At 45.5% G+C, this 144,179-nt stretch overlaps 1 long non-coding RNA gene across 1 annotated transcript; it reads left to right on the top strand.

Moving 5' to 3' along the window:
- The first annotated feature begins 29,640 nt into the window (after nucleotides 1–29,640).
- Nucleotides 29,641–135,740, top strand: LOC144752024 (uncharacterized). The gene is made up of 3 exons (XR_013594002.1): nucleotides 29,641–29,695; nucleotides 29,843–29,961; nucleotides 135,616–135,740. It is a non-coding gene; the product is annotated as an uncharacterized LOC144752024 (long non-coding RNA).
- Nucleotides 135,741–144,179: the final 8,439 nt, after the last annotated feature.

Genomic DNA, 144,179 nt, shown 5'->3' with positions numbered 1-144,179 from the left:
GATGTTCCTGCCCATGTTATGCCGTGATGCCCTAATGTTTTCTTTCCCTAACAGGGGTTGGGTTGGTGTTAATGTGCATGATGGTTAACTATGCTAATGTAGAACTTTTGCATTTACAGCCTTCCCTGTAGGATGAGAGTCTGAGTTGGCCCCGCCAGATTGGGCTCCAGATCTAATGACATTTTGAATCCATCCTTTTTCCCTTACAGCATGGACTACTTCCTATGTACATAATTTCCCCCCTTTATTTACTTGGCTCTGGCGCCATTGGGCGTCTTGTGTGACACTACTGTTTTGCATTCTTTTGCCTTGCAGATTGGAAACCCTACTAAACGACGTATCTTTTTCCAACTCAAACTGGTGTCCTGCCTCTTTTGTGGTGTGCCTGGTGTGTTGACTGTGGGTATTGCGTGAATGCTTCACATGTCCTCGAAGTTTGGCCTGCCCGCTTGATGCCATGCTACCCCCTTGGAGATTTGGGCAACCCCCATTTCCTACATTGGTGGCAAGCGGTGGGATAGGACTTGTGTTTGCGCAGTACCACAGCGGCCACAGGTTACACCACAAGTAGAGCCTTGTGGTGGGGATTATTGTTTGGAAGATTGTTTGCTAAATTGCTTCCTCCTGAGGAGTGTTCTGAACTGTCCCCTTGTCCCAGTGGGAGGGTGTGTCCCGGGTGTACCTCGCCACGATGGGGTTGATTTACCAGGAAGTGGAACTGATGGAGTACACCGAACAGGAGGTGATAGACTTCCTCCTGGAGAGAGGGATACCCCCAGTAGGGAACATTAGGAGGAATTTGTTTCTCTATGAGGCCCTCAAGAGGGGAGAGCCCTTGGAGATTGGTGGGGACTTATCTGACTACCCTCCCGAGGTTTTGAAGGGTCAGTGGGTTAGAGACCAGAGAGAGGGCTCCCCATCCAGAACCCTGGGAGGTAATTACTCCGATGAGGAGGAGGAAGAATTTGAGAGGGCGGAGATGCCAGGAGCTGATGAGGACACTGTAGATAGGGAGTCCAGCACTGGGTCCAGCCCCGGGGCCACTGCCCAATCCCTTTCCCTGTCCCCAGAAGAGTGGGTAGATAGGAGGGAAGAGAGGGAGTATCAGCTGGCGCTGGCAAAGCTCAGGCATGCCGAGGGCTTAGCGCAGCTGAGGGTAGAAGAGCAGCGACTAGAGACTGAAAACGTCCTAGCCCAGGAGAGGATGGCGGAGGCGGAGAGGGTCTTCACCAGAGAGAGATCAGCTCAGGAGGGTAGGTTGTCCCCTGAGAGTGGTTTCAGGAGTCTGGATTCACCGTGGAGGGTGGGATCCAGTGGTGGCAGCGAGTGTAGGTCCAGTGCAAGGAGTCCCACTCCCGAAGCCCAAGAGACTGTGCCTGATTCCCCGGAAGAGGAGGACGGGTTAGTGTTTAGGGGCAGGGGAAAGCTGTTCCATCAGTCCTGGGGAGAGTTCGAGGAGGAGTGTTGGACTGTACTGGAGGATTGGGTGGAGGAGAGCAGTGGAGGATTGGGAAGGGCTGTGCCATGCCGTTATCCGGGAGCACATGCTGAGGAGTTGTTTCCCAAGACTGCGTCACCATCTGTTGCGGTGCGGGTTCTCAGACCCCAGGGAACTTGCACGGGAGGCAGACCTCTGGGTAAGTGCCAGAGCGTCTGGGAAGGCTGAGGGGAGTGATCCTGAAGGGAGAGAGACGGGGGGGTGTCCCGAGGTGCCCCAGCTGTGGTCACCGGATCTGGAGTGTTCTTTAAGAGAACCCCAGGTTGGGAGACTAGGCTGTCCCGATGTGTCATCCAGAGGAAGGGATCCCCTCATGTCAGGAGGACCCAGAGCATCAATAATCGGAGCTCCAGTGGTTCGGGGGTCTGACCAGTCACAGGGTTTAGATCCTGGACTGGGGTTCCAGGTTAAGGGGTTGCCTGACCTGGAGGGTGGGGTACCTGTAATTCAGGTCCCTACCAATTTGACTCCCAGGGGTACTACTCCCAGTGGGAGGGTGCGGAACTCTGGGAGGGGGTGCAGAGGGAGGAAGGTCTCTTCTCTGTCACCAGCTCAGCCACAGGGCGCAGATCCTGGGTTGGGTGGCCAGGGACAGGGGTTGCCTGCCCTGGTGGGAGGGACCTCTGTAACCAGAGTCCCCCCGGAAGTGACTCCCAGGGGTACTTCTCCGCGTAGGAGGGTGCGGAACTCTGGGAGGGGGTGCAGGGAGAGGGAGGACTCGCCCCTGTCACCAGTTCAGCCTGTGGGTTTCGACTCCAGGTTGGGGAGAGAGTTGTGTGAGGGTGTCCCCAGGCGTAGGAGATGGAGGAACCCTAGGAGGAGAAGTAGGGGGAGGAGAGCCTCACCCCTAAGGGCTGGTCAGTCTGAGGGTGTAGACCCCAGATGGGTGGACCAGTGGCAATTTGGAGAGAAGAGAGTGGTCCAGGAGAATTACAAGCCTGAGGCTAGAGCCTCCCACTCTAGGAAGGAAAAACATCCCACTAGGGAACACCAGTGGGGTGGTTTTGTTGGTGAAGGGAGGGTTGCGAGAGAGAACCATTGGGTTCCAGAGTGGAGGAGAGACTGCAGGTGCTCCTGTAGTTGCAGAGTTGCAGGCCTGCGTCCACCTTTTTCCGCCCCAAGCAGGGAAGCCCATCAAGGCATTGATATGTCTACCCTGGCTTTTGGCTGGGGGGGAGTTGTGTTGGACTTGGCCTTTTCCCCCCAAATTTTTCACTTTTGACCCCCTTATGTAGATTGTCTCCCCCATGGGATTAAACCTGTATAGGCCATGAGTGGTGTGAGATCCCTTGTGAAAAATGTAATTACATGAAATAATGTGAGCACTTGTAAAATCCCCCATTTTAAAACTGCACCTGACTGAAATGTAGTGTTTTTAAAACGGATGCCATGGCCCTGGGTTTTGCCACTGGACTGACATAGGTCAGCGGACTAGATAATATTACCCAGCTACCCCTAGCTTTTGGAGGGACAGCCTGGCACCCAGGGTGCTCTACCCCTCCCCTTGAGCCAGTGTGAACCAGTTATCCCCAACATTCCGGAAGGTGCTGGCTCTGTGAGGGAGGAGGGTATAAATAGGGAGAAGTGTCACCAGAGAGTCAGTCAGCGCTGGGACCAAGAAGGGAGGGGATCTACTGTGAGGTGCTACCGCCACATGGGCCTGTGAGCTGGGCCCTGCATCCTTATAAATCCCCCCCGCTGCTGTCCCCATGGGCCCCTGACAAGGGAGGGCCCCTTCCCCGGTCACTGACGTTGGATGGACCGGGAACCACGCCAGCACTGCGTGAAGAAGTGCCCAGGAGGTGAGGAGTGTACCCCTGAGGAGGACTGTGGGACTGTTCACCCTCCCCCCTGTGAGGTGTGCTGCAGTAGTGCTGTTTTGGGGAGGTTGATGCCCCCAAGGAAGCGGTGGCCCCTCTGGAAGCGCTGGGCTGTGAGATGCCTATGGTGAAAGGCTGTGGACAGCTGACTGGCGTAAACTGCCGTATCGCCCCATAAGCGCTGGATGTCTAAAGGCTGTTGCTGCCTGTGGAGCTGCCTGGGGAGGATGGTGCCCCCAAGGGACTGTGCTCTGTGATTGGTGTGGCCCCCGAAGTGCTGTTGGTTCTGAGGACTGTGTGGGCTGAGGGAGGAGCTGTCCTCTGAGAAAAGCGCCCCGGTCTCTGTGGAGAATAGTGACAGAAAGATAATTAATTAAAAGGGAGCCTACCCCTTATTGACGTCGATTTCACCGCCGCAGCCCGAGGAGTGTTGGCGCTGCCTTGCGCCCGTCGTAAATTGGTGAAAATCACCACCACGGCCCGGCACCGCCTTTCAGGGACCCCCACCGTTGTGAATACCGTTGCGGTGGCCCCCGGTGTGAGGAGAGGGCCGCCGAAGTGAAGAAAGGGCCGCGCTAGGCCCTGAGGCCGGCAGATCCCCTATCACGTGACGGGGGCCCGGCCGCGTCATCGGCCCGCTAGGCCCGCTAGGCCCTGAGGCCGGCAGATCCCCTATCACGTGACGGGGGCCCGGCCGCGTCATCGGCCCGCCCCCGCAGCGCACGGATTGGCCTGCGCGGCCGTGACCTTTTAAGGCCGCGCAGGGATTGGCTGACGGCTGGGAAGGCCAGGAGAAGGGGATTCGAAGCCCCGGGTCCCCGTGAGGTCGGAGGGGGACCCGGGTGAAGTTTGGTTGCAGGGCCCCCGTGCCAACGAGGGAGCCCCGAGTGAAGCGACCGGAGCGGGAGGCCACCCCGCCGGTCTGTGCCCCGAGGGAGAAGGTCCGGTGAGGTAGGCGGGGCCGGGGCACACTGTCGGTGCCAGCCCCACCTCCCGACCTGAAGCGCCCGGAGGAGAGCAGCTGTGAGGCTCCCGTGAGGACCTGAGGAGCCCCGATTGAGCCGCCCAGACCTCCGGTGAGGAGGAGGAGTCGGGTGATTCCCCCAGAGGGGAGAAAAGTTCCCTTTGCGTGTGCCACGTCAGGGGGCCTCGAGGCACATTGTCGGTGCCTGGCCCTTCTGCCTTGCAGCCGGGTCCCCACAAGATCAGAGGGGCCTGGGAGAGACAGAGGTCACGAGAAGGTGCTGCAGGTCCCGCAGGGCTCCCGGTTGGTCAGGGAAGCCCTGCAATTGAAAGCACTGTGCAGCAGGGGCATCGAGGCACATTGCCGGTGCCTGCCCCCACCGCAAAGGAGGTCCTGGACAGCCGGTGAGTGTGGGCAACAATACACAGTGTGGGGGTGGAGAGGGCAACGGGGCACAGGGTCGGTGCTCGCCCCCCCCGGAGACATTGTAATTGAGCTCGTGGGCCCTAATTACGCCAGGGCCCCCGTGAGAAGTACCAGCAGGATTGCTAGGACTCTGAACTGGGCTACGACATTAGTTAATCCCTGCCTGGGGTGTCCAGGTGAATGCCAGTTAGTGTAGGCCCTGGGATTTGTGTTAGTGTGGCAAGGCAGTGCTTCCGCTGAATTCCGCACCCAGTGTGTCAGTGTGTTTATGACCTAAGGGCACACCCCCATATAGGTTGGCTTGAATGAGCCGGAAGGGAACAGATGCCTAGGGGGCCTTCATTAGATGATGCACCAGTGGGGAGGATTAGGCTCATGCGTATGGTTTAATACCTGCCAATGCTCTATAATGTGTATGCCTAATGTTCATGAAGAGAGTTGGCTGTGGTGTACACCCTGATGTCTTATGCTTATAGTGATGCCAACGTTCTGCCCGATGTTGATACCCCAAGGTTGTTGGTAGAGGGAGCCTAGCTAATTCCTTACAGGTGTTCCTGATATATAAGGAGGGCTCCTACCTGATATCTATGCTGGGCGATGTATGTTCCGCCTAGGTTGGTCAATGGGTTGGCCTGATGTTATTCCAGGCCCTTGTTATGTACCAGATTGATGGGCCAGATAGGCTGATTTATTGCAGATGTTCCTGCCCATGTTATGCCGTGATGCCCTAATGTTTTCTTTCCCTAACAGGGGTTGGGTTGGTGTTAATGTGCATGATGGTTAACTATGCTAATGTAGAACTTTTGCATTTACAGCCTTCCCTGTAGGATGAGAGTCTGAGTTGGCCCCGCCAGATTGGGCTCCAGATCTAATGACATTTTGAATCCATCCTTTTTCCCTTACAGCATGGACTACTTCCTATGTACATAATTTCCCCCCTTTATTTACTTGGCTCTGGCGCCATTGGGCGTCTTGTGTGACACTACTGTTTTGCATTCTTTTGCCTTGCAGGTTGGAAACCCTACTAAACGACGTATCTTTTTCCAACTCAAACTGGTGTCCTGCCTCTTTTGTGGTGTGCCTGGTGTGTTGACTGTGGGTATTGCGTGAATGCTTCACATGTCCTCGAAGTTTGGCCTGCCCGCTTGATGCCATGCTACCCCCTTGGAGATTTGGGCAACCCCCATTTCCTACATTGGTGGCAAGCGGTGGGATAGGACTTGTGTTTGCGCAGTACCACAGCGGCCACAGGTTACACCACAAGTAGAGCCTTGTGGTGGGGATTATTGTTTGGAAGATTGTTTGCTAAATTGCTTCCTCCTGAGGAGTGTTCTGAACTGTCCCCTTGTCCCAGTGGGAGGGTGTGTCCCGGGTGTACCTCGCCACGATGGGGTTGATTTACCAGGAAGTGGAACTGATGGAGTACACCGAACAGGAGGTGATAGACTTCCTCCTGGAGAGAGGGATACCCCCAGTAGGGAACATTAGGAGGAATTTGTTTCTCTATGAGGCCCTCAAGAGGGGAGAGCCCTTGGAGATTGGTGGGGACTTATCTGACTACCCTCCCGAGGTTTTGAAGGGTCAGTGGGTTAGAGACCAGAGAGAGGGCTCCCCATCCAGAACCCTGGGAGGTAATTACTCCGATGAGGAGGAGGAAGAATTTGAGAGGGCGGAGATGCCAGGAGCTGATGAGGACACTGTAGATAGGGAGTCCAGCACTAGGCCCAGCCCCGGGGCCACTGCCCAATCCCTTTCCCTGTCCCCAGAAGAGTGGGTAGATAGGAGGGAAGAGAGGGAGTATCAGCTGGCGCTGGCAAAGCTCAGGCATGCCGAGGGCTTAGCGCAGCTGAGGGTAGAAGAGCAACGACTAGAGACTGAAAACGTCCTAGCCCAGGAGAGGATGGCGGAGGCGGAGAGGGCCTTCACCAGAGAGAGATCAGCTCAGGAGGGTAGGTTGTCCCCTGAGAGTGGTTTCAGGAGTCTGGATTCACCGTGGAGGGTGGGATCCAGTGGTGGCAGCGAGTGTAGGTCCAGTGCAAGGAGTCCCACTCCCGAAGCCCAAGAGACTGTGCCTGATTCCCCGGAAGAGGAGGACGGGTTAGTGTTTAGGGGCAGGGGAAAGCTGTTCCATAAGTCCTGGGGAGAGTTCGAGGAGGAGTGTTGGACTGTACTGGAGGATTGGGTGGTGAGGAGAGCAGTGGAGGATTGGGAAGGGCTGTGCCATGCCGTTATCCGGGAGCACATGCTGAGGAGTTGTTTCCCAAGACTGCGTCACCATCTGTTGCGGTGCGGGTTCTCAGACCCCAGGGAACTTGCACGGGAGGCAGACCTCTGGGTAAGTGCCAGAGCGTCTGGGAAGGCTGAGGGGAGTGATCCTGAAGGGAGTGAGACGGGGGGTGTCCCGAGGTGCCCCAGCTGTGGTCACCGGACCTGGAGTGTTCTTTAAGAGAACCCCAGGTTGGGAGACTAGGCTGTCCCGATGTGTCATCCAGAGGAAGGGATCCCCTCATGTCAGGAGGACCCAGAGCATCAATAATCGGAGCTCCAGTGGTTCGGGGGTCTGACCAGTCACAGGGTTTAGATCCTGGACTGGGGTTCCAGGTTAAGGGGTTGCCTGACCTGGAGGGTGGGGTACCTGTAATTCAGGTCCCTACCAATTTGACTCCCAGGGGTACTACTCCCAGTGGGAGGGTGCGGAACTCTGGGAGGGGGTGCAGAGGGAGGAAGGTCTCTTCTCTGTCACCAGCTCAGCCACAGGGCGCAGATCCTGGGTTGGGTGGCCAGGGACAGGGGTTGCCTGCCCTGGTGGGAGGGACCTCTGTAACCAGAGTCCCCCCGGAAGTGACTCCCAGGGGTACTTCTCCGCGTAGGAGGGTGCGGAACTCTGGGAGGGGGTGCAGGGAGAGGGAGGACTCGCCCCTGTCACCAGTTCAGCCTGTGGGTTTCCACTCCAGGTTGGGGAGAGAGTTGTGTGAGGGTGTCCCCAGGCGTAGGAGATGGAGGAACCCTAGGAGGAGAAGTAGGGGGAGGAGAGCCTCACCCCTAAGGGCTGGTCAGTCTGAGGGTGTAGACCCCAGATGGGTGGACCAGTGGCAATTTGGAGAGAAGAGAGTGGTCCAGGAGAATTACAAGCCTGAGGCTAGAGCCTCCCACTCTAGGAAGGAAAAACATCCCACTAGGGAACACCAGTGGGGTGGTTTTGTTGGTGAAGGGAGGGTTGCGAGAGAGAACCATTGGGTTCCAGAGTGGAGGAGAGACTGCAGGTGCTCCTGTAGTTGCAGGCCTGCGTCCACCTTTTTCCGCCCCAAGCAGGGAAGCCCATCAAGGCATTGATATGTCTACCCTGGCTTTTGGCTGGGGGGGAGTTGTGTTGGACTTGGCCTTTTCCCCCCAAATTTTTCACTTTTGACCCCCTTATGTAGATTGTCTCCCCCATGGGATTAAACCTGTATAGGCCATGAGTGGTATGAGATCCCTTGTGAAAAATGTAATTACATGAAATAATGTGAGCACTTGTAAAATCCCCCATTTTAAAACTGCACCTGACTGAAATGTAGTGTTTTTAAAACGGATGCCATGGCCCTGGGTTTTGCCACTGGACTGACATAGGTCAGCGGACTAGATAATATTACCTAGCTACCCCTAGCTTTTGGAGGGAAGCCTGGCACCCAGGGTGCTCAACCCCTCCCCTTGAGCCAGTGTGAACCAGTTATCCCCAACATTCCGGAAGGTGCTGGCTCTGTGAGGGAGGAGGGTATAAATAGGGAGAAGTGTCACCAGAGAGTCAGTCAGCGCTGGGACCAAGAAGGGAGGGGATCTACTGTGAGGTGCTACCGCCACATGGGCCTGTGAGCTGGGCCCTGCACCCTTATAAATCCCCCCCGCTGCTGTCCCCATGGGCCCCTGAAAAGGGAGGGCCCCTTCCCCGGTCACTGACGTTGGATGGACCGGGAACCACGCCAGCACTGCGTGAAGAAGTGCCCAGGAGGTGAGGAGTGTACCCCTGAGGAGGACTGTGGGACTGTTCACCCTCCCCCCTGTGAGGTGTGCTGCAGTAGTGCTGTTTTGGGGAGGTTGATGCCCCCAAGGAAGTGGTGGCCCCTCTGGAAGCGCTGGGCTGTGAGATGCCTATGGTGAAAGGCTGTGGACAGCTGACTGGCGTAAACTGCCGTATCGCCCCATAAGCGCTGGATGTCTAAAGGCTGTTGCTGCCTGTGGAGCTGCCTGGGGAGGATGGTGCCCCCAAGGGACTGTGCCCTGTGATTGGTGTGGCCCCCGAAGTGCTGTTGGTTCTGAGGACTGTGTGGGCTGAGGGAGGAGCTGTCCTCTGAGAAAAGCGCCCCGGTCTCTGTGGAGAATAGTGACAGAAAGATAATTAATTAAAAGGGAGCCTACCCCTTATTGACGTCGATTTCACCGCCGCAGCCCGAGGAGTGTTGGCGCTGCCTTGCGCCCGTCGTAAATTGGTGAAAATCACCACCGCGGCCCGGCACCGCCTTTCAGGGACCCCCACCGTTGTGAATACCGTTGCGGCGGCCCCCGGTGTGAGGAGAGGGCCGCCGAAGTGAAGAAAGGGCGCGCTAGGCCCTGAGGCCGGCAGATCCCCTATCACGTGACGGGGGCCCGGCCGCGTCATCGGCCCGCCCCCGCCGCGCACGGATTGGCCTGCGCGGCCGTGACCTTTTAAGGCCGGGCAGGGATTGGCTGACAGCCGGGAAGGCCAGGAGAAGGGGATTCGAAGCCCCGGGTCCCCGTGAGGTCGGAGGGGGACCCGGGTGAAGTTTGGTTGCAGGGCCCCCGTGCCAACGAGGGAGCCCCGAGTGAAGCGACCGGAGCGGGAGGCCACCCCGCCGGTCTGTGCCCCGAGGGAGAAGGTCCGGTGAGGTAGGCGGGGCCGGGGCACACTGTCGGTGCCAGCCCCACCTCCCGACCTGAAGCGCCCGGAGGAGAGCAGCTGTGAGGCTCCCGTGAGGACCTGAGGAGCCCCGATTGAACCGCCCAGACCTCCGGTGAGGAGGAGGAGTCGGGTGATTCCCCCAGAGGGGAGAAAAGTTCCCTTCGCGTGTGCCACGTCAGGGGGCCTCGAGGCACATTGTCGGTGCCTGGCCCTTCTGCCTTGCAGCCGGGTCCCCACAAGATCAGAGGGGCCTGGGAGAGACAGAGGTCACGAGAAGGTGCTGCAGGTCCCGCAGGGCTCCCGGTTGGTCAGGGAAGCCCTGCAATTGAAAGCACTGTGCAGCAGGGGCATCGAGGCACATTGCCGGTGCCTGCCCCCACCGCAAAGGAGGTCCTGGACAGCCGGTGAGTGTGGGCAACAATACACAGTGTGGGGGTGGAGAGGGCAACGGGGCACAGGGTCGGTGCTCGCCCCCCCCCGGAGACATTGTAATTGAGCTCGTGGGCCCTAATTACGCCAGGGCCCCCGTGAGAAGTACCAGCAGGATTGCCAGGCCTCTGAGCTGGGCTACGACATTAGTTAATCCCTGCCTGGGGTGTCCAGGTGAATGCCAGTTAGTGTAGGCCCTGGGATTTGTGTTAGTGTGGCAAGGCAGTGCTTCCGCTGAATTCCGCACCCAGTGTGTCAGTGTGTTTATGACCTAAGGGCACACCCCCATATAGGTTGGCTTGAATGAGCCGGGAGGGAACAGATGCCTAGGGGGCCTTCATTAGATGATGCACCAGTGGGGAGGATTAGGCTCATGCGTATGGTTTAATACCTGCCAATGCTCTATAATGTGTATGCCTAATGTTCATGAAGAGAGTTGGCTGTGGTGTACACCCTGATGTCTTATGCTTATAGTGATAAAGCAGCCCTGTGGCAGGGGGCTGTCTCGCAACTGCTGGTGCGCTGCCTCTGTTATTTTTGATACCTCCGCTGATTACGAGCAGTATTTTAACATCACTTTGGTCCTGCTGATCGCTAGCAGTGACCTCTACTATTTTTAACCCCCTACCTTTCTCCGCTGAATACAAGCGGGGTTGCTCTTCTCCCGGTGACACCGCCTCCCGCCTGGTGCCTGGCCGCCGGCTGTGGTCGCCCCGCCTAACGGGCTTCCCAGCGGCCGCCATCTTGTAACGGGTTGGCTCGAGCTAGAGCCTCGCCACACCCCCTCGCCATCCTCCTATTTTAGGTCCCCTCCCCTCGCTCCTTGTGATTGCTAAAGCAGCCCTGTGGCAGGGGGCTGTCTCGCAACTGCTGGTGCGCTGCCTCTGTTATTTTTGATACCTCCGCTGATTACAAGCAGTATTTTAACATCACTTTGGTCCTGCTGATCGCTAGCAGTGACCTCTACTATTTTTAACCCCCTACCTTTTTCCGCTGAATACAAGCGGGGTTGCTCTTCTCCCGGTGACACCGCCTCCCGCCTGGTGCCTGGCCGCCGGCTGTGGTCGCCCCGCCTAACGGGCTTCCCAGCGGCTGCCATCTTGTAACGGGTTGGCTCGAGCTAGAGCCTCGCCACACCCCCTCGCCATCCTCCTATTTTAGGTCCCCTCCCCTCGCTCCTTGTGATTGCTAAAGCAGCCCTGTGGCAGGGGGCTGTCTCGCAACTGCTGGTGCGCTGCCTCTGTTATTTTTGATACCTCCGCTGATTACGAGCAGTATTTTAACATCACTTTGGTCCTGCTGATCGCTAGCAGTGACCTCTACTATTTTTAACCCCCTACCTTTCTCCGCTGAATACAAGCGGGGATGCTCTTCTCCCGGTGACACCGCCTCCCGCCTGGTGCCTGGCCGCCGGCTGTGGTCGCCCCGCCTAACGGGCTTCCCAGCGGCCGCCATCTTGTAACGGGTTGGCTCGAGCTTGAGCCTCGCCACACCCCCTCGCCATCCTCCTATTTTAACGGCCCCCATGTGTCAGCGCAGCGGACGAGCGCAGCGGGCGCGTCGTAGGCGCGCCGGAGTTGCGCCTGAGTTAAGCCCGTCTGCGCCCGTCCGCGGCCGACCGGGGCTAGGGGCGCTCCACTCTGTCCCTCTTCTTACGTATACCCGCGCATCACTCGTTGCATGTCACAATCCTGCGCTTCCTCCACCTGGATCTGTTCCTAGGTTGGTCTCTTTAGGCCTGCTTACCACCCGCAGCTCTTTTCCCGAAATAACACGGCCATTGACCATCTCGAGGCCCCTGGTCTCCGACCCCAGACCTGGTCCTCACTTACTGACAAAACCCCCCCATCATTCCCTTTCAGTCTTTTATCTCAATACCCGGTCTCTGGTCAGTCACCAACTCGACATTTTCCATCTTCTGGAGTCAGAACAACCTGACATCCTATTTTTGACCGAAACCTGGTTAACTGACGACTCCGCCCCTGATATTTTGGCTGCCACCCCCCCCGGTTATCATATATTACAAGCTAATCGCGCCTCCGGCAAAGTCGGAGGGGGAGTTGCCGCCCTTTTTAAGCACCCGATTCGCTTCTCCACAGTGCCCACTACCAGCATTCCCTCAGTAGATTGCCTGGTAATCCGGTTGGAACTGCCAGGATCCTCCCTTATATGTGCTCTGACCTACCGTCCTCCCTCATCCATGCCCAACTTTCCTGCTCAGTTTGGGGACCTCATCGCCCAGCTCTCTATTAATAATTCTAACATATTAGTCTTAGGCGATTTTAATTATTGGCCCTCGGACCCCCACGAATCTCCCAGTTCATTAGCCTTTACGGACCTCATGTCAGGTCTGAATTGCATTCAGCATATTTCCTCGCCTACGCACTCAAAAGGGCACATCCTAGACCAGGTGTGGTCATCTGGCTTGGACATTTCAGCTCCCCTTATTCTGCCATGCCTATGGTCAGACCATTCCTTAATTACATTTACGCTAGGGACTCTCTGCCCCACCGTTAAGCCTCAAGAGATGAACTTCCTGGCCCGCAATTGGAATAGGTCTGACTCAAATACTTTTCATTCTATTCTTGGCTCCTCTGCTCCTTTTACTTCTGATCCACCTCTCTCTATTGATACCCAGTCACTAAACCTTAATCGCTGGCTCACCTCCGCCGCTGACGCAGTAGCTCCGCTAAAATTAGTTAGAGCCAGACGCGGCCACGATGCTCAAAGGTGGTTCACCGAGGACCTGAGAGCCCTTAAATTAGGCCTCCGCCAAGCAGAACGACGCTGGCGTCGAGGTTATTCCCCTGAGAATAAGGAGGTATTCTCCTCTTTACTGAAAAAGTACAAAATCGCCATAGCTTTTGCTAAATCCTCCTATTTTTCCACCAAAATTATGGATTCTACAAATAAGTCGAAGGACATATTTGCCATTGTGGAGGAACTATCTAACCCAGCCAGACTTACACCAGGGCCACTTCCCTCCCAAATTCTGTGCGATTCCCTGAATGTTTTTTTATTGAAAAAATAGCTAAAATTAAATCTAGTATTGCTGCCCAAACTTTACCTGCTCATTCCCTAACCCCTGAGCTCTCTAAATACTCCAACTCTCACACTCTTACTGCTATTCCCCCCATCCCAATGACTACTTTTCTTTCGCTTCTGCACAAAATTTCTTCTGGTTCTCCTCGTGATTGCTGCCCCCCTTTGGTCCTTCGAGCAGCTTTCATCTCCTGTCATGAGCCCCCTCTGGCCCTCATTAATAGCTCTTTGGTCACTGGGGCTGTCCCCTGCTCTTTCAAACAAGCTGAGGTGGTTGCCATTTTAAAAAAACCTTCAGCAGACCCCTCCATCCTGAGCAACTACCGCCCTATATCCCTTCTCCCCTTCCTCAGCAAAGTTCTGGAATCACACGTGACTTCCACACTTAGTTCCTTCATCGAGGACTCGTGTGTCCTGGATTCTAAGCAGGCAGGGTTTAGACCTGCGCACTCAACGGAGGCAGTCATTCTCTCCGTGATGGATGAATTGCGCAGAGGGGCTGATGTTAACATCCGACAAGCCCTGGTCCTTCTGGATTTATCGGCCGCCTTCGACACGGTCGACCATGGGATCCTGGTCGATCGTGTCGAGGAGGCCGGCATCCGAGGGACCGCCCTTGACTGGGTTCAGTCCTTTTTGACGGGACGACAACAAGCTGTCAGGCTGTCTCAGTTCTCCGCCACTCAGGTTGAGCTGTCCTGTGGTGTTCCTCAGGGCTCTTCATTATCCCCTCTTCTTTTTAATTTGTATTTGGCCCCGTTACTCCGTGCTCTCCGCGGGTTGAACGTTATTGCGTTCAACTACGCGGATGATATCCAATTGGTTTTTAATATTGACTCTTCTGAGGATTCCATCTCTATTTTTCAAAAGACACTTTGCCTCATCAGTGACTGGATGAGCTCAAATCATCTGAAGCTCAACCCCGACAAGACTGAACTAATTCTTGTCGGGGGAGCCTCCAACCCATGGCAACCGTCCATCTGGCCTGCCAGTCTTGGAAGCCCTCCTTCTCCAGTCCACTCTGCCAAAAGTCTGGGTGTCATTATCAGCAATGATCTTTCAATGACTCCCCAGATCAGCGCAGTGGTGTCCGCCAGCCACTTCCAACTCAGGAAACTCCGGAAAATATCTCGCCTTCTTACCACCGAAGCGCTCACGTTAGCACTCTTGGCGTTAGTGATCAGTCGACTCGACTATGCCAACGTGCTATACGTCGGTATTCCTGAGTACCAACAGAGAAGACTCCAGCTGATACAAAATCAGGCTGCTCGCCTGATTTTTCACCAGCCCAGAGATCAGCACGTTCGCCCACTCTTAAAGAGCCTTCATTGGCTGCCGGTTTCTGCCCGCTGCCAATTCAAGTTAGGCTGCACCATTTATAAGTCTCTCTCTGGTTCAGGTCCTTCTTTTATCTCCTCTCTTCTTCACTCTTATACTCCGTCCCGTACCTTACGCTCATCCCAAATGGCTCTGCTATCCGTCCCTAGGTTCAAGAGGAAAAAACATGGGGGCCTGAGGTTCTCTCTTTTGGCCCCATCCTTCTGGAACTCTCTTCCTCTTTCTCTTAGACTAGCACCCTCATACTCTGGCTTTAGATCTCTTCTTAAAACTTTCCTCTTTACTATCTCGTATCCTTAGATTCTGCTTCCTTTCTATTTATTTTCACCACGCCCCAGCACAGCGCCAAGAAACCTAATGGTGTTAGCCGCGCTTAACAAATTCTTAAGAGAGAGAGAGAGAGAGAGAGAGATGCCAACGTTCTGCCCGATGTTGATACCCCAAGGTTGTTGGTAGAGGGAGCCTAGCTAATTCCTTACAGGTGTTCCTGATATATAAGGAGGGCTCCTACCTGATATCTATGCTGGGCGATGTATGTTCCGCCTAGGTTGGTCAATGGGTTGGCCTGATGTTATTCCAGGCCCCTGTTATGTACCAGATTGATGGGCCAGATAGGCTGATTTATTGCAGATCTTCCTGCCCATGTTATGCCGTGATGCCCTAATGTTTTCTTTCCCTAACAGGGGTTGGGTTGGTGTTAATGTGCATGATGGTTAACTATGCTAATGTAGAACTTTTGCATTTACAGCCTTCCCTGTAGGATGAGAGTCTGAGTTGGCCCCGCCAGATTGGGCTCCAGATCTAATGACATTTTGAATCCATCCTTTTTCCCTTACAGCATGGACTACTTCCTATGTACATAATTTCCCCCCTTTATTTACTTGGCTCTGGCGCCATTGGGCGTCTTGTGTGACACTACTGTTTTGCATTCTTTTGCCTTGCAGGTTGGAAACCCTACTAAACGACGTATCTTTTTCCAACTCAAACTGGTGTCCTGCCTCTTTTGTGGTGTGCCTGGTGTGTTGACTGTGGGTATTGCGTGAATGCTTCACATGTCCTCGAAGTTTGGCCTGCCCGCTTGATGCCATGCTACCCCCTTGGAGATTTGGGCAACCCCCATTTCCTACAGTGGTAAATAACGAATACCTGTGTACATGCACATCTGTGCATGTACACCTCTGCCATGTGGAACACATACATGCCCTAAGCCAAAATTAGGGGTGCAACAGGGTGTCAAAGTGACACCCTGTTCCCCTTGACAAATCAGTATCATTGATTCCTATGGGCCTCAAGGCCCATAGGAATCAATGGCAATTACTGCATCGGTAAATACCGATTCGGTAAAAATACCTCAAGGCCCATAGGAATCAATGGCAATTACCGAATCGGTAAATACCGATTCGGTAATTACCGAATTCTACCGATTCGGTAAAAAATACCGAATTTTTATCTACATCTCATTTACCGAATCTAGAATACCGAATCGGTAAAATTCGGTATTTTAGAGTCGGTAAATGAGGATTACCTACATCGGGCCCTTTGTCTCGTAGTCTGTCCAACCTGTTGGCCATAGCGTCGATTTTCTGATCTATGGCTGTTAGAGATTGCTTAAGCTTGCGGAAAATATCGTGAATGTCTGGTTCTGGCATGCTGTAGCGCTCCCACTGGGTTCCGGCAGTTCTTCCATTGGTGGCCTAGTGTTCTTGGTGGACGGCGTTGGTCAAAGGAAAGTTTGGGTTGGTGGGCGTCTGGTTTCCCCATGTCCCCTAAGTGCCTCTAAGTCTTTTTTAGGTACACTGGCCAGCTTCCACCTGGGTGGACCACTTTTCTGTTCCTTGCACTAAGGCAGCCAGGGGGCCCTTGGCATGCAGACTCCTTGGTCCCACTCAGCCCACCTGAGCCCACGGGTCTCAAGGGGCTCAGTGCGTCTCAACTTTTGTGTTCCAGGTGCCCCAGGAATGGGAGGACTTCTCCCCTCAGGCGCCCCCAGATACGTAGATCTTCATCAAGCCTCTAGCTGTTGGGCCCCACCAGGTTGTGCCCCTGTGTGAGCCTCCCGCTGCTCTAAGCCAGGGACCTCCACCCTTCCACAGGCCCTGGAGTCTGGCCACCACACGGGTGAGCAAATTACCTAAGTTACGTGGCTTTGGGGGACCAACTTATTATACCTGTTCACTCCCTGCACTCCTCTCTTGACATCTGCTGAGCAGAGGGGGGTCCCCACAGCCCCCCTGGCATCCTCGATGCATGGTTCTTTGAGGGGGAGGAGGATGGAACGTGCTTCGGTGCCTCCCCAGGGCCCGGTTTGCTCGGCCCTTCGGACTCAGGGGGATAATGCCAGTAGGCCTGACCATCCGCTGCACTGCTTCGCAGGACTTCAACAAACCTAGGGGACCCTTACATGCATCCTCCATCCAAAAGGTGTCCCCCTTCAGGGCTGCCTTTCAAACGGTTTCACCTCTATCCAGGGGAGGATGTGGAGTTTGTGGGTGCCCAAGCTGTACCGCAGATTTCTGGCTTCTGATGCCGCTGGGCGGAAGGGGGACACGCCACCTCCTATAGCTTCCCTTCCGGGTGTCTCTGCTATGCTCTCTTTGGGGTGGCATGTGGTGCTCTCTGCTTAGTGCCCCCTTTGCTCCTGTCACCTGATGCGCTTGGGGGCTGCGATGCAAGCAGCCCTTGGCGGAATACTTTACCGGCCTGGCCAGGATGCTTACTCCATGTGAGTTGCATCCCAGCCAAGCCCTCTTGCCAGCCAGCCACTCTTTGCCTGCTTCAGTGGCGCCTCCTGCACCCTGCCCGGAGCTGCAGAGCCCGCAGCAAGACTTCTGCAGAACCGTGGGCCATCTGCTCCTCCGCCTCAATGCTTTGGGGTCACAGTGTCCCCTGTACTGCTTCTCTCCACACCCAGCGACACTAACAGCTGGTCCTTCACATCCCAGTCTGTCACCGAGGTACCCCGCGGGGATAGCCGTAGTGGGGATCCGCTGGACCTCACCGGAACCCTCCCAGATATTTCAGGGCTGGTGTTGGCAGGCAGGCCAGGGAAGGAACTGTGCTCTCTGGCTCACATTTCACAGGGCCCCCATATTGTCCGTGGCCCGGTCTCCATATGCCATGCTCAGCCCGAAGCAATTCCTCGCCTCTCAGGCTCATGTGAGTGTGCCTCAGTGGAAGCAAAGCATTTCCCCGTCAGCTGCAGCTGACGATGTCGCTGCAGCTGGCAGATTATGTCTGATTCTCAGACTATCCTGCCGAGCCTCACAGGGTAGTGGCCTCCTTGGGGCTGGGCTCTTAAGCGCCCCCCATGGAGGCCATGCTTGTCTTCAACCTCTGCAAATGAGAAAGTGAAAAGGCCCAGGAAGCCCTCAAAAAAGAGAATCTACTGAAATAATTTCCAGATCATCCTAAATTCAACTTGCCTTACTTGGAGTTATTCATTTTCCTTCATCGGCCTAGATTGGATTAGTGCATGTACCACCTGAATATGAAGATGGGAATCCAGGAAAGGAAATATTCTTTTCAGATCCAAGAGCTGAGCCAAGCAGCTTCTGGCTACCATGGAGCCAGTAAAATGGAGAAATCTAGATACATTCCCAGATTCCTCACAGCAATGCAGGATTGGGGCATGGACCCATGACAACTGGCCATGAAATGCTATTTCATTGGTCCATTCCTGAGGGTGTAGGCAGAACCATTCACATAGAATCCAAAGGTTATGGGAGATACCCTTTTTAGGGAAAAGGGAGTGGGTTTGCTGCAACAAAAACAAGAATCCCCTTTTCCTTATTTAATAAGGCAAATTTTAGGACAGCTGTTTGCTTTAAGCCTAATATACTACCTAACGGTAGAGTAAATATGGGATAGAGTCAAGACAAATTAACAAATTTACACAAAGAGTTTATACCACTTTCACATCTAGTTATATACCTTCCTATAAGGACAAGATTAGCAAATACAATAAGGGCAAAAACTGCAAAGGAATGAAATATATATCTGTTTTATTTATCAAACGATTGTCATTATTCTCAGTAGTAAAAAAACATCATATTTATTAAAAAAACAATACAATACATAATAAGACAATTTATATGATAAGAAAAAGACGCGGCGTTTCGGTGTAAAAGATCGTCACCTTCTTCAGGACAACAATGTCATGTTAAAAATAATCGAAATAAAGAATATAAAACATCCATGATTAAAAGAGCTCGACTCTAGTTCAAACATGCCTTTGCTTATACTTTACTAAAACAATATGCCCATCTACAAATGTCTATTCCATCTTATATACTGAATTGGTTCCCTATTACACATTCTATTTTGATCCTGATCTGATTCTTCAATATATCCATATTCATTGTGAACATGTTTCTGTTTTGTATTGACAACATTTCTAAAATAAACATTTCATCTACAATGGACCTCCTGTCGTTTTTGATACACTTTTTTACACTTGATCATTCTAGTATTAGTTAATCTGTGGACTCACCCATTTATCATTTACTGATTAATAACTAAGCTCTTAATTTGCCTGTCTTCCCTAAACGAAAGAAGATGATAACGTACCTAAAGTAATATTATAAATTTGCAGCCTTGGTCAATCGGCTTTGGATGATATTGCTGTGATTTCGTGTGGCTCACAAAGGGTACTGTAAATGCAAAAGGGCTGATTAGATTGCTATTTGTAATAAATCATGAATGATGTTTTTAACTTCAACGATACTTCATGTGTAATTATTATCACCTTAACATATGGTCTTGGGTTTATTCATAATTTCAATTCAGTCCCTTAAGTTTTCCTTCTGAATCGGTTCATTTTAGTTACCACCAACTGTCAAAGTAAGATTTGTTGTTTTCTATTAACAAATCCCTGCTTTAACCTCACATTTATCATGTTAATGGGACATTTCATGATTAAAGAGTGAAACGGTTTGTACCTTTTTTGGGACCTCGACTCTCCTCAGTTGTTAGTTTTGGACCCAATTAGAATATTCATATCGAAAGTTCCTTCCTATAGGCATAATGCAATTGTAATTATCGGGGTAAGTCTAGATTTTACCCGATATTGTCCGATGCAGTGATCCCCTACCCTGGAGCTCCGGCAAGAGAGCTTCTATGCGGCGGCCATCTTCTAGTTTACTAATAATTTGTACGCTTCCTCTGACCCGGGAACATTACTGTGGTGGTAAACAATGTTTGTGGCTCAGTTTTACTGAAGTAGTGAGGTTACTTTAAGTAATTACTGCTGCAGGAATCGGGTATGCGGTACACCAGAGCAGAGATCTTATGCAACTGGGCAGCACATTCCACAAAGTTTCTAAATAGGGTTTATGTTTATATTTTTACACTATAAAATAGCACAGCTAACCTCTCATATCTGGGAAAACAAGTATTGGGAAAGCCATTAGGTCTGGTTTGCATTTTGAATGCCGTCTAAAATATATATTTTTAAATCCTGCCTGATTCTGCGGAAACAAATTTATGAGGTAACATATTGTTATACCTTGATTCCTACAAGTTCATCTTCTTCTTAGTTGCTCAGCCAGAAAGAATCTGATGTCTGCGTGGAATGTTGGAATGCTTGATGACAGAGAGAGTGGAATGTGAGTGTGCTGGTCATCACTGGAATTTACCTTACAACACATATGTCAGGTTTCATTGTACTTTTGTGATCAAAAAGTGTCTCTAATGTCACTTGCTCCAGAGGGTGCACAATGATGCACCACACAGCCAATAGAATGAGGTGAGAGGGAGAAAATCTCCTCTGGGCGGAGCCAGAGTGCACTCTGTACATTGTACAGAATTAGTGACAGTGTGTCTTGCAGACAGCTGCACCGTCGTGCTTAGACCTAAAAGAAGATTTCTGTGACTGTGCGTCTAACGCTGCTTAGTAACAGTACTCCACCCCCAAGTGCTCCCACAGATGCTGCTCCGCGCAGCAAAAGGGCAGTTGGCATCTGGAGCTTGGTGGAATAAGTTTGTTGTGCGAGTAGGGGCATTCAACGGGGGTGCAGGGCAGCCACAGGCTGGAGTGGTAAAAAATGAGGTGTCTTCGCCCTCCAAACACGACAAAAGAGGAGGCACCCTAAGTGTGGCGTTGTCTCTGGGCCCCATGCCACAGGGCAGAAGGGGGAGAGCTTAATAAAACCGCTGATGAGCGAGAGAGAGGAAAGTGTTTTTAGAAAACACTCCTCTTGTATGGAGGCATTTTATGCTTCATCAGTAAGTAAATACAAGCGGAGGGAGGGATTTGTTCCTAACACGCTTATAAAATACTAGCAGCCCGTCCCGACGTTGTCCGGGTATGAATTGCTGCCGGCCAGTAGTATATTGTTTGGAGGATTTCGTTTTGATAGCATTTCTTATCTGTGACAGGCCTGTGAAACGCTCCGATTCACAGTGCACTGCTGATGCACTTAGGAGTGCGCGTTCAGTAGTGTGTGAACTCGAGTTTCCCTACATTATTTTTACTTGCAATATTATATAGCGCGAACTCGACAACATGGCATGAGCACAATTTACATTACAGAAGAACACATTCATTTGTGGTAGACACAAGGAGACAAAGCGATTTACCTGGAATCACAGAATGTTGAGCTGATGCTGAGATTTGAACGTAGCTCCCCCGCTCTAAAGTTCGCAATTCTAGAACTTGTGGCAGAAGGAGTGTCTAAAAGTGTATGTCGGTGCTGGCCATCAATGAGAGAGACCTGTGCATTTTTCAAATCGGTGGTGAAAAAATATGAGAATGTTGCTGGAGATCTGGGCCGCCGTGCCACCAATGTACTTACCGGGGGAGGGTAAACGCCCATTATTCCGCAACTTTCGTTCCGCATACCATCACTCCTCCTACTTTCATTACGAAAGTACCATGACTCCGCAATGCCATTATAAAGCATGGCATTACATTTTATATGCTTTTACCACGCATACATTTACAACGAAATTCAAAAAAGAATTAGTTTTTTAATTTTTTGGATAAGGTAAGTATGGGTATAGGGGTATATGTTTTGGGGTACTGAGGTATATGTTTTGGGGTACTGAGGTATATGTTTTGGGGTGTTTGGGTATTTTAAGGGTTCAGATATAGTTTTGGGTTATGGGGTACAGGGGTAGTTTTAGGGTATAGGGATAGGTATGGGTTTTGGGGGACAGGGGTATTTTTAGGGTCAAGGCTAGGTTTGGGTTTTGGGGTACAGGGGTATTTTAGGGTCCAGGGGTAAGTTTGGGTTTTGGGGTACAGGGTTATTTTTATGGTTCAGGGCTAGGTTTGGGTTTTGGGGTACAGGGGTATTTTTAGGGTAATGGGGTAGGTTTGGGTTTTGGGGTACAGGGGTATTTTAAGGGTTCAGGGCTAGGTTTGGGTTTTGGGGTACAGGGGTATTTTAGGGTTCAGGGGTAGGTTTGGGTTTTGGGGTACAGGGGTATTTTTAGGGTTCAGAGCTAGGTTTGGGTTTTTGGGTACAGGGGTATTTTTAGGGTTCAGGGCTAGGTTTGGGTTTTGAGGTACAGGGGTATTTATAGGGTTCAGGGCTAGGTTTGGGTTTTGGGGTAGAGCGGTATTTTTAGGGTTTAGGGATAGGTTTGGGTTTTGGGGTACAGGGTATATTTATAGGGTTAAGATGGGTTAGTGTTAAAGGGTGCTGGGGTATTTTAAGGAGTAAGGGTGGGTTATGATTATGGGGTGCAGGGGTATTTAAAGGGAGCAGGGTGGAAACCCTGAGCTGGAATGTACAGAACCGGGGAAGAAAAAACAATGAAATATTGGGCACAACGCTCGCTTCTTTTTCCGTAATCCTGCGCCCGCACACGCCCTCGCCCCCAGCACACGCCCACAGCACAACGCAGACACGCCCACAAGGGACTACTTTGCTGGCACGGTTCTTTTACCTTTTAAATGTATATGGTGGGCGTCTGCATAGCCTATGTCCTTCTGCTGCAACTGCCCTTTCCAATGCTGTATTGGGTGTTGTGATTGGTGCTGTGGTTCCTGAGAATACCCGCCTCAAAGGTTTGGGCTCTCTCTTTATTATATTAGTATAGACTAGTCATTTGTGAGTTTATTGGAGTGCTGATTATAAAGATCCCCCATGCACACTACTGTATGTTAAATTAACATTCAAGATACATATGCCTTTCACCATTTTCATATTGTTTTTGAAGGGTTTAAAGTCCGGCGCATTATAATGTTGTTTTCTGTGTTTGTGCCATCCCAGTTGTCGCAGAGGGGAGATGAATCTAAGTTGTCCCTGCTCATTTTACAGTGTTGCTCATCTGAACCATCTCTGCGCATGGTAATTGGTAAGCCATGTTAATCAGGCATGTGGTGAGTGCGGCGCCTACAGATACCGACCGCCAGGTATGTACCTGATTTATTAGACACTATGTCACAAGATCAAGGTGGCAGGCTCCCCTGGTGTTTGACTTGGCTTGTGTCACCCACGGGAGTCGTATGAAAATGTTGTGTTCTGAAATCCTATTTATATAGTTTTCTATTTCTTTCTTTGGAAGTAGAAATGCAGTATCCTGGTCCTTCATACAGCTGATAATATTAACACCTGAGAAGTGGTTGTGTTAAGACAGTACTATGAGTTCATTAGAGGCACCAGAAATATATCTAAAAAATATATATATTTTGTCATACTTTTGAGTTATGCTGGATGCAAGCCTGCCATTTATACCATGGGTGAACAACATCACCAAAATGTTTCTACCAAATCTGTGCCCTCCTCAGACCTCCCCTCTAATGCTCCTTAAATTATCACACTTGTTCAAGCAGTAGTCCTCACCAGAATCAATTGGTGAAACCCAATTAATTGGAAAAGATGATATCCAAGTGTAACGATCCTGCAGCTTGCCTCACCTTGGCCTAATGTACACCTAACTATTGACAATTGTCGCCTACTTATTCATTATTTATTTGAAGGTTTTATATAGCGCTAGCTCCACCGGAGGTCATCAGAGCGCTTTACATCAGCAGTGGAAATAAACAAGAAAGCAATCATAGCAATGAACAAAACAGATTATACAGGTGGTCAGACAAAAATAAAGGAACAATTTAGGGAACGTAGTGAGCAAAATACATATAGGATAAAAAGAAAACCAATTTAAAGAGCCTGAATGTTGTAATAAATAGCACTTTTACAGTATGTCAAGGGGGACTCTTTGGAAATAGTAGGGTGTAGGGAGGTATAATGAGGGGGAGGGAGGAGAGGGGGGTGTCAGTAAGGGGTGAATGAGTGAGGGGGAAGGCGGAGTAGCTTCAGGAAGGAGGAGGGAAAGTAGTCAGGGAGGAGATCAGAGATTTATTTCCCCCAAAATTTAGTGAGTAAGTGAATTTTAAAGTTTCTTTTGAAGATGGAGTAGGAAGGGTTGCATCGAAGGTCTTTAGGGAGGGCGTTCCATATAGTTGGGGCCTTGCCAGAGAAGGAGCGGGATTTTGACGTGTTTTATTTTAGTAGGGGGGTATGAGAAGAAGAGTGTTGGTGCTTCTCAGCGTTTGGGCACAGCAGAGTCTTCTGATAGAGGGCTTTGTGTGTAATATAGGCAATTTTTTAAGAGGAACTGCCTTCAATGGGGAGCCATTAAAGAGTCTTGAGGGCAGGGGAGATGCGGTCAAAACATTTACAGTTTGTTGTTAGTCTGGCGGCGAGGTTGAGGACGGATTTGATGGGGGCAAGGTGGATTTTGGGAGTATCAGAGAGAAGGGGATTTCCGTAGTCGATTTTGGATAGGACAAGAGATTGAATATTTAATTTGAAGACTTCAGCTGGAATAAAAGGTTTGATTTTTTTGAGATGCCGGAGTGTGAAGAGTGCACTTTTAGCTGAGTTCTTTACATGGGAATTTAGTGTCAGTTTATTTGTGACGGTGATGCCGAGTGATTTGACAGATTCAGCAAGGGAGAGAGAGCAATTTAGGGCATTAAGGGCAGAGATCCATGTTTGAATGGGGAGAGGGTTGTTTTTGGGAGAGAAGAAGATGATCTCAGCTTTCTTAGGGTTGAGTTTAAGATGGTTATTGTGGAACCAGGTTTGGATCTTGGTAAGTGCAGTGTTAAGGTACAGGATATCGGCATGGGATATTATTTTATAGTACAGTTGGGTGTCGTCTGCGTACAAATGATAGTTTATTTTTGCTTGTTTAAGTATAAGGGTAAGGGGCTCCATAAAGAGGTTGAAAAGGGCAGGAGAGAGGATGGATCCTTGAGGGATACCTAGGGAGACAGAGGTTGGGCTAGAGAGGCAGTTTTGAATTTTAATTTGTTGGGTTCTATGTTGGAAGTAGGAGGTGAATCAGTTAAGGACAATGCCATTGAGGCCGAAGCGATTTTTGAGTGTATTGAGTAAGGTTGGGTAGTAAACTGTGTCAAATGCAGCGTTGAGATCAAGAAGGATGAGTAGGTAGGTCTCGCCCTTGTCCAGGGCGAAGTGAATATCATCCACTATGTTCAGCAGTGCAGTTTCAGTGCTGCAACCTTTACAGATTGAATGGGGTCTAGAAGGTTGAACGTGTCAATGTGTTTGTCCAGTTGGAGTAGGGCACATTTTTCCAGGGCTTTGGAGAGGATGGGGAGGTTGGAGATAGGACGGAGATTGTTAGGGTCGTTGGGGTCAGCCTTGGGATTTTTGGGGATGGGAGTGATTTGTCCGAGTTGAAGGGAGATGGGAACATTTCCTGTTGAGAGTGAGGCGTTGATGATATTGGTCCAATAGGGGACAATGACGTGTTTGAAATCTTGGACGAGTGCGGAAGGGCGAGGATCTTTAGTGTGGGAGGAAGGTTTGAGTTTGGCTAGGATGTTGAAGACTTCCCGTTCAGAGACGGGGTGGAAATTATGCCATGAGGCGTTATTTTTAAGCGGTAGGATATCGGGGAGGGGTTCAGGAGGGGTATGCGATGGGAGGAGTAGTGAGGGAGTCAAGGTCGTTATAAAGGGAAGGGGTGGAAGAGGTGTAGTATCCAGGGTAAGTTGAGGAGTGAGCGAGGGTTGAGTACTGAGGAAAGCACGGTAAATGGTTGCGATTTTTTCACTGAAAAAGTTGCCAATTTCTTCACATTTGTTCACATTTGCCTACTCTGTCTCTCCAGTGCCTCTCTACAAAACCACTGGTCAAGCTCACGACCTCTCATTGTGAGCTCCAGCTCACATCTCCAAAAAGATGCCATATTGGCTAACCACTATAAAAAGTTTTCCTATCCACCTGGAACTCGCAACTACTCCCCTCTTCAATTTCAGACACATTAAATATAACTTAGGAGATAGTTTAAAATGCACCGTTCTAAGAAGCCTTTTGAGTTTTTTGAGTACTCCAGGTTGTGCGGTCCTGGGAGGCTCTACCAAATCCCTTGCGAATGGGCAACAAACTCGTGACCAGGGCTCCTGTGCTCCTCTGTCAGTGCCCCTTTATGCATTCCTTCAAGAAAGGTATCAGAGCAGTGTTAACTGGGCATAAAACAAACACAGGCAAATAAAATACTCTGTACATTTATCAAGGCATTGGTGTAAGATATGTAAAGCTTCAAAGCACAGTAGACACCAAAGGGGAAGGTTTCAAGCAAATCAGTGATCAAAACACAAGCCATTTTTAGGTCTCGCCTGAGCCAGCGTGCATGCATTGCGAGGTTTCTAGTAAGGACTTTCAACTCAGACCACACGCTCGTGCATGTTCTTTTTTTATCATCAGATGCTATTGGCCTTTGCGTGCATCTTTCTAAGAAAGACAGCATGCAATTGGCCAAAGGTGGGTGCCTGTCTCGCCTTCTTTCTACCCTGACCTAGGGAGCTCAGGAGCAAGCAGCAGAGCGGCCGGGTGGCATCTGTTTTTAAATAGCAGCGGCATGCAGGGGCCATCTATTATCAATTTTGCGGCCACGCTTCTTTAGACTGGTTCCACTCTCGGATTGAAGGGAAAGGTGGTGCGAGCTCATACTGTTCTGACTTTCCCAATAATCCGCGTGCTCATTCGGTGCACTTGTTGGCCACCCCCCTCTCCTCAATGGTTTGCTTCACCTCCGCAACAGCATTATAGTATTTAGTTTTGGAGATGGAACACTTATATGCCTGCAAGGAAAAGTAAAACACGTTGTAGGAGAAATGTACGTATGCGCTGGCCAAAGTTCAAGAAAGTAAAAACCCAACTGTTATTTGGTTAGTAAAACATAGCAATAATTAGAGTTCAATTGGGCCAACGGGTCTCTGGGCCATGGTGCCACTCACCCTGTTAGATCATTGATAGATGACCAGGGCTTTCAGTGGGCCGGGTATTGTAGGTGCTCAGCACCTGCAGTTATAATAAGCAAGTGCCGAGACAGAACCCTCTCGGGCTCTCCAGTTGTGCCCTCACCCTCAGGAATAAAAATAAATAAATCTTAACCCTATAGCAGTGCCATCCTTCACTGCCTTTGATGTAACTTAAAATAGACTCATTATAGCACTTTAACGCTCTCACCATTTCAGAACTGAAGCATTTTCAATATTAAATACAATAAAACCATAGTTGTTGCTTATTTATCTTATGCAACTAACAAGCATTGACAAAGCCAATAGTACTGGCTCGCTGTAGGTGAAATGTTGCTTTTAGTATTATATATATCTGGATGCAATTATAGAAGTAGCAAAATACCAGTCGGGCGGCACACTAAGCTAAGCACAGATGTTCAGTGTATGTGTTTTAAGCCACAGCCTTAGTTACATCGGCTACGCCCCTTTGAGAGCCCCCCCATTTTTTTTATTCGACTTAAAGCCCTGTAGATAACTATGCACCCGTTGACACCACTCCCAATAACTTCATGTTCAGATGGTAACAGAAAGCAAACATTGCCAAGCTTGTGATGGGAAAGAAGGCATAGATTTTCTTCAGACGCACTGTTTGCTCACTCTCAGAATGAATACTTGTACATATTTTGGGGGGAGTCCTGTTTTCGTGGGACACGCCAACAGTGTATGAACTCAGCTGAAACTTAGCAACACATTCGACAAGTGTTGTCATTCTCAGCGCTGGTGAGAGGTGCCTGCCCTCTGCTTCCCTCACTGCCTGTGAGCATCTCCTGGCAACAGACACAACGCTTGCTGTGTCCCGCCCGCGCACCACCCCTCCAGCCCATTCACTTTGGCATTCCAAACATGCAACTGTAGGTGGACGCAAGACTGGTTTGCCTTCTTCTCTTTAAGAATATTCTAGAACATTTTGAAGATCTTTAAAAAATATTAAATATGTTTTTTCAATAAACTATCAGTTTAAGACAATGGCTTTTTAACCCTGTTTTGATATTATTTCCACTCTTCTGTTTTACCTCAGTTCCTTATTGCGTGGAAATAGAAAAATGTATTCTAGGAATCAACAAAGTGGGGAAGGGGTGAGCTTAGGGGAAAAGCCATGCAGGGCAGAATTATTATGAGCGGAGTCAACGTCAACAGTTTACTGCCTGCTAATGCATATGCATTGTCTTTTACCAACTCTGCCCCAAAGAAATTGGGCGACATGGAATAATGTGTTTAGCAGTTTCTTATAACAATGATTACTACCTGATGGCCTTTTAAGATATCAAACACACAAAAGGTGATGGGTGAAACCGGTCCTGGGCTGTTTGCATTCTGGTTCAGAGAGGACCTGGCCTGACAGCTCAGGCTGGACTGTTCCCATTGGAGCAGGATCAATAGGTCTCGCCTTTGGAACCTTATTTTGATTCATGCATGTGGCCCTTAGCTCTTTTACAGGAGAGGAATGTGTCTAAGGAACTTGTTGAGCCCTACTTATCCCACACCCAAAAGTAACACGAACTGGTTAACAACACGTACAGTGGAATTTTATGGGTGTGGACGTTGCTCAGCATGTAGATTTCACAGGCCCTGACAACAAACGCTACAAGATCACCACAAACATAAACTGCAGTACTAATTTTGTAGTATACATAATTGAATGCAGATGCAACAAGAAATATGTGGGGAGCACCATGAGACCATTACGTGAGAGGATTGGGGACCGCATGAGGGCGGTTAAACAGGATCACCTCAGATACCCTATTGTGACACACATTACAGAACGCCATGCACAAGGACAATCATAAGGATTTCTCTTTTTATGGGACAGAACAGACCTTGAGAAACCCAAGGGGAGGTAATAGAGAATTGATGTTACGCAGGAATGAGGCATCCTGGATTCTAAATTTACGAAGGACAGACATTGGGATGAATGTTGATAATGAAATGCACTATTTTCTAGGAAAATAAGAACTACAGATAGAGTGCACCTTTACGGAAACAAACTGAACAACCTATGAAATTATGATATGATCTGATGCATAAAATTTTAAATGGTGTATAAAACGGTATAAGAAAAGAATATATTTCTTAAATGTATGATATCATCATTCACAAACAGTAAATGTCACTTATACACAATAGCCACTGATGACAACCTTTGAAAGATATAGTAGGAGCATACATGTTGTAGGGACTCATGGAGAGGATTTGACCCATTCGTAATGACATTAGGTCCTTTGGGCAGTGGAAACCAAGGTGCATGATTAATTCTAAGCAAATATAACGCTTGGACTCCGTGGGTATGTGTGGAATAGGAATGGATTCACAGAATGGATTCAACGGATGTGAGGAGCACAGACTAGATAACTTTCACTCACTGATCACAGGAAATAAGACCAATTTACGTCATGTAACAATTTGCAGTTGGGAATATGGATAGATCTATGGATTATGGAGAGCGCATTTCGGATATGTAGCGCTCACTCAGAACAGCCTTCAAGCTAGGAATGATTCACTTACAAGACAAGGTACTAACCCGATCCAAGATGGCCGCTATTTTAACACGAGCAAAATATATAGGTTTTTCTCTCCCGCTTACATACAGAAGGTTGGCTTCATTAGTGAAACATGATGCTGCATATAAAACCTTTTCTGTGACTTATAGGGGCATTTATTATATTCTTGCGTGGTGAAATTAGACTTGCGCATTACAAATTTTGCGCTTTGTCGATTGAAGATTTCTCAATTTTACTGTAGATAATTCTTATGAACTTCACCGGTGTCCACACCAGGAGAGGGGTAGGCGCATGAAAAAACACGATACTTATAAACAACTTGCAAACTCTAAGATGGGGATTGTTTTTGACCACCCACGTGATCACGCGCTGGGGACGTGATCACGTGGTTCTTGAGGGAGACATAGCGGGATGTTTGGAGCAACGCCGGTACTCTCATTTTGGAGTCCGGCGTGAGGAGATGAGTTTGCGTATCGGCGGCTCACAGTTCCACTTTTCAGGTAATGACGACGAAGATAATCTCTGGAAGTGCCGCGGTAGAGCGCGGAGATGTGGGTTTTCAGTATTAAAAAATGGGGAGAGTCTTGACCTACAAACCCCGCTTTTTATTGAAGCCAGGCCGTTTTTGTGTGTTTTTTTCTTAATAGAATCGGAAACTTAGATGATAGAGGAACGAAGAATTTCTGGAACTTGTCTAGCAGTCCTTATTGGGATTTCACCTCACGCCACAGGATCAGTGTGGCTTGAAATTATCGCCACACTACAAGTATGTATAACTTAGGAGTTTTTGAAGGCTGATGACTAATGCTTAGCATCTAGCTTTTATTGTTGGACTGTGCAGAGATTAGTCCAGAGAGTAACATACACGTTTGTGTTCTTTTTGTGTTCCCTTCACAGACCATAATACAGTGAATCTGTTCAGGTTGGTTATCTCACATTTGGCATATTAGTTTAACTGAGATTACAGTTGAGGTCTCAGTTTGTAGATTAAGGTGGTGTTTAAGGTTCTGTCACTGGGTGACGCAATTAGACTTTGCTCAGAATGACTGGATATGTCCGCGACCGGCCGGGACCTGGTGTCGCTCAAAACCTGCCCGCACATGTACGTTATTCCCGTAGCGAGCTGATATCCTTTGCGGATAAAGGGAATAAAGGGGTCTACAATGAGGGGTCCTGCATTCAGATTGGCCCTGGCATGACTCATGGACCAATCTCATGTCGCTCTTGCAGATGGTCCAGTATGGGGCAACCACAACGTGGCCATCAGTCCAAGTACAACGGCATTAATCTTCTTTGCCTATACCTCAACACAAGATCCTTACCTAGACACTCTTTGGATATGTGGGACCTACTTAATTAAAAAAATCCTGATCTGGTCTTCATTACTGAGACTTGGTTATCTGACAGTAATGCTCCAGATTTAGCTAATGCGATCCCTATGAACTACAAAATCATTAGGCAGGACAGATCTGGAAGTCGGGGAGGGGGGGTCGCTGTCATTTTCAGAGATCACCTGACCTGCCTTTCAGAGCCGGTAACAGTATATGACGAACATCAAGCCTTATCCTTTCAAATATTTCTTGAAGCCCATACCATGCTAGCTGGAGCGGTAATTTATAACCCTCCAGGACAACAAGCCAATATTGGTGCTAAATTGCTTACCCAACTTTTACCTCTCTGCTTAAAACATAGAAATTATGTAATAATCGGGGATTTTAATATTCATTATGAGAAAAAGGAGACCTCAGCGGTGACCCAACTGGAATACGACATGGAGATTCTTAATCTTAAACAAAAGGTAACGGGCCCTACTCACATAGCGGGCCATACACTAGTCCTGTTGTTCACCAACATTGATACCATTACTGTTGTGGAGGTCCTGCCACTACTTTGGTCTGACCACTTTCTTATAACTTTTATGTTAAACTTACCAATCAAATCACTTAAACCCAGGATAGATCACTTGATCTCAAAACGAGTTTGGAGATTGATTAATGAGGCTAGTTTTGAAACGCATTTCCAAGAGGCTAACATCAAGTTCAGTGATGACTCATCAGTATGCTTGGATGCAGTATCGCTAGACTCTGGAATACTTCAAGTGCTATACAAGTTGGCCCCTATTAGGAAATCCAGGTCACGAACACATACGGAAAAATTGTACACCCCCCAATTAAAAAATCTTAAAAAAGAATGCCAAAAACTTGAGCATTCATGGAGACAGTCCAAAGATAGCGCAGCTAAGCTAAGTTACGTGATCAAGCGGAAACTTTACAACCTTACTTTAAAAAATACGAAAAGGAATCACTTCTCACAACGCATTTATGAGAATTGCAACTCAGCTAAGGAGTTTTTTAAAATAGTGAAGGAACTTAGTAAACCCGCTAGCACCTCGCAAACACTTGTCCCTTCAGTAGAGGCGTGTGAACGAATAAAAACCTTTTTCACTGAAAAAATAGGGAAGATTTATTCGACTTTTAACCCCCAATATCTCCTATCTAACACTGATAAGCCTCCTGACTCAGAGATTACATCTAAAATTGCACTTGATTCCCCAGACTCACAACCTTTACCAACCCTAAATAGTTTTGAGTCATTTACAACGGACGAGGTCCTAAAAGCTATGGGCACAGTTAAATCTGGCTCTCCACTGGATCCATGTCCTCACTTTGTGTTTTCAGAAATTGCCCCTACACTTTGTCCCTTGGTCACACAACTTTTTAATAATTCCTTTAAAACTGTAACTTTCCCGGACACTTGGAAACACGCGTCAGTGGTACCCCTCCTTAAGAAGGCTGGATCAGACATCTCAAATCCTGAAAACTACCGGCCCATCTCCCAGCTCCCCTATTTTTCCAAAGTTCTAGAGACGCTGGTCAATGGACAACTGACCAGATACCTAGAGACAAACCTTCTCCTACACCCTTCACAGACAGGCTTTAGTGCTAATAATAGCACGGAGGCAACGCTGCTGGCAGTGTCGGACAGTATCAGGTCTGCCACCGACCAAGGTGGGGCGGTGGCGCTGATACTGCTTGACCTGTCAGCGGCGTTTGACACGGTCTCCCACAACTGCCTGTTGAACATTCTCCGCAGTAAGGGAGTTAAATCCATCGCACTAAATTGGCTACACTCCTTTCTGAGCACTCGTACCCAGGCAATATATATGGGACAATTTCACTCCAAATCGAGCCCCATCGGTTGCGGAGTCCCCCAAGGTGCCTCATTAAGCCCCACTCTCTTCAATGTTTATATGTCATCTCTAGCCGATATTGGAAGAAAGTGGGGCATTGGCATCTGCTCTTACGCAGACGACACGCAACTGATGGTGGCTCTGGATGAAAAACCGGAGACGACTAAATCTAAATTGCACAACTGTCTCTCAGAAATGGCACAGTGGATGCATTCACATTGTCTAAAGTTGAATGCCGGGAAATCCGAGATCCTATCTTATCTTTATCTTATCTTATCTTAGGGGGAATTTGTATAGCGCACTGACACCGAGAGGTTTCCTGGTGCTGGCTGAGTGCAGGTGAGATGGAGAGACGAGGGTCTAGCCAGTCTGTGTGAAGAGGTGGGTTTTCAAAAGTTTTCTAAAAGCCAAAAGGGAATTGGCAGATTTAAGAGAGAGAGGTAACTGGTTCCAGAGGGCGGGGGCTAGGGAGGCAAATCTCCGACCGCCGTTTTTTTTTTATTTGGTATCAGGGACAGCTAGCAAGAGGCGATGGGAGGAACGAAGATTACGTGCTGGACAGTAGGGGATGACCAATGATTTGAGAAAGGCAGGGGAGGTCCCGAACACAGCTTTGAAGGTCAGGCAGCCGATCTTAAATGCGGTCCTCTGCTCTACCGGTAACCAGTGGAGTCTTTGAAGCAGAGGTCTCGCAGATTGCCACTTCGGGGTTTTATAGGCCAGCCTTGCCGCTTGGTTCAGTACAATCTGGAGCCTACTAAGGAGGAATTTAGGTAGGCCGTAGTACAGGGAGTTTGAGAAATCCAAGCGGGAGAGCACCAGGGCAATCAGGACTTGTATCAGGGCCTCTGGTGTCAGGAGATGGGAAACTTTCCTGATCTTTCTGAGCTGGAACATACATGAGGACACAACCGCACCGATCTGGGGCTTAAGAGAAAGGTCCGAGTCAATTATGACCCCGAGGCTCTTTGCTGACTTAGCCGGGGCGGGCGGGGAACCAAGCTCAGTTGGCCAGAACTGTGGGCCCCAGTGAGTAAGACTGTTTCCTGGGAGGATTAACTCAGTCTTCCCCGGGTTCAATTTGAGCTGATGGGAGTTCATCCAATGTTGGATGTGTAGCATCACTGCTTGACAGTCAAGGGCTGCATTGGGGGTGTTAAGCGGAAAAATGATTTGCAGATCGTCTGCATAGTTGAATACGGTGATATTCCACCTCTTCAAGGAAAAGATAAGCGGCTGAAGATAGAGATTAAAAAGCAGAGGGGACAGGGAAGATCCCTGAGGCACTCCGCAGATAGATGTGACCTGTGCGGCTGTGAAGGGACCGAGCCGGACTGCCTGCATTCTACCCGACAAGAAGGATTTGAGCCAGGCAGAGGCCAGGCCTCGGATGCCGGCTTGCTCGGCACGGTGGATAAGGATGTTGTGGTCCACCGTGTCCTACTATTTGGTGGCGCTAAACGTCTATGGGACATCACGTGGTGGCCACCCTCACTAAGATCAGCCCCCACCCCGAAACAACATACTAGGAATTTAGGTGTTATTATGGATGATGCCCTTTCTATGAAAGAGCATGTGCGAGTTCTCTGTGGGAAATGTTTCGCAATCCTGAAGCTACTGGCTAGACTGTTTCCCTGGATCCCCCTGGACTGCAGACATGCTGTCACACAGGCTTTGCTGGTTAGTCGTCTAGACTATGGTAACGCGCTCTTCGTTGGTATGAATGAGCACCAGTTTACACGTCTACAAGTTCTACAAAACTTTGCAGCCAAACTCATATGTAATAAAGGCAAGTTCGATTCTGCCTCGGACTGCCTAAGAAAACTTCATTGGCTGCCTATGCACCAAAGGTCTGTTTTTAAGCTGCTCTGCCATGCCCACAGGGCCCTCTATAAAACTGGCCCCATCATCCTCCAGGAAAAGATTGAACTCTATGTCCCTACCAGGAACCTACGTTCCCTGCAGTCCGCCCTAGCAAGAACTAAGCGCATATATAAAGCTAGGACTGGTGGACGCTCTTTTTCCTATCTGGCTGCAAAGAAATGGAACGAGCTCCCCCTTGACTTGAGGCTCACCACCAATTACCTCCTGTTCCGAAAGAATTTAAAAACCCACCTATTTCCCAAATGTTAATGTTCATTTCAGTACAGCTCGCAGTAGTCTCAGTACTGGTATAAGCGCCTTGATATCCTTCGGGATGAGTGTTGCGCTCTACAAATACCATTAATAAATGAATAAATAAATAAATAAAGAAATATGTGATGAGAAATATTTCTATGTGAATCATTGCACCAATCATTGTCACATGCACTTTTCACTCATAAAGCTCAACAAATGTATGTGTAGAATTGCTTTCATAACGTGTGATGTTTCGCATTTTAAAACGACCTTGTTTCTTATGAATATTTGTTTCTTAATCATTTGTATTGTTTTTAACTCAGCCCTCTTACCTGCAGCCTAATTGTCAACCACCGCTATTAGAGCGGGTCTGGTTCCCGGGGTGGGCTCAAATCGCGGCAGACATCTTGGAGTGGGGTAGTTGGTGTTGTTGCTGTTTGCTGGGCGCCATCTTTTAGGAAGCGCTTTAGGGCGCTTTAGTGCGCAGAAGCATACGGGGGACGCCTATTTAAGGCGAGCTGCCCCAGGGTCAGTCCTACTGACATCTATACTGCTGCTCAGCGCTTCGCGCGCACGCTGCTAATTTGCTATTTTAAAACGACCTTGTTTCTTATGAATATTTGTTTCTTAGTCATTTGTATTGTTTTTAACTCAGCCCTCTTACCTGCAGCCTAATTGTCAACCACCGCTATTAGAGCGGGTCTGGTTCCCGGGGTGGGCTCAAATCGCGGCAGACATCTTGGAGTGGGGTAGTTGGTGTTGTTGCTGTTTGCTGGGCGCCATCTTTTAGGAAGCGCTTTAGGGCGCTTTAGTGCGCAGAAGCATACGGGGGACGCCTATTTAAGGCGAGCTGCCCCAGGGTCAGTCCTACTGACATCTATACTGCTGCTCAGCGCTTCGCGCGCACGCTGCTAATTTGCTATTTTAAAACGACCTTGTTTCTTATGAATATTTGTATCTTAGTCATTTGTATTGTTTTTAACTCAGCCCTCTTACCTGCAGCCTAATTGTCAACCACCGCTATTAGAGCGGGTCTGGTTCCCGGGGTGGGCTCAAATCGCGGCAGACATCTTGGAGTGGGGTAGTTGGTGTTGTTGCTGTTTGCTGGGCGCCATCTTTTAGGAAGCGCTTTAGGGCGCTTTAGTGCGCAGAAGCATACGGGGGACGCCTATTTAAGGCGAGCTGCCCCAGGGTCAGTCCTACTGACATCTATACTGCTGCTCAGCGCTTCGCGCGCACGCTGCTAATTTGCTATTTTAAAACGACCTTGTTTCTTATGAATATTTGTTTCTTAGTCATTTGTATTGTTTTTAACTCAGCCCTCTTACCTGCAGCCTAATTGTCAACCACCGCTATTAGAGCGGGTCTGGTTCCCGGGGTGGGCTCAAATCGCGGCAGACATCTTGGAGTGGGGTAGTTGGTGTTGTTGCTGTTTGCTGGGCGCCATCTTTTAGGAAGCGCTTTAGGGCGCTTTAGTGCGCAGAAGCATACGGGGGACGCCTATTTAAGGCGAGCTGCCCCAGGGTCAGTCCTACTGACATCTATACTGCTGCTCAGCGCTTCGCGCGCACGCTGCTAATTTGCTATTTTAAAACGACCTTGTTTCTTATGAATATTTGTTTCTTAGTCATTTGTATTGTTTTTAACTCAGCCCTCTTACCTGCAGCCTAATTGTCAACCACCGCTATTAGAGCGGGTCTGGTTCCCGGGGTGGGCTCAAATCGCGGCAGACATCTTGGAGTGGGGTAGTTGGTGTTGTTGCTGTTTGCTGGGCGCCATCTTTTAGGAAGCGCTTTAGGGCGCTTTAGTGCGCAGAAGCATATGGGGGACGCCTATTTAAGGCGAGCTGCCCCAGGGTCAGTCCTACTGACATCTATACTGCTGCTCAGCGCTTCGCGCGCACGCTGCTAATTTGCTATTTTAAAACGACCTTGTTTCTTATGAATATTTGTTTCTTAGTCATTTGTATTGTTTTTAACTCAGCCCTCTTACCTGCAGCCTAATTGTCAACCACCGCTATTAGAGCGGGTCTGGTTCCCGGGGTGGGCTCAAATCGCGGCAGACATCTTGGAGTGGGGTAGTTGGTGTTGTTGCTGTTTGCTGGGCGCCATCTTTTAGGAAGCGCTTTAGGGCGCTTTAGTGCGCAGAAGCATACGGGGGATGCCTATTTAAAGCTGCCTGCCTAGCGCAGCGGGATCGCGCAGCGGGTACGCCTCTCGCTTAGCCTGAGTCGTGCCAGAGTCCTGCCCGTCTGCGCCCGTCCGCGCCAGACCGGGCCTGACTGGGCATAAGGACTCGGTTTTACAGTTATGTCTACTTTTGCACTCCAGGCTGCACCTACAAGATCTTATACGGGTGAGTTTTTGCGATCTCTACGCCCTCCCTCCTATGATTCATGCTCATGTTGCATCTTACCGATCCACAATTTCATCTGTGGAGGCTGTAAATTCCGTACTGGTAAAATGTCCACTTGCAGGGCCATGAAACCGGTCCATTCGCGCGGTCGAAGAAGGACTAAGTTATCTCCTGTTAAACACTCTGTTCTCCAGTTCTGGAATATTAATTGCCGGTCCCTACCCAAACATAAATCAAACATTTTTGATTTTTTAGTCACTGAGCAACCCGACGCCTTGTTCCTAACGGAAACTTGGCTACATGGCAGCTCTGGACCGGATATTGCGTGTGCTGTCCCCAATAATTATGTCATCCTGAGACAGGATCGAGATTCTGGTAAAGGAGGGGGTATTGCAATAATTTTCAAGTCTTGCTACGTCTGCAAACTCGAAACCTTTCCTCTTCCTGGATGTGAAGCGGAGCTTTTTAAACTTGCTATTAACCCTCAATTTACTCTATCTGGCCTTTTAATATACCGCCCTCCCGGGAATGCTCAAACTTGGATATCTGCGCTCACCAACTCTATAGCCCCTCTACTTCTCAAAGCTGCAAACTTTACCATTCTTGGCGATTCAAACTTACATCTCGATGATACTTCTTGCGCCATTAGTAAGAGTTTCTTAAACGATCTTGAGGTGTTGAGTCTGATGTTGCGCAACTCGGGTCCTACTCACTCTGCGCGGCATCAATTGGATCCAATCCTTTCCAACCTTTCCTTTGACTGCTCACAGAGTGCTCGTCCTTTGGACTGGACTGATCATTTTGCAGTCCACTTCGCCCTATCTGACATCAAATTGCCTATCTTGAATAGACAGGGTAAGGGCGAACTAGTCCATAGATGGGGTAAACTAGATATTTCAAAGTTCAATCAGTATCTTCGTGATACTCGTCCCCTGAACGACGAAGCCCCTCTTAAAGATCTGAACTCGGCAGTTGCTGTAAATATCGTGCTTCCCCCTACTCCGAGACTATCCAAACTCCATCGCTGTCCGGCCCCATGGTTCTCGCCCGATTTAAAGGTTCTGAGGACTCACTGCAAGGTCTTGGAAAGGAAATGGAGGCGCATCTATTCTGCTTCACGGAAGACCGTTTACAAAGAAGCATTGAAGGGATACCACTCTAAGTGCAAAGAGGCAAGAGGTACTTGCACGACAAACATAGTGTCGCAAGCTCAGAATTGCCCTCGCACTCTTTTTGCAGTGGTCAAAAAACTGACAGGTGCTGACACCTTACCGACCCCCCCAGTCTTGGAAGAAGCCCAATGTAATTCCATTGCGGAATTTTTTATAGCTAAAGTTGAGCGCATTAACAACTCCATGAGTGCCTCCAACACAGCAACTCAGTCTCAACTGGGGTGTGTGACTACGACCGCCCCTCTGTCCCCGATGACATTGATAACTAACTGGCTCCTGTTTGACGATGACTCGTTTTTCGCCTGCTTGAACAGTGTGAGATCTGGTTCACCGCGCGATCCGGTGCCTGCAAAAATTTTAAAGTTGCTTGATCTTGAGTGCTGGCGCCCTCTCATGAGACTCCTAAATACTTCCCTAAGTGAGTCTCGTATGCCACAAGACTGGAAGCATGCGATGGTGATCCCACTCCTGAAGAAGGCTGGTGCGGATACTTCTAACCTCTCCAATTTTAGACCCATTTCTCTATTGCCTATCTTCTCAAAGATACTGGAGAGGCATGTCAACACGCAGCTTACTCTGTTTATTGAAAATCAGGGCTTTTTACATCCATCTCAGTCCGGTTTTCGGGCCCACTATTCAACTGAGACCGCATTACTAGGGGTGACGGAGAGACTTCGGCACGGTATCGATCGCGGTGAAACTTCTGCTCTCATCCTTTTGGATCTGAGCGCAGCGTTCGATACCGTGTCCCACTCCATCTTACTAAACTCTCTCCGCTCCCTTGGAATAGCTGGCCCCGCACTTGCTTGGTTTGCCTCCTTTTTAAGTGAGCGCACATTCCAAGTTTTCTCTCAGAAAGCTGCATCTACGATTTGCTCTTCGGCGTATGGTGTCCCTCAGGGGTCCATTCTCAGCCCGTTGCTTTTCAATATTTACATCAAACCTCTTGCTACCATCGCAGAGGAAGCCGGGCTGAGTATTTTTTCGTACGCCGATGACACGCAAATCATTTTTTCCCTCTCCAGTGCTGAAGATGGCAACGTGTCTGGTCTAAAAATTGGTTTGTCACTTGTGGCTGAGTGGATGCAGAGGCATCTCCTCAAGCTTAACGGTGACAAAACCGAGATCATCATCTTGGGGAAGCAGAAGGATCTTTGGGGCCCTCAACACTGGCCCAGCACCATGGGTCCTACTCCTCTTCCAGTCCAGGTGGTACGTAACCTGGGTTTCCTTATTGATGACAGACTGTCCATGAGGCAACTAGCCACCAAGGTGGCGGCCATCTGTTTTGCCACCTTAAGATGGCTCCAAAAAATTCTCTGGATGTTGCCCCTTGCCACGAGAAGAACAGTAGTCCAGGCTTTAGTAACATCTCGCCTGGACTACGGAAATGTTCTCTATCTTGGTGCAGATGCTGCGACTGTAAGGAAACTACAGGTCATACAAAATTCATCAGCCCGTCTCCTCTGTAATATCCCGAGGAGGTCCTCGGCTGCGCAGGCTCTTCGAGATCTCCACTGGCTCAAGATTTCGAGTCGAATTAAATTTAAAACCTTATGCTATATTTTCAAAATCAAACAGGGTTCTGCCCCATTATATCTTCAAAGCTTGGTCCAACCCTACAGGCCCTGTCGTACTTTGAGATCATCGGCCAACTGTGATTATGTCATCCCCAGATTTAAGCTAGTGAAGATGGGTGGAAGATCTTTCTCCCATCTTGGCCCCAAACTCTGGAATGCCCTGCCCATTGCCATGAAGACTGAGACTAACATGCTCAGTTTTCGGAAAAAACTGAAAACCCTACTCTTTTAAAATTATTTCTTATAGCCGTGATTGATGTCAGTTTTTCTTCTTCAGTCTATCCCTTGCGCCGGGAAACCCACTGCGGGTAGCTGTTGCGCACTATAAATTTTAAATAAATAAATAAAATAAAAATTGGAATATCACTATTAGCACTATATGCATGAACTAGCACTAGACTTTGAGGTGCAAATATATGATTGGCACCGTGTCACTTTGAATTCTCCTGGGAGCACAGTTGTTTGGAATTAACAAACGGATGCGAATTATGAGTAATGTAAAACATCGTATTATTTTCTACCTAGCCGTGAACAAGTCGCATGTACAACTTTAGTGAGGCGACAAAACATGTGTTGGCTTGGGAACTGTTCACTTACTGGAAGCTTGAAGACCAATTAAAAAAAAGGAATGACAAAGAAAAAACAGATTGATTTATTGTGTTTTATGTGTGGTTTACATCAGAAACTATTCGTTGGATTTTACGTGTGCTGGGGTATACATTTTACTTAGCTCTTTTACACTCTATTACTTATTTCCGTGTTGATCTTTACAATCCATACTACCCGCTTAAAATAAGCCTGGAGTTTGACCCACTCTCCAAGAGTGACACAGTTTTGCTATTAGGGTGTGTTTTGTTTGCCTCTAAAATAGTTATCCGACTGGGGGCGGTGGAAGGGTATTTTTTCTTTTTTTTTTTAAGTTTGAGATTATTAAAGATTAAAGAGGCAAGACAGAAAGTGAAAGAACAATCAAAGATTACAATCAATTGATGGTCAACTCACGTAATAAGATTTAAAATAAACATAAAGAAGCAATAGGAATAATTGAAGATAAAAAGTATACAATAGAGAGAGAGGCAATGGAAAAACATAATAATTGAAGGCAAGTAAAAATATACAGTCATGAACAATATTAAATAGTAATAGTAATGGCAAAATCATTGGAAGAAAATCATGGTGGTTTACGAACTTCAACAGACTCAGAATGGGAAGATTGAGGGGAGGACGCAACTGAGGACAGATAATTGGTCAGTGGGAGCCACAGAAGATCTCGTTTGACTGCAAGGGTAATGGGAGTAACAAAATTGGTGTCTAACCTGTGATTGAAACAAACCGCATTCCACCAAGCTCGAAAAGTGACATCAGCAGCTTGCTTCCAGTTAGAGGTGATGAGGAGAAAAGCAATAGCTATCAGGAGATCCACTAGGGCGTAATGTTGTGAGGGTTGGGGATAAATAGGGGATAGGGAACCTAGAAAAATGTTAACAATGGAGAAAGGGAAGTGAAAGGCAAAAATCTTCTGAAGTTGAGTCCATACCAGATTCCAAAAGCGGGAAATGGATGGGCTACCAAATAGCATATGTTTCAAATCTGCAGACGGGTAGGAACAAGATCAACAAGTGGCAGGAGTATCAGGAGAAAAAGTCGATAAAGTTAATGGTGTAAATAAAGTGCGGTTATAAATAAAATACAGAGTTTGGGTAGTGTTAGCAGCTCAAGAGTATCTTCAACCAGATTTTATCCCTTAAAGGACCGGGCCAATCAAGCAAAAGATCTCTTTCCCAAGCCAATTCAACCTTGGATTTTGCTCTATCTGAAACACATTGAAAGGAGTTATACAAAAAGGAGACCGAAGGCGCGCCGTCCAATGCAGAAGAAATGGGACGGAAAGAAGTAGGAAAATCATTGGAGGGGGATAGTGAACGAAGATATTGAGTGAGAACGGGACAAAGCGAGAGATATTGCGAGCAAGAGGAAGAGGGAAGAGAAAACCGCGATTGTTGTTCAGGAAAAGAGAGGGGAAGATTAGAAGAGGTGAGTTGGGAAATCCATTTGAGACCGCGAGAATGCCAAGAGTTCCAGAAAATGGAACGGTTCCGAATCTTAAGAAGTTTATTATGCCAAATAGGCTGTAAATGAATAGAAGCAGCAGACGGATAAGAGGAGGACAAATAAGGAGTGAGAAGTTTACGAGAGTGAGAAATGATAGGATTACGTAAAGAGGCTATAGAAGAGGTAAAAGCTAAGATTTCATGAAAATCAAAAGGATGAAGAAAGGAGGATTCTATTTGAAGCCAGAGAGGAGGATAAAAGGGAAGATCAGAAGAAAGCCACCTAGTTGCCTGTTTCAAAGAGAAGGCTCTGTGATAAGATTTAAAGTCAGGAAACTTAAGACCACCAACAGATTTCTCTTTCTTCAAGGAAGCAACAGCAATGCGTGAGCATTTACTTTTCCACAGAAATTTAAGAAGAATGGAGTTAATCGTTTTAAAATAGTGAGCAGGAATATGAATGGGGATCATAGAAATAGTATACAGTATAATTGGCGCTAGCATCATTTTAATAGAATCAAGACGACCCCACCAGGAAAGAAAAAGAGGATTCCAACGTGTGATAGCAGTGGTCAATTTTTGGGAAATACAATCGAAATTAATTTTAAGAGTGTCAAAGGCGAGGAGCAAACCAAACCCCCAAGTATTTAATTTTCAGTGGCTGCCAAGAAAAACCAGAGTGTTCAAACAGATGTTTTTGACAGAGAGGGTTTAAGGGCAAAATTTCACATTTATCGACATTTAAGGGTGGTGGAAGTTTTGCCATAACTCTTGCACGGGTCTTTGGTCACTCTCCCCCCTCAACCTGAGACGTCCATTTCTTACTATTGCCACATCTACTCTACACCAAATTCAAATTATATTTATAAAAGAGGTCCTGGAAGTGCTGAATACTCAATTGGCACGACACTCAGATCTGAGGCACAATTACAACACTTCAAAAGTAACATAGGGCTGGAGTTAGTTTATTTTTGGTATTCTGAAGGTCTTCAGAGGCACCGGAGATACTTCTGCCATATTGGCAATTACCAATTTGATTTGGACAGTATGGGTACTTTCACTCCATTGCTACAGATTTGTGTGTTGACTCCCAGGGTATAACGTGGTCCAGCAGCCTAGGCTTTCTCTTAGAAATAGGTGATGGAGGACAGGGTGGCAGAATCACCACCCCCCACCCTTCTCATAAATATGAACAAGGCACTGAGTAGTGCAAAAAGTTCATATTTTCAGTCCACAATCAACTCACTCTGGCTTCATCCATAATGCATAATGTCTAGCACACACCATCAAGACCTTCCTTTCTCCCTTAGCTAACATTGTCCCATCATCAGACACCAACTTCATTTTATTGACTACCTCAGGGACACCTCAACAATACTACTCATGGGTCCCCCAACACCATCCTACATTTACAATACAACCATTTCACACTAACCTGAATCTTCACGTTTAGAAAAAAGATCCTCAACTAAGCAAATTTCAATAACAAAAGGTCTACCTACCAGGGGATCATCTGACCTTTTCAAAACCTCAGTCCATCAAGCTTTTAGCCTCACAACCAATGACCTACTCTTTTCAACCTCTCAGTATACCCACAGTTGCTAACACCTACCCTACGTGTGTTAAATCTGCATTTGCTCTAAATCTTCCCTCCTTCCCTAAGATACTTGAACAATTTGTTTTCAATAACCTCACACACTACTCCTCAAACAACCTACTCAGCCCCATCCATTCTGGCCTGCATTCACCCTACTCCATGGACACTGCACTGCCACATGTATCAAAATTCATCACTGCTCATCATTTTACACACAACGTATCACTGGACTATTAGGAGACAAGTTCTCTTCTTACCTCTCTGGATGCTCTTACACAGTTGCATGAGACTCAAGACCTTCACAACTCACCCCTCCCAGTGAGCATCCACCATCTTTATTTCCCACTGTGTGTCGCCTCCCTATGCTGTATTCTCTGGCTGTTTGGCTTCTCATATCGTCACATCATTTTAACTGTACCCAGGCAATATCCTGATGATACACTGATAAAACCTCTTTTCCAACATTTACAGCTAATCTCCAGTCCCATATTTCAAACTGCCTCTCCGTCATCGAACACTACAGTACACAACAGTAAATCATGCATAACTCCCTTAAAACAAAGGCCTTTTACATTCCCTCCATTAATGAACCTATTGCTTTTATAGACTCCATCCATTTTCCCCTGGACACTCCACAGACTCACTCCATTGGCTAGAAACCTTTCGGTGCTCTTTAGCCCACCCATGAAGATGCAAATCTTCATCAAAACACTACCACATTAGCACGTTTTATCCACTGACCACAAGGTACACTCACTCATACCATTCAGTACTGTCAAAACACTCAAACACTCTCCAGTATTCAGTAGACTTCGTATGCTGATAGGCATCTCTAATTACTCAAATCCACCACTAGAGCAGGCTTTAAACTTTACTATCGAAACTCTGCAAAATTCACCTAGGCACATCGAAACCTCATCATAATGCACCAAGACAGCTGCCTGTCCACCAAGCATAGGTGCCTTTAGAAATGATTGAGTCCAGTGTCTAAATCAGTAAATTAACTGGCCTCTAATTACCTCTCTTAGAATTAGAACCTATGGTCTCCAAATCATATTTTTCTAACAACAATAAATCCATACTGTGCTGTTGCCACGTTTAGTCCCTTTTTAGATTCTACTACCCCTACCACCCAACATTCAGGCCATTCACTCTCTCCAAGTGTTTAAAATGGCACTGTGAAGTCATCTGTTGCAACTGGAAAAAACATGAATAGTACAGACACACTGTTATGTTATGTAATGCAGAGTTGTAGGGCCCACCATCACTCATGAGGGTTTCCTGGCGCTGGGCAGGTGTGAATCTAGCCAAACTTAAAGCCTAGTGGGACTACACGAAAAGGTTTTCAGCTTCTTGCTGAAGTCAAGAAGTGGGATGGAAGTTCCTATTAGTAGCGGCAGCTCATTCCATGCTTGAGCAGCGGTGTAAGAGAAAGCTCCACCACCGGATCTGGTTTTCCGTATACATGGGATGTGTGTAAACAAGAGTCTAGATGATGGGAGGTGTCAGGAAGGTCTGTGAAAGCAGATGTGATTGTTGAGGTACGCTGGTAGTGCCTTAAAGTGTTGGTGAGGAGTTTGAATTGTGCTTATTTGTGAATGGTGAGGCAGTGGAGCTCCTTCAGGTGTGGTGTGTGATGAGAGTATGGCATGGGAGGTTGAGAGAGATTCTGCACACTGAGCTCTGAATAGTCTGCAGTCTTCTGCAGTTTTTTGTTGATTGTGGCACATAGGGTGTTCCAATAGTTTAGCTTGTGATAAAGGTGTGTTTCACTTTTCTCCAGGTATATTTAGGAGCAATTTGAAAATCTTCCCCAGCATCTTCAGGATATGGAAGTATGTGGAGGGGTGGTGTTTAGCTTCAGACAGTTGGTCTACATCCAGTGGCATTGAATTTGATTTGGCTACTGGAAGTCTAGTTCATAAGGGAGAGAATGAGTTGTGTGTCATCAATATAGAAGAAGGTTTTGATGATATGAGAGAAAATGATGCTGGCTAGAGGGATCATATATTGGCTTATGGGCTCTGCGAGGACCCTTGTGGAACTCTGGAGACAAGGATGCCGGCATCCAAGGTGTACAGTGCCATCCTGACTGACTGTGTCCTTCTAGTCGGGAAGGAGAAGATCCATCACGGTGCATGTCCTTGAATTCTCATGTGGTGTAGGCATTGGATGAGAATGGGATAGTAGACTGAGTCAATTGCTGTGGATAGGTCCAGTTGGATGAAGGCCGCCATGTCTTCTCCATCCAGAGCCAAGCAGATGTCTTACGTGGTGACAATGAGAGCAGTTCCGCATTGTAGTAGGGTCTGAAACTCGTCTGAGTGGTGTTGAGGAATTGGTGATCGTTGATGTATTCAGTAAGTTGTTCGTTGTTGGTTTTCTCTGAGACCTAGGCTGGGAAGGGTAGCAGGGACAGTAGTCTTTTGAAGGGTCCACTGAGGATCACTTCAGCAATGGCAGAACAGTTGCATCAGTCAGTCAAATACACTTTATTCGATTTATAAAAATTATAAAAGGCATAAAAACATTTGTGTACACGTATAAAATAATTTGATAAATTTTCATTTTCAGCATGTGCAATACAATAGGTCAAAAGGGATAAAAACACATAGGTAACATGATTAAAAATTCATTATGTCACAGACATGTGACATAATGATCCTGGATGCCGCCACTAAGAAATTAGCCACACAAAATGTGATGCGGACGCTGCTCAAAGACTAGAGGAAAACTAACGCCGGCCTCACTTGCGTAAAGCCAGCCTCCTTCAAGATAGGCCGCAGGTATTTTTTTCTGATGTCCGAGAAGAGCCCGCAAAACATTACAAAATGCATTGTGTCTTGATTTGAAAATTGGTCACAAATGCAAGGGGTGGCTAAATCTGGTTTGACCCAAGTTGGATAATTGCCCAAATAAAAGTGAATCAAATTAAATCTAAACTTTACCAATAAAAAACTATGAAATGGCTTTGTGACAGTCATAAGGTATTGCTGGAGTGAGGTAGAACCTAATAGCATATAATGGGATCGCACAGTGGGTTTCAACATTTGCCTTTCCTCCCTGGCTCGTCTGGCCCTTTCCATAAAATGTTTCTTGACCAGATTCACATCCACCTTCCTAATGCCGGATGGTGAGAGGAAGAGGTCCGGGCGTCCCAGATGTTCAAAGGACTTTCTCAAATACTCCAACCAAGGCACTTTGTGGGAATGGTCTAGGTACATTACATCCGCTAGAATCGCGTGATTAAGGGTTAGTTCCTTGTTAAGCCAGATCTTAAGCCAGAATGTTAACGGCGCCAGGTTAAGCCTGTCAGTGACATAGTCCAAGCCCATCTCCGCATGAGTCGAAAAGGTCGGAGTCGACTGGGGCACAGACAGCAAGGAACGCAAGAACCTGTTTTCAACCCTCTGGATTGTCTCTAAATGTACATATCCCCATAGGGCTGACCGATACATCGCGATTGAGATGCATTTAGCATTATAGACCTTGAGCAGGACCTCCATTGGCCTGGCACCCAAACTTTTTGGGAACCCCATGAGTGCCGTGGTTGATCTAGCCACGATAGGCTCTTTGCCCTTACCTGAGGGCCCCAAGAGCCCTTCTCATCAAAGAGCACCCCTAGGTATGGGAACACAGCTACCCTGGTCACCACCTCGCCCTTGCATTTAAAAAACTTTGGTTTACCCCTGTTCCTATGGAAACCGACCACCATGGTGTGAGATTTATTAGCATTCACCTTTAGGTCCAGCCTGTCCATAAATGCCCCGAAGGCATCAAGTAAAAGCTGCAGACCATTGCCAGTGCGGGCTATGAGGACGGCGTCATCCGCGTATAGGAGGGCAGGAATCTTTGCATCTCCTATACGCGGGACGTCCCCATCCACCTCCTCCAGATGTTGACCCAGGCCATTGATGTAGATGGTAAAAAAGAGGGGGGCCAAAATACAGCCCTGGCGCACTCCACGCATAGATTTAAAGCGGGTAGTGCACCTTCCCTCATTAGTGACCCTGATTTGGGACAGTTGCATCTTTCAAAGCATCTGGGAATGTCATGTAAAAGATAGTGGTATTCAAAATGGGTTTGAGCATTGTGCTGATAGGTTTCGGTTCTCTGGAGTAGGCGGGAGGTGGGCAGGGGTCGGATAGGGCCCTGAGTGGATAGACTTCATGAAGGTGACGGTTTCTTCTGGTGTGATAACGGGTCATGTGGTTAGCATTGGTTCTCTGGATAAGATTGGTAGGCATTTGGTGAGGTCTTTAGGGCTTAGTTGTGGTTGAAGCTGGGGTAAATAGCGGTGATTTTGCTGCTGAAGAATTGAGAAAGATTTTTGCAGAGGTCCTGCGAGGTAGTGAACAAGTTGAAGGTGGCCGCTAGGTTGGTGAAATCCTTCACAACTGTGAGGATTTCTTTGATCCTGCTGCTGATGATATCAATGTGGTTCACCAGACCAATACGTTTGGCGGTCCAGATCATTTGATGGTAGGGTCTCAGGGTGGATTTGTACAGGCTCCTATCTACATTGTCCTGCTTCGTTCTTCATTTGGGCTCCAGTTGTTTGCAGTGAAGTGTCAGTCAGAGTTCCTCCATGTATCAACTGGCCTGGGGTCTAAATCTTGTTATGTTGCTGTTTTAGAGGGGGGTGGGGCAGGGAGTCAGCACCGGTGGTGACTCGATTGTTGATACAATCTAAGTATGTAAAGTGTAATGCCTTAATGTTCAGTTAAGTTATAGATATGTGTTTTTTACTTGACAATCATAATCATACACAGGCATAATTCATCCACTTACCTGTGTTAAACACCCAACTCTTGTGCCCCAGGTACCTTTAATGTTGTTTGGTACAACATTTCTGATTGACATGTTATTTTTGCCAAAATAAATAAACACATAAATAAAATAAGGTAACAATAGCATATAAATTATGTTAAAGATGAATTTCCTGCCATGTCTAATCTTTTACTAAAAATCAGGACTTTTCATTAGATGGAATTAATAAGGTGAACATGTGGTGAGCCTGTCTCCAGGACTACACGCAATGTGGGTCTGTCGTGGGCCCTATGAGCTTGCGCGAGAAAAGGGACATTTTTCTCAGTAGCCGCTGTGATGCCCTTCAAAGAATAGTATCCCTTAGAAGAGACATTTGTCTCCTTTAAAGGGGCCCACCTAGGTGGAAATCTTGATTCAAGAGGTAGGCTTCATTGATGAACTCAGCAATGCACCCAAATCTCATTGACTTCAAGAAGGAGAAAATAACTGAGCAAGATACATGTCCAGAGTCAGAATATTATCAAGGAAGTTGATCCAAACTGCTAGATGAAAAATGCCAATAGCCAAGATGCCAAGAAAGACAACAGATGAAATAGGATAACTCCAGAGGAAGAATCTAATCTGCAGAGAAAATTAGAGATAAAAAACAGAAATGTATAACGAGTCAAAAAGTGCGACAGGAAATCAGAGAACTAATGTGTTTCAGTGCTTCGTGCCTTTCAAACGCTGACTTTTACAAGCCTTAACAGGAATTGACCTCATGCTAAATCATGGATCTGAACGTTCCGATAGCTCCAAAAAGATCTACCACCATCATCAGGCACTTTATGTGGTTAAACAAACTCCTCCCATGACTGAAGCATCTTTCATGCCACAAGGAAGCCTATGCTTGACATCCTGTGAGCTATATGGTTTTCTGCAGCCTTGCCGCCTTTACTCTGCGCCATCCACTACCCAACTGAGACTTCTCCATGTCCTTACAGTTGCATAGTTGTCGGAGGGACTCTGATGATCAGAAGTCGCTGCTTTCAGAACTGTAGGACATGCAGCTTAGAGAGTGAAAAGTAGTGCATAGGAGGCAGAATTGCATGGGGCTAGTTACACTCGGATCCTTTGTTTATTTCTCGGCAGAAACATGGCAACCATGGAATGCCTAGAGCAGTCACGATAATATAATTGTAACAATTCCCTTCTTTGGGGTCTCCCTGGATAGTTCCCCTCTTATAGACCTATTTTTAATATATTAAGACTGTGCTCTCCAACACTGCCATTCATTGCCACGGTGCCACAAGGCACAGAAGTTAAATGTCATCCATGGGCTGCACATTCACTGAAATGTATTGATCCATTCAACACGATTGTGGTTTGGCTGGCTGCAATTCAATACCTCTGCAGTGAAACATCACATGAAAAGTCAAGGTAGAGAACCTACTTTCATGCATAAAACAAGTACAGCCTGCCGACCTTCTATGCTCACAAGGCTATGTGTGTAATGTATAAAAGTGGAACATACTAAATGTTAAGCAAAAGTGGATAACAACAGTGAGTGTGAACTGTTGCCAAAGGCTGTGTGTCACTGTGTACGCCAAACTACATTTTCCTTGAACAGACTCGATTGTGAATAAAGATCAATTTTCACAACTGGCCTTGGGAAAACGCCATAAAGGTCATTTAAATTATTTTTCACATGTTAACAAAAATGTAGTTCACAGGTGAAAGCAATGGAAAAGTGACTTTAAAAAAGTTTACTTTGTGCCAAACTCCAGCAACTGGAATGCACATCCCAGAACCATTGTGAATGACTGCCCTTCTAGAGGGCAACAGGCCTACCTTTGGAAGCAGGAAGGCTGACTTGGTGCCAGGAGAGACCACTTAAGAACAGAGGGGACTCAAACAAATGGCTGCAGGAGGGAACCCATGTTCCAGCAGAGGGGGTGGGGAGGTCCTCTTCCCTCAATACGGATGTGTTCAGAATGGAACACCAGGCTCCTACAGGAGGAAAAAACTAGGACAATCTTAATCATAAATGAGGGACTAGGGGATGAATTTCAGTAAATTGAGAAACAAACTGCTACAAAAGAAAATTGAGTTTTAGCTGGAAAATTGCAAGGACTCTCTCTCCCTCAGTCCTTGGTTAGTTCACAGGATAAGAGTGGCACCTCACTGCACCTTCCTCAGAATGTTCCTGCAGCTAGAAAACACCTGAAAGAAGAACATCCTGAATGACTGTTGAGGAAAGAAGACTGAAGGACTCCTGCTGGCACCCAGGGACTGGACCTACTCTCCAAGTGTCATCTAGCTGGCCTCTTGTTGCTCCTACAGAGACCCAAAAGTTAGATGGGCTCTGTGATACCAGTAAGATTCAGGGGACAGCATCTTGAGAAAACCCTTGCTGGAGAGACCTGGTACCTAGAAGCACTGACTGTAGTGGAAGGGAGGTTTGGCTCCCAACATCAAAAAGTTATTGGAGCTTAGGCATTTTCTTGACTTGCAGTGGATGGGAATAAGGTCTTGAGATTACCCGGAAGCGGGTACACACTAGGCAGTCCAGGCCAACAGATTTGTCCCGCTTTGAGCTTTTAGCTGCTTAGAAAAATGCTTTAGCATTACCTTGTGGTGAAGGTATATGGCCTCAAGTGTTTCAGCCCTAGCATACCACCAGCTTTAATCCTCTAGGGGACTCTGTGAACCAAAAAAGTGAGTGATCAAAAAGTAAAACTTGGGACTAGGATACAGCTGCTGAGTTTCAGCAGATGCAAAGTAATCTTGCCAGGTAGGAAATTTGGCTTACCCTATTCAGAGATCTGCAGCCACAATTTGTCTTTGAAGGACCCTCAAAGGCTTTGACATTGTCGAAAATCCTCAAGGGGTCAAGGCACAATCAGAAAAGTAGGAAAGTCCCAGAGGTAAAAAAAGCTTTGACCAGTGCTTCTAGCGAGGCTTCCATGACCATTACTGCATCACAGTCGAAAAATACTCCTCACTGCCAACCTACTGCCAACATTCACATTCAATGGTGCTTTGTGTTTCTTGCTTCTTTTGGTTTAAAATTTTAAGAATCCATATCTCTAGTTCTCCTTAAAGATTTTCACTTTTTTTTAGGAAGCAGGACTGCAGTCGCTTACCGTTAAGTATGTTGAGAGTGTGAGGCTTTAGTACCTTGAAGCCATCCACTCTTAGTACCTTTCACTGAAGGAAAAACTTGTAGTCAACACAGACTGGATTCAGGCTGCACATGCACAGAATGTGCCAGGTAGTAGTGCACCCTCAGTAAACAATGTTTCACAAAAGGCAATTAAATTTTGTGTATTTAGACAGACAGCAGCCATCTTAAGACCTTTTGGTATAACTTTTCTTGTAGTGCACAGAATCCTTGCTAGACAATCATGCTACAATGTTGTTGCAGCCAGGATCTCACTGTATGTATGTAAGATTTCAAGTGAGAAGGCCTCCTGCTTATTATAGGATTCTACTATAGACATTTTAGATTACAGAGAAGTATCCTGAAGGTATGTGTTTCATTAAAAACACTCTTTGAACTAATCCCTGTTCATTTGCTTTGAACTCTGGTTAATAATTATCTGCAGTCTTCAGCCTGGGATCGTATTTTCCGCCACAAGTTCGTGTAAAGGAACATGATGGATTCTTAAGAGGACATTTACATTGGACATGTATGTATATTAATAACTTTGGTGTAGGAGGTATTAGATTTTCAGTTTCTGTATATATTTCTAAGAGTATGGATTGATATGATGTTAATGGTGTTCCTTATTTTGCAGTCTTACAAAAGTCACGTGTAAACTATACTCATCTTCCACAAAAGCTTGCATAGTGACAGAGCTGAATGTAGTTAATCTAAACACAGGGAGAGGTGTGAGTGCTATGTTGCAACATTTTAAAGTTTCCTTGTGTTCAGTGTACAGTGTACAGGAACTTCCAGTTACTTGTAGGAGCAAAGACAGTTGGCTATACAGAGATATTGCTAAAATTGATATTGATATTGATATTGATAAAATATAATCTATTCACAATTACTGGTATGCTTAGCATTCCCACAACAAGTTACTTAAGCCATCTCTTTATCTTGTAGAGCTCCTGAAGACCTCCTTTATCCCAGAAGTGAAGAGAAGAGGCACATTATGGAGTCCTATGTCTCTCTTTTCTCTCTTATTCCACCACTGTTCCTCATTCTAAGCATACGTTGAGATTGGGGGGTGTTAGAAATGGGGGTCTCTAGTTGGCAGGGGTAGGTACCACTGTCCAAATAGGGACCCTTGCTTCTAGTCAGGGTAAGGAGGAAACCCTCTGAGATAACCCCTGCTCACCCTCTAGGTAGCTTGGCACGAGCAGTCTAGGCTAACCAGAGGCAATGTGTAAAGTATTTGTACCAACACTCACAGTAACACAGTGAAAACACCACAAACTGACTTCACAACAGTTTAGAAAAATAAAGGTATTTAATCTAAATTACACAAAACCAAAACGACAAAAATCCAACATACACAGTTCAAGAATAAGGTTTCAAAAGAGTTCTTAAGGTTGCAATAAAAATTCTTCAGGTTGCGATAAAATTCTTTAGGTTGCGATAAAATAATCCACAGTTACGTGAAAAGTTCACATTTGCGTCACGTTTAGCTCACAGTACCTTTAGTTGCGACAAAGTTCCAAAAGCAGAGGCTGGTGCGGTGGAAAACAAGCGATGCATTGCTCCTGAGACCCTGGGGAGGCGTTTGCGACAGCCCCACTGCAGCAGCGGGTGTGTTGCGACGAATCCGGTCTGTATGGAGAGGAAGGCCACTTGTATGGATTCCGGTGCGTAGTTCCGTAGGAAGTTTGTTCTCACAAAGGCACGATGCGACAATCTTTGGAGGTGCGACGATCTCCGGGGCGACGATGCACGGACCAGCGGTGATCTTCTCTCTTGCAGCTCCTCGATGCGTTGGCTTCGGCGATGACTCTTGCAGCGACGTGATGCGGTCCGCAAGCAGGCGGTGCGGCGATCTCAACCAGCGACGACAGGCTCTGCGACGACACTCGCAGCGATGTTAGACTTTTCCGCACCGATCGGGTGCGTCCCGCAAACGAAGAACGCGACGGCTCTGACAGCGGCAAAAGGCGCTGCGACGATCTCGACCTTCGTAGCGGCGGGAATCTTCTCGCACTGTAGAGGATGCGCTCCACAGCGAGCGATGCGATAACTTTTCTTTAGCAAAGTCTCTCAAGCTTAGTTTCCAGCTTCCCAGCACAGGTACAACTTCCAGAGGCACCACACATGGGCCAAGCACTCCAGGAAGGACAGAACTCTCTCAGTAGAGCTCAGGGGAAGCTGGGGGTGAAGTCCTTTTGTTCCTGGGACTTCAGAACAGGGAGCCAGCTCTTCTCAGGCTCTTGGAGATTCCTTCAAGCAAGGGGACACAGCACAAAGCAAAGTCCTTCCCCTCTCCTTGGCAGCAAAGCAACAGCAGGGCAATCCAGCAGAGCAACAGCTGGACAATCTTCCTTCTTCAGTTTCAGCTTTCTCCTTGGCAGAGGCTCCTTCTTGATTCCAGCATGATCTAATTTTCTGTTGTCAGGGGTCCTGTACTTATACCCCCAAAGGTCTTTGTTCTCTTTGTGCAAGTGGGCCCTGAGCCAGGTCTGAATCAGTTCTGGGTGTTTCTTGAGCACTTTGTTTTCCTGGCTTCTCCTTTCCTTTCAGAGTGAGGGGCAGGGTCGTCAGCCGCCCAGCAGGAGGTGGAGCCAGCATTGTGGAAGGCAGGCACAGCCCTGTTCAGGCCCAGGTGCTAACTCCTCCCACCACTCAAGTTGCAATTGCAGTCATTCAGCTTAGGGCTGACTCAGCCAGCCTCGTGGGGAATTCACAGCCCCTGTCACTCTCAAACCAGACAGTCAATATACAAACAGGCCAAGGCACACAGGAAGGTCAGACAAGAGAACAGCAATTTTCTAAAAGTGCTGTTCTCAAACACAGGATTCAAAAACAACCTTTCCTAAAAGATGTGTTATTAACTTCTGAGTTCAGGGATACTAGACTCTTATGTCCTATCTTGTTCCTATGGAAAGAAATGCTGGTAGCCACAGGAGCCAGCATCCCCCATGTTAATCTATGGAGCAAGATAGCCTTACAATAGGGAAAACGAAAATGGCTGTGATTCACTACCAGAGCATGTCACCTGCACCAGTACATCCTCTACCTTTCACATAAACTGCACCCTGCCCAGGGGGGGGTACCTTGTGCCCTTCCATAGGGGTGACCAATGTGCACAAAAAGGGAAGAGTTAGGCCCGGTCAGTGGGTTCACAGACTGCATGCAGGCACTGCGGTGGCAGGCCTGAGACTCCATTTTAGGGCTACTCATGTGGGTGGCACAATCAGTGCTGCAGGCCCACTAGTAGGATTTGTCATCACCTGCCCTGACGCACCCAGTGCACTTTACTAGGGACTTTATGGTGATACAAATATGCCAATCATGTATATCCAATCATAATACCAATTTACATAGGGAGCACTTACACCCTGGCACTGATCAGCAGTGGCAGAGTGTCCAAAGCATCTAAACCAGCAAAAACGAAATCCATCACAGCATCAAAAATACAGGAGGTAGAGGCAAAAAGATAGGGGAAAACCACGCCAAAGATGCCAGGTCTAACAGTGGATGTTAGACCTGCCATCTTTTGCATGATTTCCCGTCTTTTTATTTCAGATCTCCTGTTTTACTGTGTGTTGCATTTCGCTTTTTTGCTGGTTATAGGACTCTGGGCAATTTACCACTGCTGACCAGTGCTAAAGTACAAGTGCTCCCTGTGTAATTAGTTATGTAATTGGGTTATCCATCATTGGCATATTTGATTTACTAGTAAGACCCTAGTAAAGTACACTGTTGGCTCCCAGGGCCAGCAATCAAATGCTACTAGTGGGCCTTCAGGACTGACTGGGCTACCCACATGAGTAGCCCTACAAACCTGTCTCAGACCTGCCACTGCAGTGTCTGTGTGTGCAGTTTTAAACTGCCATGTGACCTTGATTTGCTCCTCATTCCTTCCATCATCTGTTTGTCTTTTAATTTTCAAAAGTGGGCATTTTCTTTCATTACCATTCTGTGCCTCTGCCTGTCTGTCGAATCCAGGTCTGGGTTAGGATGACAGTTGGGCTGTTTGTGCATTCTCTTAGGACAGTCACAGGGAGCTGGGGCGTGTCTTGCATATCCTGATGGCCCATCAACACGCTGATGGGTCTTCCTGAGCTTGAGTGGTGGGAGGAGTTGTCACTGACACTGGCTGTGCCTGTCCTCACACAAAGCTGTCTCCACCCCCCTGAAGTGTGTCTGTAGCTAGGTCAGGGAAAGGCAGGGTCTAGGGCACTACAAAGATTTTCATTTGAATTTTGCATACTTCAAAGGCAGAAAGGGGTATAAGTATAGGACCACTGACACCACAAAATCAGGACACTTCTGGACAGAGGAAATATTGCTGGGATGAAGAGCTGGATGCTGTAGGAGGGATTGCCTGTTGCTTTGTTGGGCTGGCCTGCTGCTTCTTTCCTGAGAGAGAAAGGACTGGACTTTGCTTTCTGAATCCTGCTTTCGAGGTTCTCCAAGGGCATGTGCATGCTTGCCTTTGGTTAAAAAGTCTCAGGGCCTCATCAAAGACTTCACCTGCATCTTGTTAACAGCACCTGGACTTCTCTGCTTGGAGTCCTGATTGCCAAGTGGTGCCAACTCCAGTTCTTGGGCCCTTGGAATTGTGTGGCTGGTGCTGCAAGACCAGGAAAGCAACATCAACGCCATCATGAGTGAGGATTTATTTTGTGGGCATTGTGGCTTTTCCTCGAATGTTCTTGTTGAATCTAGTAAAAGCGTCTTTTAGCTGCCTGCACGGGGCCCTAAAATGACCATACCCATTAAGATTGCACTGATAAATTGCCGGTCTTTGGTCAAGCACTCTTTTGACATCCAGCAATCCCTCTCTAACAACGATTGGGATTTTTTGTTTCTGAGCGAGACCTGGCTTAATGAGGAAACCAACCCCGCCATTGCTCTGGCCATTCCTGAGGGTTTTAGTATTATTTGCGCCAACCGACAGGGCGGTAAGAAGGGGGTGGAGTGGCTATTGTTTACAAAAATAAATGGTCAATTGCCTCCCCACAATTTGACCCCATTGACAATATCGAGGGGTTACCTTTCTGCATAAAACTCTCAGCATCTGTTTCTTTTACTGGTCTTTTAGTATATAGGCCCTCCAATTCCAGCCCCTCTCACCTCCCGACATTACTGGATTACATCACCCAATCATGTACCCGTTATGCCAATTTTATGGTCCTTTGGGACTGTAACTTGCATGTTGATGACCTCTCCTGCCCAATAAGCACAAACTTTCTATCTTCCTTGGCAGCTTGTGGACTGTTTCAGTTAGTTGTCCATCCTACCCACAAAGCTGGGCATATACTTGATTTAATCTGCTCCAACCTTCCGGAGATCTTCATTGAGGACCCTATTCCAGTAATGTGGTCAGATCACTTTATTATCCCGTTTTCTGTTCTTCTGACCCGCGCAGACAGACCTACGTCTACTCCGCGGTTGATGGGAAGAAATTGGAGTCGGATCTCGCACAGCTCTCTCGGGGAGTATCTTAAAGATAGTCGTCCTTCCCCGGCGGAGAACTTGGATTCCCGCATCTCCAATCTCAATGAGTGGATCTGTGAGGCAATCGACTCTCTGGCTCCCCTCAGGCTGATAAAAACTTTCAGGGCTTCACCAGCTGCCCCCTGGTATTCGGACGAACTACGTCTACAGAAATCAGCCTGTAAAGCATTGGAAAGGCGCTGGAGATCAGGGTACTCAACAGAGAGTAAACAAGAGTACCGCAGAGCCCTCAAAGAGTATCGGAAGCTGATTGTCAAACACAAAATAGATTTCCTAGCCGAGAAGATTGATAAAGCTAGTAATGCCCGGCGAGAAATTTTCTCTATTGTTAGATCATTCACTGATCCACAGACGCTGACTCGACAACAGCCTGTTTCTCAAGAACTCTGTTCCCAGCTCTCTGAATTTTTTGTGGACAAAATAGCTCAGATCTATGCCTCATTTCCCATTGGAGACAGCATGGGATCCCCTGTGGTACAGATTGACATGCATAACCAAGGTCCTGTCCTCTCCGAAATATCTGAGGAGTCTTCTCTAAGGGAACTACTCAGATGTAGGTCAGGCGCCCCGGGGGACCCTTGGCCGGTAAATCAATACAAAGCATTAGCTTCCTTCCTTAACCCTTTTATAACCCTATATGGAACTCTTCTTTGAGCTCAGGCATTTACCCGGAAGCCTGGAAGCATGCTTCTCTAGTTCCGATCCTAAAAAAGGCCAACGCAGATCCAGAAAATCCGGCTAATTATAGGCCGATATTGCTTCTCCCCGCTCCAGCTAAGATTCTGGAGCGACTAGCCCACAAACAAATCGCTGGCTTCATCGAGAGTCATTGTCTTTTCCATGATTCCCAGCATGGCTTTCGCAAGGGCTATAGCACGGAGTCGGCCCTTATTGAGATGGCGGACTCCGTCCGATGGACATTGGATCGGGGCTCGAGGGCGGTGTTGGTTCAACACCGTCTCTCACCCCATACTACTGGACAGAATGAGGACTATAGGAATGCAGGGCAAGGTCCTCAAGTGGATAGGTTCCGTCCTGTCAAAACGAACGCAACACATTCACCCCCCCCTTCACCACAACACCTAGGCCGCTGAAATGGGGCGTCCCCCAGGGCTCTTCATTAAGTCCTCTCCTTTTTAATGTCTATTTCTCCCCACTAGCTGACATGATCTCCAAGTCTGGCATCAAAACAACGTCGTATGCCGACGACATCCAGTTACTTTTTACTTTGGAGAAGCCATCTCCTTCCATTTTTGACCCCCTTAAATCTTGCATCAGAGACATCGCTAAATGGATGGATCTTAACTTTTTGAGACTGAACGCAGCAAAAACTGAAGTGCTCTTCTTCAATCAGCCATCCCCACTAGACTCTAATATCTGGTGGCCGGAAGACCTCAGCCAAGCCCCGATCCCGAAGGACTCGGTTAGGAATCTGGGAGTCCGTTGGGATAAACAGTTGTCACTAGGGTGTCAGGTCCAATCAGTCTCAGTGGCATGTTTTGCTAAGATAAAAACGCTAAAAAACTCATAAATTACTTGCCTAGCGCTAACAGAAAGACGATTGTTCATGCACTAATTATCTCGCATCTGGATTATGCGAATGGACTCTATTGGGGTCTATCCTCCGGGGGAAACATCACTTACAACGAAACTTTTACAACGCACTACCATTACAACGCGGTCATTACATCGCAAACCATTACAACGCATTGCGCTGAGGGGCGCTCTAGGATAGGGAATAGGTTAATTTACTATCCAATAACCTTCCCTAGTGTCCAATGGGACTGGAGTTGGAATAGTAAATTAAACTATTCACTATCCAGCACTCAAAAGCGCTATGCGCTGTAATGGTATGCGATGTAAAAACCGCGTTGTAAATGCATGCGTGGTAAAAGCATGCGTTGTAACGTCATACATCCATCCTCCGGCCTCTGCCATAAACTTCAAACGGTCCAAAATGCAGCGGCTCGCCTGATTGGAGGTCTATCGCGTAGGCAGCACATTTCTCCTTACCTCCGCGAATTGCATTGGCTGCCCTTGAGTAAACAAAATGAGTTTAAAGCCATGACACTAGCCTATCGCTCCACTCAGGGCAATGGGTCTGCCCATCTTAGAACCATCCTTCGCCCTTACTGCAACCCAAGAGCTCTTCGCTCTATCTCTAAACTTTTATTGGCCGCCCAACGATGGAATAAGCTGCCTCTGGGTTTGCGCTCGATCAAATCTGAACCTGAATTCCGTCGGGCTTTGAAAACGTACCTCTTTTGCCTATAACTCTCTGCCCGAAGGGACTAGCTGTTTATCAATCAGCGCCGGGACACCCCGTTGGGGTAGCTGCACGCTTTACAAAAGACACAATAATAATAATAATAATAATAATAATCAGCGATGCAATTGCATGCGCCGGAGACGATGGTACCGCTCGTGAAGAGTACGACACACCGCCCAACTCACACCGCAGCCCTGGTGAAGCTGATGACGACAACTTTTCAATGCTGACTTTCTCATCGAGGTCGCTGCCTGCACTGGAGCCAAGGGCACCATTTGTGAAGTGAACAATGCACCGCCTCGACTTCCACCGCAGCCCCGACGCCTCTCGACGCCAGTGTCTCAACTGCATCATTGCGTAGTTGATAACCAACATGGGTGACTGCCTGAACCGTGACACCACACAGTTGTAAGGAACTGCAGACAATGACTCATTTCTAACATTGATGGTCAGCGGTGAGGATAGGACTTGTGATTTTACTTTGCATACAGTGATTGGTGTACACTACTTCCATATTACAGACCATTACACAATCACATACAGTTTTTGATGTTTTGTCTCTTCTTTGCAAATCCTGAGATTTTGATTAATAATCATGTCTCAGTCTGGGGATTCATCAGTTTAACCTGCAGATTTTGTGTTTGGGGATAAGAGCTGGAAACCTCTAAGGTGCTTCAACTTAAAAATACCTGCAGGATTTGAAGTGTTCTTTTAAAAGTCTCACTTGAAAGGAGGAGCTGCAAAAGGCACAGAAGGCCTGGCTGGCAGCAAGAAAGGTTGGTGGGCCTATAGGGGATGAGAATGATAATGTCGAGGTCGAGGGCAGAGCCTGCATGAGGATTTTTTAATCAGGATCCACCTGGCAGGAATGCACCTTTAAGGGCAGGTAGCAGTGTTTCTTCCTGGTCTTTGCCCCCAGAGGAGCTGGAGGACAGGTGGAAGGCTAGGAGACACCAGTTGGAGCGAAAGAGGCTCAAGATGGAACATGAGAGGGAGCTCCAAAATTGGCAGTAGAGGACAGCAAAATATTGCTAGTTCAGGAGCTGAACTTATAGGAGTTGGCCAAGCCCAGCACAGATAGTGGCAGCACTGCATCAGTAAAGTCTGAGACAAAGGTGCACATGCATAAAAAGGGAAAGAGTGTACCAAGACAGAAGATATCCACAAATGGCTTCAGGGATTTAAGGCAGCGCTTCACATGAATGGGGTCGCTGAGAAACATTGGGGGGCAAAATTGTGGAATCACTTCACATTGGAGGGGAGGGAGACATTGCTGGCCTTAGGGAATGCACATGACCTCTCTTACACTGCAATGAAGGACGCCCTCCTCACCTTGTGTGGTTTTACCCCAGATAAGTAGAGGGTTCAGTTTAGGTTCCTTTTGCAGAGCACTGGGTGGTTGGGTGAAGGGCAGTGAAGCCACATATTGCCTGGGTCTATACAATTTGATTGTGTGGGAGCACATGTCTAGTCTGCGCTTTCCAGAGCTGAGCCAGCACTTTATGGACAGCAAGCTTACTGAGCCCAGAAAGCTTGCTCAGGAGGCAGACCGCCTGGTGAGTACCAGGGTCCAGAAGAGGTTGTATGGGGGAGAATCCATCAAACATGGACAGGATCCCCAGTAGCAGAAGCTGGGGAGGTTGAAATGGGTAACAAACATGAGTTCTCTAAAGGACATCAGAATAATTCACTATGAATGGCAAACATTTTCTGGAATAATTCTGTTGAAGTCGCAATTTTCTACACTCTTATAGTACTCATACTCATTAAGATTAAATGTGTAGAAGTCAAAGAATTCATGCTGCAATGCCTTCCTTATTCCTTGTAAACAGTCCAGTATAGTCAGGTAATACGTGCAATTTCTGAATGAGGCGTATCTGAAAGGCAGATACGGATGATTAGGATTCCCAGCCATCCATTGAGAAGAAAAAGAGTTATTTCCTGCCAAGTAGTCCTAGAGGGAAGGGCCCCATTAAGTGCTTTAACTGTGGCCAGGAAGGGCACTTTAGGGGGAGTCCCTAGTGTCCCAAGCGAGCACGGGCCCCCACCAGTGGGCAGACACCAGAACAGCAAGTGTAGTGCTTGGGGACGGGTTCTCCCTGGTGAGAGGAACAAGCTGAGATGATCCTTATCTCACTAGAGGACAGTGAGATGGTCTAGAAAAGCATAATTCCTGCTGACACTAAGAAATACAGGCAGTGGATGACCATTAATAGCCCGAGAGCAGAAGCTCTGAGAGACACAGGAGGGAGCCAGTGTGCCTACCATCATGTGTCACCTGGTGTCTGAAGAGCAAGTTGCCCCCTGAGTGCTTAACCAAGTAGTTTCAGTAGGTAACAGCGAGCACTTTTGTTAAGTGGGTCAAGTTCCCTTTGAGTGTGTGTGGGCGGTTCTCAGGTCCTTTAAGATTAGCTGTGAGCCCATCCATGTTTGTGGATTGTCTGCTGGGTAACAACCTGGAGGGAGGTGGAATACAGATCCCACTTGCAGATGTTGGGATTACCTGAGTGAGCGGGCATGACCACAGGTCCATGGCAGCCCAGTGTAATCAGAAGTACCTGGAGCCTGTAACAGTGGCCCAGGTGTCTGCCAAGAAGAGGAGAGGCAAGGGGCATGGAAAAACTCACTTCAGAGATTCCCACGGTCCGGGAGGACGCTGAACCTGAGGGGCATGCCCAGGAACCCACAGGGAGCACATGGCCAAACTGGATAGCCTGCCTGAGCTGACCCATTGGCAGTAGGTCAGGGGTCTGGTTAGGGAGGAATTCTGCACTTTGAAGAACGAGTATCCTACTCTTGTGGGTCTGCAGCAGGAGGCCCAGGACCAGGCAGCTAGCAAAGAGCCTGGATCACACCTGATCTATTGGGAGAATGGTCTCCTATATTGTGAGCCTAAGGTTGCTGATCCTGGGGTAGCCAGTGTTCTGGTGGTACCCTAGAGCTTGAGAGCCCTCGGTTTGGCTCATGATGTGTGTGAGAAGTTGGCCTGGCATATGCTGTCCACTACTTATGCCCATTGGTGGGTTAACGGAGGGAGAATGCCTGAAGGTGTTCAGGGTACCAGACGGTGATATGCTGTATAAGTTAGCCAGCGGTGTGAAATCTGGCTCACCTAAAGACCCCGCTCCAGCTAAAATCTTGAGAAGAAATAGTGAGATCTTAGAGCCTTATATTAGATATTTGTTAGAGCTGTCGCTTGGCTTGGGCACTGTGCCAAAAATCTGGAAGGAAGCGGTGGCTCTTCTGCTGAAAAAAAAGCCGCAAATTAGTATAGATCAGCTGAATAATCTGCGTCCCATATCACTCCTCCCATATTTTGCCAAAATAGCTGAAAAGCTGGTCAATCAACAACTGACAGCCCACATTGAAACCCATAAGCTCCTTCACCCGTCGCAGTCTGGCTTCCGTGCTCTCCACTCTACGGAGTCAGCCTTGCTCTTCTTCACAGAGGCTCTTCGGAGGCATGTGGATGAGGGTCATACCGCGGCACTGATTCTTCTTGATCTCAGTGCCGCGTTTGACACTGTGGCGCATCACACCTTGCTGCAGTGTCTAAAGAAGGGTGGAGTGGTAGGGAAGGCATGGGACTGGCTGGAATCATTTCTCCACGAGCGTAGTTTTCGAGTTGAACAAGGGCCCTATAGGTCTAAGGCTTTTAACTTGGATCAAGGGGTTCCGCAAGGCTCCAGCCTGAGCCCTACCCTTTTAATCTTTATGTGGCACCTCTGGCTATAATAACTGATCAATATGGGGTGGAAGTGGTGACATATGCAGATGACACTCAGCTGGTTGTGGCCTTGGCACATCCAGCTGAGAACGCAGCCAGCAATTTTGCATCCTGTCTCCAAGACCTTGCTGCTTGGATGGCCGATAACTGTCTCAGATTGAACGGCGACAATACTGAGGTGCTGATTGTGGGTAAAACACCGTCAGTCTGGACCACGGGTAGTGGCCCCAGACGCTTGGGCCACTACCCGTGCCTAAGGATCAAGTTAAGAATCTTGGAATCTGGATCGATTCCAAAATATCCTATGACTATCACACCAGACGTGTGGCTGGTATTTGTTTTGGTATTCTGCGTAGTCTCAGAAAGACGCTGGATCTGCTCCCTGTTACAGCTAGGAAAGCCCTGGTCCATGCTTTGGTCACTTCTACGCTGGACTATGGGAACGTCCTCTATCTGGGAGCTAATGTGAAATGTCTCCAGAGACTACAACACATCCAGAATGCTGCCGCCCGCCTGGTGCTGATGCTGCCTGAAAGAGCCGCCTCAAAAAAAGCCCTGGAATCGCTGCACTGGCTGCCTATTAGGGAGTGCGTCCAGTTTAAAGTCCTCTGTGTTAGCCATAGGATTGCGCTGGGGAAAGGTCCTCGCTTCCTTCGCAATCTTTTAACACCATATTTCCCGACACGACTTTTGAGATCTCAGGGAGCTGGCTTGATGCAGGTTCATAAATCAGAAGAGCTAGAAAGGGAGGTAGATCCGTCCGATTTCTGGCTGCGGTCGGTGGAATACTCTTGCCGACAGGCTTCGTATGGAAGTCTCAGAGGTGGTTTTTTGTAAAGAACTAAAAACATATTTATTCCCTAGGGGATAGGATAATCTGGAGCGGGTTGGGGAGGCTGTAAGAGTTGGGTAGGCTTAGGGCTGATGGCTAGCGCGGGGACACACTGGCTAGTGTAACCAGGCACTATATAAGCTCAGATTATTATTATTATTTTTATTATTATTATTATTATTATAGTGGGCACCTTGCACCAGTCCAAACAACCCCTTAGAGGTGATGGGTTAAAGATAACCTTATTTGAAAGCTATCCTAGTGGTAGCTATGGAGAGCAGCCTTCAGGCTAAGTCTTGAAGGAATGTAAAGCAGTTTGTTTTACCAGTCTATAATCTCTTGAATGACCAAATGGAAGGAGAACCACACCAGGTATATATATAAAATAGATGTATTTATTCTAAACACACTCTACTAGTCTCTTTATGAAGCTAGAGGTAAAAGCACATACATTACACTTAATATAGCACAGTAAATTAGCACAATATACGTTGAGCCCTAGGGGCGTACCAAACCATATATTAAGAAAGTGGTATAAGAACTACGACTTGACTAGACACAAGGCCTAGAGCCTGTAGAATTGCTGGGCCCACAAGGCACCACCCAAGGTAGTGACACAGGGGACCAACGGGGGATACATGCAGTGTGAGAACACACCCGCGAATCACCGATAGCTACTATGGGGAAAGTCGCGGATGGAAATTGAAAGATTAACGACAATCAGGTGAGTACTTTGACAGTAGCCTGGCTGTCCTCATTTCTATCTGACAGGTCGCAACAGGTCTGGATGCCACCCCACGCCTCGGAACCTAAACCACTTCTCACTGGGGTCCCACAAGGTTCTACCCTTAGTCCCCTACTGTTCAACATTTACATCACCCCTCTGGTTTATCTAGCAGAGCAGTACGGGGGTAAGGTCATAGGGTATGCCGAAGATACACAGCTGCTGTTCAGGTGGCCAGATGATCATCTGGATACTACAACAGTTCAGCTGTGTTTGTCCTCAGTTTTTCGCTGGCTAACGTTGGCCCAGCTGAAATGTAATGAGGACAAATCCGAGGTGCTCTTTTTTGGCTCCTTCCCCTCTAATTTTAGGAATTTGCTGTGGCCCCCGAACATTCCTTGCCGCAAGGTGATGGGTGGTCCTGCGAAAAATCTCGGCATTTGGTTTGGAGAGGACCTACGATTTGAGGACCATATAAAGAAGCTATCTGGGTCTTGCTTTGCCACGCTGAGAATGTTACGCAGATTCTTCCCACTGCTTCCTAGAGATGCCAAAGAGATGGTCGCTCGCGCACTCATCCTAGCAAGGCTGGATTACGAGAACGCTCTGTTTAGCGGTATTCCAGCCTACCTGGTTAAACGCCTGCAGGTCATTCAGAATGCTGCGGTCCGTCTCATATTTAATGTTCCGAGATGGAAGAGTGTCCGTTCCCATCTGTGCAATCTCCACTGGCTGCCAGTATCTCATCGCATCCTGTTTAAATCCTTAGTGCTCTCCTTTAGAGCAACCCACAAGCAAGGACCTGCTTACATGAAGAAGAGATTCACCTTTTATGCCCCCTTGCGAGCTCTTAGATCATCCACCTTGTTCAAAATGGCTCTTCCTCGCTTTAAGAGAACCAGACTTGGGGGCCAGTCTATAGCGGTAGTTGCTGCCCGTGCCTGGAATGCTCTTCCTCTTTCCTTGCGTTCCATGCAAGGTGTGGCCCAGTTTAAGAAAAATTTGAAAACCCACCTGTTCAGGAGTGTGACATAAGCTGACTTTTTTTTCGTCTGTCTTCCTCTGCCTCTTCCCTTCCGCGCCAGGAAACTCCCAAGTAACAGAGCGCGTTACAAAACAGTTTATACATATACATACATACATACTTTGAGCAAACCCCTTTAGGCTTAAGTGGTTCTAGGGCCAAAAGCCATGGGAGCACCGGATTACTCGAGTTACCTCAGGGTGCATAGGTGTCTTTTGGTGTCTGGAATCGTCGTTGATTTCAATGGCGATCTGCTGCAAAGTGCTGCTGCCATCGAAGTGGAAAGTGTCCGGGGTGATCCAAGCCTGGATCGAAGTGAGAAGAACCTGAAAGCAGAGGGTACAGAGTCTGGGTCACTTTCCAGTGACCAGGGGCATGATCGACGAATGCCCACCAATGTGGGGTGATTTCAGGTTGAAGAGGTGAAGCTTGACTCTACAGCCACGAGGACCAGGAGGTGTCGATGACAACCAGGAGCTGGATTAGAGCTGTCCCACAAAGGTTGTCGAGTGCTGCGGCGTTGGTGACCGGATTGGACCCAACAAGCCTTTGCAACAGCAACCCACGCAGAAAGTGAAGAAATGCTTGGTCTGAGGGACTCACCAAGTGGTGGAGAGTCAGGGCATGTCTGGAGCAACCAGGGAAACTCAATTAAAGTCAAAGTTGCCTTCTCAGGGACCCACCAGTCAACCGACCAAGGATCACGAAGGTACATCGAGCAAAAACACAAAGGGCCGGCTCACGGAACACTTGTGAAGTGTAGGCCAGCAATCTTCAGTGGAAAAGGTGCTCGGGGTCTGGGCTACAAGTAACCCAATGCACAACTTCAAGGAACGTTGAGAATCAAATACACTTGCAAATGTGCACGGTGTCCATGAGTTCCGGTACCACGGTACTCACGAGGGCTGGGGGTCTCAGCTTTGCTGGGGACTCAAGTCGGCCATGGAGAAGTCTGGAAATCTACCTCATAGGCTGCAATTACTTCAGCATCCATCTGGAGCTTGAGAGATGCAGATGGGTCAGATGCGTCTTTGGTGCCTGTCAAGCAGGGGAGTGACTCCTTTACTCCAAGGGAAATTCTTCAGTCATCTAGTCGTGTTGATCGTCGAAGTTCCAGGATATCTGTAGCAGAGTTTCGTCCAGGTGTAATCTAAAGTCCTGTAGTAAGTGGTTCATTTCTTATACCCAAGGAAGGCGTTGGACTTACTCTGGTGACCCACCTATGGGAGGGTTTGGAAAGAGGGGTGGCTACACCCATTTCCTTTGTCCAGTTTCGTGCAACTGGTTTGAACTGCCCTATGCACAAGGACACCAAATGTGCCTCTGGCAGGACATTTTAAGTAGGGCATGAAAAAAAATCAGATGTCGTCTACAGGTCCTGACAGACTTGCCAAGTGAGTGGTAAGAGGGGGATGGGGGTTTATTAATCTCCCCTGCAACCATTCCCTGTCATGAGCACCCCTTTCGAGCTGGTGAGTATTTACATTGTGGGGCCTCTGAATTCCAAGATAGCCATGGTCAACAGGTTCACAGTGGTCTTGGAGGACCATGCCACCCAGTACCCAGATGCTATCCCTCAGAGGACAGTAATAGCACCTGTCGTGGCCTGTGCACTGATGAGGATCTTTATGCACATGGGTTTCCCTAAGGAGGAGTTATCTCACTGAGATACCAACTTCACATCTCTGTACATGAAGGCCATGTGGAAGGAGTGTGGAGTGAACTACAAATTCACTTTCCCTAGAGTAATGGGCTGGTTGAAAGGGTCAACCGAACCCTGAAGGGTATGATTGTGGGCCTGTCGGAACCCATGAGGCATAAGTGGGACGTCCTCTTTCCATCCCTTCTTTTTACCACCAGGGTGCTACCACAGAAGGGGGTTGTCTTCAGCCCTTTTCAACTTCTGTATGGGCACGCTGTTAAGTGAACTCTCACCTTGGTGAAGAAGGACTGGGAGCAAGCTCCTAGGAAGCCACCCCAGTATATATTCAGCTACATGCTGGCCTTCCACAACCAGAAGCATGCTTCAAGAAACTCACTCAGGAGAACCTAGAAGCTAGCTAGAAGGGCGTGAGAGGTTGGTACAGACAGAATACCAGTCTGGTTGAGTTTCAGCCTGGTCAAAAAGTATGGGGGATGGAGCCAGTCGACTCTTGTGCTCTAGTCTGGCCCATTTGAGGTGAAGTAGCACAAGAGTGATGTCACCTACTTAGCGGACTTGAAGGATCATAGGAACCCCTGGAAGGTTCCTGCACGTGAACTGCCTCAAGCCCCACTTTGAAAGGTTTGAGTTGTCCATGCTCTTGACTTGTGATGATGGGGTGGAAAAGGGGATAGTGAAGCTCTGCCCGACCTCCTGTTTGTCCTGGAGCAGGATGGGTCAGTGGAAGGTGTAATCCTCTCTCCTACACTGACTTTAGAGCACCAGAGTGACTGTCGCCAGTTGCTGGGACAGTTTGCAACTCTGTTTTCACTCAACCCAGGCGTCATCCATTGGTTCACTCATTACATTGATACTGGGGATAGACCTCCTGTTAAACACAAGATATACAGGCTGATTGATAGAGTGAAGGCTTGAGCTAAGGAAGAGGTTTACAAGATGCTGACCCAGAGGGTGGTTGAACCCTCAAGCAGTCATTGGTCCAGCCCAGTGGTCTTGGTTCCAAAGACTGCCCCGCCTGGTGTCACTCCTGAACTTCGGATCTGGCTGGACTACTATGGGCTAAATCCCGTCACCAAGACTGAAGCGCACTTCATGATACACGAGCTGATGAGCTCATTGATCGGTTTGCAGCTGCCAAGTTCCTCTGTAAGTTTGATTTGACGTCTGGGAACTGGCAGGTTGCCTTAACCAAGGGGGCCAAGGAGAGGTCTGCATTCTCAATGCCAAACGGACATTTTCAGTTCCTTGTTATGCCCTTTGGGTTGAAGAATGCCCCTGCCACACTGTCCAGAGGCTGGTCAACCAGGTCCTAACTAGACTGGAGAAATTCAGTGCCAGCTGCCTAGATTACATTATGGTCTTCAGTTTTAGCTGAGAAAACCACTACTACCACCTCCAGGGTGTTTTGAGGGCCCTGCAGAGTGCATGCCTCACTATCAAGACCAGTAAGTACCGTATTCCCACGGAGGGGGATATGTGGATTAAGGGAAAGAAGGCGTCATTTGCAGATCTCCAACTCAAATATCAGCTAGCACAGTCAGAGGACATCCGGTATCTGCAGATCAGTCATGTCATAGATTGTGCCCTTCCTACAGACACCCCCCTCCCAGAATCCTCTCCTTTGGAAGACAGGTTATTACTAGACCCAATGGACCGCAAGGCCGTCTCCCTAACGTACAAGAAACTGATCAATAACTGGGCCGATCCGATGCAGAAACTGCAAGCTAGTTGGGAGGTGGACCTGGGAACAATGACTGATGATGACTGGATTGAAGCGCTGGCTTCCCCCCGAGAGGTAGCGATCCCGAGGCGACTCCGGCTTGTCCAGCTTAAGATTTTCCATCGTGTGTACTTTGACGCTAAACTGTTATTTAAATTAGGAAGGAGACCAGATACACTTTGTCTTCGATACTGCAATCAATTAGGTATATTCCTACACATCGTATGGGAATGCCCCCACATACAACGATACTGGATAGCCGTCACCCGCCAAATGGCAAGGTTTTGTGATAAACCCATACATCCATCTCCCCACCTATGCCTCCTCAGTATCTAGGAGGCAACAGACCTCACTCAAACTGAACAATTGTGGGCCACCATGGAGTAGAGCATAGAAAAAGAAATATTGCCCAGAAGTGGGGGTTGGACAATTTACCACATTTGCGGGATTGGGCTAAGGACATGGACCACGCTAGGGTAGCAGAGAAAACTGTATATAAAGGTAGAGGCTGCCCACGAAAATGGGATATAAAGTGGGGGCACTGGAATAAATACAGGGGGACATCTGTTTTTCTCCCACGGTGGAACTTAGATGGGAGAGACATACACTATTGGAGGTGGCAGGACCAGATATGATGACATAACCCTCCAGGCCAACAGGAATAGTGAGTATGAGTGGTGTTCCCAGACCCGAAGATGCAATTGTAACCCTTTTTATTGACCAGCCTTTCGCTCTGTGTAATCGTTGGTGCTCCCGATGGATAATATGCTTTTTTTAATACTAGAATGCATGTATCTACAGCTGAACTGTCTATGTACTGCCATTACCGCTGCTGTTTTGTTTCTAATAAAAATTGTTATAAAAAAAAAGACCAGTAGGTACCAGATAGGGCAGGGGTCTGTGGTGTACTTGGGACATTAGGCAGGAAGCGGCCAGGTGGCATCTCTACCACCCAAGATTGACACCATTCTAGCTTGCTCTAAGACCCAAGGTGTCTTGGGCCTCACCGGATACTACCACAGATATGTCAGGGGTCATGGCATCATTGTTGTCCCCTTGACAGAGCAGCCGTCAAGGGAGCAGCCATATCAGGTGATCTGGACTGAGGCATGCAAGACTGCTTTTGATGCCCTGAAGGAATCCATGTGCATGGAGCCGGTGCTCAACGCTCCTGACTTCTCCAACGAGTTTGTGGTGCAGACTGATGCCTCGGAGCATGATGTGGGAGCCGTGCTTTCGCAGCTGAACAAAGAGGGCATAGATCAACCACGTAGCTTTCATTAGTAGGAGGTCACTTTCCCAGTAACAGAGGTGGAGCGCAATTCAAATGGAAGCTTTTGCTGTGGGCAGAGCGTTGAAGAATCTAAGACCCTTCTTGTTTGAGACTCACTTCTGGGTTCAGACAGACCACAGGCCCCTTAGAAGGTTAATGCAAATGAGGAGTTGGTACCCAAAACTGTTTAGGTGCTTCAGCTCCCTACAGGGAATGGACTTTACTGTAGAGCACCGCACTGGAACAGAACACACCATTGCTGATGATCTGTCCAAGTTCTTCCGTCTAAGTGAAGGGAACTCCCATGAGGTTGGGTAGTTCTCCCCACTTTTTGCTGCTGGGGCATGTGTTAGACCTGGCATCTTTGGCAAGATTTCCCCTGTTTTTTTGCTTATGACCTCCAGTTTTTTGACCGTGTGCTGCATTTAATTTTTGCTGGTTTTAGGGCTGTGGACACATCCATGTGAGTGAGCAGGGGTTATCTTAGCTGTGTAATCCCCTTACCCTGACCAGAGTGAGGGTCCCTACTTGGACAGGGTGCAAACCACTGCCAATTAGACACCCCGTTTCTAACAGGTGGGATTGGGAGAGACTTCAAAGAACATTGCATGAGTTGTGCTGTGCACTAGATTAGTGCAACCTGATACTGTTATGTGTCCAAAGTTTAAGATTTTTTTTCAGAAATTGGTTTAAGAATGTTATTGGGCTATGTTCAATTTAGTGCTATTTAGCGCTGCTTGAACTTATTACTTATTTATTTCGGAAACTACCTGCCGCGTGTACTATTGCTAGCTGGCTGTAAGCAAAAATTCTCTCAGAACTGTGTTGTGATCTGAGCAAAGTATGTATAGTAGGTTGGTGAAGGTGTTCCTTTTCAAATGAATAATCCTCTTCGACTGTCACACAGGTCTGTGCAGATCCCAGCGAGCGAAGGCTTACCATACAATCCCTCTGCCAACACAACATTGTGTGCCTCACACAAAAAGTGCTTATGGTCAGTGTGGCTTTTCCAGTTTGTGTTCCAGTTGCATTCAAAGTCTTGCCACATAATCCAGTGCCCTCACGGAATACGTATTTTCCCATCAAAGCTCAGAATAAACACTCTCTCAAGGAACCACAGGGATTGCAAAGTAATCTGGCTTTCCAGTCACGCCAAAGTGGGCCTCCCTTTGATTGTGTAATCTCTGGGACACAACCACAGCTAGTGCAGGAATCCCATCCTCTGGAAAACCCACCACCAAAGAAGCTAGAAGACCCAGATCAGGAGCAAATAATAGCAAATGAGCCTTAGATTGGTTCATTTTTTTGACAGCAGTGTTGCATTGGTGGAGTAGGGGGTGATACTTCTTGCATGAACACCACATCTTACACAGTTCATAATCATGATTTTCTAGGTTAGCTCATTACCTAGAGTTGGAGATGAACTATCATGACTTGTAGATGCTGGTGCCGGGACATGAGAGTGCAGGACCCATTACCTGTATTGTTTATCACTAGCAAGATGGAGCAACTGGTGAGGAGACCTGGTGATTTACCCTTGCATGAGAAGTGAAGGTGGGCGTAGTTGGTGGAGTACCACTACATAGAATTCAGAAGATTTGATCAAAAACTCTTTGAATTTCGCTCCGCAACCCCATTCTGTCTCCCCACAATTAATAAAACAGAAACAGAAGCATCACATACCCTTTGTAAAATGACAAATAACTCTATAACCTGCTAAAATGCATATAATGATCTCACAAACGTGAAACTGAAAATACAGCAAGCAGAGAGAGAGGTGATGATTTTTATGTCCTCACTAACCTAGGGAGAGAACCAAGCAAATGCCTTGAACACAAAGAGCACATCATGCTGAACGTTTGGTGGTGGTCCCATCCTCCTAGGACCATCCCAAGCACTGGTATTTGCAAAAAAATACAATCCCAACCAAATGCCCTGCAAAGCATTATGGGACCATATTCTAGGGTGCAGTGAATATTATAGTATCCAATATCAAAACATTCCTCAAGGGGCAGGCTCTCTGGTTCAGCTGAGAGCAAATACTATAATATTAACTAAACTCTAGAATCTCGCCCAATAATGCTTTGCTTGGCCTTTGGTTGGCATTGTATATTTGCCCACAACTTTGCTTGGGGTAGTCCTAAGAGGATGGGATCACCACAATCATTGAGCATGATATGCTCTTTGTGTTCAAAGCACCTGCTTGGTCCTCCCCCTAAATAAGGGGGGGGGCACAATCAACACCTCTCTCATTGACTGATATTTTTCAATGCTCACTTTTGTGAATTGGTTACATGCTTTGTATCATGTAAAGGTAACATTGTTTTATCAGTGGAATGTGGGTGCAGTAGCCTATTCCAGAGTTTTCATGTTTAAGAAAAGTTTTAAACCGAAATCTCACATACCTTTGGTAAAAAATAAATATATATATTTTTGCATGCTAAAATACATATAGCCATCTCACAAAAATGAAAATATAGTAAGCAGTGCCTTTAGTTAAACAATAAATAATTCTATCTTTACATGCTAAAATGCATATAGTCATCTCACGAAAATGAAAAATAGCAAGCAGTGAGAGACTTGATGATTTTGGGGTCCTTCCTAACCTAGGGAGAGGGCCATGTAGACGCCTTGAACAGAAAGAGCACATCATGCTGAAATGATTTGGTGGTGATCCCATCTTCCTAGGACCACCCTAAGCACAGGTATGGGCAAAAATACAATCCCAACCAAAGGCCCTGAAAAGCATTATGGGACGATATTCTAGAGTGCAGTGAATATTATAGTATCTAATATCAAAAACACTCCGGCTCAGCTGAGAGCTAATACTATAATATTCACTAAACCCTAGAATCTCGCCCCATAATGCTTTGCTGGGCATTTGGTTGCCCTTATATTTTTGCCCATAACTTTGCTTGGGGTGGTCCTAGGAGGATGGGACCACCACTGAATCGTTCAGCATGATATGCTCTTTGTGTTCAATGCATCTGCTTGCCCTACCCCTAGGTAAAGAGTGACCCCAAAATCATCACCTCTCTCATTGCCTGATCTTTTTCAAAGTTCACTTTTGTGAATTAGTTGAATGCTTTTTAGCATGTAAAGGGAAAGTTGATTTACCAAAGGGTTGTGGGTACAGTAGGTAACTCCATTGCGTAGCTGAGTGTGAATTTGTTCATGAGTTCAGTAAAATGCTTTATTGCCCAAGGTTAATGAGATGGCACTTCAGTAAACCCTAAAAACAGGTCACTCATACAGACGTACAGCCATGGGTATACAAAAATGTACACAGAGTATCTTACTAAGGGAAACGGTGGAGCACGTTGGCGGCGAGTCAGTTGCTTCATGATCTATCAGACATGGGCCCAGAGAAGTAGAACAAACAGACTCTCTGGATTCATTAAACTGGGAGGGCTGAGCAGCTCACAGGTCAACTCTGCTTTTGGGCGCTGGTCCATGGTTTAGGGCAGCAGGCCAACGCAGCATCAGATCTTTGTTTCTTGGTCGCATGTCTGTCAGAGATTCAGCCATGTTCTTTGTGCAGTGAAGATCTTTTCCACAGCCACAATCTGTACGGATTCCCATAATCATAAGGCCGGATTTTGACCTTTGACAACAATGAATCTAGGGGTCCTGTTCTGGCACATTCAGCCAGGCTCAGAGTTTCCTTTGAAGTAAATGATATGATTACCCTTAACCTTCTCACCCAACTGGCATGCCAGACAAGCTGGAGGATCTCCACACAGCCCAATTGGATGTAGCTAGATTCATTGCAGGGCTTCCTGTTTTCTGTAGACTTTTCTTTGGTCCTGCCCATATCTGGATGCCCTGCATGTTGCGGGGCTTCTGACAAGCTTCTCCTCACTCCAACATCTGGTTACCAACCTACCTATCTCTTCAACATTATACTGTTGTTGTCAACTCTGTACAACCTTTTTTCAGCGTATCTGTCAGTGCAGGGGTGTCAGGACTTATAACCCTGCTTAGGCCATCAGAAGACCACCTCCTTCCGCAGCACTCTAACTGTGCTCAGCTAACCCTAGATGAATGGCTTGGTGTGCACTCCTGTGCGGATTTATGCCAAGTGTCTGCATCTCAGTGACGTGTATCGACCTGTGTCATAACACTAACCACTTCTTCCCTGGTGGTGTTGCTTGTTTCCATGCAGCGACCTTGGATTTCCTCCGAAGGTTGGTGAATAAAGAAGCAGATGGTTATATTACCCGTGTATTGGTGTTTGTGTTGTAGACTTTTACCATATATGGCATTGTCGAGTATTGGCAGGAGTGCACCCGCCCTGATGTATAAGGTGTCCTGATAGATTTCTAGCCCATCCTTCTATCTCATAAGTAGTGAGGCATACAACCATCACCAAGTTGAGGTACCTGGAACAAACTCCAGCGCAGGCACTCATACACACCGCTCACTCCTACCCCTCGATGAGGCAGCCCATCTCCTCCTGGGCCAGTCAACCTCAGTAAACAAACCGATCTGAGCCCTTTGTGACTCACTGTTTCCCAACAAAGCACTAAAACCGAAATACAGCCTTCTCTCCACAACTACACTCCAGTCCTCCTACAGACTGTGAAGTGGTGTGGTGCTCCCACTTATAATGCTCTCACTCTGCTGGCCTTTAACTTGTCCAGTGGGTATGACGTTTTCTGCTTAAAACAGGGACAAAACATGTGCTACAACATGAGAGATAAGGCTGTAAAGGGGACGTCTGCACTCCTGGTAGATGACTCACTTATTTAATTCGTGCTACTGACATCAGCTGGGCTCTGCAGATCATGGGTTCAAATCCACATAAACCTAAGCCAGGCTACCATCCTTCCGAGGCCGGTAAACACAGTGGGGCATATTATCAATTATAATTATCGCTGGCCGTGCTTAGCGCTAATTTTCTTATCGCCGCCTATCACTGGAATTTATCGTCATGCTAGCGCTGTATTAACAACGCATAGTGCAATGGCGATAAATATTCCAGCGATAGAGGGGGAAATGGCCCAACATCGCTGAAAAAACAGCGATGTTGCATATAAAACGGAAATAAGCTTCCTGATACACCCCTGTGGTTGTATCACCATAATCCACCCCCCATGTAATACATAAGTCATGATTTTTGCAGACGTTAGAAAGCAGCGTTAATGCAGAGTTAGCGCGAATATGATTATCGCTTCACCAGACAGGGCCTCGTTGTAAATATCACAATGCCCCATTAGCGATATTATTCCATGATGTTTTGTGAGGCACGCCTCCCTTGCATCTCATTAATGATGCGACGCGAGGCATGCCGTAAAGGGGCGCTAACTCATTGAAACACACGCTAGCGTGTCCTTGTCAATAATGCAATAAAATTATCGCCGAAAACGGAAGCTAAAGCGACTAAAATTGTATCGCCAGACATTGATTATATGCCCCCCAATTTTTAAATTGTCTGTTAGTAAGTCCTGCTAGAAAATGGAGTGTGGAATGAAGGGATATATGACAAATGTATATTAAAAACAGTCCGAGGGTGACGTATCAGTCTTAATGGTCTTCTGTCTTTAATACTAACAATGAGGGATCCACTCCATCAGATGACTATCACATATACATTTGACAGTTTTTTATAAAGCCTAACACTGCATCCTTTTGCACAGTCTCTGTTCCTCTGCTAGAGGCAGGGCCATGGTAGATGTTTTCCTCCATGTACTTCTTTTGCAACTGTGAATGCATGAGCACAAGATCATAAGGGTGCAAAATGGAGCAATATCCTGTATCTGTAAATAGATTCGTAAAGTATTCATTTTTCTGTAAACATCATGCACTCACAAAATAAATGGAAACGGGATACGATGATATGTTACCGCTACTACCTTAATCATAGGACCACTGCCTTATCCCCATTAGGTCTTCCAAAATGAGAAACATTTTTTTTTAAACAAAAGCAGCATCACTCTTTTTAAGGGACATGGGTCGCTTTAAAAATTAAAAAAGGGAGTTGGGGGTTAACATTTGGGAATGCAAATGCAGGGTGTGGTCTGCTGCCCGTTGCAGGCCTCCTTTCCTGCATTTGTAACAAATCACACGGAGTCATAAACTACAACCTTCCCTATTAATATCCATTGGGTAGCTTGTTTTGTGAAATCCTGTAAACGTAAAATTTGTGATTTGAACTATTACTACAAATATTGCATCACAATTTGCATTCCCATTTGCAAACAATTTGGTGTGCAAATTGCACATCCCAGGTTTGCTAATGGGACTAATACATTAGCCCACATAGTATTTTGTATTACAGTAATTGCAACACATCTAGTTGCACATCACAGGCTGCACCAAGGGTGACAATTTAAAGACTATCAGTGAATTAAGTGCTACTATGTACTACATTTACCATGATACATTGGGGGAAATGGAGTGCTGGAATGTGAGGCATGTGCCCTCACCCTCCTTCTGTTTGCCCACCACTGTGGCTCTTAAAATGTCATATAGGCAGGGCTTTAAGTGGGTTGAAAAAACTGGGGGTCTCCCATGGGGGCATGGCCACTGTAATTAAGGGAGTGGATTAAAACACTTAAGCTAAACATCTGTGCTTAGCATAGTGTGCTGCCCTACTGGCAGTGCTTTAAGTGGGGTGAAAAAACAGGGGGTCTCCCATAAGGGAGTGGCCGATGTAATTAAGAGTGTGGCTTTAAAACACAAGCTAAAAATCTGTAGTTAGCTTAGTGTGCTGCCCCACTTGTATTTTGCTGCTTATGTCCATTCATCCAGATGTATAACACAAGTAACAATACACCTACAACAAGCCAGGACTATTGGCTCTGTCAATGGTTGTAAATTGCATAAGATTATTAAGCAATAACTATGACTTTGGTATATATAATATTGAAAATGCTTCAGTTCTTGTGGGCGAAGTTGTGGCTAAGGCTGGAGCTGCCGAATTCGAGCTCAGAAAACAGGTTCGAACCAGACGTCCTGTGGTCGAAAAACTGAATATCTCCTTGTGTAATGTAACGTTTGCTCCAAGTTTGCGCTATATAAAACTAAAAATGAGTCTTTTTGAAGTCAGCGGTTGTACTATTGCAAAGTTATGAGGTTTTTTTCACCTTGGGGGTAACGATAGGGAGCCCTATAGGGACCTGCCTCTGCACTTGCCTTTAAAAACTGCTGGTGGAGACCACCAGCAATTCCCGACCCACTTAAAGCCCTGCCTATAGGTACACTCAACGGCTGTAATCCGGCACTTAGGGGACGGGATGGGTGCTATGCTACCAGCAGGAAGCAACAACCCATTCCCCTCCACTGAATCCATTCCAGTCCAGCCCTGCCAAGTACCATGATTAATGCGTTATACTAAGGCATTTCAGTGTGGTGGTCGCAAGACCGCACTGAAATGCAAAGTCATGCATAAGGCATAGCATAGCGCCTGCCTCAGCTTTCAAGCCATAGTGCTGCTAAGCTGTACCTAGCTGGAGTGGCTCCATGCTCTTGCGAGAGGGCTGCTCCCGGTAGGCTTTGGGCGCTGCTGGCTGTCGTGCTGTTGGTCAGGGGCCACGGCCTACCAAATTCTAAGGCGCAAATGATGGGAAACCACACACATGAGTTACTGGTCCGGAGATCACCCCTGTGTGGTTCACTCCCATTTATTAACTCCCTGCGGGCCACTCCTGGCCCAAGGATTATGTGCAGGGTACATTAGTTTCCTGCACAGACTAACGGGAACGCTGACCTGTTGCATCCCTCCCCAACTTTGGTCTTAAAACGTGTCCTTGATATTCAACATGTCAAGTTCTGCAGCCGTCAGCTTGGCTGTGGATTCGGCCTCAGACTGTAGTAATGGGGTTGACTTCGGACGGGTGGTTCACTGTGTGGGGGTGTGCTTGGTGAAAGGTCTTGCGAGGTACCAGATGTGCCTTCCTGGTCTAGGCTTCTAACGCCGCTGCGGGCTGAGCTTTAGCCTCTCTGGTCTGGCTTGCAGTGCGATGGTGGAACTTCTTTGAACCACAAGACATTGCGTGAGACCTCTTCTGGACCCTTTCGGGCCGTCACAATTGTGCCAGTGGCGGAAGTAACCATCCAGGTGCATGGCTCGTGGGTAGTTTTACACTTACCGCCTTGGTGGCGGTCTTTCAGAATTACTGTGGCTCCAGGTGTTATTGAACTCAGGGCAGTGTTGCGCTGCCTGCTGGCTTGTTTGTTCCACCGTTCATGGCGCGCCTGCGCACCTTGGAGGTCATGAGGCATCCAAGGGCAGTAGACCACCTCCATGTGGTAGTGCTGCAACTGTATGGCCAACATTTCGATTCGTGGTGGTGGGTGAGGGTCTGACCCCTTGAAGAGCGGGACTAGTGGCTGATGGTCAGTCACGACCGTGAAGGGTTGGCCGCTCAGATACAGATGGAAGTGGTTGCAGGCCCACTTGATGGCCAGGGCCTCTCGTTCAATTTGGGCGTATCTTGCTTCGGTCGGTGTTAGGGATTTGCTTGCTAATGCTGGGGCAGTCCATTGTTCGCGCTTTTGTTCTTGCATCAGTACCGCTCCCAGCCCCACAGGGCTGGAATCTACTAGCAGCTCAGTGCGTCTGTCAGGCTTGAAGTATGCCAGTGTGGCATCACTGAAGAGGGCGTTCTTGATTTTCTAGAATGCTTCTACCTCGTGGTGGCCCCAGGTTCATTTGGCCTCTGTTTTTGGTGAGGGCCCGGAGTGATTCGGCCAGGGTTGCGAGGTCTGGCATGAAACTCCCATAGTAGGTGGCCATGCCAAGGAAGCTTCTCACTTCTGAGGGTGTGCTGGGGGCAGGTGAGCATCGTATTGCCTGTGACTTGCGGGGGTTGACTTGGATGCCTTTGTGGTTGAACATGTACCCAAAGAACTCCAGCGACAGTTGGAAGAACAAGCAGTTGTCACGGTGTAATGTCACTCATGTTCACTGAGGTGCTGTAGTGTGTCTTTCGGGTGAGCGCCATTATTACTTTAAGGAAAGGCTGAAAAAGCTCAGAATGCAAAAACACAAACCTCTCTGAGAAAAACTTTTTTTATAATAAAAACAGGGAACACAAAACACGGCAATTACTTCATTCCGTTTTCGGTTCAGTATGTAAAACATGTGGATGGTGACTGTTGTGAACATAGTGACTAGTGCAAAGCATATAGTGACACTTATATACAAATATATCCAGTGGGGGGACGGGGAAATGGAAATTGTCTTTTGTTCAAGGGCCAGTATTGTAAACTTTGAGATTCCAAGGAAACAGATGGTTAGTGTCCAAGTTCCTGGTGGTATCTTGGCCAAGATACCACCAGGAACTTGGACACTAACCATCTGTTTCCTTGGAATCTCAAAGTTCCTGGTGGTATCTTGGCCAAGATACCACCAGGAACTTGGACACTAACTATCTGTTTCCTTGGAATCTCAAAGTTTACAATACTGGCCCTTGAACAAAAGACAATTTCCATTTCCCCGTCCCCCCACTGGATATATTTGTATATAAGTGTCACTATATGCTTTGCACTAGTCACTATGTTCACAACAGTCACCATCCACATGTTTTAAATACTGAACCGAAAACGGAATAAAGTAATTGCCGTGTTTTGTGTTCCCTGTTTTTATTATAAAAAATGTTTTTCTCAGAGAGGTTTGTGTTTTTGCATTCTGAGCTTTTTCAGCCTTTCCTTAAAGTAATAATGGCGCTCACCCGACAGAACCAATTTTGTTGTTAATCAGGCATGCCCAGGTTCTGAGGGACACAGGGTTACCCCTTTTTCTATAAAAGTAGTGTGTCTTTCAGCTGCTTGTGGTGTTCCGCTGTGGTGGCAGAGTGGATGAGTATGTCAATTGCTGTCCTTTGGGACACTGGGTAGGCCAGAAAGCATCTCACGTATGGTATTCTGAAAGACTTCTTCAGCTGAGGCAATCCCGAAGTTCAGGCGTTTATACCGGCGCAGCCCCAGGTGGGTGCTAAAAGTCATGATGTATCTACTCTCCTCCGCCAGGGGCAGCTGGTGGTACCCGGTGTTGAGGTCCAATTTGGAGAACCACCTGGAGCCGTTGACATCCGCAATTATATTATCAATGGTCGGTGTGATTTGTCGTTCTTGCTTAATGGCGCTTTTGGGTAATCTCATATGAATGCACAGCCTTATCTTCCCTGGTTGTTTGGCCTTCTCGCTGATCCCCACAGTGGACACACATGTTATGTTATGTTATGTTATGTTATGTTATGTTATGTTTTTTTTGTATAGCGCGCGGCGACTCAAAAAGAGTATCCCGGCGCTTTCACAGCGAGACCTACTGGAGAGTAACACAACACAACGATAAAAACAGAGAGGAGATAAAATAAAAGGAGAAAAGAAAGGCCTATAAAGTAAACAACCAGGTCTTAAGACCTTTTCTAAAAGCCAACAGGCTCGAAGCGCCCCGAAGTGTCAGCGGCAAGGCATTCCACAGCTGGGGGGCACGCAACCCAAAGGAGCGACCCCCGATGCGGGCTCTTTGGACGAGCGGCATTACAGCCAAAAACTGTGATTCCGATCTGAGCGACCGGGCCGGATGGTAAAAGGACAGTCTCCTTTGGAGGTACTTTGCGCCTCCAGAGTGCAGGGCCTTATAGGCCAAAGTCAAGGTCTTAAAAATGATACGCTTGCGGATAGGCAGCCAGTGTAGGGCCTTCAAGAGGCCCGCCACCCTTGCTCGCCTATTTAAGCCATAAATGGCTCTTGCCGCAGCGTTCTGTGTCACCTGGAGACGCTGTAGCAGATACTCCGGCAGGCCCAGGTAGAGGACGTTGGCGTAGTCCAACCTGGACCCGATCAGAGCCTGCACAGTCAGTTTCCGGTGTTCTTCCGACAACAGGGGTAGGAACTTTCTTAGTACCTTCAGGAGACCGAAACAGGTGCCCGTCACTCCCAGAATCTGGGCTCTCATCGACAAGCCCTTGTCCATCTTCACCCCCAGATTCTTAGCAACTAGGGATGAGGAGGAAGGTGGAAACATGTCGGTCGGCCACCAGTCGTGCCAGTCAGGATCCGACGCACACCCAAAGAAGAGCACCTCGGACTTCTCGGGATTGCACTTGAGGCCACTCAAATGAAACCATCTGAAGACAGCCCCAAGGCAATCCCGGATGCTCTCCCCATTAAAATCTCCTCCCCTCTCACAGGAGAAGAGGAGCTGAGTGTCGTCTGCATAGGACACGATCCGGGCTCCGAAAGACTCTGCCAGTGCCGCCAAAGGGGTCATGAAGATGTTAAAGAGGGTCGGGCTCAAAATAGAGCCCTGAGGGACCCCAACACCCAGTGGCGGCATCACAGCAGAGTCCGGCGAGGTCCAGACCGTTTGTCGGCGGTCGGCTAGAAATGATGAGAACCAGCTGAGCACCGTCCCCCTGAGACCTATCTCGGAGAGTCTCGAGAGAAGGCCATTATGGGGGACGGTGTCAAACGCCGCCGACAGGTCCAACATGACCAGCATGGCCCTGCCTCCGGAGTCCAGAACTCCTTTGATGTCTTCCGACACTTCCAGGAGTGCTGTCTCAGTACTGAGATTGGGGCGAAAGCCTGATTGGGAGGCATGCAAAAGCTCATGCACTTCCAAAAAATTGGAGAGCACCATTTGGATGTGCTTCTCCAAAATTTTCATCAGGGCAGGCAGAAGAGAGATTGGTCTATAGTTGGCCAATGCCTCCGAATCGAGACCGGGCTTTTTCAACAGGGGGATCACCATAGCCTGTTTCCAGGCTAATGGGACCAAGCCCTGACTCAGTGATAAATTAAGAAGGGGATTGACCAGGGGATTTAAAACTTCCGCCATCTTAGACAGAAACTTTGCCGGACAGGGGTCCATAGGTGAACCGGACTTGAGCGCGCCCATAAGTCCTAACGACTCAGCGGATGAAAGAGGAGGGAAGACTGCCAATGACGGGCCAGATGTAGCAGCCAGGTGGAGGTCCTCCCTTATACAAGTTACACCCGCAGGCACCACCAAATGGAAAGAATCCTGGATGAGCTTTATCTTGTCAGTAAAAAACTTGGCAAGGTCCGCGGCCCAGGATTTTAAAGGCATATCGTGAGCGACATTCGAGCGGGGAGCTGTAAATTCCTTCACAATGGAAAAGATTTCCTTGCAGGAGTTAGAGGCAGCCTCTATTCTCCCAGCAAGGTAAACCCTTTTCCCAAGACGAATGTCCCGTTGATAAGCCTTAACCGCAGACTTATAAAGCAGTTTTGCCTCAGGATCATATTGGGCACGCCAAGCTCTTTCCGCCGCCCTGCAAGACTGCCGGGCAGTCGCCAGTGACGCCGTGAACCACGGAGCCGACATCCGTTTCAAAGTAGAACGGGGGGCCATCACTGGGGCAAGATCATTAAGTCTGTCCAATAACCAGCCCTGCAGCGCTTCCAAGTCCTTCTCGAGATCCCCCGTAAGGGGCACGGGTGATCAAGGGCTGCCTGCGCGAGCATTGCTGGGGTCACAGAATGATAAGCCCGGTGGGCGCGTCGCTGTTGCAGAGACCCCGTGTTAACAGGCCTCATGGAACCTCTGACCAAAAATTTGGCCAGCCGATGATCAGACCACAGCACCGGGATTATCTCCCTAACCTCAAGGGGAGTGGTAGAAAAAACCTGATCCAGGGTATGCCCCTTCACATGGGTGGGTCCCAAGAGAAACGGAGTTAGGCCCAAGGGGGCAGTAGCCTCCAGGAGTTTGATGGTATCCGAGTCTGATGGGTCGTCCATGTGGAGGTTAAAGTCTCCAGCGACAATGCACTGAACTGCTTGGTGTTGGGCCTGAGACCTCCCCTAATACCCTTTGTTGCTTCAGATTTTTTAGCTCCTTTTCCACCCGGGGCCGGTGGTGGAATGGTGTACATGGGGATGTCATTAGTGTAGTTATTATCCTGTAGAATTAGGCAACTCTGTCCTCTCCCTCCAAGCGGATCCTCTGGAGAGGAACAAGAAAGCAACTTATTGCCTCTTTCATTGTCGCGCCAAGGTGCAACATCACCTAGATGTCTTTTTTCAATGGACCATAAGCCTGACATAGTTTGCCTCATGGTAAATTTGCTGCATGAACTTTCCATGCCAATATTGCATTAGCCCTACCCACGGACTATTGGATAACCAGGCAGGATTGAATCAGGAAAAGGGGTGGTGGGTTAGCCATAATTGTCATGTCTGCTTTCTCCTCCAGAATTACTAGCCTTCTATATTATATTGTGACCGTGCTTTCTTCTTCCTAGGCATGACTAAAAATATAACCTTTGTGTACTCTGATTTACAGCCCGTGGCCCTGTGGGTAGTTAGAACTCCAGGCTTGGCCAAGACACTCCCTTCTTACATTCTTAAATGTGCCAATTCTACTATCCGAGGTGATTTCAATATTCACTTTGACAACACAAAGTGTAATAAAGCCTCCTCCATAATGGGTAGATTTAAAATTTCTGTGGCTACAACTTTTAATTAACGGACCTACCCTAAAAGTAGGACACCTTCTACACTGGGTATTTACTAATATATCCAATGTTCTTATAGAGCCCCTGTTGCTCTTAGCTGTTCTGATCATTTTATAATTCCAGATTTAATCAAGGGACACATAGTGGAATAAAGGCGACAGGCTCCTGTAACCCTTTCTAGATGATGTGCTAAGTTCAATCCCACAGGCTTTTGCATTCGCTTTCAGAATACAAAGCACAACCTAGAGGAATCTATATGTAAATGTAGGTGTACTTATATAGACTCTTGTAGAAGCACGGTGGATCATCGGATTCAATCCAACTTGGATTTAGTACTTCCTGTACAACCCAGCAGTAAAGTTAATTTCAAGCCCCCCTCCCCCCCAATGCCTGGTTTATTTATGTGGTCTTAGCCCTAAAAGAAGACTGCGAGTGATTGGAGCACCTGTGGTACAAGCACTATTTAGTAGAAGATTAAGTAAGGCTGAAGAAGGTCACCAGAATCTACCATAGGGCCTGTAGATCCTCAGGAGCCACTTATTACTCGATAAAGAAATTCTTCAACTAGCAACTCCCCCAAAGAACTTTTTCAGATTATAAAATCTTTATTCGATCCTTCCAATGTGTTGCATTGTCTCTCTCCCTCTCTCTCTCTCTCTCTCTCTCTCTCTCTCTCTCTCACTCTCTCTCTCTCTCTCTCTCTCTCTCTCTCTCTCTCTCTCTCTCTCTCTCTCTCTCTCTCTCTCTCTCTCTCTCTCTCTCTCTCTCTCTCTCTCTCTCTCTCTCTCTCTCTCTCTCTCTCTCTCTCTCTCTCTCTCTCTCTCTCTCTCTCTCTATGATTGCAATACATTGACTGAACTTTTCTGTAAGAAGGTAACGGCTATCTATTCCACTTTTGAAAGTTCTGCTATTCCAGCTCATGTAACTACTGCAACTAGTGTCCCTAAAGAGAGATTGCATTTTTTCTCAGCCTTTAGAGACCATACATTTTCTGACTTTATGAAAGGCTATTAAATCAGGTTCTCCTTCAGACCTTCTACCTCCGGATAAGCTAAGCACAATGAATGCTACTCTCTTCCAGATCTTAATTGAGTTGCTGAACACTTCGCTACCTTGCAGCAAGGTCCCTGGGGCATTGAACAAGCAATGGTACTACCACTATTAAACAATTTGGAGGTTTCTGATTGGGCCAAATATCACCCTATTTCTCAACTTTCTCTCATACTAAGATTCTTGAGAAGCATTTTAATGCTTTCCACCTTTCTGGAAGCCCATAATGTACTGCATCCTTCCCAGTCTGGATGTCGACCGGAGCACAGCACTGAAACAGTGCTGCTAGGAGTCACTGACTATCTTAGGCAGGAGTTGGACAGAGGAGGAACTGCAGCTCTAATTCGCCTGGATTTAAGTACCATGTTCAACACTGTTTCATTTCTTGTGCTCCTCAAGAGATTAACAGAAGTAGGAGGTCCCAGGGCTTGCTTTATCCAAGTTCCAGTAATTTCTGGAAGATTATTTGTTTCAAGTCCTTGCAAGACCTTACACATCTTCAATGTATAGACTACTTCATGGAGTTCCTCAAGGGTCCTCCTTGAGCCCAACTCTATTTAACAAATCTGTTTGCTCATTGGCATATATAGTGGAAAATCATTTCCTCTCTGTCTCTGCTCCTGTGCAGATGATAAGCAAATTGTGATATGGCTTTGCATAGCACCACACCTAATATGGTTCACTTTCTTAAGGAAGTGAAAAACTGGATGTGGCTCAATTGCCTCAAATTAAATGGAAGCCAGACTGAAGGGCTAATCAGTGGCAGCTGGTAGGGGACAGTGGTGGCGGGGAGAAGGGGAGGTTGTGGCCAGTCACCAGCTGCCACCTCTCATCTGTCCTCACTTTTCTCCAGGCTCCCGACAGCACCCAGGCTCCCAGACTCCCCTAGCTGATCACAACGCTGCTGTCACCAGCATGACAGCAGCATTGTGATTGGTCTGAGCACCGTGGTTCAGCTCTCAGACAGGGAGTGGAAACCTGTGCAGGTTCTCCACCCAGGCTGTCCAATACAGCCAGGTGGAGAACTTGTTAAGTGCGCATGATGGTTTGGCCGTCCCAAGACGGCCGGACAAACCACCATGCTCACTTAAGGTGCACAGTATATGGGGTTTGGTCTTGCCGTGCTGCAAGATGGCCGCACAGTAATCGAGTTCTGCAGGCCGAGTTACTGATCCGTCTGTGAATTCGGAGCTCCCTGACTGTCGTGGCGCGCTGGCTCTGGTGTGGCCGGCCCATGCCACCATACACCGTGTTACAGGGAGCAGTAACCAGGACACACCATTGGCTGGCAAGAGTGGGTGGACAGGCCCGGCTGCTTGGTCCAAGTTACTTAGGAGGCAGGCTGTGCGGGCCCCGCTGACCTGGGCAGCACTTCTATGCCCAACGACAAGACCCATACATCATTTGCACAGCACCAGTTGGCCCTGGCAAGGGAGTACTTACACGAGCACTAGAGGCAGCAGTACAATAGTAGCTGAGGTACAGATGCTTTTGACTCTGCAACGGGGGACCCTGTGAGGCACCACCACACCAGCTGAGGCCGCTGGAACGTTTACAGACATACGCTGTGGCGAAGTGGGAGCGGGGAGTGAGGCACCGGGGCTGGCAAAGCTGAATCTTCAGTCATCCCTGTGCATATCGCCTTCATCATTAGGGCACCAGATTTTAGCCCTCCGCCATTTTTTACATGGGCAAGCATGAAGGGCGTCCAACTAAACTTTCATTTGAGCGAAAAAGTAGTGCCAGGCAGGCAGACCACATGGAGGGCAGTCGAATGGTACCTGACCAAGATGAGGACTCTGATGAGCATGATCTGGGCTTGTCAAAACAAGCCTAAAAAACAAAGATTCTAAGCTAGACCTACTCACATCGTGCCTAAACAAGGTCAAAGGGACAGTGGATGAGCATGACGGATGTATGACGTTACAACGCAGGCTATTACAACGCCTGCCTTTACAACGCGGTTTTTACATCGCAAACCTTTACAACGCATAGCGCTTAGAGGTGCTGGATAGTGGTAAGTATATTTTTCTATTCCAACTCCAGTCCCCGTGGACACTAGGGAAGGTGTTGGATAGAAAATTAAACTTATTCCCTATCCTAGAGCGCCCCCCAGCGCAATGCGTTGTAAAGGTTTGCATTGTAATGACCGCGTTGTAATGGTAGTGCGTTGTAATAGTTTTGTTGTAAAGGTTGTTCACCGAGCATGACACCCGGATCGACCAGCTAGAGATCCGTGTCAGTCAGTCAGTCAGGCAGTTGCGAAAGAACAACTTCTGCACATGGATAAGGACCTGGAGCTTATTAAGCTCAAGAATGAAGAACTCAAAGCCCGTTCGAGGCGAAATAACGTTCGCATCGTGGGGGTGCCAGAGAGCATGGTGATCGCCAAAATGTAGGATTTCATGGACAACCTGCTCATAGATCTCTTTGGAACTGACCTATCATCGGTCTTCATCGTCGAAAGTGCCCACAGATCCCTCGGCCTCAAGCCCCCTCCAGGTGCGCCCTCCCCGGCCTATTGTGGTGCATCTGCTGAATTATAAGGACCAGGACACAATGCATAAGCAGCTCGGGAAAAGGGAGAGATCCACTACAAAGGTGATAAACTCTCCTTTTAACCCGACATTACAGTAGCAGTGCAGACTGCCCAAAGAGACTTCATGCCAGCCAAGCATCTGTTACAGCAGGCGGGAGTACAATATGCCCTCCTTTACCCAGCCAAACTCAAGATCATGCAAGAGGGCAAGACACATTAATTCACAGACACAAAATAAGCCCTCAAATTCGTCAAACAGAAAATAAAACCAGCAGGATCCCAGGTGGGCTTGCCGCACTCCTCTGCGGAGACACGTTTGATTGACAATGACCAGCAAAAATGCATTGTATCTGTTCAAGCACAATATACAGCAGCTTGCATACTGTTTTAGTGCAGGTACTCCAATAACTGTTTTGTTCGATGTAGAATGGTGTCTAAAGCTCTAGTTGTATTGGTCCGGGCAGGTGTGTCCCGCCCGGGATTTAACTTTTTTCTATAACATAGTCCACCTCTCATTTTCATTGTTCTAATTTGGTTGCCCTAATATAAACATGCTCGGCCCCCAGCCTCTAAGGTGGGTAGTTAGTTCAGTGGTACAATGGCCCCAAGGGATTATTCTCTGATAGAACTGCTGTTGTGTTGGGTGTCACAATCTGATTGGGGGTTGGTGTGTGTGGTTGAGGGGGGTAGTTTCCTCATTATTGCTAGGAAGTTGGGGGTAGATAGGTTTGTTTTTGTTGTTGGCCTACATCTGCAAATAGATGCCTTTGAATCAGTTACCATTATGGATCGGTCATGCATACAACCATACAACATATACACATATTAAGTTGCGGCCTCAGTGGTGTAGAACCTTGTTTTCTTCTCCCCAATGATGAAGTAAATGGCCACAGTAATTTCCTTATGTGGAATATATGTGGGCTAAATGACAGCAGGAAAGTTTGGCTCGTACACGCCTACTGGGTCTGGCATCAAATTGACATTTGCCTACTCCAAGAAACACATCTATCTAGGGCAGGCTTCCCTAAATTGTTAACATGGGGGATGTCGTAGACCTCTACCTATTCTAACTACGCACGAGGGATCAGTATTCTCATATGTAAGGGCCTTGCTTGGAAAAACATCCCAATGTATTAGGGACACAGACAGTAGATATGTCATATTAGTAGGTGCACTGTACAACCAACCTATAGTGCTGGCTGCTGTTTATGGACCAAATGTGGATGATCCAGAGTTCTTAATCAAGGTATGGCACTTGATCACTGACACAGGCTCTCGGACACTGATCTGGGGTAGGACTTTAATGTTCCCCTAGATGATATGTTAGATAGACAGGGTTGCACCAGGCGCCCACACCCTACAGCAGCTGTTACCTCACATGCAACCACCACTAACAATCACCTAGTCGACATCTGGCAGTAAACACATTGTGAAAACCGGGAGGATACTAGTTTAACTCTACAACCTAAAGCCTGGTCCCGGATTGATTACTGGTTAACTAGCAAAGACATATAACAATGGATGCGGGTGGTTACTCACCTATCACATACACTCTCAGACCATGTCTCGGTTCTTCTAACCATCCTGCCTCCACATGCTCTTCCGTGCGCCTTTGCATGGCGCCTACCTCAGGGTGCCCTCCGGGACTCCGCCTCTCGAGCAGAGATCCATGCAGCTATATTCTAATATTTTGAGTTGAACACAGGGTTAGTAGGCTTCCCCTCTGTACTATGGGACACATTTAAATCCTTCATATGCAGGGTCTGCATAGCTAAACAGCATAGTATATTGAAATCTATTCATGGAACTGTCGAAGCTAGAAAATGACATTAGAGCCCTGAAATCCGACTTCTTCCACACTTAGCCAGTATCTGTGCAAAAATGTGTGCATATCAGGAAGAAGCTCTTCGGGAAACACACTTTCTAGACAGAGAAACATTGCTCGTCTCCTTCAGAAGCCCCATGCCTTCACTTAGTTCTCTGTTCCTTTAGATTTGGAGGGCCGGAGTCACTCCTCCCGTGTCGAAATTCTGCAAACCATTGCTGTCTTTTTTGAGCAGCTGTACTCTACCACTCCTGTGGCTTGCACTGCCTACCTTCAGGCGTACTTAGAGTCCCTACAACTTGTCTGGCTATCTGACGTGCACATGGAATCCCTAAACTGCCTGATCATGGTGGATAAAATACAACAAGCAATCGCAGGGGTAGTCCCTGATAAGGACCCTGGCTTTGATTGCCTGCCCATTGGTTTTTACAAAGAATTCTCCCAGCTTCTTGCGCCCAAGCTTCTGGACATGCACCAAGACTCCATAGAAACGGGTGTCCTGCCACCCTCCCTGAGAGAAGCAGTAATAATTACGCTACTTAAGCCAGATATATTGGCTGATCAATGTGTAATGTAAACTTTATTGTGCAGTTAATTAAAACCATTACAAACAATTTCCATTTTTACGCAGTTTCAAGCTAAAAAAAGAGAGGACAACAAATTACAGTAATAGTTCAACGCTAAAAGGCTATTAGTTCAAAATAAAAGATAAAAACTATAAAACATGCGGTTAATAATTTATGAGCCTCAAATAAACATAAAGGCTAGCCCAGAAATTCCCCTGTCAGAACCCTTTCTGCTACAGGTGATGTTGGGAAGGGAATAGAGTACCATTCGTACAGATTATTAAAAGCCTTAATAAGGTGACCAAGGGGCCGTTGGAACGATTTCATTGCTCAGTGCTCATATGAGGCTGTTTTGGTCTTCAGAGCAATTAGCCAGATCTATATATGCGAGGTTGCCTTGAAGATATATCAAAAGAAAGAAAAAAAAACCTTGATTTAAGTTTGTGCTTAGATGCTTGCTTAACATATATTTCTGAGGTTAGTCCTCTTGTCAATCTCAGCCCTGCATGGGCTAAGAGGTAGAGGGTACTTAATTCCCAAGTTATCATTAAAAGAGGATGCAGTGCCTCAAAAATTGGCATAATGGGCTTTGCTCGGAATCGAAGAATACTTGAGTTGCGGATATTTATAGAAACAGAGCTCCTTGCCGGAATAGGCCTGGCAGAGGACTAAAAAATGAAGGGGACTGATCAATGCAACTCATACCGGAAATTGCTCTTCGAAAAAAACATTTAAGATATGTTTTATTTCTATTTTTTAAATAGTTATTGAGAATGTTGAATGTTTTTTTTAAGATAATCTTATTGGTTGTCTTTTTTTCCCGCTATTATGTGATGAATACTATTGAACTCACTGTTTCTAGTGAAATTCAATATATTCTGAGAACAGCAAAAAAGGCAAATGAAATGCTTTAAAAATTATTTTGGGTTGTAAAATATATATTGTAACTGTATTTTTTCTTGTCTTCCACAGATGCTGTATTATTTTTAAGGTAAGTATAAGTAAGTATAATAAATGGTCAATTGGATGTGCTTCTACAGAGCTGAAGGAACAAGAGATGGACGGAGTACATATCTGGGCAAAGATGGTTTGTATCTTTTAAAAACATTTTAGAAAGTTAACATATATACTGAGTGTACCCGAGGACCTACTATCTCTGAACATATATTTAAAAAATGCCAGAGACTTTTATTATAGAGATGTATAAAATGGAACATGGCTTAAGAACAGCTTTCTGCAACGTACCAGTATGGTATTGAATAGAAAGACATGCTTGGCTAGTAGAGGCCAGAGTGTTTCAGGATTAAAAGAGACCAAATTGTTCTACATAAAATATGTCACAAAGAGTGTTTTCAAATACTCTTTTATGTTTAGAAGGACAGGATAAGTTATTGTGTGTAGTTTTTATTCTCTATGATAATATATGTCTTCATCATAAACAATACTTTGTGTTGAAGTGGCGTTCTATACCTGTTGCTGTGAGTATTTTCGACTTATATAAGGAATCACTACTTTCTAATTATGTTAAAAGGTGAGTACTGGATAGGTCTTTAAGAATTGATGTGTGAGAAAACACATGAAGTATTCAAAAACTAGTGTGATAATGGTATCTAAATACACACAGATACGCAGTGTTATTCTGGACAACCAACAGTATCTCTTGCATTTTACTAAAACACATTTACTAGGATGGAACGGGTAAGGTGAATAGACATTTTTTAGTACTGCATTTTACTATAACAGCCTGAGTCTTTTCCTATAGTCATAAGGATTGACTGGTTTCAAAATTTAAGAAAACTGAAGAACAGGATATCCTTATAAGTAAATATATTTATAGAACTTTATAAAGTACTAAAACTCTACTGTTGGAATGTTATTAGACAATGGTATTTATATAATAAGTTTTTGAGGCCAAAATAGTTGATAAATCTAGTTTTGTATTATGTATTAAGAAAACTGATAAAATAAAGTGTTTATGTTTTTTTACAAGGACCTACAACATAAGAGATTAACCACTTGGGAGCTAGTAAACAAACCTCCCCAGTGCTGCGCTGTCCATTATCCAGTGCTGAACTGGACGTCCAGCGGTCGCACGCAGCACTGGGGAGGTAGTGCCCGTGACGACCGTTGGCCGACGGCAGCACTTAAGGGGTTAATATGGAAAGAGAACAGCACAATACCGAGGACACTTTCAAAATTACCAACAGTGTCATTGAAGAACTAAGCGTATCTCTCACAGGCAGTGAGAGTGAAGAACAAGAAATGAATGCTGCAGATATGAGCTGTGATTTCAATAATTAAAGCTTTGATGCTGATTTTGCGGAAGCATTTAGATTATATTGAAATTTTCGAACATATAAATTCCGAAATTGCTAACCAGGAAATTGATGTAAATGAAATACCTGATGAACTTCTTTTAGAAGCTCTGTTAAATTAAGAGATGTTAGAAGAATACATTTATTGTTTAATAATAATAAAGGTTTGAGCACTATCTACTAATGTATTCACTGTACTAAAAGTAAAGCACTTATAGATTCACTTAAAAATTCTTTAAATTATTATATTGATTCAAAATATGCAAAGTGGGTCTGAGGACATGGATTGCTTGAAATCCCAATGGACTATATATGAAGTCTGGTATCTACCTGCATACTTATCTTTTATACCTTCAAGTCTGTAGTGTATATCCTTACACTTTCACTAAACACTCTGTCACTGCTGTTTCAGTATTGTAGTGAGGCATTCAGCAGTATGTGCTTATCTGTGCATTGTGTTAAAACTGAAGCTGTTATAAATGCAGTTAGGCACTCTCCTTGCAGAACTGTAATCATCCAGTCAGTACCTAAGTACTGGTGCAGCAAAGTAGGCCTTAGGGCATGGACTGCTTCAGACCCCTATAGACTATGCATGCAGTATTCTATGCACCTGCAAACTTGTCTTTTATACCTTCAATTGCCCATCTGTATCCTTACACTTCCAGCAAACACTCTGTCACTGCTGATTCAGTATTGTACTGAGCCATTCAGCAGTATGTCCTTATCTATGAACTGTTCTAAACCTGAAGCTGTTATGAATTCAGTTAGGCACTCTCCTTGAAGAACTGTAATCATCCAGTCAGTACCTAAGTACTCATGCAGCAAAATAGGCCTTAGGGCATGGACTGCTTCAAACCCCTATAGACTATGCATGCAGTCTTCCATGCACCTGCAAACTTGTATTTTATACCTTCAATTCCCCAGGCTGTATCCTTACACTTCCAGCAAACACTCTGTCACTGCTATTTCAGTATTGTAGTAAGCCATTCAGCAGTATATGCTTATCTATGCACTGTGCTAAAACTGAAGCTGTTATAAATTCAGTCAGGCACTCTCCTTGCAGAATAGTAATCATCCAGTCAGTACCCAAGTATTCATGGAGCAAAGTAAGCCTTAGGCCATGGACTACTTTAAACCCCTATAGACAATGCTTGCAGTCTTCTATGCACCTGCAAACTTGTGTTTTATACCTTCAATTCCCCAGTCTGTATTCCTACACTTTCACCAAACACTCTGACACTGCTGTTTCAGTATTGTAGTGAGCCATTCAGCAGTATGTGCTTATGTATGTACTGTGGTAAAACTGAAGCTGTTATAAATTCAGTCAGGCACTTTCCTTGCAGAACTGTAATCATCCACTCAGAACCTAAGTACTCATGCACTAAAATAGGCCTTAGGCCATAGACTGCTTCAAACCCCTATAGACTATGCTAGCAGTCTTCTATGCACCTGCAAATTTGTGTTTTATACCTTCAATTCCCCAGTCTATATCCTTACACTTCCCTCAAACACTCTGTCACTGCTGTTTCAGTATTGTAGTGAGCCATTCAGCAGAATGTGCTTATCTATGCACTATGCTAAAACTGAAGCTGTTATAAATTCAGGCAGGCACTCTCCTTGCAGAACTGTAATCATCCAGTCAGTACCCAAGTACTCGTGGAGCAAAGTAGGCCTTAGGTCATGGACTGCTTCAAACCCCTATAGACTATGCATGCAGTCTTTTATGCACCTGCAAACTTGTCTTTTACACCTTCAATTGCCCAATCTGTATCCTTACTATTCCAGCAAACACTCTGTCACTGCTGATTCAGTATTGTACTGAGCCATTCAGCAGTATGTCCTTATCTATGCACTGTGGTAAAACTGAAGCTGTTATAAATTCAGTCAGGCACTTTCCTTGCAGAACTGTAATCATTCTGTCAGTACAAAACTACTCATTCAGCAAAGTAGGTCTTAGGGTATGGACTGCTTGAAACCCCTATAGACTATGCATGCAGTCACAAGGGGGTTGTAAATCTGCCCCTAACACTTACAAATTCACCCAGGCAGTTTCACCAGCAGTGCAAAGGGATGCATAGACTTGTAACATTTATACACTTATGTTACATTCAAGTGCTTCGGAAGTACTACAGTATACTATAAGTAAACACCTTATAGATTTATGCTGTAGCACTTCCTCATAGTTCTGCACTTTCACCATACACTACTAATGTATTAATTCATTCATTTATGCACTACACATTCATTCAAAGAAAGTTTTATACACTATCATAGAAATATAGTTCTTTTTTTGACCAGTGAAGGTAGTTCTGAAAAGAACAGTTTTTTTGTCTTTTTGGTTTTGTATTTTTTTTAAATTTTTAACTGTTTTTTTTTAACGAAAAAAAGACACTGCAACCAAAAAAGTGTCCAACAGGAACAAATCAAGAAAATAAAATATACGACGTGAGCAACGGAACTCCCGTTTTCCCTGGATAATCAAGTCAATTGACTGTTCCCCATAACAGAGAGCCTCATTGCAAAATTTGCAATGTATGATAAGATCCACAAAATCTGGTCTGATATCCGGGTGTGGAATGATTGCTTGTGGTGGTGGTGGTGCAGTAGAAGTGCTGGGAGTAGCAGGTGTAGGGTTGTCCCGCAGCCTTTGAGAGCAAGCTCTCGCGTAATTACGAGGGTTGAGATTTTTAACATGGCGCACCATACTTGATATTCCAAATGAATACTTTTTGCTGGGGTCACCTCTGGAAAGTGTAGTTTCACAGATTTACATGTGTCTTTTTGGGCATTCACCTTTTTTTGTTCTTCAGGAAAGGTGAAGAATTTCCAAATTACAGTCTCTTTCCTTTTTTCCTGAGGCTGCTCTGCAACCAATTCCTCCTCTGATGAGTGCTCTGAAGAGGAATCCACATGTTGAGACATATTGAAGTTGGTTTCTAAAATGACTAGACCTCCACAGAAGAGATGCTTCTCCTGAGAAAGTGAAAGAAGAATGATTAAAATAGGTGGGGTCTTCAACAGTTGGAATAGGAAGTGTTATGAACCAATCAAATCTGTTCTTTTAAAGTCACATGGCTTTGCGTACGCGTAGGGTGCGCTTACGGTGCGCGTACGGACGACGTACCGCCGCGATTTGTGCAATTGCTTTTAAAAGTAATATACGCTTATTAAAAGTAAAAAAAAACTATTTTCATGATTATCCCAGATAATGTTTACCCTTAATATTTACATTAAATACATAAATATATCTTTTTAAACAAATAGAAACTTTCGCACAGTACGCATACGGGGCGCCGTACAAACGTACATGACATCATGCGGAAGCGCCGATGCGACGCATAATGTCAAAACGTATTCGTAACGTATGCGCGGGTACGCGCAGAGTACGATTACCCGTACAAAGCATGGTGCAATCACCGACGCGTACCGTACGATTACCAAAAAAAAAGAAATTTGGAAAAAGTAAATATATAGAATTTAATTTTAGTATATTGAAAAAAAAGTAATAAAAAAAAATTGGGAATTTTGTTTTTTTATTATTTTACACTAAAAATATATAATGTAACTTAAAAAATAAAATAAATAAAAATAATTATTATAAAAATGTAGGAAATTAGTATAAAAAGAAATATAATAATTAATACATTTAAAAATTATCGTTTACAAAACCTTTGAAATTCACAGAAAAAACCATAGGTTTCAGCCACGTTATAGTTAGGAATTAGCATTTAAAAACCTTAGAACTTCACTGAAAAAACATAGGTTTCACACGTTATAGTTAGCTGGACATTTCACTCATACAAAACCATTGAAATTCCCCCTTTATAGTTAGTTCAGCTAACTATAACTCGCGCGCCCGCAATGCACTACTGAGGACGTCACATATTACATCACTCATGACATGGTCAGTGACATGACTCGTGACATCACTGATGACATCTCAAATGACATCACTGATGACATCACTGATGACATCATCCTTGTGGTAGACCTCCTCTCACCGTAATATAACCTTTGATACACACATTCAAAAATAGAAACTAAAATTTTCAAAAAAAAGGAGATACCAACACCAGTTACAACAACCTATTCAGTAATTCCAACATCTACATACACATGTACTCACTCATCATATGTACTCCAACACCTATAGATACTGTTACACACCTACACTCATACATAGTTACCCACACACATACTCACAAATGCAAATAAACTATGAAACATTCATTTACTTGCATACACAGCTATACACACACCACTACACTTACTTTTACAGAAACACACACATACTTACTCTCTTAAACAATCACTTATAGAAACACATAATTATTTCTACAGGAACTCTTCCAATCTCTCACTCTCACATATACTCACTTATATACATCAAGACTCATATATACTAGTTTAAAAAATATGTAGTTACTCATAAAGATACTATTGAGACAGTCATTCACTCACTAACACACCCATACACACACTCATCCACCCATACAGTCTTGCGCACATTCATGCATTTATGCGCTAAGTAATACCTCCACCAAACCATACAGACACTCATTCTGATACTCAAAAAACCAACTAATAACCCATATAGACACTCATGTAGCTACTCACCAACCCATGCAGCCACTTATACACAAACTGAGAAACTGATACAGATATTTACAAATTTAAACATTACTCGCTAATACATGTATGCACTAAGATACACTTAAGTCAGTTATACAATCAATTTTACAAAAAAACATACATTTAGACACTTATTTACCCATTTATTCTTTACTAGACCTTTAGATATACATATATAAAAATATTTATTTTTCAGAAAGACACACATTCACTGGATAATGTCACCAGTGATGTCATCAGTGATGTCATGAGTGATGTCACTGACCATGTCATGACGACGTCACTCATGTGGCGTCGTCAGCAGTACATTGCGGGGGCGTGAGTTATATTTAGCTGAACTAACTATAACGGCCACATTTCTATGGTTTTGTAGGAGTGAAATGTCCAACTAACTTTAAGGTCCCTCGAACCTATGGTTTTCTTCAGTGAATTTCTTAGGTTTCTTAAATTCTAATTTCTAACTATAACAGGCCTGAAACCTATATTTTTTTTCAGTGAATTTCTAAGGTTTTTTAAATGCTAATTTCCAAAATACTGGAGTCACGTACCCATCATGTACCTATCACGGTGGGTGTGCGAATTCAAGCCGCCATATTGGAAAAGTCAGGAAGGAGCCGTGTTTGGTTTGCAACAGGTGTGTGGCCCCATGTAACGCCATATAAGTATGGGATCGCGTCATGTGCGCGATTGGTATGCAACAGGTGCGCAGTGCATTGCCCCACAGAACGTCATGGACTTATGGGTTCGTGTCATGTGCTCGTTTCGTATGCGACGTGTGCGTGGTGCCGGGACCCGCGTGACGTCATATACGTGCTGGGTCGAGCCAGGTGCGCGACTCCCTTAAAAAAAAATTATATTTTAAAACTATATATATATAACTTTAATGTACATATCAGAACAAGAGATTATCCAAACGATTTATACAAATAATATATTTAGGCTATCTGGTTTTAGGTTTAAACCTATAATAACTGATAAAACCCCACCGAAAGGAAACTAGCCATCACCGGTGTAAACATATAAACACTGAAAAAACACCTTTGCAACAACAAACTAAGTGCCATTCATAGAAAGGAAAAGATGAGTGAAAGAGTCATTTTTATTTCTTCCTGAAGGGGCCAATACAATGCAACTTTGTTATACAAGGTAGCATCAAGAAAGACAGGGGTAATATTATTCTGCTTGAGTTTCATTGTTCAGGGATGTCACTAAAACATTCTTTTCTTCCTCCTGCTTTTTCAGTTTTGTGGTCTTTGGTCTAAAGTTACAGGGGCAGAGTTATGTTAACTGGCGCATCCCCAGGGATGCGCCAGTTAATGTGCGCCACAGTGCGCCACAGCTCCGCCACCCATGGCGCACCGCATTTACAATGCGGCACACCATGTGGCAAAAACGGCACAGATGCGTGACGCATCTGTGCCGTAAAGGTGGCGCATTGCTGGAGTTGCGTCGCAAGCGCGACGCAGCTCCAGCAAGGCTCGGGGGTGCCCCATCTTCACAATGCTGCGTCAATACCTACGCCTGCTTCAAGCAGGCGCAGGGTTTTGACGCAGCATTGGCCTGAAAGTGACTGAGTGAAATCTAATAGATTTCACTCAGCCACTTTCAGGAGGCGTTCCTGCGCAGGAACGCCCCCCCCCTGCGCAGGAACGCCTCCTTATCAGGAACGCCTCCCCATCTGGTCTCAAGGTTCTCCCTCCCCCTACCTTGGTCCGACCATTTCTTGGTCTCATTTGAGTGGCAAATAAATTTGGACCTTCCACAGTCACAGGCGCTACGCACCTTAGAGAGAGTCTGGTCTAAACTTCCTTTAGAAAGCTGGATTAACAGACTGGAGCGGACGATTCCCCTATCTGACCCTGATCCCTTGGAGGCGGATCTAAACCTCTCAAACTGGCTCAACGAGTCCCTCGATTTCGTTCTGCCCAAAAAAATAGTGGAAAAAAAGAGCAGGACCTTCAAAACCCCTTGGTACACCCCTCAAATTCGAAACCTAAGAAAGATCTGTAAAAAAGCCGAGCGCGCGTGGAGGAAAAATTGGACTTCCCAGAATAAATCAGAGTGTAGAGAAGCTATGAGGACTTATAAATCAGCTCGGAAACTGGTGCAAGCCACTTACTATGAGGAGAAAATCAGAACTTCCTCTAACTCATCTAGAGAGACATTTAAAATCTTCAAAGACCTCCTCAAAACACCAACTCCTTCAACGGTACAAGTGGCATCTGAAGCTAGGTGCAACCAATTGGCCGCTTTCTTTGAAAATAAAATTCAAACTATACTTAAAACTCTACCACAGAGCGGTCAAGCCTCCGACTGGGCTTACCCTGTGCCCCCCAACACAGGCCCCCGCCTCGACTCGTTTGTCCCGATCCTAAGTGAAGAACTCCTAAAAATTTCACACACCATAAAGAGTGGCCCTCCCAATGACCCTGCCCCCATGCATGTTCTGAATCAGGTAGCTGCCATCACTGCCCCAATAATTACAGACCTTATCAATGCCTCCTTTACCCAGGGAATCGTTACGCCCAGCTGGAAGCGCGCCACGGTCAAAGCACTCCTGACGAAACCTGAGCTGGACCCCGCAGAACTGGGTAATTTCCAACCAATTTCGCTGCTGCCGTGTGTCAGCAAAATAGCGGAAATAATAGCCAACCAGCAGCTTTTTTCTTTCTTAGAAATGAATAAACTGCTCCGTAATTCCCAGACAGGCTTTCGCCCAGGGCAGGGCACAGAGTCCGCCCTATTGGCAGTCGTAAGGGAGGAGACAAGGTGCATTCTGGATTCAGGGGGATCAACGTTGGTGATCCTCCTGGATCTGAGCGCTGCGTTCGACATGGTGGACCATACGATCTTAATCCATCGTTTGAGCAATCTGGGAGTGTCAGGTATAGCGCGGCAGTGGCTCACATCTTTCTCGGAGAATCGGACATTCCAGGTGTGGGAGGGATCAGCACGGTCCAAGACAACCCCTCTCAAGTGTGGGGTCCCACAGGGCTCATCACTGAGCCCTACCCTATTTAACGTTTATATGGCCCCCCTCGAAGATGTGGTGAGTCCATTTGGGATTAAAATAGTCACATATGCCGACGACACCCAATTGGTCGTCGCACTCTCCCAAGAAAAACACTGCGCAAAAAACCTTCATACCTGCCTCTCAGAAATCCACTCCTGGATGAATGTCTCACGTCTCAAATTGAATGGGACTAAAACAGAGCTCATGTTGTTAGGCCACCATATAACATCTCTACCAAAGTCCATCTGGCCTGCCTGTCTGGGACCTGCACCGACCCCAAAGAATGAACTAAAAAGTCTGGGAGTATGGCTGGAGCAGGACTTAACATTTAAGACCCAGGCAAAAAAAGACAGCTGGCATTTGCATAGGGCTACTCCGTTCTGCCCAAAAAATACTCCCCCTACTGCCAGTAATCTCTAGGAGGCTATTGATCCAGGGTCTAAATTTATCTAGACTCGATTATAGCAACGCTCTCCTCCTTGCAGCCCCTGAATCCACAATTAACATTCTTCAACGAGTCCAGAAGTCGGCAGCGAGACTACTGACTGGCACCTGACGCAGATCGTCAGCTAAACCATCACTCAAAGCCCTTCACTGGCTACCAATTCGTGAAAGGGTCAAATTTAAAGCCCTATGCATTGCTCATAAGTCCCTTCAGGGGAAGGGCCCCCCTATTTTAGAGCATTTTGTTCGCCCATACAAGGCCACCAGATCGCTCCGCTCCAACCATGCCAATCTGGCAATTGTTCAGAGAGTTAGGCGGATGCGGACCGGGGGTTGCCGCATCTCAGTGAACTCAGCGTCCTTGTGGAATGCTCTCCCACTCAGAATTCGGATGGAGCGATGCCACCCGAAGTTCTGAAAGCTCCTCAAAACCTTCCTGTTTCCCTTAGACCCCTAGCCGCTGGCACTGTCTTTGGTATTTTTTGTTCTATAGTGCTGGGACGCTTGGGGGCAGCCGTGCGCTTTACAAATCTAATTTAATTTCATTCATTTAATTTCATTTCTAATGGCGCAGGGCTTTACCACGTGACGCATCTCCTAGATGCGTCATGTTGTAAATAGGGCGCATTGTTTGCGCCGCCGTTGCGTCAAATAAAGTGACGCAATTGCGGCGCAAAGTGGCGCAAGGGCCTCATAAATCTGCCCCACAGTGTTTAGAAGCATGATTTGTGTCTTATTTAGTTATTTTTTAAACTGTAGAGAATCGGGAAATATCAAAATCCGATTTGAAATATTGGTTACATTTAATTTCACTAATAGGTACAATGGCTCGTTTTATAAGAATCTTTCCTAATATTTACCATCACATTTACCCACAGAGAATGGGTGAAATCCTTTGATGCATCAGCCCCCTTTTCTAGTGAGTCAGTATTGATTGTAAGTGAATTGCCAAACACCCCAGTCTTTAAACATTCAATGCAAGATGGAGTCACAGGTATATGTGAAAAGAATTTTGTCACCAAGCATCTGAGATAGTGGTGAAAACATCACACCAGGTGTTTGGTAAACATGGAACGCAGTACCACTTGGAATGCTGCTGAAAAAAAATCCTTCCAAGTTCAATAAAGATTGGAGTGATATTGTATTTGCAATAATTCAGCTACGTATATGAAAACGTTGTATGATGGTCTGTTAAAATCGATACCTGAGCTGAAGTGCTTCCCTTTAAAAGATCCTTGTCACTTGTTAGATGGTATGCTGAAAGCATCTTTAAAATCTTAATGAAGAATGCTATTAACTTTGTAGTCCATTCTGGAGCAGTTAAAATGTGTTTGGAACTCATATACCCTGTGCATACGCTACCTATACACATGCACTAGCAGTGCAGAAAGCAACCAATAATTAAAATCCCATAAACACTGGAAAAACACTGTTTCTGTTATTTTTAAGGGCAAGAAAATGTGTAGCCACTGACAACCACTGTTTTTTAAGGTATTGAAAAAACTGAAAAAACCCCACCAGAATTTACCAAACATAGAAACTGAAAACAGGAAAGCCTAAATATATTTGTACTCGTAATAAACTTACATTATTGTTAAATATATTTTTGCGATGTCGCATTGGGTATGCGCTGGTTGCGGGACACCCATGTGTATTTGAAAGAAACTAATTCATTGGTTAACAAAGTTTTCCATTCTAGAAATTGGAGAACCCCACCCTCTCTTTCAGCTGCTTCAGAGGAGAGACACCTGCTGTGTTTTAGGAGCAATACTGAGAGGTTTTTTGGTGTTTACTTGAAAAACTTCTGCTATGGCTTCTTCTACTCCACCAATAGGCCTTCCATCTGATGATGAAGAGTTGGGACCATCTCCAAAAAAAAAGATTAGAGTCTATTGTTTGGAAGAAGTACTCATGTGGGACTTCCAGTATGTATAAGCATCTGCAGACTATACATCTGAGACAACTTGCACAAGAACAACTGAGATGAGCTAAAGAGGCCACACAAACTTAACAGGGAGCTAGTCACATCACTTCTGGAGGCTCAACTTCTTCATCTCGTGGTCCAGATATTCGGACAGAGTTTGCGACGCTCAAACACTATTGTATAAACTCCATTGCCGTTTTATGCTGTGGTGAGCAATCAGTTGACGCTGTATATTCAGCAGCAAGAAATCATCGCTGCTAAAAAAAAAAATTCCGTTGGATTGATATTTTTACACTGTACAAAAAAGAAGAAAAAAAGCCCAGTTCTCTTCAAAACTACCTTATTTGGTTAAAAAAGAGAAATAGCTGCAAGCTAAGAGCACATGTGTAGAGCATGATTGATTCTAAGAGTGCATGGGTAGTGACAGGGAGATGGTTGGACTGCATGAGTAATGCACAGGTAATTGTAGGTCTACATGTGTTATTGTAGGAGTACATGGGTACTGAGTGGATGATTACACTACTGCAAGGAGAGTGCATGGTGATTTTATAAGTGGTTGAGTTTTGGCAGAGTGATTGGATTAGGAAATGGGACTGGCTGGGTAATTGAACGAGTACATAGGTAGTAACATGGAGATCACAAAACTGTATAGGTAGCACTCAAAGGATTGTAAAAGTGCAATAGTTAGTTCCTGGGTAATTGCATGAGTACAATAATACTGACTAGATGATTGGAGTACTACAATGTGAGTGCATGGTGAATTTATAAGTGCTTGGGTTTTGGCAGAGTGATTAGATAAGTACATGACACTGGCTGAGTAACTGAAGGAGTGCATTGGTAGTAACAGGGATATTAGTCAACTGTATATGTAGCACTCAAAGGAATGTAGAAGTGCAGGAATAAGTGCCTTGGTAATTGCATGAGTACATGAGAACTGACTGGATGATTAGAGTACTGCAATGTGAGTGCATGGTGAATTTATAAGTGCTTGGGTTTTGGTGCAGTGATTAGATAAGGACATGGGACTGGCTGGATGGTTAGAGGAGTGCTCAGAGAGTGACAGTGTGATTGCTGTAATGCATGGGTACTACCTGGGTAATTGGAGGAGTGAATCCGTACTGTGTAGGTGGTTAGGGGACTGCATGGATAGTGCACATTTGATTGTAGCACTGCATGTGTTAAAACCAGAGTCATTGTACAAGTACATGGATAGTGACTGGATACTTATAGAGCTGGAAGTTGACAGCAAGGAGAGCGCCTGAGTGAATTTATAAGTGCTTGGGTATCGGCAGAGGGATTGGATTAGTACATGGTATTGGCTGGATTACTCAAGGAGTGCATTGGGAGTGACAGGGTGATTGCTGGACAGCATGGATAGTACCTGGGGAATTTAAGATGTTAATGAGCAAAGTCTAGGTGGTAAGAAGACTGTATGGATAGTGCAGAGGTGAATGTAGTAGTGCATGGATAGTGTTTGGGTAACTTAATCTTACCTTTACAATAGTAGACATCAAAGTATTTAAAATAATTTTTGAAGTTGTTTTTTATAATTTACATTTTAAAAACTTTCACACTTTAGAATTAGGGGCTGTAAAAGAGAAGAAAAAGTACAGTTATAACTTATAATATTATAATTTTAAGAAGACAACATCATTTTAGCATTATATAACATGTTCAGTTTGCCTTTTTTGCTGTTCTCAGAATGTACAGAATTTAATCCTAGGCAGTGATTTAAATGTTACTCATATAACAGCGGTCAAAAGATACAATCAATCAGATTGTTTAAAAAAAATAATCTGTGTCCAAAATATTTACAACAAGTCGACTATCGCTTCACATTTCCTAAAATAAACATCCTCAATAACATTGCATATAATACAAATATCAAATATATAAAATGCTTCTTTCTATGAGAATTTTCCTAATACAATATCAAAGAACAGAAATGATAATTAAATCAGCAATTCTTCATAACTACCCTATAGTCTAAATGAAGTTCTTTAAAACATTTGCAGTGAGAATATCCAAAAAAAACTTTTTAATTCATATCAATATCTTCCCACTAGGCCAAACGATATTTCTGAAATCCTTTATATTGAAATTATCCAAAATAATCTCATTAATTCATATTGACATATTAGCAATAGGCTGAATTATGTTCTCAGAACTTTGGCATTAAGAGTATTAGGTATGAATTTGGTAATTCGTTAGGCAAACAATATTTGAAAACCAAATGGGCATAATTACAATATGTCCATCCTTTATTGCACTTTAAATAGACAATGTAGTGTCCAGATGGCGTAGAAGACCCATCGTGGAAAATAATTGTTACTGCTATGAACGTTCTTCCTGATATTGATAGTTGACTTGCTACAACATTTTTTATTAAAGTTTCCAGTTTTCTTCCATCTGCTCTACAACGTTGTATCATTAACATTATATATTGTCCAAATATTTGTATAAATAATGTTGATAACATTTCTGATTTGCATTGGCTACACTCCATATTTTGATTAGATGATTTAACTAATTTATTAAAAGACACTGTTTTACAATCTGGTATTGTCAAATATATGAATAATTCAGTGTCTATCTTAGTGGTAGAAGTAAATGTACAATTTTCACATTAATGTTTCCTTGTCTAACAAAGTCCAAACATTTTCAATCTGTATTCCTTCATCTTCCAATACTGCAATCATATACATAAGAAATTCCTGAGCATCTTGATGCACATTCTGTGAAAATTGTGAAGAAACAGAACACATATCCAGAAGATTTCGAATAGCAGAAACACTTTGGATTTTACTTTTATCAGTTCTCAATTTTTCAAAAATAGAATGCAACAAGGAACAAAACCTTTTTCTCGATTCTTCATAATTTGCTGTTGGAGATATTCTAGAATAAATACGGCGTTCACCACTACATTAGCATAGTAGTTGATACCTAAACTATTTTCTGATATCCAACAATGTCTTCAACAATGTCCCTTTTCTTTTTGTTTGGAATCTCAAAACTGTCTTGAATTTTTTTCTTTTTTCCAACTTCACTACAGACATTCTCATATCTTCGTTTTTGACCTACTACACGCTTTTCATATATAGGATATTCACCTACATTGGGAGCATACAGCCTTCTTAACCGATTATACTCTCTTACACAATTTGCATCTGCAATAATCTTTCTCTCATCAAAATCAATCAAATACAATCCAGATAAAATTCTGACTCGGGACAAAGCAACATACGCCAGTCCCTCTTTAAACACGGTATTTCCAATTTTTACCAAAGAGCTGTCTACACTTAAACCTTGATATTTATGAATGGTCACCGCATAAGCTAAAGAAAGAGGAAACTGTTTTCTACGAACATACAAATCTTTAACAAGCAAAAAACAAACTGAACAACGTCCAGTCTGTTTTACTTCTTCAATCTGAGCAAATTTAATCTTTAAAAATTAGATTCCATCTCTATTTTGATAATGAACAAAATCAACAACTTTTCCCATTGCTCCATTTTCTAAACCTGTTTCTACATCCAAATTGCGCCATAAAATTACCCGACAGTTTTCACAAACATATACATTATTTTCTAAACCAGCAGTTATAGATATAGATTTTTCCAATGAATCCAATTTTATTTTTTATTTTTCTGTCAAAATAATAGTAATACCTTTGTGCTCTATTGTATCAATGGCTTCCATTTTTATTATTTGTTGTTTTTCTAGCTTTAAAAGTTCTTCATTGAATTTAGAACACTCTCGCAGTGTTGGCATTAGGCAGATTATAGATTTATTTTCTCTGATTTTTTGTATATTATTTCCGGAGCAACATCTTCATTTGGAAACAAGTTTGCAAGTAGTCGACTTTGCAAAGCTTCTTTACCATGCTCTGTCAATACACCAATTCTTATATCTTTAAGAATACTTCCATAGCCTTCCTCACTTGCCTGTCGCATATTTTTAATAAGTTCTTTGTATTCAAAATATGACCAAATGTTGACATTTCCAATACTTCCCAAAGTCTTTCTGGTGTCTTCAGGCACAAGTGTTTTAAATAATGGCTGCCCTTTTACAGGAGTAAGTTGCAGTAGATTGTCAAAAACTATCACATGTTTTCCTCCAAATAAGACTTTGGATTCTGTTATTAAAATGTGCTGCATTCTTAAATGCACAAAGGCGTGCATTAAGTTTGGGACTAAGCTCACCTCATCAATAATCAGAAGTTTCATTTTCTTTAGCACTCTTGAAAATTCATAACAAGCTTCTCCAGATAGCTTGTGATATTCTAATTTGTTTTCATGCTCTGAAGGTAGCATTAGTTAGTGATGTAGTGTAATTCCTTTAATGTTGTGTGGTGTCAGCCCAGTTGGAGCAGTTACAACACAAGGTAAATGTGATTCAATGGTTTTCTGTAGATAACTGGTCAAAACTTTATTTAAAAAAGTTTTTCCTGTACCAGCTTGAACACTGACATACATTCGGATAGGTTCAAATGATGTGCATGAGCATTCTTTCTTTTCATTAAGAAAACCATGGTCGATCTGTTCTCTCACTTGCTGATATATTTCTTTCTGTTCAATATTTAGTTGTTCTTCCAAATTTCCTAAGTCTATAATATCTTCTTGAGCTTGATGCATTGCTGTTTCTACTTCACTGATGGCAATTGCTGCTTCATTTTCAAGAATTGGTTATCCTAGTGGATCTTGACTCAGTTGAGCAGAATATTGACTGTCTTGAGAACTGTCTCTAGCAACCTCAGCTGCAATAGTAGCTTCTTGATAAATTTATTCATTCAACATTTTGAGATAATTTGCAAAAACTGTGCATTCAATGCTATCTTTACATGAATTAAAAGAATCTTCATAGCACTAAAAATCTCCAAGTAGCTCCAGTTCCGGACGCCCTGTGTTGAAGAGTTGCAGAAGTGCTAAATAGTAAAATTCTCTTTTATCAGGAGTATCACAACTCAGTTTCCTATGATTAATCAGATTTCCTTTACTATGTTTCACCAAACATCCTTCTGAACCAATCACTACATATTTTTCTTCATTTATGTTCTCTGTAATATCTCTCTTAAAACTGTAATATTGCAGCACTTCATACAGACATATGTTTCCAAGATGAGGACTTCTATTTGGATAGTAGGTATCCAACATGTTTATTTTAATAATATCTGTGTTTTCCAGTTTATTTATTGCTAAATATTCGATTTCTTGTATAGATTTAAGTACTCGATTTCGTGTTGCAGCAAGACCTAGACTAACCCAAATTATTCCTCCTGACTTTGAATATAAACTTGCAGAGGACAACCGATCCAAGCATTCGTAGGATCCAATCTCTCGATGGGACAGCATCTTCAAACTGAAGCTGTACAATTTCTTACTAAGACTCTTCTTGTGGGAAATTTCTTCCCACATTTCTTTCCTCTCCATCTTTTCTTATTTTGCTATGTATGACGTTACATACCGAGCAACAGCAATGGAATTATCCTCAACATACTGGATATCCATATTAGCATTCCACATCGACAAAATAACTGGATTATAATCAATAATATACTTCGATTGTTCACATATTTTAAAATTGTAAGTATTTTTGGGAGATTTTCTAGTGATGGTATGTCTCACTGCTGACATTAAACTGTTTACTCTTTCTTTGGATATTACTGGACATGGAAAACCAAAACGACCTTTGGTATAAAACTTTTCCTTCGACTAGTATTTGCATCAACAGTATTTGTCACAGCGATGTGTTTGAAACCGTAACACTAGTTGCCTTAAGGTGTTTTCTTCTCTTGTTTTTGGTATAGCATATGTAACATAGTCTTCAATAAAAGATAACAAATTCTCATCCGAACCAGTTCCAAATTTGGGTGCATCCTTGATCCATAAAAGCATATGTATATGAGGAGCACCTCTAGCTTGATTAGCCTTTCTCGAATAGAAATCAATACCTTCTCCAAGAGGAGGATTGTTTTTATTGCAGATAAAAGACATCATAGCTTGAAACCTATCATTAAAATATCTGCATACATTTACAGGATCCAAGGAACACAGTTCTCCAGGTGTCTTGAATTCAATGTTTTTAATATTTGAATTTGCTTCTCGAAGAAATTCAAGTAAATCGCCCCATGCGTATTCAGCACAGCCTAGTGTAACAAACCATGTAGGAGTTCTGAAGTTCTTTAACATGCATTTAAGTTCTCCATCACGACGATACCAATACTCATTAGTACCATGCTGACACGCCATCAAAGTAATCAGTTGAGATTCTAAATGATTATCTCTCTCATGTACTTTGTCCATGAGTTCCTTTGCAGAAATATTTTAAAGATGAACTCCTGTTTTTAATATGTGGTTGACTGCATATGAAAGTCCAGACAAGTCACTTTCAAACTAAAGATTGAATATATATGGGATACATTGCGGAAATCTTGGATCTTCTGAGTACAATCTGGTTGTCCGATATTCTAATGCGGGAATCTGTACTGGCTGTTCATCATATCATCCACCTTTTCCAGTGGGGAAAAGCTGTGGAAAACAACAAGCTTCCAAACTTTTTTCCACAAACACTTGTGGGATTCCCCTTTGCTTCCTTCATTTGGAATAATTCAATAGTATTTCCTATGAATTATTTGGAATGGAAAGGATGTACACTATAATGTTAATACATTTCTTCACTTTTGGACATGTCCACTTTTTCAATTTGGCCTCTTGACATTTCGTTAGCATCTCCTAAAACTATTTCTTCTTCTTCCACATACACATTTTTTTGTAGTAACCATTGTTTTTTATGAGATATAATGTTGCCTTTTGCACTTTGCTACTAATTCTTGCCATATTTTCCGACTCTTCGTAGGAACACCATTAATAAGAATAACTACCGGTGCAGTTTCGTCTTTCTCTACACCAATAGTTTTAATATTTTTCTTGAAATCTAAAGGTAAATATACAACTCTTTCTTTTAATCCTCTCTGTAAATCTGTGGGAGGCCACTTAACTGTTTTAGGCTCAATACGAACAATAGCATGAAACGGGTTCACAGATTGAATCAGAAAAGACTCATACATGTTTAAATCTACCAGTTCTGGTGAATAGCTACCAACTCTAGGTTATTATGTACAGCTCTAGCTGGCATTTTGTTGTCCTCTAATTTGTAATAACAATATTTACAAATATGTTGATCACTATCCAAATCAAAGCAATATTCAACCATCAAATAAGGTGCAAATTCTTTTCACTTATCACTGTTTTCTTTTTCACTTTTTAAATACGGATCAACATTCCTAGTCTGATTTTTATAGTGAGTTTGTCGACAACAAATACAAACATTATTTGGTCTTCACAACAAATGACTTTAAAATTCGTAATTTCTTCTTCAAACTTCTCAGTACTACTATGTTCCACGACTTCTTCAACACCTACTTCTATCAATGTCTCACTTTGACTACACTCTTGTTCAGGACCAAAGTAACGAAACGCTATTACATCACAAACTTTTTTAACATCTGATACTGACCCAGGCAAAAGAGCACTGTTTAAGTCACTTAAAATTATTGCTGGACTTTTTGCGTAATATATCTTCTGACTAACATCCTCATTTGAGAATGATGTACTGCTAACATTCTGAAATGATGAAAAACACTTTGACACACTTTTCTAGAAAGACAAGCCAAAGAATGACCTTGCAAACCAGTATTTTTTCTTACTTTGCAAGGATCTAGTCCTTGCAGCATCTTAATCTTTTGTTTAATACTTTGTTTACTATACGCTCATAAGACATTCCGTAAAATATCAAAAGACTCCTGTTGTATACTGCAAATACTACTACAATCCCAAGTATACACTGGGGCTTTAGTAGGTCTCTCTAGAACATCATCAACTATCACTTTTTCTACATTTCTACGAACCATCTTTTTTTTCCAATTGGACAACCATTTTTTACTTCAAAAGCACAACCACTGGTATCAACTGAATGCAATAATGTATTGGTTTGAAAATAACTCTCTTCATTAAAAAAAAGGCTCTGAATTTGAACTATGCTTCCATTCACCCCAAAAAATCACAAAAGTTAGTTATGTTAATTAGTCTCTTCTTTTTACTTTTGCCCTTCATAAAATGTATTGGCTAATCTAATGATCGAATCATGTTTAAAACTAAAATGAATAATTTCCTTTTTAATATAAAAGTCTTCTCAACAATAGTTTCAATCTGTTTCTTCTTTTTATAAAATGCAGATTTTAAAAATATTTCTTCACATTTTTCAACAAATTAAAGACAACTCTATTGTAAAACATTATTTTCCTTATTTCTTCATATTGATTCTTTCTCCTTTAACCATATATTGTTTTTTGAAAATTTCATTTACCATTAATTTCTCCTTTTTTCTTTTCATTCTTCTTTGTTGTTGAGATATTCTTTCTACTTTCTGCATTGTGCAAATTGTTTCTAGTCTTTCAAAGTATTTTCGTAAATTCTTTTGTTCGCTTACCACAAGACTTTTTCTTTTTTCCCACATTTTGTAGTTCATCTAATTCTTGATGTTGTGTTTTCTTCAAATAATAGTCCTCCTTTTGTTGTTTGCTCTTTTGTGTTTTTTTAGTCATGGTAAGTTTTATTTCATGATGAAGAATATCTGTAAAAAAATATTAAAATAAATCTATAAAATATACTATTCTATTACTAAACAAACATGTTCTACATAAAAACCATTTAAACACTTTGTTTTGAAATCACAATACATTTACTGCAGTACACAGTTACTAACTGGATAATTGTATGAGTGAATAAGTAGTGTTTATGTGTTTAGAGGACTGCATCAACAGTGGATCGAGGATTGTAATAGTGCATGTATTAGTACCTGGGTCATTGCATGGGTAGTGACTGGATGATTAGAGTACTGCAATGAAAGAGGATGGTGAGTTTATAAGTGCTTGGGTTTTGGCGCAGGCATTAGATATGGACATAGTACTGGCTGGATGATTAGAGGAGTGCACAGAGATTGACTGTGTGATTGCTGGACTGCATGGGTACTACCTGGGTAATTGGAGGAGTAAATCAGTGGAGGTGGTTAGGGGACTGCATGGACAGTGCATTAGTAATTGCATGAATGCATAGATAGTGCCTGGATACTAACTGGGTGATTGCACATTATAGAATCGGTAAATAATTTCTCATGCACTTATAAAATCACATATTCACTACCTTTGCACCTCTCAATAATTCATTAAATATACATGCAACTATATAAATACCATCTGAACACATAAATGAGTCATTATATACTATCTAATTAAGTAGATAACTACAACATAGCAGAAAGAGTAAAATGTGGTGATTTACTTTTGAGCTACATCTTGACCATTAAATCTAGAAATATGCGACATCATCAACTATACCTCTCAATAGACTTTTATGAGCATTTCTAAAACCACACTTCTATTACACATCTTCAGCATTATAGCTAAAATTATGTGGCATCATTCAACTATACCTTAGCTCAAACGACAAAAAGAAGCATAATTAACAACACCTTATTTCACCATTTTATCTTTAAACATATGGCATAATTGAAATGTACCTTCTGTACAAACTAATAACAAACTTCATTATTAACACCTTATATGATCATCTTTCAAACAGCACAGTTGTGCTACAATTTACCAAACTATCTATAATTATGCAGTATCATTAAACTATACCTTTGTAGAAAGAAGAAAAAAATTATGCCTAATACACTACACCTTATATGCACATCTTTGAAAATACACACTTGTAGTGCATGTTCAACCAACTATCTAAAAATAAGAAGCATCATTCAGCTATACCTTTGTACAGTAATATATATATTTTTAAGTCTGTTCAAACTGTTTTTTAAACAAACTTCAAGTACAATAAAAATAATCCTAATATACATCTCTACATTTAATAATATATTTCAAACACAGTTTTAAAATAATGTCAAATCTATTTTAAATAAACCTCAAAAATATATAGCTCACCTTTTAAATAAATCTGTTGAATGAAAAATCTCACTCAGTCAAACAGGATTTTCTTTTGCACACAGTCAATATAGATCACCAGACTCTCAAAGATAAAACCAGTAATGGCAAGAGTTCCCTCTATTTTGCCATACAAATACACATAAGCAACAAATCACATTGCTTTCCAGAGATTTTCTAATTGAAAAATACATTTCCATTGGTCATAGATGATAACACTTTTCAATTGACTTCTTCTTAATGCCAGTTTCCATAGCAACAGCTCATGCAACATTCACCTTAAATGTCAGGTCACTAGTTCACCACAGAATGTTGCAAATAAGAACAACAAGTGTGGTTGCTTCTGCAAAACATGCCCTTATCCTTTCTGCTCTACCTTTCAAACATTTTGTTACTAGCCAATAAGAAACATGCTTTTTAAACAAAGTAAAATGCACCCTATTTTTGACTGTATAGTCTTCTTAAACAGCCAATCAAATCTCCACTTTCTTAAAAGCAGCAACTTCTCCACCATTTTAGATACCTCTCATTCTGCCAACTGACTACCTCAGCTACAGACATCTTTTCATTACCTACAGAGATCCCTTCAAGATGCTTTCAGTGTGGATTGTTGGGCACCGCTATGTATTCTGGTGCAAAAGGTATGCTGAAAGCAGAGGTATTGACAAAGACCTAGCTTTGCAAAATGTAGACATTAAATGGATTGGACAGAGAGGATTAAAGTGGAACCAATTGATGCCTTTTGTTAAAACCTTTTTGCATCTCCAATCACCTGACCTCATGATTGTGCACTGTGGTGGCAATGACCTAGGCAAGTTGACTGGGGTAGGTCTGGAAATGCTAATGATGGACACCTTTGAAGAAATTATGTTGCTTTTCCCCCAAACCGCCTTGTTATACTCTAACATATGCCAAAAACAGAAATGGAAGTTGTCCAATTAATTTTGTCCACAGATTAAGAAAGCTAGAAAAAATGTCAATAAAGTTGTTTCTGCTTACCTCAGAGGCCATAGAATGGGCTCCTTATAGAACAACAATCTATGTTTCCATATGGAGGGCATCTACAGGAGTGAAGGCGTACACTTCACTGATGAACGGAACAGAGTGTTTCTCAACAACCTAAAGCTATGCATCCACACTTACATGTAGCTGCAAGAAACTCATAATAAACACAAGGGCTATTTTTAGAGCCACCCTGTCCACGTGGGGATGTGGCGGACCGGAATGTCAAGCGCGGAGGCCGTATATAGTGGGCAATGGTATTTTATTGAATACACAGCCGGGCACAAATAGGGTTCTGATTTGTTATAAATGTTCCACAAAAACAAAGTCCAGCTCCTCGGGTGGACGAAGGGTCGGGGTTCGGTATCCAGCGGCTCTCCTGGGTTCCGGTCTCGGGGATGTCCTCGGAGGTACCGGGAGGGAAAAGAAACAAAGAAAGGAGCCGTTAGTCCTGCCGGACTTTCTCGATTTAACCCTGTTACCAACACCAGGGATTGTGAGGGGTATGAAGGCGAAAGTGAGGAGGGGACGGTAGGGTCGGGGTTGGAAGCAAAGGCAAGCAGGGTAACGAGAAACGGTAAAGGAGTAGTGCGGTAGGGCGTGCAGGGTCGGGGTATAATTACAGAGTGGATGAGTGCTTCACAATATATACACAGTGCTACGGGTGGTGTAGTGGGCCTAAAAGGAGGGAAGAATAACTATACAAGGGCGATATGTACACTGCACCTAACGTGCCACAAGGGGTTTCCGAGTCACTCACCCGGCCCGCCGCAACTCTCCGTGTTGAGTTGCGGCCGCTCCCCAGCAACCTCCGTTGGACTCCACCAATCCTCGGACCAGTCTTCTTCGTCTTCGGTCGCCTTCTCCTTCGCCTCTCCGGTCGGGGTCTCCTGCCACAAGCTTGTTCCGACGCTGGACTGCTTCCCGGTTCCGGCTTTTCCAGTGTCCGGATGTCGTGAGGGGGAGGTCCTTCCGGGGTCGGGAGGTAGCGCTTCCGGGTGTCCGTCGTTCCGGATTGGGTCCTGGAACAGAGGACAGAGGGTTGGACGTTTGGTGGGGCGTGTCGTTACTATGGACGCTCGGGTCGGGACCTCTGTTGTACGCGATGGACCGTACTGACGTGGACCATGGCGGGTAGGAGCGGGTGCCGCATCACACACCCAATTACCCAACTTATAACCTAGATTGATATAAAAAAATGTTAATTTTTGCTAGGAGTCACGCACCCATTGCCTTCACACTAGGAGGCCGCGCTGAGCGCTGCGCATCCAACGCGTTCACACCAGACGCTGTGCTGGGAGCTGCGCACCCCTCGCATTCACACTAGGGGGCTGCGCTGAGCAAAGCGCACCCCTCGCATTCACACCAGTGGGCCCCACTGGGAGCCGCGCACCCCCGCGCTCACACCAGGTGGCTGCACTAAGCACCACGCTAGGATCGCAACTCCACATAAAAAAAAGTCCACTTTCATTAATTTACATTCACTCTGGGGACCCCATCCCCCAGGGCCTTACCTCATGGTAGGGGACCATGGGGGGAGCCCCAATGCCCCCACGGTCCCTGCCAGCTCCCCACCTCCTGCAGGAGCCAGCATTGCTTTTCAACACAGGGAGCTGTTAACATGCAGCTCCCCGTGTGGAAAAGCAATCGGCTTTGGATTTTGGAAGAGAGAACAGGTTTCCCTGCTCTCACTTCCAAAATCCAATGCAAGTTTGCTATGACAGGGCGGGAGCCGCACGGCTTCCACCCTGCCATAGCAAACAACAGTGTCCCGGAGGTGGGCACCCCGGGACACTGCAGAAGCTGGCCCTGGGGGGGTGGTCCCCAGGGCCATCAAGGGCTCCTGGTGGGGGCCGCGTGGCCCCCCTCCCAAGTAGTGTACAGTCCCAGGGAGGTGGTGGTCCTGGGGCTCCGTAACAGACCACTGATGTAACATGAACATGGCGGTCCCGGGGCATGTGGGGGGCTCAAACCCCCCACACTGGTTTAATATTAAATTTAAAAAAAGGGAGCCCCTGGGGTTGGCGGTCCCCGGGGCTGCGGGAGGGCCGTGTGCCCTCCTGCAAATTATAAACATAGTCCCGGGGAGGTGGCGGTACCGGGTGCTGTGGGGGCCCTGCAGCCCCCGCTAATATTTTTGGGAAATGCCCCCAGGATCTGGCCCACCCGGGGGCCTCAATGAAATGAAGCGTGGGAGTACACGCTTCATTTTTTTTCCTAATGTGGTGGTATTCACAACTGCAGGGCACATTACGACGACATTTTTACAAAAAATCCTTTTTTTGGACCTGGGGGTCCTTGTGGGACCCCCTGGACAGGCCTAGGGAGTCGGGTTGTTTCTACCCTGCCCCCTTTTCTTGTTTTCCAACTTTGTTTTACTGTTTCCTAGTGACTCGGTTCTACCGAGTCACAACATGGCTGCCAACACTTCCTGTTTTGGAGTGTTGCAGCCAATCACAGTGAAGCTCGGGAGGGGTTGTAACACCACCGCATCCCTAGATATCGAAACTTTTATTTTTTTAATTTCTCAGGAACTACTGAACAGATTTACACAATTTAATTAAAAGTTTGCTGTCTAAACCAAATTTGGTGTAATTCTGTTCAGCAATTCAGGCTGTAGCTGTGTCTGAAGTTTCCTATCAATCAATCAATCAGTGACACTTATAAAGCGCGCTACATACCCGTAGGGTCTCAAGGCGCTGGGGGGGGGGGGGGGGGGGGGGGGGGGGCCGCTACTGCTCGAACAGCCAGGTCTTCAGCTTCTTCCTGAAGGAGAGGTGGTCTTGGGTCAGGCGCAGGTCGGTCGGGAGGGAGTTCCAGGTCTTGGCGGCCAGGTAGGAGAAGGACCTTCCTCCCGTAGTCGCTCTTCGGATGCGGGGGACGGCGGCGAGGGCGTGGTTGGCTGATCGGAGGTGGCGTTTGGGAGCGTAGAAGTTGACTCGGCTGTTGAGGTAGCTCGGGCCTTGGTCGTGTAGGGCTTTGTGTGCGTGGGTGAGGAGGCGGAAGGTGATTCTTTTGTTGACGGGGAGCCAGTGAAGGTCTCTCAGATGTCCGGAGATGTGGCTGGTTCGTGGGATGTCGAGGATGAGTCTGGCTGAGGCGTTCTGGATCCGCTGGAGTCTCTTCTGGAGCTTGGCGGTGGTACCGGCGTAGAGTGCATTGCCGTAGTCCAGTCGGCTGGTGACGAGGGGCTGGGTGACGGTCTTCCTGGTCTCGGTGGGGATCCACCAGAAGATCTTCCGTAGCATGCGTAGGATGTTGAAGCACGCCGAGGAGACGTTGTTGACTTGCCTGGTCATGGAGAGGGAGGAGTCCAGGATGAAGCCCAGGTTGCGTGCATGGTCTGTCGGTTTGGGTGCGGTGCCCAGGGCGGGAGGCCACCAGGAGTCGTCCCAGGCGAAGGGTGAGGAGCCCAGGATGAGGACCTCCGTCTTGTCCGAGTTCAGTTTCAGGTGGCTGGTCGTCATCCACTCGGCTACCTCTTTCATCCCTTCGTGCAGGTTGGCTCTGGCGGCGGCGGGGTCGTTGGTCAGGGAGAGGATCAGCTGGGTGTCGTCGGCGTAGGAGATTATGCTGAGGTTGTGTTTGCGTACGAGGGGGCTCATGTAGACGTTGAAGAGGGTGGGGCTCAGAGATGATCCTTGGGGGACGCCGCAGATGACTTCGGAGGCCTCTGACTTGTACGGTGGTAGGCGGACTCTCTGCGTTCTTCCGTCGAGGAAGGAGATGATCCACTCCAGCGCCTTGTCCTGGATTCCGATGTTGCTGAGGCGCCGTACTAGGGTGCGGTGGCAGACCGTGTCGAATGCCGCGGAGAGGTCAAGGAGGATGAGGGCCGCTGTTTCTCCATTGTCCATCAGGGCTCGGATGTCATCGGTGGCGGCGATGAGGGCGGTCTCGGTGCTGTGATTGGCTCGGAAGCCGGACTGTGATGGGTCGAGGGATCCGTTCGTCTCGAGGAAGGCGGCCATCTGCTTGTTGACGGTCTTCTCGATGACTTTGGCTGGAAACGGGAGGAGCGAGATGGGGCGGTAATTCTTGAGGTCGGTGGGGTCCGCTGTTGGTTTCTTGAGTAGAGCGCTGAGTTCGGCGTGTTTCCAGCTCTCAGGGAAGATGGTGGTGTCGAAGGATGTGTTGATGATGTCCCGCAGGTGGGGTGCGATGACAGCGTCGGCTTTGTTGAAGACGTGGTGAGGGCAGGGGTCGGTCGGTGATCCGGAGTGGATGGAGTTCATCGTGCGGATGGTGTCTTCGGTGCTGATCGGGGTCCAGGCGTGGAGGGTGGTGGTGGGGGGTGGTTGCTCGGTCATGGTGTGCGTTGGTTGGTTGTTGAAGCTGTTGTGTATGTCCGCGATCTTGTTGTGGAAGTATGAAGCGAGGGAGTTGCAGAGGTCTTGCGATGGGGTGATGTCGTTGTTTCCTGCGCTGGGGTTGGAAAGCTCTTTCACGATGTTGAAGAGTTCCTTGCAGTTGTGTGCGTTGTTGTCCAACCGGTCCTTGAATGCTGTTTTCTTGGCGGCGCGGATCAGCTGGTGGTGTTTCCGGGTGGCAAGTTTGAAGGAGGTCCTGTTGTCCGGTGTTGGTTCCCTTCTCCAGACTTTCTCGAGGGCTCGGCAGTTCTTCTTGGAGCTCTTGAGTTCGTCGGTGAACCATGGGGCCTTCTTGCTGCCGGGTCTGCTAGGCGGGGTCCTCAGTGGGGCGAGTTCATCCGCGCAGTTGCTGATCCACTTCGTGAGGTTGTCGGCGGCCTGGCTGGGGTTCGCAGAGCTGGCAGGAGGGTGCTGGCTCAGGGCGGTGGCGAGCTGGTCTGCTGTGATCTTGTTCCAGCTTCTGCGGGCGGCCTGTTGCTGGTGTTGGTGGGTCGTCGTTCTCTTGAAGGTGAAGTGGACGCAGCTGTGGTCCGTCCATTGAAGCTCTGTGGCGTGGCTGAAGTCGATGTCTGTGCTGGAGGAGAAGACTGCGTCGAGTGTGTGTCCTATGGAAAATTACATGTGGAAAACAACTTTTGGGACCCCTCCTTTTTCTCAGCCCCTGCCTATTGCGTTACTGACACCCGTTATGCCGACTTATTTCTAATGCATTGCTATGAAGGCTTTGTAGATCTAGGCCTCTGTGCTTACCGTTGTATAAACCTTGCGGCTAAACATTTCAGGAAGTTGGTGTCACACCTTGTTTTCAACAATTCTTATACATGTCCAAGCAGACAGCAGTGTCTAAGTTTAAGAGAGAAAGAGAAATAATGTCACAGAGAGTGAGAGAGAGAGAGAGAAAACAACATTAAAACTGTGTCGCAGAGTCTGTTGTTGAGATTTTTTCATGAAAAGTCAGACATAGATTTACTAGCTCCTTGCATAACTTTACTCAAGTTAAAAGTGACTCAAAAGTGGCGTAATAAGGTTGTGAATCTGTTTGTCAGACTGTTGTAACCTATCTGTTGTCACTGCTCGGAGGTAATTATAGATTTTACAGAGAAGCTGCTGTACACTACGCACTCTGGGCCATAATATCAAGCCTGGTCGACAAAATTATCACCACTTTATCGGAAGGAAAGTGTCGCTAAAGTGGCGATAATGGGCTTGATATTATGCTCTATGGAATTCCAATCGAAGCTCATGTTAGATGTCCTTCACATCTAACATGAGCTTCGATTGGAATTCCATAGAGCATATTATCAAACCCATTATCGCCACTTTAGCGGCACTTTGCTGCCGATAAAGTGGCGATAATTTTGTTGCCAAGGCTTGATAATTTGGCTCTCTCTCCTTTCACAAATAAAGGTTACACTACAGTTTTACGTGTGCAGTGTACCTGGTACATTTCAGTTGTTATAGTGCCGCGTTCAAGTGGTGTCTATATGGAAGTGCCTACTGCGTTACTGACGCCCGTTATGCCGACTTATTTCTAATGCATTGCCATGAAGGCTTTGTAGATCTAGGCTGCTGTGCTTACCTTGTATAAACAGTGCGGCCACCGGAGTTCACCACCCGACTTGAACTCTGCTTCTATACGTCAAAGTATATTCAATACGCTGCAGTCAATTCCATTGCTGTTGCTCAATAGGCCGTGGTTGCTTCTGAACGATGTTTGGTGAAGGAAACAAAAGGATATTTTGATTAGTCATCGTAAACTGAGTTGCGTAACTACTATCAAAAGTGAATTTTAATGTGGGTTCTTAATATTCTGTAGTTTAACTGCTGCAGCTTCAGCAAACAAAGGAAGATCAATAACTTAATACAGGCCTGGGACGGCCTCGTGAAGCAGAAAAAAAATACTATCATGGACGCACAATTAATAATAATAATGGCCTAAACACGTGGCGTAGTACAGAAATATGACAAATACATTGATGCACGCGCAATTTTTTAAATTAGAGGTGTATAGGACCTTGTGACTTATAAAGAAATATTTCAATTATGTAAGCACAATTTAAAACTATTCAGGGGTAGGAAAGCCATATGAAGGAGAATAAAATAGCATTATGCATATGCAATTTACAGTGGAGGCTGATGTTGTGACGTCTTCTCTTACCTTTGCTTCTGTCGTCTTTTGTCGTGTCTTCAAAGGCTGCGGTTTCGCTGAGTCTGGGATATTTTCGACAGTCTGTCTGTCACCGCAGCACAGTCAGGCAAAAGAGAGCGTGCTCACGTCAGTGCCCGCATTATATGGGAACCGCGGGGGCTGACCAAACCAAGCCCAGGGCCGTCATTGATAGCGTTTTCGCGGTCTGCAAGAATGACGGCCCTGGGGGACAACCCATTGGGTAATGTATTGGTTTCCAGGCTTAGTGATAGCAAGCATGCTAGGTGGTGGCATGTGGGTAGTGTGGGCGGGCGTGCACCGCGCATGTGCAAGTATGAGTGTGTGCACTTCAATTAACAACAGAGAGAGATGGGGGTGGTGTTATAATGTACGCAGAGGCAGTTCCAGAATCGGATCTGGAATGAGTGAACACTTATAATCATTCTCATTAGCGTGCCCTGAGCTCTGATTTGTCACTGAGAGGGTGATCGCACCATAGTTTGTACTGCATACTCAGTGTGTACCCGCGTATATGGTAGGAATATGCTTTGACGTTGCGCGTTTCATTAAAGCTTCCGTGTGACGTCATGTACAGCGTTCTGTATGCGAAAGGGGGCAATGTTTCTACTTGGTTTAAAACATTTATTCATGTATTTAATGTACATACTAAGGGCAGACATTTGGGATAACTATGAATTTTTTTTATTACTTGTAATAATCATATATTACTTTTAAAACAATTACTCAAATCGCGGTAGAACATCATGCGTTCTGGTATCGAAATAGCTGCGTAAGCGCATCATAAGCGTAGCAAAGACATGTGACTTTAAAAGTAGAGATTTGATTGGTTCATAACTTTTCCTATTGCGACTGTTGAAAGTTCCGTCCCATTATAATTATTCGACTTTGAGTTTGTAAGAAGAATCATCTCTTCTGAGAATCTTCTCAAATAGAAGGAAGATCACAATAATAAGAGCAATGGAGTCATCTTGCAGCAGTTCTTCAGAGGGAGATTTAATTCCTGAAGAACGTCCAAAGAAGAGGAAAGAAGCTCTAATTTGGAAGTTTTTTACTTTTCCAGAAGGACAAAAAAAGGTTAATGCACCAAAAGTAACCTGTAAAATTTGCCAAACAACCCTTTCAAGGGGTGATCCATCTAAAAAATACTCCTTTGGCAATGCAAATATGGTGCGACACGTGAAGAACTTGCACCCCAAGAAATTTGCTCGCGCTTCAAGACGAAGGTTGCACGAGAACCCACCTGAAGGAACACCAAGCACATCAACTGCGGCAACAGCATTTTCAGCAAGCAGTCCACACCCACATACTGCTTCTGACTTTGCTAAAGTTAAAATTCTATGCATTTATTGCGATAAACTTTTGTGTTATAGGGAACAGTCTATAGACCTGATGAAACGCAGGATGCAGGATCATTGCTGTCCTCGAAATTAGTTGGTTTTTTTTTTCATTCTTTTGTTCCGCTTGGAATTTGTTGAGAAAATACACAAAAAACTACAAAACTAAAAAAAAAAAAAAAGTTATTTTTAGAACTACCTTCACTGGTCAAAGAAAGAACTATATTTCTATGTTAGTGTGTAAAAGTTTGTCAGAATAAATGTGTAGTTCATAAATGAATGAATCAATATCTTACTAGTGTATGGAGAATGTGAAAGTGCAGAACTATAAGGAAGTGCTACAGCATAAATCTATGAGGTGTTTATCTATAGTATTCTGTAGTATGTCCGAAGCACTTGAATGTAACCTATGTACATAAATATGTTACAAGTCTATGCTTCAATTTGCGCTGCTGGTGAAACTGCCTGGGTGAATTTGCGTGTGTTAGGGGCGGATTTACAATCCCCTTGTACCTCTTTTACACAGCCGTTGCGTCACTTTTGTGACACAGCGGTGGTGCAAAAGATGTGCCATGGTGTGTGCTACTAACAATGTGACGCATCTGGAGGGTGTATTACATTGTAAAGAGCTGCGCCAGAAGAGGCTTTCTTGTGCAGAAGGGGGTGCAGCAACGCCTCCTAAAAGCGACTGAGTGAAATGTATAACATTTCATTCAGGTACTTTTGAGCGTATGCTGCATCAAAACCTTGCACATGCTTGAAGCAGGTGTAAGGATTGATACAGCATTGTGAGCATAGGGCCCCAAGAGCATTGGTCAAGCAATTATTAATCCAAAAAGTCCTTTGCAATTTAGTTTTGTTATTATTTTATAATAAGAATATAACATTTAATCTAAAAAATAAAATAAATATAAATATTTATCTTAAAAATATAAGAAATTAGTATAAAAAGAAAGACATAATAATTAATACATTTATAAATTATCATTTACAAAACCTTTGAAATTCACTGAAAAAACCATAGGTTTTACACACATTATAGTTAGGAATTAGCATTTAAAAAACCTTGCAAATTGATTGAAAAAACCATAGGTTTCACACACGTTATAGTTAGGAATTAGCATTTAAAAACCTTAGAAGTTCATTGAAAAAACCATAGGTTTCACACGTTATAGTTAGCTGAACATTTCTCTCATACAAAACCTTTGAAATTCCTCCGTTATAGTTAGTTCAGCTAACTATAACTCGCGCGCCCGCAATGCACTGCTGATGACGTCATATATTACATCACTCATGACATGGTCAGTGACATCACTCATGAAATCACTGATGACATCTCAAATGACATCCCTGATGACATCACTGATGACATCATCCTTGTGGCAGACCTCCTCTCACTGTAATATAACCTTTGATACACACGATCAAAAATAGAAACTAAAATTTTCAAAAAAATGGAGATACCAATTCCAGTTAGAATAACCTATTCAGTAATTCCAAAATCTACATACACATCCACTCATTCACCAACAATTCTATATAGTCACTCATACATGTAGTAACTTATCGTATGTACTCATACACCTATACATCCTGTTAAACACCGACACTCATCTATAGAGTTACTCACACACATACTCACGCATGCAAATAAACTATCAAATATCCATTTCCTTGCATATACAGCTATACACCCACCACTACACTAACTTCTACAGATTCGTACACATACTTACTCTCTTAAACAATCACTTATAGAAACTCATACTTATTTATACAGGAAGTCTTAGAATCTCTCGCTCTGACATATACTCACTTATATACATCAATACTCACATATACTAGTTCAAAACATATGTAGTTACTCATAAAGATACTATTGAGACAGTCATTCACTCACTAACACACCCATACACACACTCATCCACCCATACAGTCCTGCACACATGCTGTCTTCAAAACACATATAAACAGTGAGTCAGTCATTCATGCATCTGTGCGCTAAGTAATACTCCCCACCGAACCATACAGACACTCATTTTGGTACTCAAAAAAGCAACTAATAACCCATATACACACTGATGTAGCTACTCACCAACCCATGCAGCCACTTATATACAAAGTGAGACACTGATACAGATATTTAAATATTTAAAGATTACTCGCAAATACACCTATTCACTTAAATATACTTAATAAGTCAGTTATACAATCAATTTTACAAAAAAAAACATCCATTTAGATACTTATATACCCATTTATTCTTCCATCGACGTTCAGATATACATATATAAAAAATATTTATTTTTCAGAAAGACACACATTCACTGGACGATGTCATCAGTGATGTCATCAGGGATGTCATTTGAGATGTCATCAGTGATGTCATGAGTGATGTCACTGACCATGTCATGAGTGATGTAATATGTGACGTCATCAGCAGTGCATTGCGGGCGCGCAAGTTATAGTTAGCTGAGCTAACTATAATGGAGAATTTCAAAGGTTTTGTATGAGAGAAATGTCCTGCTAACTATAACGTGTGAAACCTATGGTTTTTTCAATGAATATCTAAGTTTTTTAAAATGATAATTCCGAGCTATAACGTGTGTGAAACCTATGGTTTTTTCAATGAATTTGCAAGGTTTTTTAAATGCTAATTCCTAACTATAACGTGTGTGAAATCTATGGTTTTTTCAGTGAATATATATATATATATATTCATTGAAAAAGCCGCTAAAGTGACGATAATGGGTTTCATAATATGCTCTATGGAATTCCAATCGAAGCTCATGTTAGATGTGAAGGACATCTAACATGAGCTTCGATTGGAATTCCATAGAGCATATTATCAAACCCATTAACTCCACTTTAGCGACACTTTCCTGCTGATAAAGTGGCGATAATTTTGTTGCCCAGGCTTGATATTATGGCCCAGAGTGCGTAGTGTACAGCAGCTTCTCTGTAAAATCTATAATTACCTCCAAGCAGTGACAACAGATAGGTTACAACAGTCTGACAAACAGATCCACAACCTTATTACGCCACTTTTGAGTCACTTTTAACATAGGGTAAAGTGATGCAAGGAGCTAGTAAATCTATGTCTGACTTTTCAAGAAAAAATCGCAACTCCAGACTCTGCGACACAGTTTTAATGTTGTTTTCCCTCTCTAACTCTCTCTCACTCTCTGTGACAACATTTCTCTTTCTCTCTTAAACTTATAGACACTGCTGTCTGCTTGGACTTGTAGAAGAATTGTTCAAATGAAGTTGTGAACTCTACTTTCTTATGTGTTTGGCCGCAACGTTTATACAACGGTAAGCACAGAGGCCTAGATCTTCAAATCCTTCATAGCAATGCATTAGAAATAAGTCGGCATAACGGGAGTCAGTAACGCAGTAGGCACTTCCATATAGACACCACTTGAACGCGGCACTATAACAAGTGAAATGTACCAGGTACACTGCACCCGTAAAACTTTAGTGTAACCTTTATTTGTGAAAGGAGAGAGGGTCATATTATCAAGCCTTGGCAACAAAATTATTGCCACTTTATCGGCAGCAAAGTGCCGCTAAAGTGGCTATAATGGGTTTGAAAATATGCTCTATGGAATTCCAATCGAAGCTCATGTTAGATGTGAAGGACATCTAACATGAGCTTCAATTGGAATTTCATACAGCATATTATCAAACCCATTATCGCCACTTTAGCGACACTTTCCTTCAGATAAAATGGCGATAATTTTGTCGCCCAGGCTTGATATTATGGCCCAGAGTGCGTAGTGTACAGCAGCTTCTCTGTAAAATCTATAATTACCTCCGAGCAGTGACATCAGATAGGTTACAACAGTCTGACAAACAGATCGACAACCTTATTACGCCACTTTTGAGTCACTTTTAACATTGGTAAAGTGATGTAAAGAGCTAGTAAATCTACGTCTGACTTTTCAAGAAAAAATCTCAACTCCAGACTCTGCGATACAGTTTTAATGTTGTTTTCTCTCTCTTTCTCTCTCTCACTCTCTGTGACATCATTTCTCTTTCTCTCTTAAACTTAGACACTGCTGTCTGCTTGGACATGTAGAAGAATTTTTGAAAACAAGTTGTGACACCAACTGCCTGAAATGTTTAGCCGCAAGGGTTATACAACGGTAAACACAGAGGCCTAGATCTATAAAGCCTTCATAGCAATGCATTAGAAATAAGTCGGCATAACGGGCGTCAGTAACGCAATAGGCACTTCCATATAGACACATCTTGAACGCGGCACTATAACAGAACTGAAATGTACAAGTCACACTGCACACGTAAAACCGTAGAGTTACCAAAACTTGTAGGGGCATATTATCAAGAACGGCAATAAAATTATCGCAGTTTCAGCGGCAGGAAACTGCCGCTAAAGCGGCGATAATTGGCTTGATAATATGCCCTTGTGAATTCCCATATTAGCCCAGGTTACCACCAGAACCAGGGCTGCTATGGAAATTCACAAGAGCATATTATCAAGCCCATTATTGCCGCTTTAGCTGCAGTTTCCTACCGCTAAAACGGCGATAATTTTATCGCCGTTCTTTATAATATGCCCCGTACTGCTTCAGCTCATTTACTCACATCTACATAATTCTAAACTCTAATTTTCTTTTTTCTTTTGCAGGTTACCTATCGGACACCTTTTGGAATCCATTTCACAATTTGTTTATAACATTGTTTGTTAAAATTATTTTTCTAGTTCTAATATAGTTATAATTGAGTTTTGTTTATATTTATTGTTTAATAAATGTTAATAAAAAAAACTACATACTTCTTTTATTTTGTGGGGGAGGGGTATGACGGTCCACAATAAAAATAATGTTGAAATACTATAGTAAGATATACAAGACTAGGATTGAAAACTACTGAGTTCTAACTAACAGATATAATAAAAACAACGGTGAAAAACGACTAAAATGGCGGTGGACGGAGTAGGCAATCAACATTTGGTGCCTCGGCACTACCTTTCAAATAAATATAGACAAAATATGATTATTAATACTGTACAAAAGTACAGCAGCGGATGACACACACGAACCGGGAAAAGAAAGCGACAGATTTACTACCTGAAATAAAGAAAGGTTTGCTTCTTGAACTTGAAGAAAAAGAAAACGTGGGCTTCGGAACGGCACTGCGCATGCGTAGAGAGTACAACTGCTACACAAAAAAGAAAGCTTTACATACTATCATAGAAATGAAGGAGCATATTATCAACAAAAGGCGATACATTATCGCTGCTTTTATCGACAGGAAACTGTTACTTCCCATAGCAGCCCAGGTTCTGGTGTTAACCTGGGCTGCTATGGTTATTCACAAGGGCATATTATCAAGCTATTATCGCCGATTTAATAGCAGTTTCCTTCCGATAAAAGCGACGATAATGTATCGCCTTTTGGTGATAATATGGCCCATTGCTCTCTTTTTGACCAGTAAACTTAGGTGCATATTATCAAGGACCGGTGTTAAAATTATCGCAGTTTTATTGGCAGGAAACTGCCGATAAAATGACGATAATGAGCTTGATAATACGGCCTTGTTATTTCCCATAGAAGCCCATGTTGACACCAGAACATAGACTTCTAGGGGAATTAACAAGGACGTATTATCAAGCCCACCCTCCCAACATTATTAAAAAAACATAGGCCCTTGTAAATTCCCATAGCAGCTCAGGTTCTGATGTTAACCTGGGCTGCTATGGTTATTCACAAGGGCATATTATCAAGCCCATTATCACCGCTTTATCTGCAGTTTCCTGCCGATAAAAACGACGATAATGTATCGCCTTATGTTGATAATATGGCCCATTGCTCTTTTTTTGACCAGTAAACTTAGGTGCATATTATCAAGGACCGGTGTTAAAATTATCGCAGTTTTATTGGCAGGAAACTGCAGATAAAACGGCAATAATGAGCTTGATAATACGGCCTTGTTATTTCCCATTGAAGCCCATGTTAACACCAGAACATAGGCTTCCATGGGAATTTACAAGGACGTATTATCAAGCCCACCCTCCCAACATTAATAAAAAACTCCAGACAATGCAGGTACCTGGAGCTGAAAGGTCATTTTACAAATCACTGCCCCTGAAAGGTGGCGTTCCCCGCGACGTGTACGGGGAGGGAGAGAGAGCTCAAAACATATTATTTTTAAAAAAAGACCCGAGGAGTGCCGCTCACCGAGACTGCGGGCAGTAGGACTGTAACCCCCCGCATACTAAAAAATAAAACCAGAGGATTGCCGTTCCCCAGTGCTCGGGGCACCTTACAAGCCCCCATTATGCAAACAAATTGCCCCCGTAATTTGCCCCCCCGGAACCTAATGAATAAAACGGACTTCTAGTTTTTTTTCCACCGCGTACAAGTACTGCACGAGTACCCCGCCATTTTTTATTTTTACAAAAAAATTAAATGAGCCTAAAGATCTATGTACCACCCCCTGACCAAGACTTTAGGGTCAGGAAAACGACTACCCACCACCACCCGCAACAGGTACCCCACAGGAGCTGGAGCAAGATCACCGCTGACCAGCTCACTACCTCCCTCAACCAGAACCCACCTGCCAGCACACCAGACCCCAACGAAGCTGCCCGCAACTTCACGCACTGGCTGACAACCTGCGCCGACGACCTCGCACCACTGAAGAACCCTCCCAGCAAACCCAGAAGCAAGAAGGCTCCCTGGTTCACCGACGAACTCAAGGACTCCAAGAAGACCTGCCACACCCTCGAGAAAGCCTGGCTGCTCGACCGGACCACTGACAACATGACCGCCCTCAAACACGCAACCCGCAAGCACCACCAGCTCATCCACACCACCAAGAAGAAATCACTGAAGGAGCGACTGGACAACAACGCCCACGATAGCAAGGAACTCTTCAGCATCGTTAAGGAGTTCTCCAACCCCAGCACCGGCAACAACAACATCACCCACTCACAAGACCTCTGCGACTCCCTCGCCTCGTTCTTCCACCGCAAGATTGCCGACATCCACAACAGCTTCGGCACACCATCCTCGCACCCAACCATCGAACCAACGCACCCCACCACGGCCCTCTGCACCTGGACCGCAGTAACCACAGAAGACATAGCCCGCACGATGAACACCATCCACTCCGGATCTCCAACCGGCCCCTGCCCCCACCACGTCTTCAACAAGGCCGACTCCACCATCGCACCCCAGCTCCGAGACGTCATCAACACCTCCTTCGGCTGGAAGCATGCCGAGCTCAGCGCCCTACTGAAGAAACCAACAGCGGACCCCACCAACCTCAAAAACTTCCGCCCCATCTCGCTCCTCCCTTTTCCTGCCAAAGTCATCGAGAAGATCGCCAACAGACAGCTTGCCGCCTTCCTCGAGACGAATGGATCCCTCAAACCCTCGCAGTCCGGTTTCAGAGCCAACCACAGCACCGAGATCGCCCTCACCGCAGCCACCGACGACATCCGAGCCCTTCTCGACAACGGGGAAACAGCGGCACTCATCCTCCTGGACCTCTCTGCCGTGTTCGACACTGTCTGCCACCGCACCCTAGTCCAACGCCTCAGCAACACCGGCATCCAAGAGAAGGCATTGAAGTGGATCATCTCGTTCCTCGCTGGAAGAACACAGAGAGTCCGCCTCCCCCCGTTTCGTTCCGAAGCCACCGAAGTCATCTGCGGCGTCCCCCCAGGATCATCACTCAGCCCCACCCTCTTCAACGTCTACATGAGACCTCTCGCAGCCATCGCACGCCAGCACAACCTCAACATCATCTCCTACGCCGACGACACCCAGCTGATCCTCTCCCTCACCAGAGACCCCGACACCGCCAGAACCAGCCTCCACGAAGGGATGAAAGACGTCGCCGAGTGGATGAAGAACAGAACAGCCGCTTGAAACTGAACTCAGACAAGACGGAAGTCCTCATCCTTGGACCATCACCCTCCGCCTGGGACGACTCCTGGTGGCCCTGGGCACCGCCCCCAAGCCGACAGACCACGCACGCAACCTGGGCTTCATCCTGGACTCCTCCCTCTCGATGACCAGACAAGTCAACGCCGTCTCCTCGTCATGCTTTCACACCCTCCGCATGCTCCGCAAGATCTTCCGATGGATCCCGATCAAAACCAGGAAGACGGTCACCCAGGCCCTCGTCACCAGCCGGCTGGACTACGGAAACACCCTCTACGCCGGAACCACTGCCAAGCTACAGAAAAGACTGCAACGAATTCAGAACGCCTCCGCCCGACTCATCCTGGACATCCCTTGACGCAGCCACATCTCCAGCCACCTGAGGAACCTGCACTGGCTCCCCGTCAAAAAGAGGATCACGTTCAGACTCCTCACCCATGCACACAAGTCTCTCCACGACCTGGGCCCCAAGTACCTCAACGACCTCCTGACCTTCCACACGCCCACCCGCCAGCTACGATCCGCCAGCCTCGCCCTCGCCGCGGTACCACGCATCCGAAGAGCCACCGCCGGAGGCAGATCCTTCTCCTACCTGGCGGCCAAGACATGGAACTCCCTCCCCATCCACCTTCGGCTGACCCAGGACCACCTCGCCTTCAGGAGACAACTCAAGACCTGGCTGTTCGAGCAGTAGCGGCCCCCCTCCCACAAGCGCCTTGAGACCCTTCCGGGTGAGTAGCGCGCTATACAAATGATCTGATTGATTGATTGATTGAGAATATTTCTACCCTGCCCCCTATCCTTATTTCTCAACTTTGTTTTACTGTTTTCTTGTGACTCTGCTCTCCCGACAAACAAGATGGCTGCCAACACTTCCTGGTTTGGAGTATTGACAGCCAATCAGCCTGCAGCTCTTGCTCGTAATTGTACGTATTTCCATACGCGTATGCCGCGATTTTTCTTTAAAAAAATAAAAATAAAAAATAGAGCCTTAACATCCATGTACGATCCCCTGAGCAAGCCTAGAGGGTCAGAATGTTTCTAGCCGACCCCCTTCCATTATTTCTCAACTTTGTTTTACTGTTTTCTTGTGACTCGGTTCTAGCGAGGCACAAGATGGCCATCAACACTTCCTGGTTTCGAGTGTTGACAGACAGTTCACAGTCCAATCATCATGCATCTCGCGCTCGTAATTGAACAGGTTTCCGTACGCGTGCTGAACTCCGTTTCTAGATATCGCTATGATTTCACTTGCAATTTTCTCAGAAACTACTAAACGGATTTACACCATTTAACAAAACGCACAATCTGCAAACAGAACTCTACCTCTCTACCAAATTCTGTGTAATTCCCTTCAGCCGTTCGGGCTGTAGCCCTGGCTAAAGGTCCCTATGGAAAATTGCATGGGGAAAACACGTTTTGGGACCCCCCTTTTTTCTCGGCCCCCACTTGACGAATCACCCCAACTTTCAGGGAAGGAGCGGAACCGAGCAGACCATTTTCTTGGAGAAATTCACAAAGATTCGTCCACCAGCGCCAAAGTTATTCCAAATAGAATGTTGTGGATTTCCTATGGAAACTAGGTCCTAACTATAACTACCTACTGGCGACCGCCAGTAGGTAATATATATAAGAAAATTGGACGATGTACCATGGGATTCTGATTGTTGGTTGGTGACGCTGGTTGTCTCAGTGTTATACACCGGCATTCAACACAGTGACGGGCTGAGATCGATAAAATTCTATTTGGGGGGCAACAGACCAATTCAGATGCATGAACATAACAAGATGTTGATCGCTATGATTTCTTTTTGTCTACATAATAATTTCTTTATGTTCAACAATCAGTATTTCCAGCAAATCAGGGGTGTTGCTAGGGGGGCCTGCTTCTCTCCCAGTTATGCCTGCCCGCAAATGGGCTACTGGGAGGAACAGGCCCTCCACGGCACATTCCATGATATTTTTGTTGAACATGTGGTACACTGGTTCCGCTATATTGATGATATTTATTTTATATGGCGGGGTACTCGACAGCAGACCAGTGACTTCATTGACACGATCAACAACAATGCATTTAATCTTGTTTTCACTTCTAACATCAGTCAAGAGAAGATTTGTTTTTGGATGTGGAGGTTGTGGTTAACAACAACAAATTGGAGACTGTTCTTTACAGAAAACCGGCAGCCGGGAATACAGTGCTGCAGGCCAAAAGCCACCATCTGGCTCATTTGATATGTAGCATCCCCTATGGGGAGATGCTGCATATCAGACGTATCTGCAGCACTGACACCCAATGCAAGCTAGCACAGGAGGCCAGCAAAAAATCATTCTTGGCCAGGGGGTACACCAAGACAGCAGTAGACCAGGCTATCCGGAAGGCTAACTTGATTCCGAGGAAAGAGGCTCTACTTCACAAGAAATCCCAGGCAGGGAAACTCATTGATATTAAAAAACCAATCAGACTCATTCTGACGTACAATAGACAGCACCAAGCCCTCCGTAAAATTCTTAACAATAACTGGAACTTGGTTTGCAATTCCCGGTCATTGGCAGTTTGATGTCAGCTAAGCCTGATATTTCCTTTAGGAAAGGACGCTCTATGAGCGATGCTCTGGTAAAATCCAGTCCAGAGGTAATAACCAGTACCACCTGGTTGCAGGCAAGTAAGGGTTTCAGGAAGTGCTCCTCATGTAAGGCCTGTAAACACGGAGTGAGTCGGGCAGAATACATCACACCTTTTTCCGACATCCCCCGCATGATCCACAAACAGCTGACGTGTAAGACTTAGTTCGCGGTGTATGTGCTGGAGTGTCTGTGTGGCCTGCAATATGTTGGGAGTACCAAGTTGCAGGTTCACAAATGAATACTCCAGCACATCAGGGCCATCAACACCAGTGACACCGCTTACCCAGTCGCACGACACTTCAAGGATTGTCATGGTAACAACTGTCAGCTGCTGAAGTATTTTGTTATTGATGCAGTTCCTCCCCTGAGTAGGGGTGGGAATCGTGAAGCTATTTTACGAGCACTGGAAACAAGATATATTGTGGATCTCGAATGTAGGTCTCCTCTAGGCTTTAATGCTAGGGAAGATTTTTATACCTGTCTTTAATCTCGATGCTACTGTACCACGGCAGCACCTTTGCAAATTAAAGAACTAATAATGAGTTTTAACATAACTTCCCCATTACTGTAAATTCTTGATTAGGGGAAGTAGCCAGGTGCGTGCCTCCTTCTGTGCACATTGCAGTGGTTTTTAACATATAAAATGTGTTTTTAATGATTTTTTAATATAAGAGTTGGATCTTTTATATTATCTTTCTTGCACTTGTTTTGCACACTTTTTGCACACTTGTTACTTGTTGTTAATATTTACAGAACCATATGGTTGTCAATGTTTACATCTATGGATTATATATGTTGATATAGATTTTACCCACTTGGGTCTTAATGTCCTAGGGCTTCGCCTTAGTTTCTAATCAACTGCATCCATTTTGCACGAACTTGCTTGACATGAATGTATTCATTGATATTTTTTAATATGTTTTACAAAATTTTTTAGAGGACTGTCATATTTGCTGTCTTTTATGTAAACGTATTTTTAAATGTTTTCTACACCAATATTTATGAGGTTTTTTACATTGTATCTAAACCCATGTGTAGTATATCGTCTATTTCCTTTCATGATGGTAACTGTGACAACCAATCAGGTAACAGTTTTCCTTGCACTTTGCACTTTAAAAATTGATTGCTCCACCAATAGCATCATGTCATCAACTGGGCAGGCTGAAACGTTATGCTGGCAGGTCGCGAAAAAATGGAATAAAAACTATTTTCACCTGCAACTTTGGGTCGGCTCTCGTTTCATTCTCCGGCGGCATCCTTGTACATGGGGGATTGCTGGAGGTCGGCGTTCGAGTCTGTTGTGCCTTCATCACACTCAAATTCACCTTTTTATCTATGTTACCTTTCTCTTTAACTCACCCCTTGGATACATTTACTCCTCTGCCTTTCTCTACATTTCTTCTCCCTATCTCTCTTTCTACTTCACTTTAAACCCGTACCTGTATCTCTACCTGCATCTTCCTCCCTGTTAGACCTGACACCCTTGGCGTGGTTTTCCCCCATCTTTTTGCCTCTGCCTCCTGTATTTTTGATGCTGTGCTGGATTTCGTTTTTGCTGGTTTAGATGCTTTGGACACTCTGCCGCTGCTGATCAGTGCCAGAGTGTAATTGCTCCCTCTGTAAATTGTCATATTGATTGGGTATACCTGATTGGCATATTTGTATCACCATGAAGTCCCTAGTAAAGTGCACTGTGTGTGCCAGGGCTGGTGATTACAGATGCTACTAGTGGGCCTGCAGCGCAGATTGCGCCACCCACATGAGTAGCCCTAAAATGGTGTCTCAGGCCTGCCAGCGCAGTGCCTGTGTGCAGTCAGTGGACTGCCATGTCCGCCTGGCCAGTGTCCCCACTGGCTGGGCCTAACCCTTCCATGTCTGTGCACATCAGTCACCCCTATGGAAGGCTCAAGGTACCCCCCTGGGTAGGGTGCAGTGTATGGGTAAGGTAGAGCATGTACTAGTGCAGTTCACATGCTCTGGTAGTGAGCAGCAGCCATTTTGTGTGCTCACTGCTGCAAGGTTATCTTGCTCCATAGACTAACATGGGGGAGGCTGGTCCCAATGGATACCAGCCTATCTTCTCATAAGAACAAGATGGGACATAAGTGATTGATATCCCTGAACTCAGAATTTAACAACACATCTTTTAGTAAAGGTTGTTTTTAAATTCTGTGTGTGAGAATAGTACTTTTAGAAAGTGGCTGTTCTCTTGTCTAACCTTTCTGTGTGCCTGGGCCTGCTTGTGGATTGACTGTCTGGTTTGAGGGTGACAGGGGCTGCAGAGCCACCAGGAGGTTGTCTGAGTCAGCCCGTGGATGAAAGGATGCATCTGCTGCCAGGGAAGTGGGAGGAGATAGCACCTGGGAGTGAATAGGGCTGTGCCTGCCTGACCACAATGCTGGCTCCACCTCCCGCTGGGCGACTGTCACCTCTGTCCCTGATACTGAAAGAATGCAGGAAGCCAGGAAAGCCCCAGTGCTCCAGCAACACCCAGAACTGGTTTAGACCGGGCTCAGGGCCCACTTGCACAAAGAGTTCAAAGGACTTCAAAGACTTTTAGGGGTATAAGAGAAGGACCCCTGACAACAGAAAATTAGATTCTACAATCAAGAGGAACCTCTGCTGGAAGAAGGAACGCTGGAGGACTGAAGGAAGATTGCCTTGCTGTGTTTCTCTAAGGGCTGACCTGTTCTGCTGTTCAACTCAAAGCTGACAAGAAGAAAGGGACTTTGCTGTGTGCTGTGACCCTGCCTGCTTGAACTAAAGACTTTGCTGTGTGCTGTGTCTTCAACTTGAATCTCCAAGGGCCTGAGAAGAGCTGGCCTCCTGTCCTGGAACCCAGGGTTAAAAGGTTCCATTGCAACTGAAAACGCTGTGAAGATCGTGCTACAGATCGTCTGGGGTGTGTAAGTTTTCACTGCAGGCCTGGGATCGAGATCGGTGTGCTCATCAGCACGCATTCCACGAGCTCCGGGGGATCGTGGTGTCTCTCCCCGTGAGTTGTGCCCAAGGAAGGTCTACGGTCGTGAGGGCGGCCTGATTGTGACCTCCGCCCTCAGAAACGTGGTGCTGCCGAGTTCCGATCTTGCCCGGGGCCTGGGAACACCCTACGCAGCCTGCTGTACCTTGCCGGTACCGACGAAGCCGAGAACGAGCCCGCTACTCCCTGATTGGAGGAGGGAGCCGAGCCCCCTCACTAACGCCGCGACGGGATTGGCCCGTGTGCAGTAGCGTCATCGCTGAGGCCGTGTTGTGGTTGGTTGCCAAGGACGCATCATCGCGGGCCTGCCCCGGGAGCCGCACTGCCATTGGCTGACTCCCGGGCGATGGTGGAGGCTTGCCAAGAACGCCGCGACCGGATTGGTCCACGGCGTCATCCTCATCGAGAGCCGTGTGTTGAGTGCCGAAGCCGGGGAATACTGACCCGACCTCGCCGAGGGAGCAGCGTGAGTGCCCCCTGCCCCTGGCCTGTCTGCCCCTGCTCAGAGCACCGAGCTAGCTCCCCGCCGCTCCCCGAGGATCTGAGAGCGGGCGGAGGGCTGCTGGGACCGGCCGGGGCTGGGAGCGAGTCTGTTCTGCTCGGCGCGGTGCGCCTGAAGTCATTGGTGGAGGCGCGCCCGCATTGTTCGGGCCCAGTGAATCGAAGGGCTCAACAGGGAAGTTAAGTACACGCTGGCATTGCTTTTACCAATCGTTTTAAGAGCTAACTTGAACTAAGTCAGTAGCACTATTTTTATACTGATTTAAGAGACTTGAGACTGATTCTTATATAAGAACTTCCTAACACAAGTGCAACCATCAAGATTAAGAGGAACCTTTTTGTTAAAGAAGCAACCATTGTGCATAATTGATTTTTAATTACTGCAACTAGATAAAGTTATATTTTTATAAATATACTTACCTGTGTGGTCTCAGTTTGTGGTGGATTGGGGATCATTGTTGGTGTCAAGTGCATTTATTATACACATTGCCTTGGGGATAAGCCTGTCTGCTCGAGCCAAGCTACCTAGAGGGTGAGCAGGGGTTATCTACTGTGTGTACTTCTTCACCCTGACTAGAAGCAAGGGTCCCTACTTGGTCTAAGGTACTTACCTCTGCCAATTAAAGACCCCCAGATCTAACACTCCCCATCTTTGTTTCCTTCTGGCTTTCCCACGTCTCTCTGTTCACTTCATTTCTTTTTCTACCTCACTTCTCTTACTACATCATGTCTATCTCTATTGCCTTCCCCCTCTACTACGGGGAGAGGAGTTGGCCTAACGGCTAGGGTGCTCGACCTCGGACCTAGGCATCTGGGTTCGAGTCTCCGTAATGACGCCAAACATCCTGTGCTTCTGGGCAAAAGACTTAATCTCCCCGTGCCTAACAAAAATGAATGTGTATCCTCATGTAACGTAACTGGTGCTATGTAATGCGCTCTGATACCCGATTCGGTTCGGGTCAAGTTTGTGCTATATAAAACTCTGCAAGAAAAGAAAAAAAAACGTCTCTTGCTATAATATTCTCTTTTTGTCTCAGCCTACTCCAGTATCATTACCTGTCCCATTGCTCTTACTCAGCAGGGTTACCGTTGACTGTACCCAGAACAGTGCGCACTAAAAAAGAGGAGAAAAGTGGCGAAGCAGCGAAAGAGAAAATTATCAGATTTTAACCGACAGAATGGGGCCAATCCTCAGAGCAGAGCTACAATGACAGTAGCACGCTGCTCAGTCACAGGATTCCACATAAAATGATGTTGCAAGTAAAAAAAAGTCTATGTCCAAGCTCAAAAATAAATCACTTTAACAATACTTGTTCAAGCATTTTTGGTATCATTTGCCTAGCGGACCCACTTAGCTTGAGCTTTCGCTTGTTTTTTGGTCTACACTTTTTTCAAGGTTCAAAACATAATAAAATATTTTTTTATTTCACTATGGACAGAATGAGTCACAAAAGGATAATAAATGCAAAGACTTGCCAAACAAGGACGCCAAAATATATGTTGCCAGGGGTGCATAAATTCTTAAGAAAAATTCTTATATATACATATACATTACAAGATGGCGCCTGGGTTTAAATTTACACTTCACTTTTTGTCTGGCTTAAGCCTTCGCTTCTGTAATTGACTTTGCTTTATAATTGTCAAAATTACATACAATGTGACTACAACATGAGTAGGAGGGAGTATGATGCAATACACCACCTGGAATCTCTATAGGTTTGACACTACAAAATGGATGCCATTTGGCAATGTTTAAATGTACCTTATGTTGGTCCTACGTTTATTTCTAATGTGACTATGTAATGCCTTCACTTTCCCCGGTTTCATTGTGTGACCAAGCTCGCTGTGCGAGCGAAACGTGTGACCTGAAATAAATTACCATCACTGGTGTATGCTTAACTCTGAGTGATCGCTTGATTGGAATTTGGTATATTGGATGTCGATGTTGGGGAAGGCAGAAAGAGCAAAAACATAAAGAAAAAATAATGTATATATATATATATATATATATATATATATATATGTATACATATATATATATATATATATACACACACACACATACATATATATGCCATAACCCAGCATTTTCCATGATGCTGTATTATTTCAGAAGCCTGCACACTTCCCAGTACATTTCCCACAGTGTTGGTATTCCTAATACTGTTTTCTTCTCCCAAAATGATCACTTAAGCGTAGGTGTTACATACCTGCCAACTTACAAATCAATATCACTGTCTGAGGAATGGGTGAGGGCTCATGCCGAGAGCTACCAAAGAGGAACTCTGCCAGACAAAAGACTCCCACCCACTTCCAAAAACAATCCCCAAAAAACAAAGGGTCATTAAGGCTGTCACTGATGTTCTGGGGTGTCTTCGCACCTCTTAATACACATCAGCTGCTTACTGCCTTAGAAAACGAGATGGATATTCATAGTTTACTGTGGTTTTCAGCTCAAATCCCTGCCACTGTGTGATTTTGGCTCCTCATTGGGTGAGAAAGTGAAGGAAGCTGAAACCATGTGACACACGGTGGCACCGTGTGAACTGGCAGCTCTGGTGTTATTCACCTCATCAACCTTGTCACTCTCTACCTGTATGGATGGCACTGTGCTAATCCAATGCTTAAAAACTCAAGTAGAAAAACAGACATTTGAGGTGAGCAGATTTGGAGTGTCTGTGGTCGCGTAGTGTTCTATATTAATGAGCTTCTCTCCACCTAACGCTTGAAACTAACAAGGGGTCCCTGCTCTATTTTGCATACTTTGCACTGCTTGTGACTCCAAAATGCTAGTATTTATCAATTCCATGTGCTTCTAACAACTTATTTATCACTACAGTGACTATATAAAAATGGTACCGTTTGTGGAGGAGGGTGCTTCGGTGCGGTGTGTACTGCCAGACCATTCTGTGGGGACTGCGCTTTCCCTTCTACCCATGTCTGACTTTGGTGTTGTTACCTGTGCAACGGTATCATCTGTTAAAAAGAAAAAATATAAGTTACTCAAGAAGTACATAATTCTTATCGTCCTACCAATTCTTCTGCCAATGGGAAACATTCATTGAATACATGAAGTCATAACATAACATGTGTATTTGTAAAGTGCATGTTCACCCCAGCAACGGGGCATCTTGGCGCTGAAATAACAGATGTATATTGTTACTCATCTCAATGGTACTCATTTTATCAACCTCAAATGGATGAAAGCCTGAGTGGACCTGCCGGGATTTGAACCTGTGAGCATGAATTCAAACACAGGCCCCTGCCGTGGATGCATTAGTTCACTGAGCCACCAGACCTGGCTAAGTACCTGTAATCCGAGGTTAACACAGTATAGGTATTGGAAGACAATGATCAGCTAGAGACGTTTCCTAATAGCAGCACCAACCGCAGCATCTAGCTCATCACCTCTCCAATCCATTGACTGTACCTCACTCAATTCGTAATAACCACCAGCAAGGAAAATATAACTGTCCTCAAGGCCATGACACTTAAGAAAAGAAGTTTTTTTTTAGTGTCTCCACCTTTTATGCAAAGGAATCCAGTGAGGTAAGAGTGTGTGTGTTTTTGATGGATATTCTGAAAATTAGAATGGATAGGACGTCACTAACATGAACAAACCAAAATACAAGATAGCATTGTCTGCCACTATCTGCAAGACATACTGTTTACAAAAAACAGAAAATAGCAATTTGGGTCAGCTACTTTCGACCATTGGTTAAGTTATCCCTCTTCAGCCAATGATTTGAGACAATGTCAATCACGTCTTGTAATTGTCTAAAGGCTACAGTGTATGTATTTCTTACCTCATGCCATTGAGTGTTTCATAGATAATTTTACCCGTTGGGATTGATTGCTCTCTTTCTACATTTGGTCCTTCTGCTTCGGCTCTTTAAATATCTTACTTTTGCTGGCTATCTCTATTCATCCACATATCTTTTCTCTATTATTTGCTCCTGTCTCTCGTATTTCTCTTTTTTAACCTTGTCTCATTTTGCTCTCACTACTTTGCATCTTTGTTTTTCCTCAATTGTCTGTCTGCCTCTATCTATCACTGCCTTAATCATACTCGAATTTACCTTTTTTCTACATTACTTTTCACTCTAACTCACCCCTTGGATAACTTTACTCCTCTGCCTTTCTCTACATATCTCCTCCCTGTCTCTCTTTTTACCTCACTTTAAAACTGTACCTGTATCTCTACCTGCATCTTCCTCCCCATCTTTGTTTCCTTCTGGGTATCCCACATCCCTCTGTTCACTTTAATTCTTTTTCTGCCTCACATATCTTTCTACATCATCTCTATCTCTATTGCCTTCCCCCTCTACTACGACTCTTGCTATACCATTCTCTTTTTGTCTCAGCCTCCTCTAGTATCATTCCCTGTCCCACTGCTCTTACTCAGCAGGATCACTAGTGACTATAGCCAGAAAAGTGCGCACTAAAAAAGAGGAGAAAAGGGGCAAAGCAGCGAAAGAGTAAACTATCAGATTTAAACCAACAGAATGGGGACAATCCTCAGAGCATAGCTGCAATGACAGTAGCACGCTGGTTAGTAACTGGATTTCACATAAAATGTTTCAGCAGGAAAAAAACGTGCATGTCCAAGCTCCAAAATAAATCGCTTCATCAACACTTGCTCAAGTATTTTTGGTATCATTTGCCTACCGGACCCACTTAGCTTGAACTTTTGGTTATTTTTCAGGGTACACTTTTTTCACAGTTTAACACATAATTATTTTTTTTATATCACTATGGACTGAATGAGCCGCAAAACGATAATAAATGCAAAGACTTGCCAAACAAGGACACCAAAATATATTTTGGATTGGACCACCTCCTTCCTCTCCAGAATAACCCAGAGCGTCTGCCTCCCCCATTCCGTTATAACGCCTCCCAGATCCTCTGCAGCGTACCCCAGGGATCCTCCCTCAGCCCGACGCTGTTCAACATTTACATGGCCCCGCTCGCACATGTAGCCCTACAGCACAACTCAACATAATCTCCTATGCCGACGACACTCAGCTGATCCTCTCCCTCACCAAGGACCCCATCACCGCCAAAGCCAACCTCCATGAAGGAATGAAGGCTGTCACTGACTGGATGAAGACCAGCCATCTGAAGCTGAACTCAGACAAGACGTAGGTCCTCATCCTCGTCTCCAACCCTTCAGCCTTGGACGATTCCTGGTGGCCGATGGCACTGGGAGCAACCCCGACACCCACCGACCATGCATGCATCCTGGGAATCATCCTCGACTCAAGGCTCTCAATGACCAAGCAAGTCAACGCCGTCTCCTCCTCCTGCTTCAACACCCTCCACATGCTCTGCAAGATCTACAGATGGATCCCGACAGATACAAGAAAGACAGTCACCCAGGCCCTCGTCAGCAGCAGACTCGACTATGGAAACGCCCTCTACGCAGGAGCCCCGACCAAGCTCATCAAATGACTACAATGCATCCACAACGCATCGGCACAACTGATCCTCGACGTACCACGCGGCGACCACATCTAAGAAACCTACACTGGCTCCCCGTCAACAAGAGGATATCCTTCAAGCTCCTCACCCACGCACACAAGGCAATCCACAAGACTGGCCCCGCCTACCTCAACAGACTGCTCTCCTTCTACCTCCCCAACCGCCAGCTCCGCTCTCCCGAACTCTCACTCGCCACCGTCCCGCGCATCCGAAGAACAACCACCGGTGGGAGATCGGTGGGAGATCCTTCTCCCACCTCGCCGAAGACATGGAACACCCTCCCACTGAGCCTACGACAGACCCAAGACCTGCTGACCTTCAGGAGGCTACTCAAGACCTGGCTGTTCGATCAGTAGCGGCCCCCCTCCCCAGCACCTAGAGACCCTCGCGGGTATGTAGTGCGCTTTACAAATGATTGATTGATTGAAGGATGCATATGTGTGAACAAGAGAGGATGGCTTCTTGGGGAAAAGAAAATGGTAGCTTTCAGAAACATTCAATGCAGCTCAAGGATCTGATGTCATTGTTTAATGATATTTCTTAGCCCCCATGGTGTAATCTCTATTTGTTTTACTTGTATTCCTTAGGTCTGTTTCGTTTTAGCAAAGGAAAATTTGTTACAATTTTTTATTATTGGTGTTATTCAATATCTTTCTTCCATTTCCCTTGTTCGGTACCCTTGTCCCCTGTTTACTTTATTTTTGTAATTATATAGATCAATGCTATTAGATGGAGGCTTAGAATGTTTATGCAGAAACTATGACGATTATATTGGATATGTGCCTGTAAAGAAGGAAAAAGTCTTACTCTTCATGTTAAGAGTGTCGAATTTTAGTAAATCCTATGTGATTCTTGGTAGATCACTTCATCGTCTTGCACTGTTGTTCCCTTATTTTGCACAACGGGTTCTAGATAACTAAAAGCACATTTATATAACCAGAATACTGCCCCCTCCTGCCTGTTTTCACCAAGTTCTGAGCTGTTAGTGCTCAACCAACGAGTGACCTCGACCCAGACATCTCTTTTCCTTGCAGAAGAACTCTATGATCCCCACAAATGTCACTCCTACAATATTCAAGCACGTAAAAGTGTCACTGGGTGTCGGCCATCTTGTGACCACCAAGTATCACAATTCCAAACTCAAAGATTAAGCGCATCTTGCTAGTTGCAAGTGATTTATTGTTTTGTAAAGATTAATGTTCCAGAAAAAAAATCAACAAATGTAAACATGGTCTAATTTCTATAGAGAGTCTGCTATGCTGGCACATATATACACTTTTGGTATGTAATTCTATACACTTAAATCACCTGGATTTTATTAAATTTCTGACCTGTGACGCTTAGATGCAGTTCATCACTTTGCCGCCTTGTCTTCGTAGGAATCCGATTCTCCGCATCACAATCGTAGGTCCCAGAATGAAATGTTTGAAAGTTCTCGATAAGGCGTACAATGCCTCTTGACTGAAATACTCTGCGACCTCCAGGTGCCTGGTCCCTCTTGTACCATCTATAATTAATCGGGGGTGAGCCTTCCGCAGAGCAAGTGAGATTCACTGTGGCTCCTTCAGAAACTTCAAGAAAGGATCCTTCAGGCTGGATCAAAGGCTTAGTCACTGCAACTGGAATGCAAAGCACAATGGAGTTAGAGTAGAAATTAGATTTCGTTTCATGTTATATAAGTAGCAGCTTCTCTATCCTCAAATTCACCCGCTTCGGCTGCTCGGCCACTCTACCTTCTCCCCCATCCCCATCCCCACTCCTCACAACTCCACTGTGTCCTTCTGGGACTGGATATCCTAAGTGTTGTGTCCTTCTGGGACTGGATATCCTGAGTGTTGATCTTGAAGTTTGGGCCTAGCTGCTCAGAAATGGGAACCACTGAGCAGGGCTCTAAGGCAGAGCTCCTATGCTTTGTTGCTACAGTGCTTAGAAAGCTCAATGCCTACAACATATTCCCATCAGACTTACTCCTCTTTAATGAAAGTGACCAACTTTGCTTCACCATTTTATCTATGCCAACTCCTGCTTTTTTGTGAGCCCATGAGTTGAACAACCACAACTTCGTTCACAACAAATTGGCTGAACATCTCTGAATAATGTATCCATGTAACAAAACTCAAAACGTAAGGTAACAAATGTTATAGTTGTTGTGATTTATCAACCTGGGGCCACAAGTATCAAAAATCTATTTGGCATTCCTTAAATGGCAAATTTTAGGTAATCACTTTTTAAAGAATGCAAAATGGTATGTAAAAAAAAAGGGATTACTTAATACTGATTTCTTAACATTCACAATCACAATTAGGTAATCGCTATTTGGTAATAGTACTCCATTCTTTCCGATGAGCCTAAAGGCCCATAGATGCAAATGGTTTTGTCAAATGGGTTTGTTTTACCTAATTTGCGATTACATAGTTGGCAATTGCAAATTAGGTAATGCAATACCAAGGGTGCTCGGGGGCCTATGTTCCCCCTGAAGCACCCCTAAAGAATTGCACATCTAAAGCGCGCCTTTGCCGGAGGGGCATGTCTGTGCTACATTGCACTTTTAGAAATGCATTTTTGTTCATTTTTGAAACTTTGCACAAGTTTACAATCGACTTTAGTCAATGTTAATAGCATTTTCTAAAAGCGCAGTTTGCATTTAGAAAATGCTGGGTATATGTGCTATTCCCTATTTGTAAAGCAAAACCAAAGGGGATGATGGATGGAATGTTGAACATTGCAAGCACTCACCCCTAGTCAACTGATCTAGGTTTAATCCATCATCATTCTTTAGCTCACTTCACCACCCCAGTTCAGACATGGCCATATGCAAATCTGTCTGACCCTGTCCCTCATGGGAACAGTCCAGCCCGAACTGCCAAGCCATGTCTTCCCTGGACCTGAAACAAGCATCCTGGGACTGGTTTCTGGCTAATCAGCCGTCATCAGCCAGGCTAGCTTGAATCCAGTGGCAAAGTGAGCAAGGGACCCACGTCTGGGCATACCCTGCCAACTTAGGGCGACCAAAGCGAAACCAAAGGGGATGATGGACGGAGTGTTGAACATTGCAAGCACTCACCCCCAGTCAACTGATCTGGGTTTAATCCATCATCCTTCTTTAGCTCACTCCGCCACCCCAGTTCAGACATGGCCATATGCAAATCAGTCTGACCCTGTGCCTCATGGGAACAGTCCAGCCCGAATTGTTAAGCCCAGGATGCTTGTTTCCGGTCCAGGGAAGACATGGCTTCCAGGTCAAATCTTCGTCTCCATACAGGCCTGAGGGCAATAGTGTTGTAGAGCGAATGAAACGTGACTTAAAGCAATCCTTGACAGCTAGGGTTTTAGATACTGGCAGGAACTGGCTGGCCCATCTGTATAGCGTTCAACGTGCACTTAATAATTTCCCTAGAAGGTCTCTGGGTGGGCGGACCCCATACAAAATGCTCTTTGGCATCAAAATGTTTGTTGATCATTCTGCTGTATTACAGAACCTACAAGAGAATCGTGAAAGTCTTGCAATGGAAGATTTGCCCTCCACAACTGATGCTACGCTTCAGATTCCGGTAGTTGTCTGGCTACCCCAAGTCGGTGACCTGGTCTGTTAGGAAGGTGGAGAACACGAAGGAGTTTGGCCCCTCATATCATGCACCAGTTCCTGTGCTTGGAGTGCAGGGTACAAGAACAGTCATTTTATCTCCTCTTCCTGTTGCAAGGAAAACAGGTACATCTCCATTGACAATGTCAAATTACAGCGAGTGGACGATTCTTCTTAGTATGACTCCAGTGGTCTCTTGTTCAGCAATGCTGAGAAATTCTGTTTTGGCTCCGGCGAGTACCAACAGGCCTGACGTTGCCATCGAGATGCCTGCAGTTACTAATCCATTATTGAATCCACCGGCTGGTGATCCCCTTGATGATACTGAGTATACTTACCCCACAGATGTGTCATTGCCTGGTGTGCACACAGAGGCTGTTAATCAGTCACGCTTTTCATTTGACACTGACTCTACAACATCGAGGTCCCTATCGAAAGTTTCTATTTATGCTGTTTGGTTTAAAATATTTTTTTTTATACCCCCTTGTACTTACATTCAGCTGGTGCTTTTTTCAATGTTTTTATTCATGTCAGTTGGATTTGTAGTTGTATTTTCCCGTCTAATAAATGGACATTAT

The sequence above is a fragment of the Lissotriton helveticus genome, chromosome 4_2 (genome assembly GCF_964261635.1).
Source record: "Lissotriton helveticus chromosome 4_2, aLisHel1.1, whole genome shotgun sequence".
Lineage (NCBI taxonomy): Eukaryota > Metazoa > Chordata > Amphibia > Caudata > Salamandridae > Lissotriton > Lissotriton helveticus.
Note: the sequence above shows the minus strand (reverse complement) of the source record. Positions and strands in the feature narration are given on the sequence as shown.